The sequence below is a fragment of the Lithobates pipiens genome, unplaced genomic scaffold (assembly GCF_037356315.1).
Source record: "Lithobates pipiens isolate NorthernLeopardFrog02 unplaced genomic scaffold, aLitPip1_a1.2 Scaffold_22, whole genome shotgun sequence".
NCBI classification, from domain to species: Eukaryota; Metazoa; Chordata; class Amphibia; order Anura; family Ranidae; genus Lithobates; species Lithobates pipiens.
This window is the reverse complement of record NW_027507784.1, coordinates 255,057,964-255,202,142: the sequence shown is the minus strand read 5'-3', so window position 1 is coordinate 255,202,142 and position 144,179 is coordinate 255,057,964. Positions and strand designations below refer to the sequence as shown.

At 43.2% G+C, this 144,179-nt stretch overlaps 1 protein-coding gene across 1 annotated transcript; it reads right to left on the bottom strand.

Annotated features, from left to right (window-relative positions):
• Positions 1–36,122: 36,122 nt before the first annotated feature.
• Positions 36,123–138,505, bottom strand: LOC143925721 (uncharacterized). The gene is made up of 3 exons (XM_077450176.1): positions 138,293–138,505; positions 90,950–91,452; positions 36,123–37,113 (listed from the first exon to the last, which is right to left on the bottom strand). The coding sequence occupies exons 1-3, from the start codon at positions 138,503–138,505 to the stop codon at positions 36,282–36,284; spliced, it is 1,548 nt and encodes a 515-aa protein (XP_077306302.1). The 3' UTR covers positions 36,123–36,281.
• Between the last annotated feature and the right edge of the window lie 5,674 nt (positions 138,506–144,179).

The following is a 144,179-nucleotide window of genomic DNA, read 5'->3' as shown; positions in this document are numbered from 1 at the left end:
TTCTAGAAAATATTTTCTAAATGTTATATTGCACGACAAAAACAGCATTGTCTCATCATCTTCAATTGTGGCATAATAAGACTGCCCAATGCAAACTTATCTCATATTATAAACAACAGCTCATATACTCTAATATAGTCAATCAATGTGAAATATCCATGTAATTCAAAAAAGATAGTAAAATACAAAAACGTGGCAAAAAAAAAACATAATTTGTAATCTTCTACCACTGTGCATATAACACAATATTATATGTGCATATAGCACAATATTATATGTGCAGAATACATATAACACATAATATATGAATATATGCAGGGTAATGCTTCATGCTACATGGGACGTTGTAACCTCTCCTGAACGACTTAACTTGACAGCTAGAAACCTACGTCTAAAATCGTTTGTTTAGCCAAGTTTAAATGCCGCGTCTGTGTCTAGAAGCATTTGTAAAAAAAAAAAAGCGAGTTACCACGTTTAGCAGTGTTTACAAGTAGTGATGGACGAACTTCCGACGGGACGTTTCGCGAACGCGGCCGATAGTTTGAAAACCGTAACATTCGTGGCAGGCACCATTGACTTCAATGGGAGGCGAACTTTGCAAACCTACAGGTCAAATTTGCAGCCACAAAATAATTACTAGCTATGCAAACATAGTCCCACCACATGGCCAATGACATAACACATGTATGAAGTGAATCTGGGATCGACAACTACAAGCATTCTTTTTTTATATGTGAAATTGTGACAATTCAGGACTGTGGAGGAGAGGGAAGGTCAGGGTAGGCAAAGAAGAGGGTGCAGGAGATGATCACCAGCATCGTGATATAGAGCACTGACACCTGCACCGTGATAGAGTCATCTGACACCAGCACCGTGATAGAGAGCACTGGCATCAGCAGAGTTACATACAGCAATGACACCTGCACCGTGATAGAGTGATCTGACACCAGCACCGTGATAGAGAGCACTGACATCAGCAGCGTGACATACAGCAATGACACCTGCACCGTGATAGAGTGATCTGACACCAGCACTGTGATAGAGAGCACTGACATCAGCAGCGTGACATACAGCAATGACACCTGCACCATGATAGAGTGATCTGACACCAGCACCGTGATAGAGAGCACTGACATCAGCAGCGTGGCATACAGCAATGACACCTGCACCGTGATAGAGTGATCTGACACCAGCACTGTGATAGAGAGCACTGACATCAGCAGCGTAACATAAAGCACTGACACCAGCACCGTGATATACAGCACTGACACCAGCACCGTGATATACAGCACTGACACCTGCACCGTAAGCAGCCCCAGGAGTAAGTCAGCATAGCACAGGGATGGTGGGAGCCCCTCATAATGAGCATAGCACAGGAATGGTGGGAGCCCCTCATAATGAGCATAGCACAGGGATGGTGGGAGCCCCTCATAATATGCACAGCAGAGGTACAGCCCCAGGAGTAAGTCAGCATAGCACAGGGATGGTGGGAGCCCCTAATAATAAGCAGCCCCAGGAGGAAGTCAGCATAGCACAGGGATGGTGGGAGCCCCTCATAATGAGCATAGCACAGGGATGGTGGGAGCCCCTCATAATATGCACAGAAGAGGTACAGCCCCAGGAGGAAGTCAGCACAGCACAGGGATGGTGGGAGCCCCTCATAATAAGCAGCCCCAGGAGGATGTCAGCATAGCACAGGGATGGTGGGAGCCCCTCATAATAAGCAGCCCCAGGAGGAAGTCAGCACAGCACAGGAATGGTGGGAGCACCTCATAATGAGCATAGCACAGGAATGGTGGGAGCCCCTCATAATGAGCATAGCACAGGGATGGTGGGAGCCCCTCATAATAAGCAGCCCCAGGAGGAAGTCAGCATAGCACAGGGATGGTGGGAGCCCTTCATAATGAGCATAGCACAGGGATGGTGGGAGCCCCTCATAATATGCACAGCAGAGGTACAGCCCCAGGAGGAAGTCAGCACAGCACAGGGATGGTGGGAGCCCCTCATAATAAGCAGCCCCAGGAGGAAGTCAGCACAGCACAGGGATGGTGGGAGCCCCTCATAATAAGCAGCCCCAGTAGAAATATGACACCGCTCAACCTCTTCAAACAGGAGGGTACGGGCCTATAGTACGGTGTGCTTTTTTTGGACAAGGAAGTGAGCCAAATGAAGAAAGGTCTGTGTGCTCGATTAAAAAAAACTTTTATAGACATATACATGGTCTACTGGTCACATGTGTTGAATTCCTCCGAGATCCATGCCTCATTCATTTTTAGAAATGTGAGGTAGTTAACACTGTCGTGAGCTAGGCGAGTACGATTACAACAGTTCGATTGCAAATTGGGCAAGCTCTGGCCAGAGGTCAAGCCTGCCCACCCAGTAGTCCAGGGGTTCATCACTCCTCAGAGCGTCCACATCGGCCGTTAACCCGATGTAGTCGGACACCTGACGATCTAGGCGTTCCCTGATGCTGGATCCGGATGACACCTGTCGATGGGTAGGCTGAAAGAATGACCTCATATCAGAAGTCACCAACACATCTTCAATCCGGCCTCTTCTTGCAGGCGCTGTTGGATTGGTACCTGCAACTCCTTCTCTGGGAGTGGGAATTGCTCCTCTGCCAGCGCACGCAAAAGCAGAATGCAGCATTTCTTGAAGCAAGGCCTGGAAGTGCTGCATTCTGACAGCCCTCTGCGACGGGGGTAACATTTCAGCCATTTTGTGTCTGTACCGGGGGTCTAAGTACGTTGCCACCCAGTACTGGTCCTTGACCCCTATGCTTTTTATACGGGGGTCCCTATTAAAACACTGGAGCATGAAGGCCCCCATTTGCACTAAACTGGAAGCGGTGTGGTGGCCTGGCTCCTGCTCATCATCAGACTCCTGTTGTTCACTTGTCTCAGATAGAGTAGCCCTCCCTGGGAATTCATCCAGCATTGCGACTTCCTCATCTTCCCGCTCCTGCTCCTCCACAGCTTGATCAATGACACGATGCAATGCACGCTCCATAAAGAAGGCATAAGGTACCATGTCACTGATGGCGCCATGGCTGCGACTGACCAGTTTGGTGATCTCTCTCAAATAAGACGTCTGACCGGCAGATTGTGTCGCCGCTGAATGTCAGCAAGGCGAGCCATGGCCGTGTAAGATCGTCTGAAATGGGCAGAGCTTTTCCTTGCCTGCCGCAAGATGTCCTGGACCCCAGGGTATTTGACAACGAATCGCTGCACGACCAAGTTTAAGACGTGTGCCATGCATGGCACGTGCATAATTTTGCCCTGTTTCAATGCGCTAAGCAGATTGGCACCGTTGTCACACACCACTTTACCAACTGTCAAATTGAGCGGTGTTAGCCACTGATCTGCCTGTGAACTCAAAGCTGATAGGAGTGCCGGGCCAGTGTGGCTCTTGGCTTCCAGGCACAACAGACGCAGCACGGCATGGCAACGTCTCACCTGGCATGTTGAATAGGTTCTGGGGAGCTTGGGCAGCGCAGCGGAAGAGACGCTAGCAGCGGAAAAGGAGGAGTCAGCCGTGGAGGAGAGGGAGGAGGATGGAGTAGGAGGAGGAGGAGAAGAAGAGCCAGGCCTGCATGCAATCTGTGGCGGTAAAACCAAATCTACACGGGTGCCACGGGTTACATGCTTGACGGCCATCAGAAGGTTCACCCAGTGGGCAGTAAAAGTGATATACCTTCCCTGCCCGTGTTTGCTAGACCACGTGTCTGTGGTCAGATGTATCTTGGCACCGACACTGTGTGCCAGAGATACATTCACTTGCCGCTGAACATGGCCATATAGCTCTGGGATGCCCTTCTCTGAGAAATACTTCCTTCCTGGGACCTTCCATTGTGGTGTTCCAATGGCCACAAATTTTCGAAAGGCCTCCGAGTCCACCAGTTTATATGGCAGTAGTTGGCGGGCTATCAGTTCTGACAAGCCAGCTGTCAACCGTTGAGCAAGAGGGTTATATAATTTTTTTACGCTCGAACATTAGGCCCAGCCTGCCTTTTTGCAGAAAAACGTGAGCTTGGCGTGATGGAAGGTGGAGTGGAGGACAATTGTGAGGAGAGAGGAGAAGGAGAAGTAGAAGACGAGGCTGGACGGTGAGAGCCTGGAGTGTGGCTTTGTGTGTTCCGTTGCTCCCACTGGGCTCGGTGATGGCAGCTCATGTGCCTTCTTAACGCAGTCGTCCCTAGGTGAGTGTTGGGCTTACCGTGACTTATGCGTTGACTGCAAAGATTGCAGATGGCAACACTATTGTCAGCAGCGGACACGTTAAAAAAAGCCCACACTGCGGAGCCATGTGCCGGCATCCTGGGAGCGCCAGATGTGACCGTAAATGGTCGATGACTCGCTCCTGATACATTAGCAGTCTGCTTTGTCCCTCCTGTGCAATGTAAGTTATTCCTGCTTCTCCTCCCTATCTGCTGGTCCATATCTCCCTCTGAACTCCCCTCCTCTTCCTCTCTTGTGGGCACCCACGTGACATCACTAGACACATCATCGACATCACCTTCCCCACCGCTATAAGTAGAGATCTCGGAGTAGGCAGCAACACCGGGGACCAACCTCCTCCTTGGGCTGATCTGGGTACTGTCGTCAGACTGCTGAGTGGCGGTTGTTGCTACCTCCTCTTCCTGATCCAATGCCAAGAGTGGCTGCGCATCAGAAATGTCTTGATATGGATCGGAAAATAATTCCTGTGACTCAAGCGGAAGGTATGTGGTGGTGGTGGTGGTGGTGTTGTTGGTGGTAGTGTCTTTGGGGGTGCACATAGCAGAGAGTGAAGAAGAGGGTGCAGATCGAGAGGATGACGAGGGTGCAGAAGAGTAAGGCTGAGTGAGCCAGTCAACCAATTCTGGTGCTTCCTTTGACGTAATCGCAAGCACCTTCTGCAATTTCCCACTTTGGCTCAAGCATGTTGCTCCTGCCCTACCCCTACCACCCCTGCGGAAGGGCCTGCCTCTTCCTCTGCCTGTCATTTTTTAAATGACCCTGTGATAAAACTCTCAGTCCCTATACTGATAAAGGACTGCTGCAGAATAGGGCAGCAGTCAGCAGTAGTGCACCTCAACCCTATATATTGTGGACCTATACCAGTCCTTAAGGATTAGCAGACTGTACCTCACTCAACCCTACATAGTGTAGTACACTATACCTTACCAGTCCTTAGAAGGACCTTTGTGGAACTAGTAGGTTGTGATTAGCAGACTGTACCTCAGTCCCTATACTGATAAAGGACTGCTGCAGAATAGGGCAGCAGTCACCAGTAGTGCACCTCAACCCTATATATTGTGGACCTATACCAGTCCTTAAGGATTAGCAGACTGTACCTCACTCAACCCTATATACTGTAGTACACTATACCTTACCAGTCCTTATAAGGACCTTTGTGGAACTAGTAGGTTGTGATTAGAAAACTGTACCTCAGTCCCTATACTGATAAAGGACTGCTGCAGAATAGGGCAGCAGTCAGCAGTAGTGCACCTCAACCCTATATATTGTGGACCTATACCAGTCCTTAAGGATTAGCAGACTGTACCTCACTCAACCCTATATACTCTAGTACGCTATACCTTACCAGTCCTTAGAAGGACCTTTGTGCAACTAGTAGGTTGTGATAAGCAGACTGTACCTCAGTCCCTATACTCATAAAGGACTACTGCAGCAGAAGGGCAGCAGTCAAGTATAATATTCTTTCTATATTTGGAAGAAAGAATATTATACGTGTACAAGCCTATTACCATACCAGTCCTGAAAAAAAACCTTTGTGGACCTAATAGTAACAGCTACTGATTAAACTGACTGTCCCTCACTGCCACACACAGCTTCCTGTCTGTCCCTATTTAAACTGACAAAACACAGGCTGCTGCAACAATAACTTGAATAGCACTCAAAACTATATCCTGTACTACTTTACCATACCAGTCCTGAAAAGGACTTTTGTGGACCTAATAGTAACAGGTAATGATTAAACTGACTGTCCCTGCTGCACACAGCGTCCTGTCCCTCTCTCTACACTGACAAAAGACAGGCTGCTGCAACAATGACTTGAATAGCAGTGCCTCAAACCTATATCCTGAATTACACCTAACACCTATACCATACCAGTCCTTAAAAGAACTTTTGTGGACCTAATAGCTAGCGATTTGGGTCACTGCAGTCTCTCCCTGCTCCACTCAGCAACCTCTCCCTATAGTGACATACGAAAGAATGTAAAATGGCCGCCGGATCGGGTCTATTTATAAGTTAGGGGGAATGTCCAAGTGTCCATGTGCTGTAATGTCTCAATTGGCTGTCCTGTACCACATGATGGATGTGTCATCATAGGTCAAAGTTCTTTTACACAGTAAACACGGAAGTCCGCCGGGCGAACAGTGGCAATAGTCCGCCCATAGGGCGGACCGCGAACAGCCGAAATTCACCGCGAACCGACCACCAGTTCGGCCATCCCTATTTACAAGCTGTTATAGGCATTAAGCATTTCAAATGCCTCTGAACATCCGTCTGAACCCATTTTTTTGCATTCCAAAAAATACTTCTAAACTCAGCTGCCTACAAACAACTATAAACTACCCTGTGTACATGTACGGATAAGATAAAAGGGGAGAGTTCAGGGGCAGCTGAAAAAAACGCCCAACTGCTCCTAAACGTTAGTTTACCAGCAGCAGTGTACATGAGGCCTAAGGCATCGCTCTTTGTGTTTCCAGGTGTTACATACTGTAATTGTTCAAGTTAAAAAAAATGATGCATGTTTATTGAGTTCAATTTTAAAAAAAAAACACTTCCTCAGCTCTTTAAATCAATCTCTAAATTAGCTGTTGATCTAGAAAAGGCAAAACAATCACAAAATGAATAAAATGTGATCTAGTTCGCACTAACATAAAAAAATCCTTTTGTGATCCCCAAGGGCAATTCAGTTATTCTTGGATCAGTATTCTGCAATGTTGTTTCTCATAAATTTTAACAGCCAAACAGCTATTTATACTTTGTGCATTTTGAAAATCACAGCCAGCAATTGTAATCAATTTCCTTGTTTGACTATAACCAGCTCTAGTAGAAGACTATTCCACATTTTCACAGGTCTCACTGTAATAAACTCTTTCCCTATGTGGAGCTTAAACCTGTTTTCTACCAAGTACAAAAAGTACAGTGCTGTCTTTTGTAATAACACTCTTTACCAGATTTACTTTATGTATAATGTATGCAATTATACAGTATGATCGTGTCACCTTTAAAGTGTATCTCTAGACAAAACATTTCTTTTAATTTTTGGATAGAATAGGGAAGGTTTACACATTCTGCTAAGTTTTTATTAGTATCTGTCTGTGACCCTTTTAAAGAGAATAAAAGTGGGGGGAAAGACAGTTTAAAGCTGTCCCAAAAATGTGAGGTATTGAAATCTCCCAATGAGGCAGACTGTTCCAGGGACAAATATCCACAAGGGCATCTCCCTTTGGAAGATCTCTAATAATTTCATGTTGCATCTCTGAAACATGGAATTTCCCCAATGTTATAACCTGGTAGGAGTTTTCAGCTTTCTCTATACAAAACAAGTTTTTTTTTTTAGCAATGCAGATTCAGATTCAGTTCAGCTAATTTTTCCTCATAGCTGAGTTACTTAGTGCCCAGAACTGAACTGCTTATTATGTTCTTTCAAATGCATTGTATTGGGACAAGAAAGTGGAAGTGGGAAGTGGATTTAATAGCAGCAAATAGACTGTGCACTTTGAAAATGCAGTTGCACTCATTTTCCCAGAGTAAATGTGGTAAATGTGGTAAAGTTCTGATGATTTCTATCAAAAATGTTTTTTTTTAATTTTCCTGGTACCTGTTTGGGTATTCTATACTGTTATTAATTCATCTAGTTTTACTGCCAATAGATTGTAAAATGCATTTATGTTTTATATCCCAAGCACATATGTTTAAATTTAATGACATGCAGCTTCATCTGTCATGCAATTGCCCAGCCAAAACAGTATACTTCCGTTAGTAAGTTAGAGACATCTTGTAAGAACTTTATTTCACTACACTGCTTTGTGTCAAATGAAAACCCAGAAATAATTAACTTCAAACTCTATATCATTGGTAAACAGGTTTAAAAGTAGGAATGGGCTGTCTGTTCAGGTCGAACATGAGTTCAACTCGAACATTGGCTGTTCCCGAATAGCGAACAATTTGGGGTGTTCGCGGCAAATTCGAAAGCCGCAGAACACCCTTTAAAAATCTATGGGAGAAATCAAAAGTGCTAATTTTAACCACCTCAGTACAGTGCAGTTACACCCCCTTCCTGACCAGACCAATTTTCAGCTTTCAGCGCTCTCACACTTTGAATGACAATTACTCAGTCATCCAACACAGTATCCATATGAAACTTGCGTCCTTTTTTCCACACAAATAGAGCTTTCTTTTAGTGGTATTTAATCACTAGTGGGTTTTTTATTTTTTGTGCTATAAATAAAATAAAACGTAAATTTTGTGAAAAAAATGCCTTTTTCTTCGTTTCTGTCATAAATTTTTGCTAATTAGTAATTTTTCTTCATAAATTTTGGCCAAAATTTATACTGCTACATATCTTTGGTAAAAATAACCCACATTAGTATATATTATTTGGTCTTTGTGAAAGTTATAGAGTCTACAATCTATGGTGCCAATCACTGAAAATTCATCACTTCTGATCAGGCCTTCAGTACATCAGGTGTATCTCATTTCTTGAGACTCTAACTAGTCAGGAAAGTACAAATACCCCCCAAATGACCCCTTTTTACAAAGTAGACATCCCAAGGTATTAAGTAAGTAGCATGGTGAGTTTTTTTAAGTTGTCATTTTTTCCCACAATTCTTTGCAAAATGAAGATTTTTTATTTTATTTTTATTTTTTTTTACTAAATTGTCATATTATCAGGTTATTTCTCACACACAGCATATGTATACAACAAATTACCCCCCAAAATACATTCTGCTACTCTTCCCGAGTACGGCGATACCACATGTGTGAGACTTTTACACAGCCTGGCCACATACAGAGCACCAACATCGATGTAGTACCTTCAGACGTTCTACGAGCAAAAATGACGCATCTCATTTCTCAACCACCTATTACACTTTTGAAGGCCCTGGAGTACCAGGACAATGGAATTTCCCATAAAATCACCCCATTTTGGAAAGCTAACACCCCAACGTATAATCTGTGAGGCATAATGAGTCTTTTGAATGGTTAATTTTTTTCCAGAAGTTTTTGGAATATGTGGAAAAAAATTAAAACGCATTTTTTTTTACACAAAATTGTCAATTTATAAGATATTTCTAACACATAGCATGTATATAGCAAAAATTACACCCCAAAATACATTCTGCTACTCTTCCCGAGTACGGCGATACCACGTGTGTGAGACTTTTACACAGCCTGGCCACATACAGAGCACTAACATTGATGTAGTACCTTCAGACGTTCTATGAGCAAAAATTACGCATCTCATTTCTCAACCACCTATTACACTTTTGAAGGCCCTGGAGTACCAGCACATAAAATTACCCCATTTTGGAAAGCAAACACCCCAACGTATAATCTGTGAGGCATAATGAGTCTTTTGAACGGTTCATTTTTTTCCAGAAGTTTTTGGAATATGTGGAAAAAAATTAAAACGCATTTTTTTTTTACACAAAATTGTCAATTTATAAGATATTTCTAACACATAGCATGTATATAGCAAAAATTACACCCCAAAATACATTCTGCTACTCTTCCCGAGTATGGCGATACCACATGTGTAGGACTTTTACACAGCCTGGCCACATAGATGGGCCAAACATTGAAGTAGTACGTTCAGGCGTTCTAGGAGCATAAATGACACATCTTATTTCATTCCTACCCATCACACTTTTGAAGGTCCTGGACCACCAGGACAGTGAAATTACCCACAAAATGACCCCATTTTGGAAAGTAAACACCCCAACGTATATTCTATGAGACATGGGCTGCAAATAGGTACTCGGGTACTCTGATGGGCTGGAGATAGGTACTCGGGTACTCAGGTGGACTGTGACAGGTACTCGGGTACTCAGATGGACTGGAACAGGTACTCGGGTACTCTGATTGCCTGGTGACAGGTACTCGGGTACTCTGATGGCCTGGTGACAGGTACTCGAGTACTCTGATGGCCTGGTGACAGGTACTCGGGTACTCTGATGGCCTGGTGACAGGTACTCGGGTACTCTGATGGCCTGGTGACAGGTACTCGGGTACTCTGATGGCCTGGTGACAGGTACTCGGGTACTCTGATGGCCTGGTGACAGGTACTCGGGTACTCTGATGGCCTGGTGACAAGTACTCAGGTACTCTGATGGCCTGGTGACAGGTACTCTGATGGTTTGGTGACTGGTATTTGGGTACTCTGAAGGGCGGTGACAGGTACTCAGATGAACTGTGACAGGTACTCGGGTACTCAGATGGGCTGTGACAGGTACTCGGTACTCTAATGGACTGTGACAGGTACTCGGTACTCTAATGGACTGTGACAGGTACTCGGTACTCTAATGGACTGTGACAGGTACTCGGGTACCCTGATGGGCCGTGACAGGTACTCGGTACTCTAATGGACTGTGACAGGTACTCGGGTACCCTGATGGGCCGTGACAGGTACTCGGGTATCCTGATGGGCCGTGACAGGTACTCGGGTACCCTGATGGGCCGTGACAGGTACTCGGGTACCCTGATGGGCCGTGACAGGTACTCGGGTACTCTGATGTGCCGTGACAGGTACTCGGGTACTCTGATGTGCCGTGACAGGTACTCGGGTACTCTGATGGGCCGGGACAGGTACTCGGGTACTCGGATGAACTGTGACAGGTACTCGGGTACTCAGATGGGCTGGGACAGGTACTCGGGTACTCAGATGGGCTGGGACAGGTACTCGGGTACTCAGATGGGCTGGGACAGGTACTCGGGTACTCTGATGGGCTGGGACAGGTACTCGGGTACTCTGATGGGCTGGGACAGGTACTCGGGTACTCTGATGAGCTGGGACAGGTACTCGGGTACTCTGATGGGCTGGGACAGGTACTCTGATGGGCTGGGACAGGTACTCGGGTACTCTGATGGGCTGGGACAGGTACTCGGGTACTCTGATGGGCTGGGACAGGTACTCGGGTACTCTGATGGGCTGGGACAGGTACTCGGGTACTCTGATGGGCTGGGACAGGTACTCAAATACTCTGATGGACTGTGACAGGTACTCTGATGGACTGTGATTGACAGGTACTATGAGGGGTGGTGACAGGTCCTCTTTATTGGGGGGGGGCAATCAGTATGATTGGTGTACACTGTATGCGGTAACGAGATGTTACCGCAATCTCCTCCTCAAACACGATCGGTGTGTGAGGAGGAGAACCCGGTAACATCCCGTTACCGCGGTTTGTTTACATTTTAGTGATCGGCTGTGAAAGGATCACAGCCGATCACGTGGGTAAACAGCCAGCCAATGGCTGTTTACCAGTGTCGGTGACGAGCAGTGTTCCCGGGGAACACGCCGCCACCGACGTGCACGCGCAGCGCGCTCGCGATCGCGCGCATGCGCCGTGCACGTAGGGGGTGTGACCATCTGTGATCGGCCGTGACTTCATCACAGCCGATCACGTGGTAAACAGCCATAACGAATGGCTGTTCACCCCCTACGGTGGCGAGCGGTGTCTCCGTGACACGCCGCCACCGAAGAAACAGGGATGCGCGCGCACGATCGCGCGCATCCCTGTTTAAACGGGAGGCCGTCATATGACGGCCTCCCGCCACAATAGCTGCGCCGCCTGGCCATCATTTGACGGCCGGCGGTCAGCAACTAGTTAAAGATTAATATGCAAGATATTGTCATAAAAAGTGTTTTGGGACCTGGGTCCTGCCCCAGGGGACATATATCAATGCAAAAAAAGTTTTTTTCGAAAGCATTGATTTTAATAATGCTTAAAGTGTAATATTCCTTTAAATTTCGTACCTGGGGGGTGTCTATAGTATGCCTGTAAAGTGGTGCATGTTTCCTGTGTTTAGAACAAAGTTTAAAAAACCCCCAGTTTTTTCAGAAGCATTGATTTTAATAATGCTTAAAGTGTAATATTCCTTTAAATTTCGTACCTGGGGGGTGTCTATAGTATGTCTGTAAAGTGGCGCATGTTTCCTGTGTTTAGAACAGTCCAATAGCAAAGTGACATTTCTAAAGGAAAAAAGTAATTTAAAAGTACTAGCGCTAGTGCCTGCTATAATGAATTGTCAGGTGTCTGCAAAACACATAAAAGCCATTGAAAAAAACAGCCTGGGGTTCCTCCACAGTGCATTACCAGGCCCTTTGGGTCTGGCATGAATATTAAGGGGAACCCCGAACCAAAATAAAAAAAAAATGCGTGGGGGTCCCCCTAAATTCCATACCAGGCCCTTCAGTTGTGCTATAGATATTAAGGGGAACCCTGCGCCAAAATGTAAAAAAAATGGCGTGGGGGTCCCCCTCAAAATCCAGACCAGACCCTTCAGGTCTGGTCTGGATTTTAAGGGAAACCCTGTGGCAAAAAAATAAATAAATACCAGACCCTTATCCGAGCATGCCATCTGGCAGGCTGCAGGAAAAGAGGGGGGACGAGAGCACCCCCTCCTGAACCGAACCAGGCCACATGCTCTCAACATGGAGAGGATGTCCCCATGTTGCTGGGGATAAGGGCCTCATCCCCACAACCCTTGCCGGGAGTTGTGGGGGGTCTGCAGGCGGGGGGCTTATCAGAATCTGAAAGCCCCTTTAACAAAGGGACCCCAGATCCCAGCCCCCCTGTGTGAAATGGTAATGAGGTACAAATGTACCTCTACCATTTCACAAAAAAAGTGGCAAAAATGTTTAAAAAGACTGTAGACGGTTTTTGACAATTCCTTTATTAATTTCTTATTCTTTCTCCGCTTCTTCTTCCATCTTCTTCTGGTCTTCATTCCATTTTCTTCCTCCATTTTGTTCTTCCCCCGATTCTTCCTCTTCCTCCAATCGTCTTCTTCTTCCTTTGGTCTTCTTCATCCGCATCTTCCTCCAGCTTCTTCCCCGCTTCATTCTCCGGAGTCCGGACGATCCACCTCAATGGGAGGCTCACGCTGTGTGACACTTCTGTTCTTTTGACACTTCTATATAACTGAGGATGTGGCTACCTGGTGACCCCACCCCCTCTGACGTACCAGGAATTCCCTATGGCTTTCCCCGTGGTGTCAGAGGGGGGCCGGGTCACCTGTTACGTAACCGGGTGGCCCTGCCCCCTCTGACGCTATGGGGAAAGCCATAGGGATGTCCCCATGTGTCAAAGGGGGCGGGGTCACCAGTTAGCCCTGACCTCAGTTATATAAGAAGTGTTAGAAGAACAGAAGCATCATACAGCTCGAGCCTCCCATTGAGGCGGATCGTCCATACTCTGGAGTATGAAGCAAGAAAGAAGCTAGAGGAAGATGCAGACGAGAAGACTGAAGGAAGAAGAAGAAGAAGACTGGAGGAAGAGGAAGAAGCAGGGGAAGAAACAGATGGATGAATAAAATGGAATGAAGATCAGAAGAAGGTGGAAGAAGAAGTGGAGAAAGAAGAAGAGATTAATAAAGGAATTGTCAAAAACTGTCTACTGTCTCATTTGTACCCCATTACCATTTCACACGGGGGGGCAGGATCTGGGGGTCCCCTTGTTAAAGGGGGCTTCCAGATTCCAATAAGCCCCCCGCCCGCAGACCCCCACAACCACCGGACAAGGGTTGTGGGGATGAGGGCCTTGTCCCCATCAACATGGGGACATCCTCCCCATGTTGCGGGCATGTGGCCTGGTACGGTTCAGGAGGGGGGGAGCTCTCTCTTCCCCCCTCTTTTCTGTGACTTTCCAGGTAATGTGCTTGGATAAGGGTCTGGTATGGATTTTTAGAGGGACCCCCACGCCATTTTTTAAAAAATTTTTGCCATGGGGTTTCCCTTAATATCCATAGCAGAGCTGAAGGGCCTGGTATGGAATTTAGGGGGACCCCCGTGCATTTTAAAAATGACTTTTATGTGTATTAAAAAATATATAATAAGCGACTTCCAATGCGATATCCTCAGATATGGTAATCAAATTCATACGCGGAAGAAGGAATAGTCATAATCCATTTCATACGCAGAAGAAGAGGGGAACCATCACCAACACCCAAAACCACTGACTCTTACCATTAGTCTGCAGATATAAGCGCATGTAGTAAGTCACAAAGGGGGCGGTCTTCTATGCTGATTTCCCTTCGTCTACAGGATTGTAATCCTCTCAACGAGAGTAATCCAATGGGAAAAGGGATTCTTATTCCTGCTTAGTGGGCACTTCACTTCCCAGGAATTGATTAAATTTTCAGACCAACAATCCTCCCAAAAACCATAGAAAACATAAAACAAAGGGGTCTCATTGCGCAGGTTTACTGATAGATCAATAGCCTTTTATTATATAAAACATAGTTCAACTCACATTTAGGATGAGGTATAAAAGCATCAAATAACAGTCAGCTACAGATGAGAAAAAATGAATGAAGACATCTCCCGTGCTCCTTCTAGTGTCACAAGTCCCAAATACGCCCAATGTTTCGCCACCAACGTGCGTCCTCAGGGGCATGACCGTGACAGAAGAAGGAGAGCTATAAATACAGATATCAATTAAGCAATTAGTGGCTTACCTTAACACAGGTGTCAATCTGTAGCTGTAATGTGCAGCCCATTTGAAACCACCGCATTCCGGCCATGTTATCAATGTGTTCCACCATAAGAAAACAGGGGGAAGCGAATAAAGTAATCACTTCCGGTGCGCCGTGCGCCTCAAAACACCGGAACTTCCGGTCTAAAGATGCGCTCCAGCGGAACGATAGGACCTCCAAACAAACTCAATTAAGATAAATAAATAGTGTCCTACATAACAAGGCCACCCTGAAACCATGATAACCCACCCAACGAGTATCTCGGGGCATCCAGCTCCCGAGGTTTCTCCGTCAGGTCCCTTGATATACCCAGAAGTGAAGTGCGTCTCACGACGCACCACTTCCGGTGTAAACATGCGTTCCACCTCTCAGAGCCACCGCATAGATAACAAACTTCCGGTTATACGTGGAGCTATCAGCAACGAGAGAGCGAACCTCCCAATGCGGATCCGCACAGCAAAAGTAAAGCAACTGCCCACACGCTAGCGACCCACAGCAAAGATGCCCACCCAAACCGGCATACATAAAAACAGGGGTACAAATTTAGATGGAAACACCCATATTCCCTTTACTATGACCATAACTAGAATATAAAACAATATCCAATGGCCATATAAAAAAAGGACTAACAAAAGCAGCAATTTAAGCCAAAAAAATGTAAATATGGAACAGCAAAAAATAAATAAATTTTTCTTACAAAACAAAAAGAAGAATATTAAAATAATATATTATATCACTTAAAATATACACAGAAAAAAACATACATTATATTTTCCCTTTTTACGGGGACTATATGTATATAGAATAATGGTGTCACCAAGAGGAAAAAAATAATTAACCCCTCAGAACCATAAAATACATCATATTATATGCCTATCCACCCAAGGATCAAGTACAACTATATGGGGAAGAAACCGTGATCACCGTAAAGGAGCAAAGGAGTGGTATCCATGTACATAAATCACAAAAAACACAAAAAAACAAAGAGATGAACTACATTAGTTGTTACTAATAAATGCATTCACATCCCATTCGACATTCATGCCGAATGGGGCATAACACTGGGCTTGATAAATCCATTTAGTTTCGAGACGTGAAATTTCACGAACCATATTACTGCCTCTCCAGTGCCCCTGGAATCTATCAATACCCATAAAAATGGTGCCCTGGGGGTTCTTATCATGCTTTAGGGCAAAATGTTTCGACAGACTGTGTTTTAGGAATCCCTTCTTAATGTTGGCTATGTGTTCTTCCAGCCTAACATGTAATTGTCGCTTGGTCCTCCCAATATACTGTTTCGAACAAAGGCACTGTATTAGATAGACTACATATTTGGAGGAGCAAGTAATAAATGGCTTTATCTGAAATGTTTCCAATGTGGAAGTTGATTGGAACGTTTCAGTTCTCCTACAGGTAAGGGAGTTCAATTTGCACATGGAACACTTCCTGCATGGAAAGAAACCATCCATATTGTGAAAAAAGGAAGACTTTCTCGGTGGACTAAAAACATTAGGGGCCAACTGCAGTCGTAAAGGGGGCACTCCCCGCTAAACGACTTTGGGGCGTTCCGGCAACAAAGAGCTAAGAACCTTGTCACCTTTGAGTACATTCCAATATTTAGACATTATAGTTTTAATGTCATAATATTGATTGGAATAACTCGTGATGAACGAGAATCTAAAGGAATTATCCTCAACTTTCTCTCTCGTCCCTAGCAGCTCTTCCCTATCCCTATAGAGGGCTGAAAGAAAAGCTTTCTCTAAAACTTTCTCCTGATACCCCTTTTCAATAAAGCGGGCCCTCAAAATACTAGCTTCTTTGAAAAAATCCTCAACTTCGGTGCAATTCCGCCTTAATCGTAAAAACTGACTTTTCGGAATAGAATCCAACCAGATCTTATGGTGGCAACTATTAATATTAATAAACCCGTTACGGTCAGTTTCTTTGAAAAAAGTTTTAGTGACAATCCTCTTGTCTATCACCCTAATATCCAAATCCAGAAAATGAATTTCTTTGCTACTAGCTTCAAAAGTCAAAACAATGAACCTATCATTTCTATTCAGCCCCTGAATAAAATCTCTTAGTGACTGCAAACTACCTTTCCATAGGAGGAAGATGTCATCAATATATCGTTTCCAGAGAACCAACTCAGGCTTGGCCTCACGATATATGACATCCTCCTCCCATTTGGCCATGAATAGATTAGCCATACTAGGGGCAAATTTAGCCCCCATGGCAACACCTCTCTTCTGGACATAGTAAGAACCATCGTACCAGAAATAATTTTTTTACATGGCGTATTTAAGAAGGCTCATAATAAAGTCAATCTGTTGCGGATGCAAGGTATCATGTTGCAAAAAATACTCAACAGCCTCCATTCCATGTTCATGAGAGATAATTGTATATAGGGAGGAAACATCCGCTGTCACGAAAATAAAGGTATCGTCCCAACAAATATCTCTCAACAGATTTATGACGTGCTTGGAGTCCCTAAGATACGATGGTGTGTTAGTCACCAGGGGCTGCAGAAAATTATCGATATATTTGCCCACCCTGGAAGTAACCGAGTCGATGCCACTGACTATCGGTCTTCCAGGGGGGCAAACTGGATCCTTATGGATCTTAGGGAGATAGTAGATCATCGGTGTGCGTGGCACAATAGGAATTAAAAAGGCTTTTTCTTTCTTCGAAACAATACCATTAAGATGACCCCTATCCACAATTTCCACCAGATCCTTTCTATATTGTATTATAGGATTCCCTTTTAACAAAGAGTACGTGGCTTTATCGGCCAAGAGTCGTGCCATCTCAGCCCTATAAGCCTCTTTATCTAGAATGACAATTCCCCCCCCCCCTTATCCACGGGGCAAACTATAATATCACTTCTATTTTTAAGTGTTTCCATACCCTTCTTAAATGTGTATTCTTGTTTACTTTTTTTAACATGTAACTCCTGTAAGTCTTTCAAGACTAAATCTTTAAAAACTGCAACCGCTGGAGGAATAGGGCCTGGAGGGTTGAAGAGAGAGGCATTTGATAAACAGGTATGTCTAATCTCGCTAGGGACCACAATATTATTAGTAAAGGGATTCCCAACCATGTACCTCTGGATATTAATTTTTCTAATGAATTTTTGAACATCTATAAAAGTTTGAAATTTATTTAGAGGTTTGGGAGGGGCAAATTTGAGACCATGATTCAAGACATGTTTCTCCTCATTAGTCAAAACTGTTTGGCTTAAATTAAATAGGCCAAAATCCTTTAGATGCGCTTCCTTTTTTGTGCGGACCCGCCTCCCCCCTCTGGTACCCCTTTTGGATTTAGGCTTCTTTTGTAATTCTGAGCCCCTTGAAAAAAACTTTTTTCCCCTAGAGGCCTACCTCCTCCACCACCTGGTATAGCAGTCGGGGGGTACCTTGGCTCCTGCCACCAATCATTGGGCGTTCTAGGAGATCAGTTATTTCCTACATAGCTATTATTATTCCATTGACTGGGATACTCAGTGAGATATATGAGTCATATGGACCATCTCTCCACTCGAGTGGGCCAAACCGATTTTGGGTATTTAATGGTGGAGGTTGGAATGATCTCTGGTTACCCCCCCCCCCCCGTTTCTTCCCACCTCCTTTCCCACTACCTTTAACAGATGGTCCACGCTGTTGGAGATGGCCAATATCTTGACTATTAGTAAGTGGTTGGCTTGAATTAACTTTAGATAAACCAACAGTAGCAATCTGGTGGTCTTGAACCTCCATAGAGGATTCAGCAACCCCCCCTCCCACTACATATTATATATTTTTTAATGAACTTTTAAATAATTTCATATATTATTTTTATTTTTTATTTTGTATAGAGCGCTATATCATTATTTATATATATGTGTATATTGTTTCCAGCAATATTTGTGTTAGCAGCTATTTTTGTTTTTATATAGATTTATTTTGCTTTTAGCGCAACAAATTTCTTTATTATTTTTTCTGATATCTGGATTTTATATTGTGTTGCTTTTGGTTTGTGCTTAGATGGACATTTTTGACTTTAGGGCTGCTTATGCAGTGGACACTGAGGGTGTATTTAATGCCACAGATGTCCCTAATGATGATTTGGGGGGAGTGTTTATGAGGCTAAAAAATCTTCTCACCACAGAGTTACATACCAAATGGGATATTGCTTTCTTTAAACAATACCTTTTGGATAATATGGTTCCCCGAAGTTTAAGGTGGGACCTTACCCCTTTGAGGGATGTAGAGGATACCAATGAATGGTTTCAGTTTTTCAATGATGCAGGCCTGAAACTTCTTCAGTTTCTGGTGGGGAAGAAATTGGAGAAGTTGCAGAGGGTTGATGCTGAGGTCAATGCCCTTAGGGAGAATCTAAAGCCATTCAAAGATTCCGGAGAATATTTGGAGAAATCTGAATCTCTGAGAAAATATCTTGAAAAGGAGGGGATTGAACAGCGAAATAAAAAGAAGAAAAAATATCTTAGAGATTTAGGTGACTACCAAAAAAAATAAGTATTTAAATGGCAGTCTAAAAAAATGGTAGGAGCAAATGTAGTGGGAGGGGGGGTTGCTGAATCCTCTATGGAGGTTCAAGACCACCAGATTGCTACTGTTGGTTTATCTAACGTTAATTCAAGCCAACCACTTACTAATAGTCAAGATATTGGCCATCTCCAACAGCGTGGACCATCTGTTAAAGGTAGTGGGAAAGGAGGTGGGAAGAAACGGCGGGGTAACCAGAGATCATTCCAACCTCCACCATTAAATACCCAAAATCGGTTTGGCCCACTCGAGTGGAGAGATGGTCCATATGTGGACGACCGCTATCTCACTGAGTATCCCAGTCAATGGAATAATAATAGCTATGTAGGAAATAACCGATCTCCTAGAACGCCCAATGATTGGTGGCAGGAGCCAAGGTACCCCCCGACTGCTATACCAGGTGGTGGAGGAGGTAGGCCTCTAGGGGAAAAAAGTTTTTTTCAAGGGGCTCAGAATTACAAAAGAAGCCTAAATCCAAAAGGGGTACCAGAGGGGGGAGGCGGGTCCGCACAAAAAAGGAAGCGCATCTAAAGGATTTTGGCCTATTTAATTTAATTTAAGCCAAACAGTTTTGACTAATGAGGAGAAACATGTCTTGAATCATGGTCTCAAATTTGCCCCTCCCAAACCTCTAAATACATTTCAAACTTTTATAGATGTTCAAAAATTCATTAGAAAAATTAATATCCAGAGGTACATGGTTGGGAATCCCTTTACTAATAATATTGTTGTCCCTAGCGAGATTAGACATACCTGTTTATCAAATGCCTCTCTCTTCAACCCTCCAGGCCCTATTCCTCCAGCGGTTGCAGTTTTTAAAGATTTAGTCTTGAAAGACTTACAGGAGTTACATGTTAAAAAAAGTAAACAAGAATACACATTTAAGAAGGGTATGGAAACACTTAAAAATAGAAGTGATATTATAGTTCGCCCCGCGGATAAGGGGGGGGGGGGGGGAATTGTCATTCTAGATAAAGAGGCTTATAGGGCTGAGATGGCACGACTCTTGGCCGATAAAGCCACGTACTCTTTGTTAAAAGGGAATCCTATAATACAATATAGAAAGGATCTGGTGGAAATTGTGGATAGGGGTCATCTTAATGGTATTGTTTCGAAGAAAGAAAAAGCCTTTTTAATTCCTATTGTGCCACGCACACCGATGATCTACTATCTCCCTAAGATCCATAAGGATCCAGTTTGCCCCCCTGGAAGACCGATAGTCAGTGGCATCGACTCGGTTACTTCCAGGGTGGGCAAATATATCGATAATTTTCTGCAGCCCCTGGTGACTAACACACCATCGTATCTTAGGGACTCCAAGCAGGTCATAAATCTGTTGAGAGATATTTGTTGGGACGATACTTTTATTTTCGCGACAGCGGATGTTTCCTCCCTATATACAATTATCTCTCATGAACATGGAATGGAGGCTGTTGAGTATTTTTTGCAACATGATACCTTGCATCCGCAACAGATTGACTTTATTATGAGCCTTCTTAAATACGCCATGTAAAAAAATTATTTCTGGTACGATGGTTCTTACTATGTCCAGAAGAGAGGTGTTGCCATGGGGGCTAAATTTGCCCCTAGTATGGCTAATCTATTCATGGCCAAATGGGAGGAGGATGTCATATATCGTGAGGCCAAGCCTGGTTCTCTGGAAACGATATATTGATGACATCCTCCTCCTATGGAAAGGTAGTTTGCAGTCACTAAGAGATTTTATTCAGGGGCTGAATAGAAATGATAGGGGCATTGTTTTGACTTTTGAAGCTAGTAGCAAATAAATTCATTTTCTGGATTTGGATATTAGGGTGATAGACAAGAGGATTGTCACTATAACTTTTTTCAAAGAAACTGACCGTAACGGGTTTATTAATATTAATAGTTGCCACCATAAGATCTGGTTGGATTCTATTCCGAAAAGTCAGTTTTTACGATTAAGGCGGAATTGCACTGAAGTTGAGGATTTTTTCAAAGAAGCTAGTATTTTGAGGGCCCGCTTTATTGAAAAGGGGTATCAGGAGGAAGTTTTAGAGAAAGCTTTTCTTTCAGCCCTCTATAGGGATAGGGAAGAGCTGCTAGGGACTAGAGAGAAAGTTGAGGATAATTCCTTTAGATTCTCGTTCATCGCGAGTTATTCCAATCAATATTATGACATTAAAACTATAATGTCTAAATATTGGAATGTACTCAAAGGTGACAAGGTTCTTAGCTCTTTGTTGCCGGAACGCCCCAAAGTCGTTTATCGGGGAGTGCCCCCTTTACGACTGCAGTTGGCCCCTAATGTTATTAGTCCACCGAGAAAGTCTTCCTTTTTTCACAATATGGGTGGTTTCTTTCCATGCAGGAAGTGTTCCATGTGCAAATTGAACTCCCTTACCTGTAGGAGAACTGAAACGTTCCAATCAACTTCCACATTGGAAACGTTTCAGATAAAGCCATTTATTACTTGCTCCTCCAAATATGTAGTCTATCTAATACAGTGCCTTTGTTCGAAACAGTATATTGGGAGGACCAAGCGACAATTACATGTTAGGCTGGAAGAACACAGCCAACATTAAGAAGGGATTCCCAAAACACAGTCTGTCGAAACATTTTGCCCTAAAGCATGATAAGAACCCCCAGGGCACCATTTTTATGGGTATTGATAGATTCCAGGGGCACTGGAGAGGCAGTAATATGGTTCGTGAAATTTCACGTCTCGAAACTAAATGGATTTATCAAGCCCAGTGTTATGCCCCATTCGGCATGAATGTCGAATGGGATGTGAATGCATTTATTAGTAACAACTAATGTAGTTCATCTCTTTGTTTTTTTGTGTTTTTTGTGATTTATGTACATGGATACCACTCCTTTGCTCCTTTACGGTGATCACGGTTTCTTCCCCATATAGTTGTACTTGATCCTTGGGCGGATAGGCGTATAATATGATGTATTTTATGGTTCTGAGGTGTTAATTCGTTTTTTTCCTCTTGGTGACACCATTATTCTATATACATATAGTCCCCGTAAAAAGGGAAAATATAATGTATGTTTTTTTCTGTGTATATTTTAAGTGATATAATATATTATTTTAATATTCTTCTTTTTGTTTTGTAAGAAAAATGTATTTATTTTTTGCTGTTCCATATTTAAATTTTTTTGGCTTAAATTGCTGCTTTTGTTAGTCCTTTTTTTATATGGCCATTGGATATTGTTTTATATTCTAGTTATGGTCATAGTAAAGGGAATATGGGTGTTTCCATCTAAATTTGTACCCCTGTTTTTATGTATGCCGGTTTGGGTGGGCATCTTTGCTGTGGGTCGCTAGCGTGTGGGCAGTTGCTTTACTTTTGCTGTGCGGATCCGCATTGGGAGGTTCGCTCTCTCGTTGCTGATAGCTCCACGTATAACCGGAAGTTTGTTATCTATGCGGTGGCTCTGAGAGGTGGAACGCATGTTTACACCGGAAGTGGTGTGTCGTGAGACGCACTTCACTTCCGGGTATATCAAGGGACCTGACGGAGAAACCTCGGGAGCTGGATGCCCCGAGATACTCGTTGGGTGGGTTATCATGGTTTCAGGGTGGCCTTGTTATGTAGGACACTATTTATTTATCTTAATTGAGTTTGTTTGGAGGTCCTATAGTTCCGCTGGAGCGCATCTTTAGACCGGAAGTGTTTTGAGGCGCACGGCGCACCGGAAGTGGTTACTTCATTCGCTTCCCTCTGTTTGGTTATGGTGGAACACATTGATAACATGATAACATGGCGGGAATGCGGTGGTTTCAAATGGGCTGCACATTACAGCTACAGATTGACACCTGTGCTAAGGTAAGCCACTAATTGCTTAATTGATATCTGTATTTATAGCTCTCCTTCTTCTGTCACGGTCATGCCCCTGAGGACGCACGTTGGTGGCGAAACGTCGGGCGTATTTGGGACTTGTGACACCAGAAGGAGCACGGGAGTGGTCTTCATTCATTTTTTCTCATCTGTAGCTGACTGTTATTTGATGCTTTTATACCTCATCCTAAATGTGAGTTGAACTACGTTTTATATAATAAAAGGCTATTGATCTATCAGTAAACCTGCGCAATGAGACCACTTTGTTTTATATTTTCTATGGTTTTTGGGAGGATTGTTGGTCTGAAAATTTAATCAATTCCTGGGAAGTGAAGTGCCCTCTAAGCAGGAATAAGAATCCCTTTTCCCATTGGATAACTCTCGTTGAGAGGATTACGTTCCTGTAGACGAAGGGAAATCAGCATAGAAGACCGCCCCCTTTGTGACTTACTACATGCGCTTATATCTGCAGACTAATGGTAAGAGTCAGTGATTTTGGGTGTTGGTGATGGTTCCCCTCTTCTTCTGCGTATGAAATGGATTATGACTATTCCTTCTTCCGCGTATGAATTTGATATCCGAGGATATCGCATTGGAAGTCGCTTATTATATATTTTTTAATGAACTTTTAAATAATTTCATATATTATTTTTATTTTTTATTTTGTATATAGCGCTATATCATTATTTATATATATATGTGTATATTGTTTCCAGCAATATTTGTGTTAGCAGCTATTTTTGTTTTTTATGTGTATTGCAGAGACCAAACAATTCATTATAGCCAGCACTAGCGCTAGTACTTTTAAATTACTTTTTTTTCCTTTAGAAGTGTAATTTTGCTATCAGACACGGGAAACATATGCCACTTTACAGGAATACTATAGACAGCCCCCCAGGTATGACATTTAAAGGAATATTACATTTTATTGTTTCACTTTAAGCATTAGTAAAACTACTGCTCCCGAAAAAAATAGCATTTTTAAAAAATTTTTGCATTGATACATGTCCCCGGGGCAAGACCAGGCCCCCAAACACTTTTTATGACAATAACTTGCATATAAGCCTTTAAAATTAGCACTTTTGATTATTCACGTTGGTGTCCTATACACTTTAACGGTATTCGCTTGTTCGAACAAATTTTTGGCCTGTTCGCATGTAATGGTGCGAACTGAACAGGGGGGTGTTCAGCTCATCCCTATTTAAAAGTAATGGTCCCAAAGCTAAATTTGCTAAAAACCTTAAACCATTCAGAATATTATACAATACTCTCTGTCTGGTTTTTCCGACAGAGTTCTAACAAAATTACGCTGAAATTGTCTCGCGTACACACGATCACACCAAAGTCCGATCGTCAAGAACACAGTCACGTACATGTATGACAGGACTAGAAAAAGGAAGTTCAATAGCCAGTAACCAATAGCTTCTATCTCGTACTTGCTTCAGAGCCTGCGTCATTTTTGGTACCATGGAACAGCATACAGACAAGCGGTTTTCTCAACAGGAATTGTTTCCATTGGAAATATTTAGAACATGTTCTATTTCTAGGCCCATCAGAATTTCGAAAAAAAAAGTCAGATGAGGCATACACACGATCGAAATATACGTTGAAAAGCTCCCGTCTGACTTTTTCTGTCGGACATTCCGCTCATGTGTACATGGCATTACACATTATCCATTTGTGGAGAACAATGTCTGATGCCTTAGCAAAGTAAAAATATACTAAAAATATACTATGTTCACAGCCACCCCTCTAAGGACTGGTTCACACCTATGCATTTTTAACATGTTTTCAATTTTGCAGAAACACACTAGAGTCCAAGGAGAGTTGCTGTTTGGTTGTCAGTTCTAGTGACTCGTGATCTGACCTGCGTTCCTCCAGTGTTTATTCTTGCTTGCCTCTTGGCTCATATCCTAAATATGCCTTCTGCCTGCTATCACGATACCTCTGTTGCTTGTCTGTTATTGGCCCTGGCTGGACTTTGACCTTGTTACTGCTTCTGGGTTAGTCTGCTGCCCAGCTGTTTCTGAGTTGACTCGTCCTGACCAGGGCCGTTTTTAAGGCAGGGCAAAAGGGGCAGCTGCCCTGGGCCCTGTCATTGTTGTGGGGCCCAAAGCAGCTGCCTCATACTTGCCAACTATCCTGGTTTAAATTCCTTTGAGGTTTTAGTCCAGTGCTGTGTCCCAATATCTCAGTGTGAAGTTCTGCTACTAATGCTGCCCAGCTCTGCCCTATTGTTGTGTAAAGATGACTCACCTGCAGACCCTGTGTTTCCATTTAAATTACCGTCATTCATATGTAAATAGGGGCAGCCGATGGCATTGTATATCATGCCCCCCTGAGGTCATATCCGTGATAATCTCTAGCAACCAATAAACAAGCAGAAATCATGTGCTGTAACCTCTAGCAACCAGTCAGTGAGCGGTAATGATACACTTTAACCTCTGGCAACCAATCACAATAGCTGCCTGATCTGATTCAGTAAACTGATTTTATATTCTAACTGCTATTTATTGTATATTTTAGAGCAGACGGAGAGCAAAACTGCAGGGGGGGCCCCAAGAAAAGTTTTGCGTAGGGTCCAATCAATATTAAAGACGGCCCTGGTCCTGACTACAGTTCTTCTATCTTTGCAAATGCAATTACTTGGGCCTGCCCCTCTTATAAGCTTCCTGCACAAAACTGACCTGAGCATCTCCAGCAAACAGATCAGCTTACAACTTTCATAGTACCATAAGCGTAGTACATAGATATCATCCGTACAAGCACCTGATTTTTGGGATGCTCTGATCTTATTCAACTCTTTTTTAAATACAGTCCTCAGATTTGCTTTTTTTTGTCACATAGTCCATTGTTGGATTCGGGCTAACAGCTTTGCATAATTCAACAAGTTTCTCCAGTGCCTCATGCCTTTTGTTACGGTCGTAGTATCCCTTCGACTTAACTTTCCACAGGCAGGGTAGTTGTCTATACATCTCAATAAATTGTATAAGGAAATCAGGCCTGGTGAATTTATCCGCCATACCTAGGAAAAGCATAGAAATGCTCAGCATATGGAAAATAACATGCATGGACATATAGAAGTAACAACTGTCCATTATTTTGAGGGGACTGTCCCCGATTGTAAGTAAATTTCCCCTGTCCCTCTGTCCATAGTCAAGTATTAAATAGACAGATCTACATTGCTGCATCTGTAAATTTAATCAATAGGATCAAAGCACATTTTTCTATTTCCCATACCTTTAATACATTGTTATTAGTGTGTGTGTGTGTGTGTGTGTGTATGTGTGTATATATATATATATATATATATATATATATATATATATATATATATATACATATATATATATATATACAGTGGTGTGAAAAAGTGTTTGCCCCCTTCCTCATTTCCTGTTCCTTTGCATGTTTGTCACACTTAAGTGTTTCGGAACATCAAACCAATTTAAACAATAGTCAAGGACAACACAAGTAAACACAAAATGCAATTTGTAAATGAAGGTGTTTATTATTAAAGGTGAAAAAAAAATACAAACCATCATGGCCCTGTGTGAAAAAGTGATTGCCCCCTAAACCTAATAACTGGTTGGGCCACCCTTAGCAGCAACAACTGCAACCCAGCGTTTGCGATAACGTGCAATGAGGCTTTTACAGCGTCCTGGAGGAATTTTGGCCCACTCATCTTTGCAGAATTGTCCTAATTCAGTTACATTAGAGGGTTTTCGAGCATGAACGGCCTTTTTAAGGTCATACCACAACATCTCAATAGGATTCAGGTCAGGACTTTGGCTAGGCCACTCCAAAGTCTTCATTTTGTTTTTCTTCAGCCATTCGGTGGTGGACTTGCTGGTGTGTTTAGGATCATTGTCCTGCTGCAGAACCCAAGTTCGTTTCAGCTTGAGTACACGAACAGATGGTCGGACATTCTCCTTCAGGATCTCTTGGTAGACAGCAGAATTCATAGTTCCTTTTATCACGGCAAGTCTTCCAGGTCCTGAAGCAGCAAAACAGCCCCAGATCATCACACTACCACCACCATATTTTACTGTTGGTATAATGTTCTTTTTCTCAAATGCAGTGTTCCTTCTATGCCAGATATACTTGGACACACACCTTCCAAAGAGTTCCACTTTTGTCTCATCGGTCCACAGAATGTTGTCCCAAAAGTCTTGGGGATCATCAAGATGTGTTGTGGAGAAATTGAGACGAGCTTTGATGTTCTTTTTGTTCAGCAGTGGTTTTCTTCTTGGAACTCTGCCATGCAGGCCATTTTTGCCCAGTCTTTTCCTGATGGTGGAGGCATGAACGCTGACCTTAACTGAGGCAAGTGAGGCCTGCAGTTCCTTGGACGTTGTTGTGGGGTCTTTTGTGACCTCTTGGATGAGTCGTCGCTGCGCTCTTGGGGTAATTTTGGGCGGCCGGCCACTCCTGGGAAGGTTCACCACTGTTCCATGTCTTCGCCATTTGTGGATAATGGCTCTCACTGTGGTTCGCTGGATTCCCAAAGCTTTGGAAATGGCTTTATAACCCTTTCCAGACCGATAGATCTCAATTACTTTCTTTCTCAATTGTTCCTGAATTTCTTTGGGTCTCGGCATGATCTGTAGCTTTTAAGGATCTTCTGGTGGACCTTACTGTGTCAAGCAGCTCCTATTTAAGTGATGCCTTGATTGTGAACAGGTGTGGCAATAATCAGGCCTGGGTGTGGCTAGAGAAATTGAACTCAGGTGTGGACAACCACAGTTATAGTATGTTTTAACAAGGGGGGCAATCACTTTTTCACACAGGGCCATGATGGTTTGGATTTTTTTTCACCTTTAATAATAAACACCTTCATTTACAAATTGCATTTTGTGTTTACTTGTGTTGTCCTTGACTATTGTTTAAATTGGTTTGATGTTCCGAAACACTTAAGTGTGACAAACATGCAAAGGAACAGGAAATGAGGAAGGGGGCAAACACTTTTTCACACCACTGTATATATATATATATATATATATATATATATATATATATATATATATATATATATATACACAAACAAATATTATCCCAAAAAATTGTGTAGAATCTAGATATATATATATATATATATATATATATATATATATATATGATATGCTTTCATCTGTGACTAAACTGTCCAAAACAAAAACAATAGTTAACACAAAATCATAAAAAGAATGGGACCTACCTTCTTTCGGCAATGCTGACAGATCGCAGGGTAAAAAAAAATCGCTGGGTCTGTGCCTGAAAGATCGCAGGGCCTCCGATCGCTGCTTCTGAAAGATCTTTCCACACAAGTATGACACTGTCCGTATGCTCCTAGCTCCGCCCCTCTCATATGTTTTGCGCCGCATTGTGAAACGTTAGTGTGATGCGCCAACTGCGACATCAGTCAACAAACGAAACCACAAGGTAGCATGGCGGACATTGCAGATGCAAGTCCGAAGAAACCTACAAAAAAGGCGGCCAAGCGCCATGATAGGAATTCCATGCAGAAGGACACAGAAGAGCAGAGTCCAGCAGTAAAGGGTAAAGCAAGTCCCATGTCAAGAGCAGAGATGGTGAACATGGTTTTCATCCTGGAAAAGCATGACTACGATGGGAAGATGAAACACTATGAAAGACCTAACACCAGGAAGGATCTCATCCTTGAAAAAGTGGTTGAACTCCTACAAAGAAAACATGGTGTTAACCGTTCAAAGGACCAATTAAGAAAGCGCTGGTCAGACTTGAAGCTACAAGAACATGAGCAATTCAATCAAATCCAAGTTACCATTCAGAAACGTAAGTAACCATCTTCTAATATTAAACATCTTTATGCAATGTTCTTTGTCATTATGCAAATGTTATTATGTTTGTTTTGTCAAAACTATGTTTGTCTGTATTACATGTTATAAAATAAATGTATTACATTATGTTTGACAGGAAAGAAATTAAAGTTAGCAAAGAAAAGAAAGCGCAGAAGAGTACATAGAGAAGGTCCTGAAGAGCATGATCAAGAGACAAGTCCTCCAGGTAATACCTTTATTAACTGCTTGTTGCCCGCCCACTGTCAAATGACGGGGGGCAGTGCAGCTCTTGTTCTGGGCTGCCGTCAAATGGCGGCACGGAACTTCTGCGGGGGCACACAGCACGGCGAGTGGACATTAGTGCCCATCTGTTCCACCTATCCATGCTGCCTATCTGTGCCCGCCAGTACCGCCCATCAGTGCTACCTAACAGTGCCCATCAGTGCTCATCAGTGCCACCTATCAGTGTAGCATATGAGTGCCTCATCTGTAGTGCCGCCTCATCAATGCCCACCAGTTAAGCCTAATAGTGGCCATTGATGCCGCCTCATCAGCGCACACTAGTGATTTAATTTATTAACAAAATTGTTATGTATTTTATTTGTAAAAAATAGAAAACCACCAGTGATTAAAAACCACCAAATGAAAGCTCTATTTGTGTGAAGAAAATTATAAAGAATTTTATTTGGGTACAGTGTAGCATGACCGCTCAATTGTCATTCAAAGTGCAACAGCGCTGAAAGCTGAAAATTGATCTGGGCAAGAAGGGGGTGAGAGTGCCTGGTAGTTAAGTGGTTAACACTATTTATGAATAAAAGAGTGCATTTAAGATACATTGTCTATTTACCTTTTCATAATTCCTTTCTAATCTGCATAGATCCTAGCAAAAAGAAAAGACTGGACAAAGATGTGATAGTTTGTCAATCAAGCCAGGGGCCATCTATTTATGCAGGAACACAGCTCATTGAAGAGGAAGACAGTAGTCACATGACCTTTGATGAATGCTCAAATCTGGGTATACCCCAAAAAGGTAGGTCTATGTATGTTGGATACATAATTGATGTTTAATTTTCTATTTAATATTTAGTTTTGTTTTTTTTTTGTTTTTTTTTTGTTTAATAGTATATATATATATATATATATATATATTTTTTTAAATAGTTTATTTTAGCTATTATATCGGTGTATGCATCATCAGGCTGATGCTTCATCTGCCTCTGGCGTTTATGCCCTGAGAACTGAGCCACTGAACACAGTTGATGGCTCAATTCTCACTCCTCCACAAGCTGTTGACTGTTTAGTAAAGCATCACTTCTGCTCTGGACATCAATCAAGTTAGCTGGAGGATCCTGACTTCCAAGTCAGGATTGGCAAGCTAAATGGAAGGATGGGAGTTAAGTCAGCAGGGAGAGCAGACTCAAAGGGGTTGTCAAGGTAAATGTCTTCACCTTAATGCATTCTATGCATTAAGGTTAACCACTTCAGCCCCGGACCAATTAACAGCCTAAGGACCAGAGGTCTTTTTACAATTTCGCACTGCACTGCTTTAACTGCTAATTGCGCAGTCATGCAATGTTGTACCCAAACGATTTTTGCGTCCTTTTCTTCCCACAAATAGAGCTTTCTTTTGGTGGTATTTGATTGCCTCTGCGATTTTTATTTTTTGCGATATAAATGGAAAAAGACCGAAAATTTTGAGAAAAAAATATATTTTCTACTTTTTGTTACAAGAAAAATCGAATAAACTCAATTTTAGTCAAAAAATTTTTTTTAGAGCAAAATGTATTCAGCCACATGTCTTTAGTAAAAAAAATGTCAATAAGCGTATATTTTTGGGTTTGCGCAAAAGTTATAGCGTCTACAAACTAGAGTACATTTTCTGGAATTTACACAGCTTTTAATTTATGACTGCCTATCTCATTTCTTGAGGTGCTAAAATGGCAGGGCAGTACAAAACCCCCCCAAATAACCCCATTTTGGAAAGTAGACACCCCAAGGAAATTTCTGAGAGGCATGTTGAGCCCATTGAATATTTTTTTTTTTGTCCCAAGCGATTGAATAATGATACAAAAAAAAAAAGTTTACAAAAAGTTGTCACTAAATGATATATTGCTCACACATGCCATAGTTATATGGGGAATTGCACCCCAAAATATATTCTGCTGCTTCTCCTGAGTACGGGGATACCACATATGTGGCACTTTTTGGGAGTCTAGCCGCGTACGGCACCCCGAAAACCAATCACTGCCTTCAGGATTTCTAAGGGTGTAAATTTTTGATTTCACTCCTCACTACCTATCACAGTTTCGAAGGCCATAAAATGCCAAAATAACACAAAACCCCCGAAAGTAGACACCCCAAGCTATTTACTGAGAGGCATGTTGAGTCCATGAAATATTTTATATTTTGCCACAAGTTGCAGGAATATTACAATTTTTTTTTTTTTTGCACAAAGTTGTCACTAAATGATATATTGCTCACACATGCTATGGGCATAAGTCAAATTACACCCCAAAATAAATTCTGCTGCTTCTCCCGAGTACGGGGATACCACATGTGGGGGACTTTTTGGGAGCCTAGCCACATACTGGACCCCGAAAACCAAGCACTGCCTTCCGGATTTAAATATAAAACGCTACCAAAAAAACTGTTGGCGATCGCAGGGATCAGGCCTGACTCTGCGATCGCTGCAGTTATGTGTTTAGTGTTTTGTAAGTGACAGTGATCGATCGATACTGCACTTGGGTGGGCTGAGCGGAGGGGCAAAACGCAGGTGCTAGCAGGTATCTGTGCTGATCCCGCTAACAAATCGTTTTTTTGGAACCCTAAACTGCTGGGGACGCTAGTATAGATCTGATCAGATCAGATATTGATCTGTTCAGATTCTATACCACTACGGGAGGTGTATGCTTTGCGCGTGGGTGTTAGCGGTACTGGCACTAACCTAGCGCTACCTGGGGCGACGCAGACCCTGACCCTAAAACCTAATTGATATCACCCGCCGGGTGATCAGGGGGTTAAACCTTTATTGGGTAATAAATGGTGGGTGCCCTGATGCTATAAAAAGCAAACTAACCAGAGTCACCCGTAACACTTATACGGTGATCACTGGTGAAAGGGTTAACTAGGGGCAATCAGGGGGTTCAAATTTTTATTAGGTAGTATATGGGGGTCCCTGGCGCTATATAAAAACCTGACGGGGAACCTAAATAACTAACTGGCTAACCAGCGTCACCAGTGACACTTATATGGTGATCACTGGTGAAAGGGTTAACTAGGGGCAATCAGGGGGTTAAAACCATTATTGGGTAGTATATCGGGGTACCTAGCGCTATAAAAACCTGGCGGTGAACCTAAAAAAATAACTAGCTACCTAGCGACACTAATGCAGCGATCAGAAAAATGATCACTTAGTGACACTGGCAAAAGGGGGTGAAAAGGTTAACTAGGGGCAATCAGGGGGTTAAAACCATTATTGGGTAGTATATCGGGGTACCTAGCACTATAAAAACCTGGCGGTGAACCTAAAAAAATAACTAGCTACCTAGCGACACTAGCGACACTAATGCAGCCATCAGAAAAATGATCGCTTAGTGACACTGGCAAAAGGGGGTGAAAGGGTTAACTCTAAGGGCAATCAGGGGGTTAAATCTTTATTGGGGGGTGGTAGGGGGCTACCCTGGACCTAACACTAACTGCCCTGACAGTTTTTACTTTTACAACTGACACTGAATGCAGTGATCAGTAAATAAATGATCACTGCAATCAGTGACACTGTGACGGGGGGGGGGACATCAGGGGGCGATCGGGGGGGTGATCGGGGGGGGGGGGTTTGTGTGCCTATGTGTTAGTTAGTGTCAGTGTAGTGTTTGGTGCAGACTTACTGTGTCCTCTCCTCATAGTCTGGTCAATAAGACCGCCCCAAAGGAGAATGACATCACTTCATCCCTGCCTGTGTATACAATACACAGTGGGAGGAAGCTTCTCATTCGCCAGGAGCGATCGAGAGGGGATGGCCAGAAACCAATGGCCATCCCCTCATCCCGGATCGCTCCTGAAGCGAACTGGACCGCCGCATCCAGCGGGAGGGGGTCCGATCGGCCTGTACATGCCATTGCAATGACGTACATTGGCATGCGGCGGTCCTTAAGTGGTTAAAAAACATCTCACAGTGCCGACGCCCCAGTCCCCCCGTTTTACTTATCTGACCCCTCAAAAGTCTCGCGCTGGCCCCTGCCGTCCTCTCCACCACTCAGCCTGGCCGCTGATTGGCTTGAGCGGATAGATTGAAAGCAGTGCAGCCATTGGCTCGCGCTGCTGTCAATCACATCCAATGACGTGGCGCGTCAGGGGGCGGGGCTGTATGATACATCAAGCGGCTATAGCCGCCGGCTGTACCACAGGAGCGCCGACGCAGGTGCTTCTTACCATGTGAGTGAGCTCGCATGAACATGAGAAGTACCTGCGGGAGGAAGTAGAGACAGCCGCCGAGGGACCCCAGAAGAGCAAGTTTCGGGCCACTCTGTGGAAAACGAGCTGTACAGTGGAGGTAAGTATAACATGTTTGTTATTTTTTATTTGTTAATTTACAATCCCTTTAAGAACACTCTCAGCTAATAACGGGTCCCAAGAGCTATAAGAGAAAAGTTCTTTCTTTTATAACAGTTAAGAAATGATTAGTTTCAGGGAAGCTATTTCATTATTATTGAGTTCTAATATAATCTAAATAATCAATCATTTGTATTACAGATGTAATGTACATTACAAATAAAGGGTTTATTGCAGCTTATGTTATCTTTTCAGATGATATAATAATCATTGAAACTGAGCAGGAAATAAAAGATGTGCCTAGCAATGGTGAGGATACAATATCAACAAACAATCAAGAAGATCTCTTGGAGAGCTCGTCACGTTCACGTAATGTACAATTTTAAAATTTCTCTCCCTCTCTCCCTCTCTCTCTCCCTCTCTCTCTCCCTCTCTCTCTCTCTCCCTCCCTCTCTCTCCCTCTCCCTCTCTATCTCTCTCTCTCTCCACACATGCACACTGTATATAGAGGACATTATCTATACACACACCAACTGTATATAGAGGACACACACACATCCCCCCCACTCAGAGCTGTATTTCTATTGGTTCACCTGGGTTCCTCCAGCTGTGGAAGGATGTCGATTTTCTATGTCACACAACATTCGTTCAATTAATTATCAAACACAATTCTTCTGGTAAAAAATATATTTATCAATATAATTTTAGTGTGTTTGTAGGTAGCGAGGAGGATGTTCCCTTTTCTGCACATGATAAACACGGCATTAACAATATATGTTTTAGACCTTTTCAGTTGACTATAATCTAAAATCTGGTTATTATCACCTTTTGTAGGACCAGTATTCAACTCCTTTACAGTTGGACAGATGTCATCTGCATTATTGCAGTGCTCTGCGGAACTACAAACAATTAAGGATTGCACTTCATCAATCATCACTCGCTTGAAATATCTAATCGATCTTTTGGCCAAAATTGGACAAGAGTTATATTAGACCTGTGTAGTTTGCCTCTCAGTGTTTCCCCTATATGTTATTTGTGTTTGTTCAGTGTGTATGTTTGTTTGTTTTTGTTTGATAGTGTGGAGCTAGCTCCCACTATCGGCAAGGCACTGTTGTCACTTTTTGAAGTATGTGTGTTCCTTTGGTACATAGGCACGGTTGCCATGTGAACGCATATTGTACTTCACTAATTGTTAGGGCAGAATCTTCTAGATCTGCCTTTGACCAAAAATAGAAACAGTTTTTATTGTCACTTTTTGTTCTTTTATATTTTTCTAGATAAAAGCTTTTAAAAATGATGTATACAGTGGAATCCTTAGATTCAACAGATTGTTCTACTTGTAGTCTGTACAAACGAATAGAATTCATAACATAATGGCTTCTATAATGTACAGTACCACATTTGGTCATGGGTGGGGGGGACCATTGGAAACACTTGTTTGAGTATGTACAGGTTCATCCTAAGGGCTCAAAGTGTCATCAGTGTCCTGTCGATCTCCCCCATCGGATAGCTTGCGCCCTATACTGTGCTACTGCAGTTCGGAGGACAAAATATATTTTAAAAGTCTATGAAGATAAACAGCTGATGGGCAGCTCTACACGGCGCCTGTGCACTTAATACATGCCCTGAGTCCAGGTTCAAGACCCAATAATTCAAGTGGACATAGCGAGGCCATTCCAGAAATGTGGCTAGCAAGTGAGCCCATGAGGGCCCTGTTACAAACCCCCACAAGCATCGGGAGCGTGGGACTCTATGTATTATTGTGGGCAGACGCTGAGTACAGCTGTTCATCTTCGCAGACCTTTTGCGTCTACTTTGTCATCCGTACTGTGCAAAAGCTATGCCTGCCCAGTACAGGGCGGACACTATCCAATGGAGGTGGCATTTGTCTTTAGAACACCGAAACCCACCCCCCTCTTGACCACATGGTACTGCATAACGCAGAGGCTGGAATAATGTTTATATTGTTTACGTTTGTAATCGATATGTACAAAGTATATCAATAATGGATATGTTCTACATCAGGGATATGCAATTAGCAGAACTCCAGCTGTTACCTAACTACAAGGCCCATCATGCGTCTGCCTCTGGGTGTCACGCTTGTGGTTGTCAGTCTTGCTGTACCTCATGGGAGTTGTAGTTGTGCAGCAGCTGGAGGTCTGCTAATAGCATATCCCTGTTCTGGATCCTCCCCTTATAGAGGCCAAGGACAACTAAACATGTCCATGATTACTGGATAATATATCAATCCGTACAAATATTAAAACAATTATGTTTCTCTATAAACAAAACAAACAAAAAAAAAATTCCTTATTGAATCATTGATCTACTGTTCCTTTATGTGCACCATCATAGTTTTCTTTATTATAGTTGAATAAAAACGTTTGCGCTGTGATTTTGTTTTTGTCCCTTTTTTCTTTGATTGTAATGGTGAGTTGGTAGAAGCACCGGAGGGCGGCGGGAGGGGGGGGGGAAGTCCACTCTCGCCTCCTGTAAGAACTATCGAGCAGCGGAACAGCCGCTATGATCAATCTTATGGTGTTAGGAATCGCCAACTACAAAAGCTGATATCTGAATGATGCCTGTAGCTGCAAGCATCATTAAGATATCCCCACACAAAGTCAAGGACGTCATATGAAGACCGGCAGGTGGGAAGTAGTTAAAATGCATTTTTTTCCATTTACAATTATACACTGGAAGGAATTGTAGCTATGCATATCCCACTAAAACATTGTTCACATAAGTCAACTAAGTTTAATGACATATAAAAGTGTTAAAACAGAATGTGGCGTTGTAATATGGTATTTAATATGTGAAACATCAATTCATCAAGTGTCTGCAATCTTTTTTTTTTTTTTAAATATCTGACTGCCAGGGCACTGCTCCAATTCCAGAAAAGTAGTTCAGATATTCCAATCTGCATTGCCTTGCATTCAATGTAGGCAATCTCGGGTGTGCACTGCTCAACGGTGTGAGCACTTCCATAGTTTCTTGACCACCAAAGCCGCTAACATTAGGCACTGCCATTGTGTCTGGATCCCTTGGTGAAGGGGTACTGTATGCTGGGGAATGTTGACAAAAGTAATTGTGTAAGACACAGCAACAAAGCACAATAATATCCATTTTAGGTATTGACATATTTATGCTTGTTAGGAACAAACGAAATCTGTTGGCCAAGATCCCAAAGGCATTTTCTACCACCCTGCGGGCCCTTGATAATCTGTAATTGAAGATCCTTTGGTCTGGAGTCAGGTTACGCATAGGGAATGGTTTTAAAACATTTTCACTTAATGCGAACGCATCATCAGCTACAAACACAAAGTTCATGTTTTCAAATGTGTCGTCACGTGTGGGTAGGTTAAGTGTTCCATTCTGGAGACGGTGATAGAATTCTGTCTGCTGGATTACACTACCATCAGAGTTCCGGCCATTTTTTCCTATATCAAGATATAGAAAATTGTATTTGGCATCTACTACCGCTAGCATTATGATGCTGTAGAAACCTTTATAGTTGAAGTAGTAGGATCCAGAATTTGGTGGTGGAACGATGCGCACATGTTTGCCGTCGATGGCTCCTCCACAATTGGGGAAATTCCACAATTCTTTGAATTTATTAGCAACTTCCATCCACTCAGGTGGGTTGCTTGGAAACTGTAAAAGCAACAAAAAAATATAAAGTTTTAATATACTTTAGATTAGATTCTATTTAATATACTTTTTGGATTCTTTTCTATATTAAACTTACAATAAAAAAAATCTATACAAAGCTAGTTAGTTAACCAGTTCCCGACCAGCTCACGCCGATGTACGCTGGCAGAATGGCACGGGCAGGCAAACGGGCGTACCTGTAATTCAACAAAAAGTAAAAAATAATGCGTTTTAAAAAAAAATTGTTGCTCTATTTTTGTTTATAGCGCAAAAATTAAAAACCGCAGAGGTGATCAAATACCACCAAAAGAAATCTCTATTTGTGGGGAAAAAAAGACGTCAATTTTGTTTGGGAGCCATGTCGCTTGATCGCGCAATTGTCAGTTAAAGCAACGCAGTGACGAATCACAAAAAGTGGTCTGGTCTTTGACCAGCAAAATGGTCCGGTGGCCCCTTTCACACATGCGGACAGTATGTCCATATTTCATCCATCTGTTTGCGGATGAAATACGGACATACATGCATCCCTATGTGATAGCGGGTGTCTGCGGGTGAACATCCGCAGACACCCGCTATTGTCCGCCTCCGCTATGGTCCGATTCTGCAGACAGAGGAAAATCCTATTTTTCAATCCGTCTGCAGAGCGGATCGGATGAACACGGACAGACGGTCCGTGCTCATCCGTTCCCCATAGAGGAGAGCGGAGAGCTGACAGGGCGGTCCTTGCACAGTGTGCGGAGACCGCCCTGTCCACCGCCGGCTTAGCGGGGACAACGGAGCGATCCCCACTGAGTGAGCGGATCATCACGGGGCGGATCATTACTGATCCGCCCCGTGTGAAAGGGGCCTAAGTGGTTACTATTGGTAGGTTGACATAATGTACCTTGACATAGTTTCTCTGAAGCGCATCAATGATGGCCTTGCAGGTTTCTGGTATTATTCTCCCCAGTGATTGAGGTGATATTCCTGTGGAGAATTTTAGGTCCTGCAGACTTCTCCCGGTTGCAAGATACCTCAGTGTTGCAATTAATCTCTGCTCTGGACTTATTGGCTGCCGCATAATTGTAGTTTTTTTTTTTATTAATGGTGTCACCAGCTGCAACAATTCCTTGAAACATTCATTGTCCATTCTGAGGTAGTTTCTGTAATCGTCAGGATTATTCTCCTGTAATTCTTAAAGAAAGGTCATATGTGAATAGTTCTCTCGGTTCTGCAGCCATTGTTTTGACCATATGCTCCTTTTCTTCTTCTTTTTTTTCAAACCATTTTGGATGGCCAAAACTCCAAGCATTACCAGTGGCAGTGTTTGCTCTTCCATGTATACGTCCATGTTCAGAAAAGAACTGTCGTATATATCGAAATTCTCAAGAACGAACACACGTCCTTCTATGCTACGATCTCCACGCCACTGCGAACCCAAAGGTGTGGCCTACACAAGGTCAAGTTCTGACATCACCTCCGACTACCACGCTGCAGAACGTACCTACGCACAGGGGACGTTTGAGTTGATCGTACGGGATTTTCTGATATAACTACGCTGCCGATTCGATTCTAGACGCGCATACGATTATATTTGGATGGATGTTCATACGATATTCTTAACGTGTGTATGAGGCGGCCGATTAGATTAGAGACTCGTATACGATTATGTTCGGAAGAACGTTCTTACGATAATCTTATCGTGTGTACGGGGCATAAGGGAAGCCTGCTCATTAATTCAGCCTCTATTGGTACGTCAAATCCTCAGACATTATTGGGGATTCAAAGTAAATAAACGTTCACCATATTTTATAACATTCCGTAAACATACACTTTGCTGGGTGAACAGTAGGGATGAGCTTCGTGTTCGAGTCGAACGTACATCGGCTGTTCGCCCGTTCGGCGAATTCCGAACGTTATGGGCCGTTCGCTCCAAATTCGTGTGGCGCTCACGGCCCACAATGCACTGCGTCATCGCAGTGCATTGCTGGCTCATGATTGGCCAAGCATGCACTGTGACCCCGCATGCTTGGCCAATCTCAGCGCCAGCAGCGAGGAGAGCCATGATTGGCCACAGGCAGGATGCCTGTGGCCAATCATAGCTCAGGCTGTGTAGTACACACCCCACACTATATAAGGAGACCAGCGCGGCGGCCTAGTGTAGTGTGTTGGCGTCTGAAGCAGTTAGTGGGTGTTCTGTGTACCTTCAACACAGTACACACCGATCGTTTTCGGACGATTTTCGATCTTGCTGTTGTGTAGTGGTTGTTGTCTGTGTGCCCTGACCGCAGTATACACCGCTATATTCACCTCACCTATATAGCTAGTGATCTATCTTTTATAATAGAGCTTGCAGTCAGTAGTGTTAGGAGCTTGTGCGTGCTGTCTGCGTGCTCTGTACCCAGTACACACCGCTATATCCACCTACATAGCTCTTATCTATTTGAGCCCACTTGCCATCTGCAGGAGTTATTGGAAGTTGTGTGTGCCTCCAGCACGGCACAGTATACATCTGTATATACCCCTTTATCTCTGGTGTTCTATAAAAAAGGCATCTGCAGGAGTTAGTGGGTTTTTTGTGACTCCAGCACAATATACACCTGTATCTACCGTTTATTGCTGTTCTCTAATAGAGCCATCTGCAGGGCTTAGTGGGTGTTGTGTGACTCCATTACACTGCTGTTTACCCAACTCCCTTCAGGCCATTACCATGTCTGGAAGGCCAGCAAGGAGAGGCAGACAGGCGCGAGCCGATAAAAGAGGGCAAGCAGGCTCTGTGTCTAGAGACAACAGTGCTGGTCGTGGACGCGGTGCATTGTCATCAGCATGTGGCCATGGGACACGCTTGTCCTTCTTTTCGGCAGCTGGACATGTTGAACCGCAACATGCCACGACTTGGTAGAGTGGATGACCAAGCCCTCTTCATCCTCCTCATCCTCTCTCACCCAGTCTCAGGGTACTAGCAAAGCAGCTGCCAACGCATCGTCTTCCCTCCTCTCAATGTCATCATCAGTGACTCCTTCCCTAGACCCACCATGTCCTCCTGAGGAGTCTCCTGAACTCTTTGAGCACAGTGTTGGGTACATGCTCCAGGAGGATGCCCAGTGTTTTGTGGGCTCTGATGATGACACTCAGCTAGAGAAAGGCAGTAGCGTGAGCGCAGAGAGAGGGGATGCTCAAGAAGGACAGCAATCTGGCAGTCATGTTCCACAAGCTGCAGCATACTGCCAGGTTTGCTACAGCGATGAAGAGGGAGGGGATGATGAGGGCACTGACTCCACGTGGATGCCTGGAAGGAGAGAGGAGGAGGAGGAGGAGGCACATGTCCAACGAGGCAGGATGCCCTCCGGGGGCCAGCTTAGGGGCAGCACACCGACTGAATCACACCGCAGAGCTCCGCCTGTGCAGGGCGCTGCCTCTGCGCGTTATTCTAAAAGTTCTTTGGTGTGGGCCTTTTTTGAGACGAGTGCATCAGATCGCACCGCTGCTATTTGCAACATATGTCTCAAGCGTATCTCGCGTGGCCAAAACATCAGCCGCTTGGGCACCACATGCTTGACCAGACATATGTTGACCTGCCATGCAGCTCGTTGGCAAGCGTACCTCAAAGACCCACACCAAAGAACAAAGCGGACCTCTCCTTGCTCCTCATCAGCTGGCATCTCCAACCCCACTAGACCTTCAGTCCTCTCTGAAACCTGCTCTGAGAGGAATGAAGGTGTAGAATTAGGTGTGTCACAGCCAAGGGCTTCCGGGAACTCTGCTAGCGGTACACCCACGTCCGATTATAGCAGGCAAATGTCCCTGCCACAGCTGCTGGACCGGCGAAAGAAGTTCACTCCCAGCCATCCACATGCCCAGCGGTTGAATGCTAGCTTGGCTAAATTGCTAGCACTTCAACTGCTGCCTTTTCAGTTGGTAGACTTGGCCCCCTTCCGTGAGTTTGTACAATGTGCGGTTCCTCAGTGGCAGGTCCCCAAACGCCACTTTTTCTCACGGAAGGCGATTCCGGCTCTCTACCGGCATGTGGAAGGCAATGTCCTTGCCTTGCTGGACAGGGCGGTCAGCGGTAAGGTGCATATTACCGCTGACTCATGGTCCAGCAGGCATGGACAGGGACGTTACCTGTCTTTCACGGCCCATTGGGTCACTCTTCTGGCAGCTGGGAAGGATGCAGGACAAGGTGCAGTAGTGTTGGAGGTTGTTCCGCCACCACGCCTCCAAAATGCTACTATTGGTTGTGACACACCTCTCTCCTCCACCCCCTCCTCTTCTTCTTCCTCCATGGCCTCTTCCAGTGCTCTGTCCTCAGAACCAGCGGTGCTTCGTAGGCGTTCCAGGGGCTACGCAAGTACGCAGGCAAAACGATGCCATGCCGTGCTTGCGCTGGTTTGTTTGGGGGACAGGAGCCACACTGGGGCGGATGTTTTGTCAGCTCTGCAGGGGCAGGCCGAGAGGTGGTTGACGCCACGCCAGCTTAAGCCAGGAATGGTGGTTTGTGACAATGGCACCAACCCCCTCTCCGCCCTCCGACAGGGACAACTGACCCATGTGCCCTGTGTAGCTCACGTCCTTAACCTGGTGGTGCAGCGGTTCTTGGGCAGGTACCCCGGCTTACAGGATGTCCTGAAGCAGGCCAGGAAAGTCTGTGTGCATTTCCGCCGATCATTTAATGCCTGTGCTCGGATGGCTGAGCTCCAAAGGAGTTGAACCTGCCCAAGAACCGCCTTATATGTGACATGCCCACCAGGTGGAACTCAACGTTGGCCATGCTGCAGCGGCTGCACACGCAGCAGAGGGCCATCAATGAGTACCTGTGCGACTACGGCACCAGGACAGGGTCAGGGGAGCTCGTTTTTTTCTCACCACGCCAGTGGGGCATGATCAGGGATGCATGCACTGTCCTGTCACCATTTGAGGAGGCCACAAGGATAGTGAGCAGTGACAGTGCATGCATCAGTGGCACTGTACCTCTTGTCCACCTCTTGGAGCATACGCTGCGTGGAATAATGGATAGGGCACTTGAGGCAGAACAGAGGCAGGAAGAGGAGGACTTCCTTGCCTCTCAAGGCCCCCTTTATCCAGACAGTGTTCCTGCTGTGCCACCCATCACACAGGAAGAGGATGAGGAGGAGGAAGAGGAGGAGGAGGATGATTGTGTCAGCATGGAGGTGGAGGCTGGCACTCAGCATCAGCAGCAGCAGCAGCAGCAGTCTTGTAGGGATGATTTACAGTCCCAAGAAACACGTGGACTTGTACGTGGCTGGGAGGAGGTAGCTGCGGATCATGTTGTCCTTAGTGACCCAGAGGACTCTGGACCGAATGCCTCAGCTAACCTACGCTGCATGGCCTACCTGATCCTGCAAAGCCTGCGGAAGGATCCTTGTATTCTTCGGATCAAGGAGAGGGCCCATTACTGGCTGGCCACTCTCCTTGATCCACGGTACAAGGGTAAGGTTGCCGACCTTATCTTGCCATCGCAGAGGGAGCAGAGGATGAGACATCTCCGGGAGGCCTTGCAGAAAGGTCTGTGCAATGCGTTCCCAGAGACTGGGAGGTTACAAACTCCTGGTCCTGGACAACGTGTTGCTGAGGCATCGTTCAGAAGGAGTGGTGGAGAAGGTGGCCGTCTGACTGATGCTTTCAGACAATTTTTTAGTCCGCAGACCCAAGGTATGATCGGTTCCAGCACCCATCGCAAGCGTCTGATTTACATGGTGCAGGAATACCTAGGGGCAAGGTCAGACTTGGACACCTTTCCCACCGAAAATCCTCTGGCTTACTGGGTCTTGAGGATGGATCACTGGCCAGAGCTTGCACAGTATGCAATTGAGCTACTGGCCTGTCCTGCATCCAGCGTTCTTTCGGAACGCACCTTCAGTGAATGAATGAATGAATGAAATACTTATATAGCGCACAATGCGAACTGAATCGCCTCTAGGCGCTGTGGCGAGCTTTGATCATCTGCTAAAAGAGGTAGGTCTTGAGTTTTTTCCTAAAAGCCAGGTGATTTTCTTCCAGGCGGATGTTGATTGGTAGAGCATTCCATAGCCGAGGCCCTTGGACAGCGAATCTCCGATCACCCTTGGATTTATACCGGGCTTTGGGCACGAGGAGGAGGTTTTTGTTGGCTGATCGAAGACTGCGGTTTGGTGTGTAATGATTTATTTTCTCCATTAGGTATTGCGGAGCTTCTCTATGCACGCATTTGTGGGTGAGGCAAAGGGTCTTGAACATGATCCGATTTTTTACGGTTAGCCAATGTAAGCTCCTCAGTGAAGTAGAAATGGATTCCCAGGGTTTTTTTCCTGTTATCAGCCTTGCCGCCGTGTTTTGGATCAGTTGTAATCGCGCAAGTTGATATTGTGGTAATCCTATGTAAAGCGAGTTTGCGTAGTCCAGTGGTGAATTAATGATTGTTCCAACTACCACTGCTTTGTCATTCTTTGGGATAAAAGGGATGAGTCTGCGAAGCATGCGCAGCAGATGGTGAGATCAGTGCTGCTGGTGGCTTTGTTACCGATCACAGGGTGCGCCTGTCCACCGAATCAGTTGACAGACTGACCTTCATCAAGATGAATCAGTCTTGGATCACCCACAGCTACCAAGCACCTGAAGCTGATGTAACAGAATAATTTTTTTGAAATATGACATCCCTTCAAGACTGCCTATGCTGATGCTGAGTGACTGTCCTGTTATGTTGATTGTCTATCCTCTTCCTCCTCTGCTGATATGTTGGAAGAACATTTCTGGTTCTGGGTGATGCCTAAGGCCCAATTTTTCTGCCCCTTTCCTGCAATAAAACAAGAGTATATGGCAGAGGTTGCAGTGTGGTGGCACCAGCACCAGTGCCTAAGGCCCAATTTTTCTGCCCCTGTTTAACAGGGGCGTTTAATTACAATTTTTGATGCAATGCTTTGCAGCAGGGCTAATTCCTGCAATAAAACTAGAGTATATGGCAGAGGTTGCAGTGTGGTGGCACCAGCACCAGTGCCTAAGGCCCAATTTTTCTGCCCCTGTTTAACAGGGCGTTTAATTACAATTTTTGATGCAATGCTTTGCTGCAGGGCTAATTCCTGCAATAAAACTAGAGTATATGGCAGAGGTTGCAGTGTGGTGGCACCAGCACCAGTGCCTAAGGCCCAATTTTTCTGCCCCTGTTTAACAGGGGCGTTTAAGTACAATTTTTGATGCAATGCTTTGCAGCAGGGCTAATTCCTGCAATAAAACTAGAGTATATGGGAGAGGTTGCAGTGTGGTGGCACCAGCAGCAGTGCCTAAGGCCAAATTTTTCTGCCCCTGTTTAACAGGGACATGTAATTACAATTCTTGATATAATATTTCACAGGAGGGCCCCTTCCTGTGCCCACCCAGAGTAACGGTGAGGACTTATAGTGTTGTGGCACCAGCACCACAACCACCAAAGGTCAATTTTTCTACCACTGTTCAACAATGGCATGTAATTACAATTCTTGATATAATCGTTCACAGCAGGGAGCTCCAGCGCCCACCAAGAGTCACTTTGAGGGCTTACAATGTTGTGGCAAAACCAACACCTTGTTCCGCCATTTCTGCAGAGCATATAGGGCAGGCCCCTACTTTCAAACATTCAATTTACAAACATCTCCTACTTGCAAACGGAAGGAGACAACAGCAAGTGAGATGAAAAAAGATGGACGACAAAACAAATTATACAGGGGTGATAACCCTTCCCTATGTTTTCCAAAAAGCTTACAAAATAGTTTTTTTGACTGGAGCTACACTTTAAAAATGTACCAGTTGAAAATTACAAACAGATTCAACTTAACACAACAAACCTACACAGTCCCTGTCTTGTTTGCACCGCCTGTATACTGCTGTTCTGAGTATATAGGGCCTGGGGGCCACACGCATTTCCTTTTTTTAATATGGGTACAGGGTTCCCCTTAATATGCGTACAAGACCCAAATAGGCTGGTAATGGGCAGGGAGGGCTACCCATGCCATTTTTCTCAATGATTTTCAACCATATTGCAGGAACCAGATATAACATTAAAACCGCAAGCAGTTTTAAATGGTGTTATTTCCGTTTAATGTCATTTTGTGCAGGGACTGTTCTAAACACGGGAAACATGTGGCACTTCACAGGCATACTACAGACACCCCCCAGGCACCATATTTAAAGGAATATTTCGCTTTTTTTTCCCACTTTAATCGTCATTAAAATCAGTGCTCCCGCCAAAACGGCCATTTTTAAAAACATTTTATGCATTGACCCATGTCCCCTGGGGCAGGAGCCAGGTCCCCAAACCCTTTTTAGGACAGTATCTTGCATATTAGCCGTTAAAATTAGCACTTTTAATTTCGAACGTTCGAGTCCCATAGACTTCAATGGGGTTCTAAAGTTCGTTCGAATTTGGGGTCCGTTCGAAAGTTCTGGTGCGAACCGAACCAGGGGGTGTTCGGCTCATCCCTAGTGAACAGTTCCCATTCCTTTAATAAATCAACCCCATTGTGTCCTATGCTCTGTGTTCCTGTGGCTTGAAAAAATATTAATCCCATGCTTTCATAAATCATTTTTATGATTGCTACTTTTACCAGAGATTCACAGAACATTTTTATCAGATACACTGAACAGTAAGCGAGTGGGAAAAATTACTATTTCAATCGTAAAAATCAGGGGTAAGGTTGCTGTCCATTAATACAGCACAGATTGTATATCATTATGCAACAATGCTTTCTTTTCTTCTCTTTTCTGTCCATAAAAAAACAGTAAAGAAAACTTTAAAAGGCATGTTTGTAAATGTTCAGTATATTATAAATATACTGTATATTATGCATACATAAATATTCAGTGGCTTGTTTATCGGTATACCAGCTCAATAACTTAATGAATAAAGCACGCAGTCATGCTCTGGAAGAAAAATTGTTTTATGACCAAGCATTAGAACGATGGCGGCATTTCATCATTAGTAGGGATGAGCCGAACACCCCCCGGTACGGTTCGCACCAGAAACTGCGAACGGACCGAAAATTTGCACGAACTTTAGAACCCCATTAAAGTCTATGGGACTCAAACGTTCGAAATCAAAAGTGCTAATTTTAAAGGCTAATATGCAAGTTATTGTCCTAAAAAGGGTTTGGCAACCCGGCTCCTGCCCCAGTGGACATATATCAATGGAAAAAAAAAGTTTTAAAAACTGCAGTTTTTTTGTGAGCACTGATTTTAATGATGCTTAACGTGAAAAAAAGTGAACTATTCCTTTACATATCATGCTTGGGGGGTGTCTATAGTATGCCTGTGAAGTAGCATGTGTTTCCCATGTTTAGAACAGTCCCTGCAAAATATTACATTTCTAACGGAAAAAAGTCATTTAAAACTTGTGATTTTAATGTAGTGTCTGGTCCCGGCAATATGGATGAAAATCATTGAGAAAAATGGCATGGGTAGCCCCCCCCCCCCCCCCCCTGCCAATTACCAGCCCTTTTGGGTCTTGTACAGATACCAAGGGGAACCCCGTACCCAAATTAAAAAAAGGAAAGGCGTGGGGCCCCCAGGCCCTATATACTCAGAACAGCAGTATACAGGCGGTGCAAACAAGACAGGGACTGTGTAGGTTTGTTGTTAAGTAGAATCTGTTTGTATTTTGAACTGGTACAAAGTGTAGCTCCAGGCAAAAAATCTATTTTTAAGCTTTTTGGAAAACATAGGGAAGGGTACAGTGGTACAAAGTGTAGCTCCAGGCAAAAAATCTATTTTTAAGCTTTGTGGAAAACATAGGGAAGGGTTATCACCGCTGTAACATTTTTTTTCAGTCCGTCTTTTTTCATCTCACTTCCTGTTGTCTCCTTCCGCTTGCAAGTAGGAGACATTTGTAAGTTGGATGTTTGAAAGTAGGGGCCTGCCCTATATGCTCTGCAGAAATTTGGGCCTAAGGTGTTGGTGTTGCCACAACCATGTAAGCCCTCAAATTGACTCTTGGTGGGCGCTGGAATGCCCTGCTGTGAACTATTATATTAAGAATTGTAATTACATGCCATTGTTGAACAGTGGTAGAAAAATTGGGCCTTTGGTGGTGGTGGTGTTGCTGGTGCCATAACACTGTAAGTCCTCACAGTTACTCTTGGTGGGCGCTGGAACGGGCCCTGTTGTGAAATATTATATCAAGAATTGTAATTACATGCACCTGTTGAACAGGGGCAGAAAAATTGGGCCTTAGGCACTGGTGCCACAACACTGCAACACATCACAGAAACTCTAGTTGGTGAGCAGGAATGAGCCCTGCATCAAAAATTGTAATTACACGCCCCTGTTAAACAGGGGGTGAAAAATTGGGCCTTAGGCACTAGTGCTGGTGCCAGGACACTGCAACCCCTCACAGATACTCTAGTTGGAGTGCAGAAATTAGCCCTGCTGCAAAGTATTGCATCAAAAATTGTAATTACATGCCCCTGTTAAACAGGGGCTGAAAAATTGGGCCTTAGCCACTGGTGGCGGCACCCAGAACCAAAACTGTTCTTCCAAGCTATCAGCAGGATCATTGAGGAGGAAGAGGATAGTCAGTCAGCATAACAGGATAGTCACTCAGCATCAGCATAGGCAGTCTTGAAGGGATGTGACATTTCAAAAAACATTATTCGGTTACATCAGCTTTAGGGGCTTGGTAGCTGGTGGTGATCCAAGACTGATTCATCTTTATGAAGGTCAGTCGATCAACCGAGTAGGTGGACAGGCGCACCCTGTGATCGGTTACAAAGCCTCCAGCAGCACTGACTGTATGCTCCGAAAGAACACTGGATGCGGGACAGTCCAGTAGCTCAATTACATACTGTGCAAGCTCTGGCCAGTGATCCATCCTCAAGACCCAGTAACCCAGAGGATTTTTGGTGGGAAAGGTGTCCAAGTCTGATCTTGCCCCTAGGTATTCCTGCAACATGTAAATCAGATGCTGGTGATGGTTGCTGGAACCGATCATACCTTGGGGCTGCGGACTAAAAAATTGTCTGAACGCATCGGACAGACGGCTACCTTCTCCACCGTTCCTTCTGTGACTGACTGAAGCCTCAGTAACACGTTGTCCAGGACCAGGAATTTGTAACTTTCCAGTCTCTGGGAACACGTTGCACAGACCTTTCTGCAATGCCTCCCGAAGATGTCTCATCCTCTGCTCCCTCTGCGATGGCAAGATAAGGTCCGCAACCTTACCCTTGTACCATGGATCAAGGAGAGTTGCCAACTAGTAATGATCCCTCTCCTTGATCCGCTGAATATGAGGATCCTTCCGCAGGCTTTGCAGGATCAGGGAGGTCATGCAGTGTAGGTTAGCTGAGGCATTCGGTCCAGATTCCTCTGGGTCACTAAGGACGACATGAACCACAGACACCTCCTCCTAGCCACATACAAGTCCACGGGTTTCTTGGGACTGTAAATTCTCCCTAAAAGAATGCTGCTGATGCTGAGTGCCAGGCTCCACCTCCATGCTGACACAATCTTCCTCCTCCTCCTCTTCCTGTGTGATTGGCAGGCCAGCAGGAACATTGTCTGGATAAAGGGGACCTTGAGAGGCAAGGAAGTCCTCCTCTTCCTGCATCTGTTCTGCCTCAAGTGCCCTGTCCATTATTCCATGCAGCATGTGCTCCAATAGGTGGACAAGAGGTACAGTGTCACTGATGCATGCAGTGTCACTGCTCACCATCCTCGTGGCCTCCTCAAATGGTGACAGGACAGTGCATGCATCCCTGATCATGGCCCTCTAGTGTGGGGGAAAAAACAAGCTCCCCTGACCCTATCTTGGTGCACAGGTACTGATTGATGGCCATCTGCTGCGTGTGCAGCCGCTGCAGCATGGCCAACGTTGAGTTCCACCTGGTGGGTATGTCACAGATTAGGCAGTTCCTGGGCATTTTCATTTCCTTTCGGAGCTCAGCCAGCTGAGCACTGGCATTATATGACTGGCGGAAATGCACACAGAATTTTCTGGCCTGCCTCAGAACATCCTGTAAGCCTGGGTACCTGCCCAAGAACCACTGCATCACCAAGTTAAGGACATGAGCCACACAGGGCACATGGGTCAGTTGTTCCTGTGGGAGGGCGGAGAGGAGGTTGGTGCCATTGTCGCAAACCACCATTTCTGGCTTAAGCTAGTGTGGCGTCAACCACCTCTCAGCCTGCCCCTGCAGAGGTTTCCTCCACAGGTTTCTTGGGACTGTAAATCATCCCTAAAAGACTGCTGCTGCTGATGCTGAGTGCCAGGCTCCCCCTCAATGCTGACACAAACCTCCTCCTCCTCCTCTTCCTGTGTGATGGGTGGGACAGCAGGAACACTGTCTGTATAAAGGAGGCCTTGAGAGACAAGGAAGTCCTCCTCTTCCTGCCTCTGTTCTGCCTCAAGTGCCCTGTCCATTATGCCACGCAGCATATGCGCCAACAGGTGTACAAGAGGTACAGTGTCACTGATGCATGCACTGTCACTGTTCACCATCCTCGTGGCCTCCTCAAATGGTGACAGGACAGTGCATGCATCCCTGATCATGCCCCACTGGTGTGGTGAAAAAAAAAACAAGCTCCCCTGACCCTGCCCTGGTGCCGTAGTCGCACAGGTACTCATTGATGGCCCTCTGCTGCATGTGCAGCCGCTGCAGCATGGCCAACGTTGAGTTCCACCTGGTGGGCATGTCACATATAAGGCGGTTCTTGGGCAGGTTCAACTACTTGTGGAGCTCAGCCAGCCGAGCACTGGCATTAAATGATCGGTGGAAATGCACACAGACTTTCCTGGCCTGCCTCAGGATATCCTGTAAGCCCGGGTACCTGCCCAAGAACTGCTGCACCACCAAGTTAAAGACGTGAGCCACACAGGGCACATGGGTCAGTTGTCCCTGTCGGAGGGCGGAGAGGAGGTTGGTGCCATTGTCGCAAACCACCATTTCTGACTTAAGCTGGTGTGGCGTCAACCACCTCTCAGCCTGCCCCTGCAGAGCTCACAGAATATCTGCCCCAGTGTGGCTCCTGTCCCCCAAGCACACCAGCGCAAGCATGGCATGGCATCTTTTTGCCTGCGTACTTGCGTAGCCCCTTGAACTCCTATGGAGCACTGCTGGTTCAGAGGACAAAGCACAGGAAGAGTTCATGGAGCAAGAAGAACGGGAGGGGGTGGAGGAGAGAGGTGTGTCACAATCACCAGTAATAGAATTTTGGAGGCGTGGTGGCGGAACAACCTCCAACACGACTGCACCTTATCTTGCATCCTTCCCAGCTGCCAGAAGAGTCATGCAATGTGAATAACGCGCATAGGCAGCACCCTGCACAGGCGGAGCTCTGCGGTGTGATTCAGTCGGTGTGCTGCCCTTAAGCTGGCTCCTGCCTCATTGGAGATGAGCCTCCTCCTCCTCTCTCCTATCAGGCACCCATGTGGAGTCAGTGACCTCATCATCCCCTCCATCCTCATCACTGGAGCGCACCTGGCAGTATGCTGCAGGTGGTGAAACATGACTGCCAGATTGCTGCCCTTCTTGGGCATCCCCACACCCTGGGCTCACGCTACTGCCTTCCTCTAGCTGGGTATCATCATCAGAGCCTTCAAAACGCTGTGCATCCTCCTGCAGCATGTACCCAACACTGTGCTCAAACAGTTTGGGGGACTCCTCAGGAGGACATGGTGGGTCTAGGGAAGGAGTGACTGATGCCATTGAGATGAGGGAAGAGGCTGTGTTGGCAGCTGCTTTGCCAGTACCCTGAGCCTGGTGAGAGAGGATGAGAAGGATGAGGAGGATGAGGAGGGCTTTGTCATCCACTCTACCAAGTCTTAGGCATGTTGCAGCTCAACACGTCCAGCTGCCGAAAATAAGGACAAGCGTGTCCCATTGCCACTTGCTGATGAGGATGCACCACGTCCACGACCAGCACTGTTGCCTCTAGACACAGAGCCTGCTTGCCCTCTTTTATTGGCTTGTGACTGTCTGCCTCTCCTTTTTGGCCTTCCAGACATACTAATGGCCTGCAGGGAGAGCAAATGACACAGTACACTGACTGTAATTACAGCAGCTGCCTGCCTGTGCTATAGGATCTGAAGAACACCAGAAATTGGGGTAGCTTTAGGTGCACACTGAGCAGATGACACAATACACTGACTGTAATTACTGCAGCTGCCTGTCTGTGGTATAGGATCTAAAGAACACCAGCAATTGGGGTAGCTTTAGGTGCACACTGAGCAGATGACACAGTACACCGACTGTAATTACTGCAGCTGCCTGCCTGTGGTATAGGATCTGAAGAACACCAGCAATTGGGGTAGCTTTAGGTGCACACTGTGCAGATGACACAATACACCAACTGTAATAACTGGAGCTGCCTGTGGTATAGGATCAGCAGAACACCAGCAAATGGGGTAGCTTTAGGTGCACACTGTGCAGATGACACAGCACACCAACTGCAATTACTGCAGCTGCCTGCCTGTGGTATAGGATCTGAAGAACACCAGCAATTGGGGTAGCTATAGGTGCACACTGTGCAGATGACACAATACACCAACTGTAATTACTGGAGCTGCCTGTGGTATAGGATCAGCAGAACAGCAGCAATTGGGGTAGCTTTAGGTGCACACTGTGCAGGTGGCACAATACACCAGCTGTAACTGCTGCAGCTGCCTGTGGTATAGGACCAGAACAACAACAGCAATTGGGTTAGCTTCAGGTGTACACTGTGTAGGTGGCACAATACACCGACTGTAACTGCTACAGCTGCCTGTGGTATAGGATCAGTACAACACCAGCAATTGGGGTAGCTTCAGGTGTACACTGTGCGGGTGGCACAATATACCAACTGTAACTGCTGCAGCTGCCTGTGGTATAGGACCAGAACAACAACAGCAATTGGGGTAGCTTCATGTGTACACTGTGCAGATGGCACAATACACACAACTGTAACTGCTGCAGCTGCCTGTGGTATAGGACTAGAACACCACCAGCAATTGGGGTAGCTTCAAGTGTACACTGTGCAGGGGGCACAATACACCGACTGTAATTGCAATAGATTCAAAGGAAATTAAGACACTGTCTCTCCGTCTATCTCTCTCTATGAGCCGCAACACACTACGCAAGGCCGCCATGCAGGCGGCCTTATATAGTGTGGGGCGTGTACTAAACCCCCTGAGCCATAATTGGCCACAGGCTTCCTGTCTGTGGCCATTATGGCTCTCTTCGCTGACGGCGCGGTGATTGGCCAAGCATGTGGGTCATAGTGCATGCTTGGCCAACCATCAGCCAGCAATGCACTGCGATGCCGCAGTGCATTATGGGCCGTGAGCGCCACTCGAATTTGACGCGAACGGCCCATAATGTTCTGGTTTCGCCGAACAGCGAATAGCCGGTGTTCGAGTTGAACATGGGTTCGACTCAAACACTCAGCTCATCCCTAATCATTAGTTTATTTTGACCATGATTGTTGGTGCCAGATGTGGTGTGTTGTAGAAGATCTTGAAAAGGATGGGTAATGACAGCAGAAGATTTCACTGAGCTCCACTTCTGTTGAGTTATGAACCTAAAGAAAAACAGGCTGCAATCGGCATGGGATCACCAAAGTTGGATGACTGGACATTTGGTGCATCTCTAAAGGCTCGTACACACGATCGGACTTTTTGACAAACGTGCAAATTAGCTGTGTTGAGGCAACATCCCACCGTGTGTATGCTCCATCGGACAAACTTTTTCGGTTTTCATCGGACTTTTGTTGGCTGTGCGAATGGACAAACTTTTTGACAACAAAGCAAAGTCCGATCATGTGTACACAAAACCATTGGACTTTTGTACAAAGTACAAACATGCATGCTTAGAACCAATGCAAAAGATCAGACAACAATACAGAAGTTGACCAAAGGGTGAGTAATTGAACATCCTCTTTTGAAGTGTCGTCAGTACGTTGAAACGTCACTACGTTCGTCAAGACTGGGCCCATCCCAACAATGTGCCATGTGAGAACCCCAGGCCGTGATAAATCATTGCTTTCTTTGTTTTCAAAGTCCAATTTCTATATGTAATGAAAAAAAAATAGTTTTTATGTCAGTACACCTTTGTGTTTTTAATTTACATATTTATATAGAGTTATATATGTATATGTAATTTTACATAACAGATTTTACAGTTGAACCATTGTCAATCAAATTTTAAACACATTATAACTGCTACTCTCCTAATTCTCTGAGATTCTAAGGCCCCATTTCCCCTCAGCGTAGTGGGAATCCCCATTCCTGAATTTGTTTTTGTGGCAAATTTTTGTGTGTTCTATGTGTGTTTATTTGGACTTGAATGGGCTGCCCTATGCACGACAAAATGTGCCAAAGAAACTACAGAACCTTTTCTGGGAATGGAGAATCAAGTGTTTTTTCAAAGCATATTTTGGTATGTTTATAGCACATTTTTTACATGGCAAGATGCATGTGGCTAACCATGCTTGGGGTGCTATTAACAATCAATGGCTGGTTTGAATTCAGCCTTAAAGCAACTGAAGCAGGTCAAATGCAGGTCAAATCCAGAAATATCTTAAACCTTGTAAAAAGCACCCTGCATTGATCCATCAAAACCTGTCAACCCAGGCTCTTAAGGGTTCATTCATACTAGGCACTGTGTTTGCCACCTGCATTTGAGGTGTCGTTAATTTTGCACTAACACCCGCTGCAGATCGCAAGGGCAGTGCAATTGGAATGCAGTGCAGGAAACCAGCAAGTTTGCCACACAGCATTCTAGACAACTAGACCACCACTTATGCATTAATATTCTACTGTTGTTCACCACTTATTTTTCACTTACTTACTTATAAATTTTGCAATCAAAATAACCTTTTTTATCTTAATGAGTAATTGAAAAATTATGGAGTTATTCCTACACCAGCTTCCCTGACAGCCCTCACCCCCCCCCCCCCCCCACCCTCCTTCAAAGCCAATTGTTGCATAACAATGGTCATGTTGGAGATTTCTGTTGCTAACATTAATTTGCTGCCGGACCGCCCACTGCACATTTACTGCCCACTGCACATTTACTGCAGCAGGGTGGCCTGGCTGCGCGAAACAACACACACAGGCTCGAAGACCAGTTGCTATAGCAGTAGTGGGACTGCCACCAACCAGCAGGATAGGTATACAGTCACCCTGGCACATGACAAGGCTCATCTGAGGTGTGGAGTCTAAATACTGTCCAGTGTTCACAAGAGTTCCTGATGGTAGAGATGAATTTTGCTGCATGTTAGTACCAGGTCGGGGTGATCGAGATCACCCCACCAGGAGGTGAGCAAGCCGGGGTCCAGTAGCAGATAAGCAGGTAAGGATCAAACAGAAGTGTAGTCAGTAAACAAATCAAAGATCAGTAATGAGTAGTTGCAGATTGGGATCAAGTAGAAGCGTAATCTAGCCAAGGGTCGATGACGAGTGGTAGCAAAATATGGACGGCAGCAGGGTAGACAGGAGTGAGATACTGGCTGAATAAAGCAGAATAATCTGGCAAACTGGAAGTGCAGAGACATTGCCTGGTTCTGGGTTCAATTCAATCCCTAACAACCTCATTTTATATCTTTAATTAGATAAAGATATACCTTCTTACACCTTATTGTGTAAATGTCAATACTTCCTTGCAAAGCACTGAAGGACTATTCAATTACTAATTAGCAAAACCAAACCAAGCTGAAAATTACCAAAGACAGGTGTAAAATGGTTTGAAGGTGAATATATTTTAACCACTTTCAGACTGGACCATTTTGCTGGCTTAAGACCAGACCACTTTTTGCGATTCGGCACTGCATCGCTTTAACTGACAATTGTGCGGTCGTGCGACGTGGCTCCCAAACAAAATTTTTCCCACAAATAGAGCTTTCTTTTGGTGGTATTTGATCACCCCTGCGGTTTTTATTTTTTACAAAAAAAGCGACAATTTTGAAAAAGACGAATTATTTTTTACTTTACTCTATAATAAATATCCCCCAAAAATATATAAAAAAACTTTTTTTTCCTCAGTTTAGGCCGATATGTATTCTTCTACATATTTTTGGTAAAAAAATCACAATAAGCGAATATTGATTGGTTTGCGCAAAAATTATAGCGTTTACAAAATAGTTGATAGTTTTATGTCATTTTTATAAAAAAAAAATTTTTTACTAGTAATGGCGGCGATCAGCAATTTTTATTGTGACTGCGACATTATGGCGGACACATCAGACATTTTTGATACATTTTTGGGACCATTGTCATTTATACAGCAATCAGTGCTATACAAATGCACTGATTCCTGTATAAATGACACTGAAAGTGCAGGGGTTAACCAGGGGGTGGCAGTGTAAGGGTTAAGTGTGTCCTAGGGGCGTGTTACTAACTGTAGGGGGTGTGGCTTTGTGATAGTGAACACTGATCTCTGCTCCAATCACAGGGAGCAGAGATCAGTGTCACTTGTTGCTAGGCAGAAGTAAACAGCATCTCCCCGTTCAGCCTCCCTGTGAGATGATCGCGGCTATCCACACGGCGATCGAGTCCGCTGGACCAGCGACTGGACTCACGGGGGTCCTGACCGGCAAGTGCGCGTGTCGCCGGCGGGCGCGCACACGATGGCAGGGCGGCAATTTCAAATGGACGTACCTGTACACCAATATGCCTGCCCGTGCCATTCTGCCGACGTACATCGTTGTGCGCCAGTTGGGAAGTGGTTAAAGGAATTGAGAATGCTATTTGAGTAAACAGATAGGCTTATTTAGTAAGGGAATGCAAAGTATGCAAACTGACAGTGACCATTCAGAAATTACTGGCTAACAGCAGGATGCACATGGTCTATTTACCAGTCTGTTTCAGGGTTTTTAGCTCACTTTTATTCACCAACAGTGTACAGAATATCTCCAAGTTGCCATAGTACAGAAAGTTACAGCTGCTGCTGATTGAAAAGACAAGGCGTTTTTTAAGGACATTTAGCTTTTGTAGCAATTGTACATGCTATATTACTTTTTGATTGCTTTATTTTTTATAGGACATGGAGTTACCCTTTAAGGGTCAGTGGTAGGCTTTTGTTCACTTCAGACTTGCTTCTCTCACCTCATAAGGCAATGGGAATGCAAAAGCCAAATAGATGTTCAAATAAATAGTTATCTCAAACTGCAGACCGTATTTGCTGACACAGCCCCTCAGACTGGTCTGTGGATAAATGAGGAATAAAAGAAATTATCTATATTCCCTAAATAATCATACATATCTATATATACCAACAGAGGCTATTTATAAAACAGCTATTTTATCAGATTATTTATAAACCCTCATTGATGAGCAGTGCATGTGCAGTGCATATGCAGGAAGTGAATAAGCTTATTGTTATGAGCTGTGATCTTCACTCATTCAGTCTGTACCTGTTAATTGTTTCTAACAAAATCACAGCAGAGCCTTCTGTGAAAATAAAATCTTTGGCTATTCACTGTTTAGTCATTGGTGACTGCTAGAAGTGTTTTCTTGGCATATACTAACAATGAACCAGAATTAACATGATAAAGCTAAAAGTATTTACTGTATATATTTTGAGAGAGAAAGAGAGATAACTAAATATAAAATAAGACATTTTTTACATATTATGTGCAGAATTTAAATATATTTATCCCCAACACTTCAAATTAAATAGTTGGATAGAAGCTTTGCTACTTCAAAGGTGGGAAATGACATTCATTTTGAACTCAGCTTTTGAATGACAACCATTATCAAACAGAATTATAAAATATGTTTTGCACAATTTAAAGAATTTTTGAAACTGGATTAGTTAAAAAATTCACATAGAAAGATGATACCACTGTTTTTACAGTTATTTCTATTAACTCATATAATATTAGGTTGCACAGAAATGGGTGTAGGGTTAAGACTAGGAATGAGCGAACACCCCCGGTTTGGTTTGCAGCAGAACAAGCGAACATACATAAAATTTGTGCGAACATGCAAACACCATTAAAGTCTATGGGACACAAACGTGAAAAATCAAAAGTGCTCATTTTAAAGGCTTAAATGCAAGTTATTGCCATGAAAAGTGTTTGGGGACCCGGGTCATGCCCCAGGGGACATGTATCAAGAGCAGTGATTTTAAGAATGCTTAAAGTGAAACAATAAAAAGTAAACATTCCTTTAAATATCGTTCCTGGGGTGTCCTTAGTCTGCCTATAAATAGCGCAAAATTAATTGCAGCAAAATTACATTTGTAAAGGAGAAAATGTCATTTAAAATAGTTCACGGCTGTAATGTATTGCCAGATCCTGGCAATATACATAAAAAATCATTGAAATAAACAGTGTGGATCCCCCCCCCCCCATCCATACCAAGCCCTTCGCGTCTGAAATGGATATTAAGGGGAACTCCATGACGACTTTTTTTTTCTTTTTAATGGCATAGGGCCCCCCCCCCCCCAAAATCCATACCAGACCCAAAGGGCCTGGTATGGACGAAGGAACTCGTGACATTTTTTTCTTAATTCTGTCATAGGGCTCCCCTTAACCATTTCAATACACTATATTATATATTGTACACTGCACTATATGCCCGGCTCTGTATTATGTATACTACACTGACTGCACAATATACTCTGAACTGCAGTATTTATATTATAAGGACTGCACTATATACTCTGAACTGCAGTATATATACTATATAGACTGCACTAAATACTTCTGCTGAAAAATTGGGTCCTAGGTGTCGGTGGTGCCAGAACACGGTAACCCCTCACAGTTATTCTTGTTGGATGCAGTAACAGTCCTACTGTTAAATATCATTTCAAAAATAGTAATTGGGCCTTAGGTGTTGGTGGTGCCAGAACACTGTAAAAATTGGGCCTTGGGTGGTGGTGCCCTAAACCAAAAATATTGTTGGAAGGAAGCATCATCATGATTGAGCAGGAATAGAATAGGTAGCATAGGCAGTCTTCAAGGGATCCCAGATCCATAGCAAATTCAATCAGTTAAATCAGCATCAGGTGCTTGATAGCTGCTGATCTAGGACTGATTCATTTTTATAAATGTGAGCCTATCAACGGAGTCTGTGGACAGGCGCATTCTTTGATCCATTACAAACCCTTTGGCAGCATGAATGTGCTTTTCAGAAAACACAGTGGATGCAGGACAGACCAGTAGCTCAATTGCATATTGAGCAATTTCTGGCCAATGGTCCAACCTCAAGACCCAGTAACTTAGTGGATGCTCTGTGGGAAAAGTCTCCAAGTCTGCAGAAGCTGGCGATAGTTGCTGGAACCAATCAGACCTTGGCGCTGTAAAATTGTTCAAAGGCATCGGTCAGCCGGCCACCTTCAACCTTCTCATTCGCTCTTCCTCTGACCGAATGAAGCCTCAGAAAAACGTTGCCCAGCACCAGGTTCTGGAAATGCGTTGCACAAACTTTTCTCCAAGGCCTTCTAAAGATGTTTCATTATCTGCTCCTGCTGTGAAGGCAGGATGAAGCAGGATGAGTTCTGCAACCTTACCTTTGTAACATGGATCATGAAGGGTTGCCAGCCATGAATGATCCCTTTCCTTAATACCACGAATCCTGGGGTCCTTTCGCAGGCTTTGCAGAATCAGGGAGGCCATGCAGCGTAAGTTTGCAGAGGGCTTCAATTCTGAGTCCTCTGGGTCACTAAGGATCACATTATCCGTAACTACCTCTTCGCAGCCACGTACAACTCCTTGGGTTTATGGGGACTGAAACAATCCCTTGAAGACTGCTGCTGAGTGCTATCCTCTACATTCATGCTGACACAATCCTCCTCCTCTTCTTCCTGTGTGTTTGGTGTACCTGCAGGGATGCTATCTGGATAAAGGGGGCCTTGTGAGGAAAGAAAGTCCTCCTCTTCCTCCAACTGTTCTGCCTCAAGTGCCCTGTCCATGATTCCATGAAGCGTGTGCACCAGCAGGAAGACTAGAGGGACAGTGTCACTGATGCGTACATTGTCACTGCTCACCATCCTTGTGGCCTCCTCAAATGGTGACAGGACAGTGCATGCATCCTTGATCAGTAGCTACTGGCATGGCGAAAAAAGAAGCTAAGCTTCCCTAACCCTGTCCTGTGCCATACTTGCACAGGTACTCATTGATAGCCCTCTGCTGTGTGTGCAGCAGCTGCAGCATTGCCAACGTTGAGTTCCACCTGGTGGGCATGTCACAAATGAAGTGGTTGATGGGCAGGTTGCATTCCCTTTGAATGTCAACCAGCCGAGCACTGGCATTGTATGACCGGCAGAAAAGACTACAGACATTTCTGGCCTGCCTCAGGAGATCTTGTAAGCCTGGGCACCTGGTCAAGAAATACGGCACTACCAAATTCAGGACGTGTGCCAAACATGGAACATGGGTCAAGTGTCCCTGTTGGAGGACAGAGAGAAGGTTGGTGCCATTGTTGCATACAACCATTTCTGGCTGAAGCTGGCATGGTGCCAACTACCTCTGAGCCTGCCCCTGCAGAGCTGACAGAATCTCTGCTCCAGTGTGACTCCTGTCCCCCAGGCAGACCAACTCAAGTACCACATTTCATCTTTTTGCCTGACTGCTTGCGTAGCCCCTTGAGCGTTTAGGCAGCACTGCTGGTTCAGAGGACAATTCTGCAGAAGTGGCCATAGAGGAAGGAGGGGAGCATACAGATGTTGTGGCAGAATAACCTCTAGCTTTTTGGAGGCGTGGTGGCAGAACAAGCTCCAACAATGAACCCTGTCCTGCATCCTTCCCAGCTGCCAGCAGGGTTACCCAGTGCTGGACCATGAGTCAGATTTAATATAAACCTTACTTCTGACTGCCCTGTCCAATGAAGCCAAAACATTGCCTTTCACATGACAGTAGTGAGCCGGAATGGCCTTACGTGAAAGGAAAATGGCGTTTTGGAACCTGCCACTGTGCTACAGCACATTCCGCAAATTCACGAAAGGGGGCGTAGTCTACCAGATGAAAAAGCCGCAGTTACAGTGTTAGTAATTTGGCCAAGCTAGCATTTAAATGCTGAGCATGTGGATGGCTGGACTGAATTTATTTTTATGGTTCAGCATCTGGAGTAGGGAAATTTTCCTGCTGAATTCAACTGGTGGTGTACTGCTAGAAGATTGACTACAAGTACTTGTGACACCTATTGCTATACATTCATTCCTCTCAATGCAGGTTTTTGAGAGGACTGGAGTAAGGTTTGAGACCCCAGATGAGGAGCAAGGAGAAGTCTGCCTTTTTCTATGATGTGGGTCTTTCAGGTGCTGCTGCCATCGGACTGCATGACAGGTCGGCATATGTCTGGTCAAGCATGTGGTGCCCAAGCAGCTGCTGTTCTGGCCACGCTTGATCCGCTTCAGACATAGGTTGCAAACAGCAACGGTGCGATTTGTTGCACACATGTCGAAAAAGGCCTACACCAAGGAACTTTTAAAATTCAGCTGGGAGTCAGCAGCACCCTGCACCTGAGGAGCTCTGGGTTTTGATGCAATAGGGTGGCAGCCCATAAGCTGACCCCTGGAGGACATCCTGCCTTATTGGAGTTGTGCCTCCTCCTCCTCACTTTCCTCTTCTCTTCTCTCAGGCACCCAAGTACGGTCAGTGACCTCATAATTCCCTGCCTCCTCATCACTGGAGCAAACTTGGCAGTATGTTGCAGCTTGGGGAACTTGACTGCCAGTTTCTTGTCCTTCTGTGCCCCTCCCCTCTCTAGGCTCACGTCTCTCTCTACCCCCCCTGGGAACCAACATCGGAGCCTTCAAATTGCAGCTCATCCTCCAGCAGCATGTAAATGACACTTTGGCCAAATAATTCTCGGGAGCCGGTGGAATAGGCCACTTTGGCAGCTGCGTTTCAAGGCAAACTACTTTGAGCCTGGGTGACAGAAGATGAGGAAGATGAGGACAGCTTTGTTATCCTCTCCACCAACTCTTTTGCATGTTGTGGCTCAAGGAGCCCCCCCGGCAGTTAAAAAAAATGTTTTATTTAAACTTGTCCCTTTACGAATTTTCTTTTTTAAAAAAGGTCCTTTTGTGCACCGTGTCCCGTCGAGTCTTTTGGTGGTTGGACGCTTAACAGCTTATCGCTTAACAACTTTTTAGTTTAATGTCTGGTATGGTGCAGGTTGCAACCATACATGCCGTGTAAAAATGAAATCCTACACATCTATTAATTTTTTTCTATCAAATTTTTATCAAAGACAACATTTTTTTACAGCACACAGCTGCCACGTATATTTATGCTAAATTGAATACAGCTGACCATATTTTTTTCTAATTTTTGTAAGACACGTGGAGATTGAAGCATAGACTGCCCGCAGGCAGTCAAAATTTTTTTTTTAAAAAGGTCCTTATGTGCACTGTGTCCCGGCGCCAGGCACCAGGTGTAGTGCAATATTGGAAGTGCCACGTCTATGCAATCACAAGATTGCAGACGAGGCACTTCATTTGCCCCAAAAAACTCGCTCTGTGGAGCGGTCGATCGCTATTGCATAATATGTATGATTTACAGGTTGCAGAATGCAGATATGTGCGATTTACAGGTTGCTTTAGTAGAGCCCGGTCTATAATGTGCAGCCTGGTATATGATGTGCAGAGCCCTGTGTATAATGTGCAGCCTGGTATATGATGTGCAGAGCCCTGTGTATAATGTACAGCCTGGTATATGATGTGCAGAGCCCTATGTGTAATGTGCAGCCTGGTATATGATGTGAAGAGCCCTGTGTATAATGTGCAGCCTGGTATATGATGTGCAGAGCCCGGTGTATAATGAGCAGCCTGGTATATGATGTGCAGAGCCCTGTGTATAATGTGCAGAGCTCTGTGTATAATGTGCAGCCTGGTATATGATGTGCAGAGCCCGGTGTATAATGTGCAGCCGGGTATATGATGTGCAGAGCCCGGTGTATAATGTGCAGCCTGGTATATGATGTGCAGAGCCAGGTGTATAATGTGCAGCCTGGTATATGATATACAGAGCCCGGCGTATAATGTGCAGCCTGGTATATGATGTGCAGAGCCCTGTGTATAATGTGCAGCCTGGTATATGATGTGCAGAGCCCGGTGTATAATGGGCAGCCTTGTATATGATGTACAGAGCCCTGTGTATAATGTACATCCTGGTATATGATGTGCAGGGGTCTGTGTATAATGTGCAACCTGGTATATGATGTGGATTATATAAGGGGTGGGGCTTATGAGAAGTGGGAGGGGCCAAACATGGCCACGGCCACCTGCAGAGGATGCACCGTGTCCACAACCACCACTGTGGTTGTAGACTCAGAGGCTGTTTGCCCTCTTTTAGTGGCCTGTGAGCATCTGCCTCTCCTTGCTGGCCTTCTGGACATGATGGGGATGTTTTCTTTTCATAGCACACTACACTGTATTATATACTGTTTACACCGCATGCACTGTATTAGAAACGGCACACCGACTGCACCATATTACATACTGTGTACACTGCCTGAAGTGTATTATATATATTATATATATATATATATGTAATGCACAGTATATATCTATATATATATATATATATATATATATATATATATATATATATATATATATATATATATAGCCTAATGTGTTTGTGTATATATATATTACACCACCCGAAGTGTATTTTATAATGTTCACCACCAAATGAACTGTATACAGTATCTCACAAAAGTGAGTACACCCCTCACATTTTTGTAAATATTTTATTATATCTTTTTATGTGACAACACTGAAGAAATTACACTTTGCTACGATGTAAAGTAATGAGTGTACAGCTTGTATAACAGTGTAAATTTCCCTCAAAATAACTCAACACACAGCCATTAATGTCTAAATACTGGTAACATAAGTGAGTACACCCCTAGGTAAAAATGTCCAAATTGTTCATATATTGCATGGCCACCATCATTTTCCAGCACTGGCTTAACTCTCTTGGACATGGCATTCACCAGAGCTTCACAGGTTGCCACTGGAGTCCTCTTTCCATTCCTCCATGATGACATCACGGAGCTGGTTGATGTTAGAGACTTGCGCGCCTCCACCTTCTGTTTGAGGATGCCCCACAGATGCTCAATAGGGTTTAGATCTGGAGACATGCTTGGTCAGTCCATCACCTTTACCCTCAGCTTCTTTAGCAAGGCAGTGGTCTGCTTGGACCATCTGAACCAAATAAGTTTATCTTGGTCTCATCAGACCACAGGACATGGTTCCAGTAATCCATGTCCTTAATCTGCTTGTCTTCAGTAAACTGTTTGCAGGCTTTCTTGTGCATTATATTTAGAAGAGGCTTCCTTCTGGGATGACAGCCATGCAGACCAATTTGATGCAGCGTGCAGCATATGGTCTGAGCACTGCTCAACCCCTGCAGCGCTCGTACATGTATTTCCTAAAGACAACCTCTGAATATGATGCTGAGCACATACACATAACGTCTTTGGTCGACCATGGTGAGGCCTGTTCTGGGTGGAACCTGTCCTGTTAAACCATTGTTTTGGCCACCGTGCTGCAGCTCAGTTTCAGGGTCTTGGCAATCTTCTTACAGCCTAGGCCATCTTTATGTAGAGCAACAATTCTTTTTTTCAGATCCTTCAAATCTTCAGAGAGTTCTTTGCCATGAGGTGCCATATTAACCGCTTCAGCCCCGGAAGATTCCACCCCCTTCCTGAGCAGTGCACTTTTTGCAATTCGGCACTGCGTCACTTTAACTGACAATTGCACTGTCATGCAACATTGCACCCAAACAAAATTGATGTCCTTTTTTCCCACAAATAGAGCTTTCTTTTGGTTGTATTTGATCACCTCTGCCGTTTTTATTTTTTGCGCTATAAACAAAAAAAAGTGAAAATTTTGAAAAAAACACATTATTTTTTACTTTTTGCTATAATAATTATCCCCCAAAAATATGTAAAAAAAATATTTTTTTCCTCAGTTTAGGCCGATATGTATTCTTCTACATATTTTGTAAAAAAATCGCAATAAGCGTACATTGATTGGGTTGCGCAAAAGTTATAGCGTCTACAAAATAGGGGATAGATTTATAGCATTTTTATTATTATTATTATTTTTTTACTAGTAATGTGCGATTTTTATCATGACTGTGACATTATGGCGGAAACGTCGGACAATTTTGACACATTGGCATTAATACAGCGATCAGTGTGATTAAAAATACATTGAATACCGTAAAAATATCACTGGCAGTGAGGGGGTTAACACTAGAGGGCAGTGAAGGGGTTAAGTGTGTCCCAGTTTGTGTTCTAAATGAAGGGGGATGGGGACTGTGCAGGGAAGATAACAGATTGCTGTTCATACGCTATATGAACAGATGACCTGTCACTTCTCCCCTCAGAGAATCCAGAAACTGTGTGCTTACACACACAGTTCTGGGTTCTCCGTGTCTCAGTGGCGGTCACGGGAGGCCGACGCTGATCTAGTGGCCACAGGGTGAAGCGACGTTACATAACGTTGTTTCGCCCAGCCATGCCATTCTGGGCAGTACAACTGCGGCGGCTGGTTGGCATGTGGTTAAACTTCCAGTGACCAGTATGAGAGAGTGAGACCAAATTTAACACACCTGCTCCCCATTCACACCTGTGACCTTGTAACACTAACAAGTCACATAACACCGCAGAGGAAAAATGGCTAATTGGGCCCGATTTGAACATTTTCACTTAGGGGTGTACTGACTTTTGTTGTCAGCAATTTAGACATTAATGAGGAGAGAGCAAATATACACTATTATACAAGCTGTACACTCACTACATTACATTGTAGCAAAGTGTCGTTTCTTCAGTGTTGTTACATGAAAAGATATAATAAAATATTTATTACAAAAATGTGAGGGGTGTACTCACTTTCATGAGCTACTGTATATACGCTACACTTAATGCTGTATATATATATATATATATACCACCTGAAGTGTATTATATAATGTACACCACCAAATGAACTGTATATATACGCTACACTTAATGCACAGTATATATACTGTATAAGAAGGCCAGTATAGTGGGCTGAATTTATGGGAGGAGCCCAGGGGTATTTAAGCAGCCCACTCGCCCATGCCCTTTGTCGGTTTCAGTGCACGATTCTTTAGCTCACTTCGTGTATGTGAGTCTGTTGTTCCCGAATACAGTGTGTTGCGGTTGCTTATTCATAGCTTTTTGTTCAAATCTCACTTGCAGCTGCAGGTAGGAGTCATTACTTTGCATTCGTATAATGTCCTAATGGCTGCCATTCATTGTATCCCTCATGTCGTGTGTTTAGTCCCCGCTGCCGAACTTACAAATCATTCATACACGGTTTTTCCTGCCGTTACTTGCCAAATCAAGTGATTTTGTGTGCGTCATGCACGGCACCAGACCACAATCTTTGAATACCTTGGATACCCGTTACAAACCAATACGGACCCAGTCGCACGGCCATTGTCACAGGTAGGATTCGTTACCAGCTCTTGTCATGTCAATTCGTAGTCACTCGCAGTGTCACCCATACCATGTGTTTCGGCTCTCACAGTGGAACTTACTAATCGTTCCTAAGTGGTTCTTCCCAGGTTACTTGACAAAACAAGTTATCTTGTGTGCTTCATCACTGCAGGGGAAGACAGTGATTATTACTAGCCGCTATAGCAGCCAATTGTAGGTAAAACTTGACATGTAAGTTAATCGATTGATCAACTTGGTACATTCAGCCTGCCCTTACAGAGTTTAAATCTTGGCCAGTTCCTGCTGAACCAGCTAAGAGTCGATAAGTGTATGGCCTGCCTTAGGAGCAGAGCAGACAGGGAGTTGGAATATGCTAACTGAGGTTGTAAATCTAAATGCTCACAAGAAACCTCTAGTTTTTCTTGCAGGAAACAAGAAATGTTCTTCTAAATATGCTATCATACAAGATGATGATGCTCATGATAAAGATTATTATTATTAACATTTATAGGTAAAGTTGATCCAGGAAAAATCCGATTGCCTCCTGGGGGTCAGGAAGGAATTTTTTCCTCCACTGTAGCAAATTGGATCATGCTTTTCTGGGGTTTTTCGCCTTCCTCTGGATCAACTGTGGGTATAGGATTGGGTATATGGGACTGTTTGATATTATTTATTTATTTATTTTTATGGCTGAACTAGATGGACTTGTGTCTTTTTTCAACCTAACTAACTATGTAACTATTAGTGTTGTAGTTAATAATATTAATGTTATGCCGCGTACACACGAGCAAATTGTCTGGCGTACTTAGTCCGGCAAACAATCCGGCGGATAGTCCGGCGGACTTTCTACCGAACAGACTTGGCCACACACGGACACACAGAAAGTTCTAGCGTGATGACGTACAGCACGTACGACGGGACTAGAAAAAGGAAGTTCAATAGCCAGTAGCCAATAGCTTCCTTTTCGTACTTGCTTCTGAGCATGCGTCATTCTTAGTCCGCCGGACTAGCATACTGACGAACGTATTGTCCGCTGAAAGCCAAGTCCGGCGAAAAGATTGGACTGCAAAAATACTTTCTAAGTACTTTACGCTGGAAAAGTCTGCTGAAGCCCACACACGATCGAATTGTCCGGTGAATTTGATCGTGTGTACGCGGCATTACATGTTACAGCATTGTAGCTGTTTGTGTCATGGTTGAAGAAATATGGAAATTTGTAATATGAAGAATTTACTGCAGTTGTAATTATTGCTGGAACAATAATGTAACAATTTCTCCAATGCATTTTTATAACAGATATAAGTTTGTTTTCACAACTTTTTGACAACGTTCCCAAAACAAAAATTTCTTTGTGGATCTCTGCTTACACAAAATGACACATCCTTTGTCAAAACTATCACAGTTTAATAAAATTTATTAGGAAAATAACGGTCAGTTCTGCTAATTTCACATAAAACATTGTGGAATGCCAGTTTGAATCACAAGAATACTTTACTTTCCAAAGCATGCACTGAAAAGCAAGTGTTATGTGATTGGTAGCTGCCAAAAAGACAAAGTCTTAATTCCTAGCAACGATTTTATGTTTGTGCTTTTTGAGATGCCATGTAGGCTTGCATGAAAATGAAAATAACAGAGAAAATGAGGATAATATTTCCCTTTGTCAAACAAATATTGTTTTAGTGAACAGGCATCCAATACTGAAAATGAATACTTGAAAGCAATCTCTCAAGAATAAAGGAATGTGTCAACATGCTGCAGTTCATTGATTACATAAGAAAGGAAATGATTACAGCTTCTTGTCACAGTATATGGCTGTGTTTACACTTGCAGTTTTGGAGATGGTAAAAACATGTGGTTGACCTATGTTTTTATCCCCCCAACAACTCTCGTTGAGCTGCAAAAGCCATGGACAGGGGTGTATACATGCTGTGCTTTGCATTGTGACATGGCAAAAAATGATCCCCTACTGTCGTGTTTGGCAGGCAAAATGGGTGGTGCGTATTCAGCTGCATGGAGCAGCTCCTCAACCCCCTCCTCAGCTGTAGGTTTGTAGGGGTTAAAACAATCCACCTCAAATCGCTTTACAGAGGCTACCGCTAGTGTACAGATGCTGACATGCTGAAAAAAGCCCATGCTCACATGCTGAGAAAAGACCTGCACATTTACAGAGCAGTGCAGATAGTACCTCACTCTATCACACCTTCTATATACTGTATACAGGAGATGTAAATAAAAACTGCAAAGATTGCTGATCTTCCAATCAGATTACATGGTTACAACAAGAATTTAAGAATCCATTTTCTGCATTGTTTTAAGAGTAAAATCCAGATTCATGTGTACAGATGATAAAGATCTTCCAGATGATACAGATCTTCTCTTATGGTAAGTAAACATATACGTGAAATATATTTTACCCTGATTGAAAATCAAGGTTTGCTATAATGCAATCATATGTATTGCATTGTAACATTATTGTTATTACTGTGTTTACATATATGTAATTAAAATGTACCTTTATAATACTTGAAAAGTTTTTAATCTGACTTTTTTTGATAATTATCTTTTTTTATCCATGTAGATATAACATTCTATGCATTTTTGGAGCATTGTAAGTATCTGCTACTGTACCACAGGTCTGTGTTGAAAATTGTTCTTTGCATTGTACTGTATCTTTATCCCTGGAACAAATGCAATGATTCAGGTCAGTCTCAAATATCAATTCTGGATCATTTGAACCAGTAATAAAATGATGAAGGAGATCAGTGGAAACAACAACAGGAAATACAAGATAAGACCCACCCAGAGAACTATATTTCATCCAGCCACTGATCCCTGTCCAGCTAGTACACACTTTTCAGATATGAATGTGCTCTTATTGGATGAAGGTGACTATAGGGATGGCGTTAAAAGAGAAGTATGTTTTTTTGTTTTTTTTAATATTCATACTTACCTATGTGGATGGAGCATCAGACCGATGCCGCAGCTGTCCCCGGCTGCTTCTTTACTGAGAACCGAGCCACCAAACACCATCGATGGCTTGGTTCTCTTCCCTCCCCGAACAGAGCAATGCTGATTGTCAGTCAGCATCTCTCCTGCTCAGCTCCTCCACACTCATTGGAGTGTGGAGTAGCGGCGAGCGGCCATCTCATCATCTCATCAGCTTGCTGAGACTGCCATCAGTCAAGGCACCTGGCAGGTCTAGACTTCTAGAGCCTAGAGCCAGGTCTAGAGCCTACAGCACAGTGAGGAATGTGAGAAGAGGAGGGAACCAACATTTCTGTGCAATATCATTGCATGGAAGGGGGAAGTATTAACTTTTTCTAACTATTTTTTTATTTTGACTTGTGTTACTTTAAGCAGGATTACAATTTTGCCATACCTGATTTGGCGGGAGATGAATATATGCAAGGGACCTGGATAGCTGACATGTCATAAGGGAAGTCCTTATAAAGCCAGATGACTTGTGTTTGACAGCTCTCCATAAAATAGTTGGAAGTTCTTCTCTGTGACAAGTTCTTCTCTAGTAGCACATGGGGTTCTCTTTGTTTTTTGTTTTTAGCATTTAAATATCAGGCCTGAAATATAGTCAGCAATCATAAGGTTCAGGTTCTAACTATGATTGGCAGCAGTAGTCAAGTCTATCCATTGTAGCTTTTAAAAGCTATGCAAAGCCATATTAGATAGATAAAGATATTTGATAAGATGTCAGCAGAGGGATCGCTGACCCATTGGGAAATGCGGCAAAGAGGCACTGTTGAAGCATGTCTTTAAAGTGGTGTATTTTGTGCTTCCTCTGTGATGATGGCATGAGATTTGTCACTTTAGATGACTCCTCCCACAAGGTAATTTATCACACACACAACCTTGTTAGTTTTCAGCTGCCATGGGGTAAGCCACTTCTCAGCCTGGGTCTGCAAAAAATTGCAATAGCTTTTAAGGTTGCATCATTACATTGTAGCATTTTGCCTGGGATATTGTGGAGGTTCTATGGCTGTTGTGCAAGCCTGCTGGTCCCGATGCTGGGAAGGACTTCAAGGCTCAAGCCAACAATGGGGGGGGGGGGGGGTGGATGAGGGAATTACAGCTTACAGAGCTCTACCTCCTTCAACCACCGACTCCCATTACTAAATGAAGCAGCACTACAAAGTCAGGTGGTACAGCTGGTGCTACATCTATGCCATTCTTAGGTATGATAACATTAATCCAGTGCACAGTGAATGATATATAGCTTTGTTGCCTACTAGGCCAGGTGTCTGTGGTTATGTGTACACTGCCACCAACAGAATGGTTGATGGCATCCCAGTAACTGGGAAAGTGAAACCTGATAAGTCTGCCATGTTTCAGTCAGTTGTTGCTCCCAAAGACGTCTGGGTTGCCACATCATGACCCTGTGAATTTTGGTGGTCCCCACGTAGGCGTTAGACTTTACACTGCTCTTCCAGCAGAGGTTGCAGATCACAGTACTATTGTCAGAAAAAGGCTAGCATACTAGTGACCTTTGCCTTTGGGGCAGTGCCACCAGAAGGATTTGGATGACTGCTGTTGACAACTTCTTCCCTTGCTGCTCTTCAGTCTCTCCCTCTAACGTTTCCTCTTTCCAGAGGGCAAATATGTCATCTATATAGTTAAATGTTTCTGTTTTGTATTGACGGGGTTAAAATAGATCCCATGACTATTCCCATTTGTTACACAGTCGTTCCTGAAAGAACAAAAAGTTGTTAATCAAAATGGAGCTCTATTTGTTCTTCAGAATATTTTTAATTTTTTTATTTTTATGTAGTCTTTATTTTATTTTATTTGAAATAGCTTTTCTTACAGACACACGAAAGAAACATTTGCAAGCACAGTAAGCCCTTGTACACATGGTCGGACATTCCGACAACAAAATCCGTCGGATTTTGTCCGACGGATTTTGTCCGAAACTTGTGTTGCATACACACGGTCGGACAAAGTTGTCGGAAAATCTGATCGTACGTAACGTGACAACGTTATTTCGTTACGACGGGACTACGTTCAGGCTAGTAGCCAATAGCTTTGGTCTAGGAATTTGATCTGAGCATGCATGGCACTTTGTCCGATTGGAATACTCTACACACAATCGGACAAAGTCTGATCGGATCATGTTGTCGGAAAGTTTTATAGCCCAGCTCTAAAACTTTGTCCGTCGGATATTCCGACGGAAACAATCCGATGGAGCCCACACACAGTCGGATTATCTGACAACATGGTCCAATCGGACATTTTCCGTCGGAATGTCCAACCGTGTGTACAAGGTAAGATAAAGATAAAACTTTGAAAAAATTTGCTTCATAGGCCCGAAAATCATATTCTAATATCAGTGATAGCAAACTCTTACATCTATGTCATCCTGATTGTATGGTAATTCAAAGGACAACATGACAACAATAACCAAAATCTATATAAAGAGAATAGAAAACAATTACATTATGATAAAAAAAATACTCTACAAACTTTGTTTTGAGTTCATTACCATGATATCTTCATAGATCATGCTGATATTATTACTCTCCACCTCACCCTTCTGCCCCCCCCCCCCTTTTTTTTCTTTGTTCTGTGTTATGTTATATTCTCCAAATTCATTTATTCACCCCTTTCATCTTTATTATACTCAGAATGATAAGATAAGAATAACAGTTGATTCTTGTCTTGTTTTGTTATGATAATCTACTTTAGATTTTTATAGGAAACCTATATTGATCTTGTTTTGTATTTCATACAAATCTTGGAAATACCTTTTGTATATTCTTTGTTCTACAGTGCCTTGCAAAATATTCACCCCCCCCCCCCCCCCCTTGGCTTTTTACCTATTTTGTTACATTACAGCCTTTAGTTCAATGTTTTCTAATTTTAATTATATGTGATGGATAAGAACACAATAGTCTAAGTTGGTGAAGTAAAATTAGAAAAATATATACATAAAATTATTTTTCAGAAATAAAAAGCTGATAATTGGCATGTGCGTATGTATTCACCCCCTTTGTTATGAAGCCTATAAAAAGCTCTGGTGCAACCAATTACTTTCAGAAGTCACATAATTAGTGAAATTATGTCCACCTGTGTGCAATCGAAGTGTCACATGATCTGTCATTACATATACACACCTTTTTGAAAGGCCCCAGTGGCTGCAACATCTAAGCAAGAGGCACCACTAACCAAACACTGCCATGAAGACCAAGGAACTCTTCAAACAAGTAAGGGACACTGTTGCTGAGAAGTACAAGTCAGTGTTAGGTTATAAAAAAATATCCAAATCTTTGATGATCCCTAGGAGCACCATCAAATCTATCATAACCAAATGGAAAAAACATGGCACAACAGCAAACCTGCCAAAAGATGGCCGCACACCAAAACTCATGGACCAGGCATGGAGGTCATTAATCAGAGAGGCAGCACAGAGACCTAAGGTAACCCTGGAGGAGCTGCAGAGTTCCACAGCAGAAACTGGATTATCTGTACATAGGACGATAGGACGACAATAAGCCGTATGCTCCATAGAGTTGGGCTTTATGGCAGAGCGGCCAGAAGAAAGCCATTACTTTCATCAAAAAACAAAATGGCACATTTTGAGTTTGTGAAAAGGCATGTGGGAGACTCCCAAAATGTATGGAGGAAGGTGGAGGAAGGTGCTCTGGTGTGATGAGACTAAAATGTAACTTTTTGGCCATCAAGGAAAATGCTATGTCTGGTGCAAATCCATCACCCAAAGAACACCATCCCCACAGTGAAACATGGTGGTGGCAGCATAATGCTGTGGGGATGTTTTTCAGCAGTCCGAACTGGGAAACTGTCCAGAGTTGAGGGAAAGATGGATGGTACTAAATACTGGAATATTCTTGAGCCAAACCTGTACCACTCTGTGTGTGATTTGAGGCTAGGACAGAGGTTCATCTTCCAGCAGGACAATGACCCCAAACACACTGCTAAAGCAACACTTGAGTGGTTTAAGGGGAAACATGTGGAATGACCTAGTCAATGCCCAGACATCAATCCAATAGAAAATCTGTGGTCAGACATAAAATTGCTGTTCACAAGTGCAAACCATGCAAGTTTAAGGCGCTGGAGCAGTTTTGCAAGGAGGAATGGGCACAAATCCCAGTGGTAAGATGTGGCAAGCTCATAGAGACTTATCCAAAGAGACTAGCCGAGATAGCCAGCAAAAGGTGGCTCTACAAAGTATTGACTTTAGGGGGGTGAATAGTTTGCACAGTGACTTTTTCTGTTATTTTGTCCTATTTGTTGTTTGCTTCACAATAAAAAAAAAAATCTTCAAAGTTGTTTTGTAAATTATATGATGCAAATCCTCAAACAACCCATGTTAATTCCAGGTTGTGAGGCAACAAAACACGAAAAATGCCAAGAGGATAAATACTTTTGCAAGGCACTGTATTTCAAAACCTTTCAATAAAATATATTGTAGGAATTTTTTTTTGAGAAAGCCAGAAAAAAATAAAGGAATAGAAGATAGGAGTAAAATTTGGGACTGTTATTACCCTTCCACTAGTGCAAGGCCATATTCCCTAGAAACAGTAAAGAGGGACCAGTGGAGCTATTTTTTGTTCAATTTCTCCTCATTAAGTTGCAGTAATATTCTCCATGTCATAGATATCAGCTATTTTAGTGAGCTATAGCGAAATCATAGGAAGTGTTTCCTGCTTCCATAGGACCGGAATGCAGGCCTTAGCTGCATTCAAAAGGTGGACTAACATTGAGTTTATATATTTACGCTTTCAAAGATTTGAAACATGGAGAAGATATCTGGCCAGGTCAGATCCCCAGGATCCTGCAAAATCTCCCTGCTGTGTCTGGTGGCTGGATCCTTCGTCCGATGTACTGTGTTCCGGGCTCCATTCCCTGTGAGCGTAGCAACGCATGGGGACGGAGCGGGTGGGAATTTTAAAAAAGTGAAAAAAATACACATACAGTACACTGTAATCTTACAGATTACATTATTTTATCAAATCATTTAACCTCCCTTTTGTCCTTAGTGCTTTGTCCAGTGCCCTGCATGCAGTTTTATATTATATATACTGTTCTTTCTGCCTGGAAACTTGAGATTGTCCATGGCAACCAAAAAGCGTCCCTTTACATCAAAAGCGGTTTTTGACCAGCTAGAAAACAGCGATAGTAAATTAGAGTCACTTGGAGAATTGAGCTATAGTGATTTGTGGAGAAATTAGTCACCAGACACTGAAAGTGACGACAGCGACAATTGTGCAACTGAGCAAATTTCTGTGTTTTTGATTTGATTACATTATTGAATAAAATGTATTATTATTATATTATTCTTTTTTATAATTATTTATGGTTATTTATTATGTTATAATTTATGATTTTGTGTTTTAAACTTTCAAACCTGTGATGTCTACTAGACTCTTGTTTGGACAGATTTAATTGCATTATTTCTAAGAATTACAGGCTTACAATATAAAACGCCAAATTTGAATGCGAAAAAATGTACTGCTTGGAGATGCAAAAATCTGACATAATCATACCACCAGGGAGGTTAAGAGACATGCTTATGTCCAGTGTGCACTGGATACATTTATCCAGAAGTCTCTGGTGTCCCTAATATGCTGTATTTTGTAGTAGTGGTGCCAAAAGTTTGACCAGGAATTTTGCGATTTGGACAAAAATTGAGTTACTAGCTGATATGGTTGGTCTGCAAGGGGATGATATTTTGGGCACTGTATTAACTAACACAGGATACCAGGATGTGTGGACTGAAAAAAATCAAACAAATCTCTAGTGATGATACCCATCTTTAACCCTTTCCTGCCACCAACTTATGACATCTGTCTGTAGCAGCAGGGGAGTTTTACTCTAAAATCTATCTATCAGCTGTCAGATGGAAGGGATCATGCAGATGTATGCACCCTTGATATGTTCACACCCCATTGGGAGCTCCACAAAGTCTTGTCTCTATGGCTTTCCAATCCACTTGCCCAGAAAATTCTAGTTTGTGGTTTAGACTACCTGATTACTTGTTGCCAAAGGTAATCCTCTTGGCTGCAATCTTTTATTTGCTTCCAACTTTTGACATTGAGGATGTCAGTTTTTTTTTGACTATGCCCATGAGGGGTCAGGGAAGGGAGGTCTCCATGCAAGAACAGAAACCTGCTGTGTATGGCTGAATAAACTGAGTGATGCCAGTGATGTCATCTGAGTGGGGCCTTTCTTGCTTGTCATTGTATTCATTTGTAATGCGCACAGGCTCCTGGGACCAGCTCCCAGCTTGTCTGCCATGAAAAAAGTATTGAGGCTTTCGCAGGCTCTTCTAAAAGTCCTTTGTGTATTCACTGAAACCTGTTTCCACCAGTGTCAGTCCCATGTAGTCCAAGCACTGTGCATCTTAGCTTCTCCCAAGTAAGGATGTTATATTGAGGTCTCAAGCTGGTTAGGCAGTCATGGGGGCCAGTACCAAAGTGGCAATGCGTGTATCCTCTTCTTCTAAATATAGGAATTAACTGCCCTGCAGTTCTGCCAGAATACACAGAATCGCATGCAAGATTCTTGCTAATGGAATAAGTAAGTACCGTACTTATTGGCGTATAACACGCACAGGCATATAACACGCACATTCATTTTAAGAGGGAAGTTTCAGGAAAAAAAATTTAATTTTAGATAGGAAACTTTGAAGCAAAATAAGGGTCAGTGCCCATCTGCAGCCTCACCATTGCCATCAATGCAGCCTGATCAATGCCTATCTGCAGCCTCACAAGTTCCATCAGTCTAGCCTCATTAATGCAGCAGCCTCACCATTGCCATCAATGCAGCAGCCTCACCATTGCCATCAGTGCAGCCTGATCAATGCCCATCTGCAACCTATAGGGGACAGGGAGGGGGGGCGGGATGAACATTGACAGATTACATACAGTGAGAATCTCCTATGATAGACAGAACAGTGGTCCAATGGCAGCCCAGGAGACCAGACTTCCTATTACCGAGGCCGCCAAGTAAAGAGGAGATACTCACTGTATGTAATCTGATGGTGCTCGTCCTGCCCCCCCCCTCCGAGGCAGCTAAAATGGAAATATTGGCGTATAACACGCACGTGCTATTTGCACCCGATTTTCATGGTGAAAAAGTGAGTGTTATACACCAATAAATACAGTATATCATTCCACTAAAGTCTCTGCACGCCAAGTAGTTTTCCTGCAATCTTCCTAAGTATTAAAGTAGAACTATAGGCAAAACTTTTTTTTTTTTTCATTTTGGATAGATTAAGGTAGGACTATAACCCGACACCTTTTTTTGCCATCGGTGTCACATTGCAGACATTTCCTTTTGATTCCTGTCCAATATCCAAACAATAAGTGAGAGGAAATCTCTGAAAATTAAGGACATTTTTGGGGGACCCCCAGGTCACTGGAACTAGTGTCCCCATTGGAAAATGTCCCCTCTATTACTTTTCTGGGGATAACACAAAATTTGTGATTTTCTTTTACTTTAACTTTCAATGATAATGGCAAACAGGACAAATAGAGAGGGGGAATCTCCTTAATGGGGGAACATACAGTAATAAAAACTGAAAAGCATCCCCCTGCATTCTATCCAAAACTTAGAAAAAAGTTTTGTCTTTAGTAATACTTTAAGTTTATAATGGTGACACCTTAAATTCCCCAAAGATCACATACATATAAAATATAATTTCCTTTTATTGAGATGGATATTTAAAAAAAGGATTATTAGGTGGGGCAATATCCTTGATCTTTACGTTATGAGAATCATTATACAACACTTCATAAGAACAATAAAGTTGCAGTCTAGTAGGTGTGCCTTTTTTCAATCACTGAAATTGTCAAATGTGTATAAATGGGTGATGGTCCCTTTACATTCTAAAGTTAGTAATGATTGTGCCTTTAAATATAAACGTTGTGCCAGTCAGATAATAAATAACAAAAAAAACAGTGCAGCTCTTCAAAACACAAATTATGCAACATAAAAAATAAACATAATGTGTAAAACCAACAATAATATCATCAATAAGTAACACAAGAAATGAAATTGTGCATATAAAGTCCACTTCTATAGAAAGTCCAAATGTGCTGTTATTTCCACCACAAAAGAGTGTCTTCCACCATAAAATAGGAATCCTCTCCACCTCTTGTGATCAACATACTTGTTGGCACTCGCCGACTCACCTAAGCTACCAAAAGGAAGCAGCAACATGAAGTGCTCCTCACACTCGGTCATCCAGCTTCACCATCAGATTGGAATTATCTGGTAGTACCACCTCTCATCACTGGGGACAGTCAAAAGCTCTACTTGAAGCTATCCAGGGGAGAAGTGCTCACCATATGGAACCACAAGCAAGGGACCAAATATAGTGTAGTCATTTATTTAAATAAAAAATATTTACATAAAATATTACAATATTGCATCCACGATCGCCATGACATATATCACAGTGCACTTACATAAATAGCCACCAGTTTCAAACATGGAAGTGGTGGCTTGAAGTCAGTGCGTAGCATCGCCCCAAAAGGGCCTTTAATTGGAGTAATTGTAATTAGGCTGATTAGGTACAGTCTAACAGTTTTGTAGTGAGTCTGTTATACAGTTGATTAGTTAGCTCCTTCCTTATTGCAATCTATAGGCTAACATTCTCCTGCACAACATCCCCTGCTGAGAGCACATTAATCTATTTATTTCCTTTGCTAGCTAGTATTGATGAGCCAAACAAAAAAATCACAGTAAGCGTATATTGATTTTTGTTTTATTAGTAATGGCGGTGATCTGCGATTTTTATCATGACTGTGACATTATGGCGGAAACATTGGACACTTTTGACACTATTTTGGGACCATTGTCATTTATACATTGATCAGTGCTATAAAAATGCACTGAATACTGTGTAAATGACACTGGCAGGGAAGGGGTTAATACTAGGGGTGATCAAGGGGTTAAGTGTGTCCTAGGGAATGATTCTAACTGTGAGGGGGAGGACTACCAGTCTCATAACAGTGATCACTGCTCCTGATGATCTCTGTCATATCACTAGGCAGAACGGGGAAATGCCTTGTTTACATCTCGCCATTCTCCCTGTTCTGCGGCTCTGTGACACAATCGCCGGGACACCGGCGGACATCAAGTCCACGGATCCCGTGGGCACGGTCATGCTGTACGCGATGGGCACACGCTTGCCTTGCCAATTAAAGAGGGTGTACAGGTACGCCCATTTGTCCAACACTGCCATTGTGCCGATGTATATCAGCGTGCAGCAGTCGGCAAGTGGTTAATATTAATATCACACCTGAAGGGACTGGTATGGATTTTCGAGGGACCTCCACGCAATTTCTTTTTAAATTTTGGTGCAGGGTTACTTTAATATTCATACCAAGCCCAAAGGGCCTGGTAATGGACTGGGGGGAACCCAATGCCATTTTTTTAAATGATTTTTATATATATTACCGGGACCCGACAATACATTACAGCCACGAGCAGTTTTAAATTAAAGTTTTCCTTTAGAAATGTCATTTTGCTGTGGTCATTTTCTAAAAATGGGAAAGATGTGATACTTTACAGGCATACTAAGGACACCCCCAGGCACGATGTTTAAAGGAATACTTCATTTTTATTGTTTCATTTCAAGCATTATTAAAATCACTGCTCCTGAAAAAACTGCAATTTTTAAAACTTTTTTTTACATTGATACATGTACTCTGGGGCAGGATCTAGGTCCCCATGACATTTTCTTAAATGATTTGTATCTATATTGCCAGGATCCGACAATATATTACAGCCACAAACAGTTTTAAATTACATTTTTTCCTTTAGAAATTTAATTTTACTATGGTACTGTTCTAACCCACGGGGAGGATGTGCTTCTTAACAGGCAGACTAAGGACACCCCCAGGCATGATATTTAGAGGTATATTTCATTTTTATTGTTTCCCTTTAAGAATTATAAAAATGACTGCTCCTAAAAATTAGTCGCTGCTCCTAAAAAAATTGCAGTTTTTAAAACTTTTTTTGCATTGATACATGTCCCCTGGGGCAGGAGCCAGGTCCCCATACAATTATTATGGCAATAACTTGCATATAAGCCTTTAAAATTAGCACTTTGGTTTTTCATGTTAGTGTCCCATATACTTTAACGGCGTTCCCTGGCCTTCGAATTGGCCATAAACGCTGGATAATGTTCACTGTTCGGCGAATGGGCGAGTTGAACTTATATTACTCCCTACTAGCTACTTACGCCCTACTTACTCCCTACTAGCTAGTAGCTGACACTATTGGTAGCTGATAGCTGTGACATACAGTAATGATCACAAAAAAAGTCTTCATCCTGCAGATGTTACTGTGATCTGCATGTGGCTGTGTGTTTAATACTGCAATTGTCAGGTACAATTAAAATATAAAAAAAATGAAAAAAATATTTAAAAAATAAAAACATTTACATTTGTTTAACTTTTTTGGATTTGTCAGCCTATAATGAAAAAATGGCTCAGAGTCTTCAGTAAGCCAGGGTACCAAATAACATCCTTACAATATTAGGAATGTAAATTAGTCATAGAGTTATAGTCAAGTTAACTGACGCATAGCTGATCTTGCTAGGCTTCAAAGACCTATGGTCAGGGAAGGATTAATCACAGTTTCATTATAGGACTGGAACAGACATCTTGTATCAATAAATGTCTGGCTCTCCCTTTTCAAAATGTTTTGTAGCTGTTTAATTTAAATGTGTTTACACCTTACTACTTTATCATCAGTATAATGAAGGCTACATAAGGGAACCTGTAATGAGAAAAGTAGATAGGTTGTCATTACTGACCTGCTTCTGAAATGTAAATTGCCTGGCTTCAATGCTTTTAAATCACTGAACTGGAAAAAATATGCAGTAATTGAATGTTAAAAAGAGTAGCACACCCTTATCTCACTTCTTATTTTAAGTGAGGGATTGAGAAACTATTGATGTAAAGCACTGGCATGAGAACCAATCAAATAGCAATACATTTAGCAAAAGTCAGCATTGGCAGCTTCTGTGTTTATCTCATGACAGGTTTCCTTTAGTCCTTTTGCATTTATATAGCATGTGCATAGTAAGTTACATAGTCAGGTTGAAAAAAGGCAAGACTATCTAGTTCATCCAATAGAAAAAAAAAGCAGACACATAACAATTCTACCCCCCCCCCCCCAACTTGCTCTAGCATGGGAAAAAAATCTCTTTCCTGATCCCCCAGGAGGAATCAGATATTTCCTGGATCAATTGCCCCTGGCGTTATCTCCTATGATTGTTAGTATCCAGTTATACTTTGTGCAATAAGAAGTGCATCTATCTCTTTTTTAAAACAATCTTCTGAGCTGGCTATATATATTAGAAATCATTTCAAACAATGGCATAGGCAGGCCATAGATGGTGCTAATCTCTTTACTGCAACAACGGGTGGCAGAAAAGAGATTTGCACGATTCCCTCATCAACACAGACAGTGCTGAACTGGACAAGATCTAGGGCCTAATGCCCCGTACACACGATCAGAAAATCGTACGGAAAATACCACTTTCAAATCGATCGTAAGATAATCGCATTGTTAGTACAGGGCTTTCGAGAGCCGATCATGACAGTTTATCCAATATTATTCTATCGGACGTGTACAAAAATATTTTTCGTACAACGCCAGATCGGACGATTTTCGTTTAATCAGTACAGCTATCGTTTGAAAATGCAATACAAATGCATTACAACACATGACATCACTCCCGATTTTTTTTTTCTGTCGCAGGGGAATTTTCGTGACTTTAGTAAACTCAACAGATTCGATCTGAGATTAGTATGCAAAAAACAAACAAAAAAACGGACGTTCATTCGTCCGATAATCTCATCGTGTCTATGGGGCTTAAGTCTAGGGTTCTTTGAAAGAAATGAAGGACCATGTTTGCCTTCCTGATCCACAAGTTGTGCATTGGTACACCTTTGATCTAGGGAATTGATGAAGAGGTAACATGCAAACACTGCCATGTCTGATTGGAGACAAGAAGAAATCTTTAACAAACTATGTGGGCTGTCTAGCATGTTAAGCGGCCTAATTAAAATGTTAATTGCCTATATTGCTGGATCAGATCATGGACCAATATTGAGGTTATAGTTTCTCTCTTGGCAGAGAATAACTACTGTTAAACAAATGGATATCTGGTGAAATCTCAAAATACATCTATGATAAAGATTAGTATTCTGTTCTTGCCAAATCACTGTAACAATTGAGATAGAGAATGTATTTCCTAAGTTTACTGCCATTGTGTGATGGATTCCTCATCTCAAAGACGCATTTCATGGATGCAGGCAGATAATGCCAAAAACATGCTTCTCATTAGTTCTATATAGTTGTTTAAAAATTCTTTAATGCGTCTCAAAGGTGACTTTACATGGATCTTATGTGTTTAAGCTAGAAAGCAAACCAATCATAGATGAGTTCTGCGTGCCTATGAATGTTAGACATATACTTTATTTCAAATAACAACAGGCTTTCATTATTTCTTGTTTATTCTCTGATTCTGGCAGATAACTCTTAACGTAAAATTGTAAAGTATATGTAAAACACAATAAACTTCCTGTATTGGTTTCATTTTGGTCTGGTAAATTAATTATTGAAAGTGTTTTGTTACAGTGCCTTGAAGAAGTATTCTTACCCCTTGAAATTTTCCACACGTTACAACCAAAAACATATATGTATTTTATTGGGATTTTATGTGATAGACCAACACAAAGTGGCACATAATTGTGAAATGGAAGGAAAATGATAAATGTTTTTCAAAATGTCTTACAAATAAATATCTGAAAAGTGTGGTGTGCATTTGTATTCAACCCCCTTTACTCTGATACCCCTAACTAAAATCTAGTGGAACCAATTGCCTTCAGAAGTCACCTAATTAGTAAATAGAGTCCACCTGTGTGTATGTAATCTCAGTATAAATACAGCTGTTGTGTAAAGCCCTCAGAGGTTTGTCAGAAAACCTTGGTAAAAAAAAACAGCAGCATGAAGACTCTGGTCACATGAGACCAAAATGGAACTTTTTGACCTAATAGCAAAATGCAAAATGTGTAGCGGAAAACTAACACTGCATATCACCCTCAACACACCATCCGAAACATGGGAAACGTGGTGGTGTCAGCATTATGTTGTGGGGATGCGTTTTGTCAGCAGGGACAAGGAAGCTGGTCAGAATTGATGGGAAGATGGATGGAGCAAAATATAGGGCAGTCTTAAATGAAAATCTGTCATGCCGTGTACACACGACTGGCATTTTTGACAGCAAAGGTCAGATGGAACGAATCCTTCAGACAATTCAATCGTGTGTGGACTTCAACGGACATTTGCTGTCTAAAAATCAGACGGACTTTAGATTTAGAACATGTTTCAAATCTTTCCAATGGAAAGAGTCCGGTCGAAAAATCAGTTTGTCTGTATGCTAGTCCGACGGACGAAAACCGACACTGGGGCAGCTATTGGCTACTGGCTATGAACTTCCTTATTCTAGTCCAGTCGTGTGTCATCACGGTCAAATCCGTTGGACTTTGATGTGAGTGTGTGTGGCCAAGTTCGTTCGTTTCGTGTCGTAACTCCAGTGAAAAGTCCGTCGGGAAGACTGTCGGACCTAGTCTGCTGGAAAGTAGGGTCGTGTGTACACGGCATTAAAGTCTGCAAAAGACTTGAGACTGAGGCGGAGGTTCACTTTCCAGCAGGACAACAATCCTAAACATACAGCCAGAGCTACAATGGAATGGTTTAGATCAAAGAATGTTCATGTGTTAGAATGGCCCAGTCAAAGTCCAGACCTAAATCCAATTGAGAGTCTGTGGCAAGACTTGAAAATTGCTGTTCACAGACACTCTCCATCCAATCTGACAGAGTTTGAGCTTTTTGCAAAGAAGAATGGGCAAAAATGTCACACTCTAGATGTGTAAAGCTGGTAGAGACATCCCCAAAAAGACTTCCAGATGTAATTGTAGTGAAAGGTGGTTCTACAATGTATAGGGGGAGGGCAGAATATAAATACATGTCACATCTTTCACATATTTATTTGTAAAACATTTTAAAAACCATTTATAATGTTCCTTCAACTTCACAATTATGTGCCACTTTGTGTTGGTCTATCACATAAAATCCCAATAAAATATGTTTACATTTTTGGTTGTAACATGACAAAATGTGGAATACTTTTTCAAGGAACTGTATATCTAGTGTATTTGATAAGTGGAAAAAAAAATACCTGTTGATCTTGTCAGAAATCTTGGGTGCTGATAATGTTCTTTGCTCTGTCTTTGATGACTGTTAACATTTAGCATTGTACCATGTTCCGTTTTTGTGTACTACAGAACATCCTCCCTATATTATGGAGATGAAAAGAAGGGGGCTGCTTTATAATGCTAATAAACTTCTTGCCCTAGGGTGGCAAAACAACTTTTTTTATAGGTATAGGCACTTTGCCCTGGAACTCTTTTATATTCCTTGTCCCCATCCTGCACTCTTTGGGAGCCGCTCAGGAGATCAGATCTGTGGGAGCTGTTGGGAGACAGGCTGTCACTGATAAACACAGAAGCTGGACTTCTATGTTTACAAGTGATAGTGGTGAGAAGGGAGAAGAAGGCCTGAGCCAGAGGTGGTGGAACTGAGTTCCAACAAGTTCCAGCTGAAAGAAAGCCCTGGATACAGTACATACAGTAGAATGATCCTTTTCCCCCTAGGTCAGAAAGTGTGTTAATGGCAGAATCATCAAGTTAAGATAAGGCCAGAAAAAATGTTATTAATGTAGTCATCAAATTTAAAGTCTACCATGCTTCTTTGTCTTGAGTTTAGATACACTTTAACCGCTTGCTGACAAGCTGTCGCCATTATACTGCGGCAGGTTGGCACGGCTGCGCAAATCACCATAGGTGTATGTCGGCTGCTTTAAGAGCAATAGGGGGCCCGCTACGCCAGAGCCAATGCGCGTGGCCACTCCACAGAGAGCCAGAATGGGGATCTGTGTATGTAAGCAAACAGATCCCGGTTCTGACTAGGGAGTAGAGGAGATCTGCTGTTCCTAGTGATCAGGAACAGCAATCTCTCTTCTCCTCCAGTCAGTACACTCCCACCACAGTTAGAAACACCTCCCAAGGAACACATTTAACCCCTTGATCGCCCCTCAGTGTTAACCCCTTTCCTGCCAGTGACATTTATACAGTAATCAGTGGCTATTTTTAGCTCTGATCACTGTATAAATGTCACTGGCCTCAAAGTGTCAAGTGTCCGATCTGTTCACCACAATGTCATAGTTCCACTAAAAATCACAGATCAACGCCATTACTAGTAAAAAAAAAAAGAAATAAATAAAAAAAATTCCATAAACCAAAAATATGTAGAAGAATACATATTGGCTTAAGCTGATGAAGATTTTTTTTTGGGGGAGGGGGTTATTTATTATAGCAAAAAGTAAAAAATATTGTTTTTTTTTCAATAAAAATAGCTTCTGATAAGGCAGTACAGCAGCCCTCCTGAGGGCCGGCTATATTGTATTATTGTAGACACCAATCCGATTCTGCAGCATTGCCAGCTTCTCCTCTTCTTTTTCCCTATGGCTGCACTGCAGGGGGATTGGTCCTAGCACATGTACCCCATCCATCTGCTGTTCGGGCCCCCCATGTGCCCCTTTTCCCTGCAGCGCTGCTGGCTTTCCTCTACTCATCTCCCACCATGGGCACACAGGGGGATGTATCAGCATGGAGAGCAGGAAAAGGGGCCAGTAAATATGCCATGCCCCTTCCTTTCATGAATGAACACAGTGAGCAATCAGTACCAATCACACCTGTGTCCATTCCTCACTGAAGCATAGTAAACTGTGCTTACTATGCTTAAATTTTTTAATGAGCAGAACGAGTGCTTCCTATTCATCTGTGCAGCTGAGGCTGCAGAGAGAGGGACTGATAAAGCTATGTATGCCTTCAGTCACTTTCAGCCGGGGGAATGCGGCTGGGCCTGTCAGGTAGGCTGTATAGGGTCCTTTGATTTCTAACAGCAGCCCTGCCTCCCATCCTAAAGCTGCAGTGTTCATGTATTGCTGTGACAGGGTTATACAGTTGATACATGTCCTGTTGAACGAGCCAGTGTGTTTGCATGCATCCACTGCTTTGCACCGAGGGTGAACTCTTTTGTGTAAGAATGATTTATGGCACCTGGGAAAACTGGAAACACAAAATGATATAAGATCACAGCATAAGGAAGAAGAATATAAAAAGAGATAGAATGGTGAGCAAATACTGGCAGTAAAATAAAGGTAGCATATGAAGAAATGGAAGAGAATGCATATAACATTAGATTTAGAAAATAAGAAGGTGAACTTGGCCCTAAAAGCCTGCATATGATAAGTATTTGATCCATCCAAAGGAGATGTATATAGACACAAATGTTTTATAATGTCTGAGTTAATGGGATCGTGGTACATTGGGGAAATATTTCCAGATCAAAGCTGCTCACATGTTGGACAGGTTTCTCTTTTAATGCTTCTGCTATAGCCAGTTGGATTATCCTGTAACATAGGGATTTATAAATAGTGGACATAGATTATGAGTCAAACAAACTCTGAACATTCCTCTCAGACAACTGACTTCCTTGGATCTACCACATACTTCTTGCTTTATAATCTAGAGAGCAGACAAAAAGCGGATTGTGTTTTACCAGAACAGAACAGGATTCAACTAGATGTTTACTGAAGAATGGCCAGTGCAGATACATTCAAAGGACTTTATTGTGGAAACATCATAGACAACCTTTAAATGTGTTTGCACAGTTGCAAGGTTTGCCAAAAATGTGTGTTTAGCTCTCCAGCAGAGGGTCTGTCTAGTGGGCCAAGATAATGAACCTTCTGAATAATCCTACTGCACCATTTTTGGCCCCACTGCTAATGCCGCCTACACGCGACCGGTCTTTGATGGACTTGGTGCGGCGGACAATCCGACGGACTTTGCAGCTGAGGTCCGCCGGACTTTCAAACGAACGGACTTGGCCACACACAATCACACACAATCACTCCAAAAGATTTGAATGTGATGACGTAGAATAAGGAAGTTCATAGCCAGTAGCCAATAGCTGCCCTAGCTTCGGTTTTAGTCCCTCGTACTAGCACACGGACGAACGGATTGTCCGCTAAAAGCAGAGTCCAGCAGACAAATTTTAAGCCAGTCTTATTTCTAGGTCCGCTGGTCATTTGGGAAGAAAAAGTCCGCTGGAGCCCACACACGATCGAATTGTCCAGCGGACTCTGGTCTGCTGGAAAGTCTGATCGTGTGTACGTGGCATAAGAATGATGTATTGATTAAAGCCCAGCTTTCGGAACGCATTCTTGCAGTGGGGCGCCCCACAGTTCATGGGTAAATTGCTTACTATGTCTAGGAGTGCTGAAATTAGGAGTAATACTCACCTTATTCTCGGTTTCAATCTGTGCAATTGGTTCAGAACTACTGCCTCTCCAACACACTCCTGGTCACAGTCGCAGTCCAGCCTGCTTCATGTGCAATACCGGCATAAGTGTGTGCAACCTATTCCATTAGGGTGTGCACCCTAAAGCTCAAAAACATGTGTGTGTCCACACATTTATGACCCTGGCACATTGATCTCCCTACTGGCACAGTGAAAGAGAAGGGCTTAAGCCCCTCTCTTATGGCAGAGCCAGTAAAAGGGAGATCTTTCATATCCTCCCACTGGCACACAGAGCAAGAATGCTAATGCACATGGGGTGATTAGGGTGTGCCCAGGCACATCCGGCAGGCCCTGTGTGCACAATGATGAGGGTTAATACTGCACTGCATGTGATGACACTATGAGACCACCCAAAGACTGGGGAAGCTGAGGGACAGGAGGAGAGAGTTATTTACTAAAGGCAAATCCACTTTGCACTACAAGTGCACTTGAAAGTGCACTGCAAATACATTTGGAAGTGCAGTCACTGTAGATCTGAGGGGGACATGCAAGGAAAATAAAAAACAGCATTTTGGCTTGCACATGATTGAAGGATATCATCAGCAGAGCTTCCCCTCAGATCTACAGTGACTGCACTTCCAAGTGCACTTGTAGTGCAAAGTGGATTTTCCTTTACTAAATAAACCCCATAGCCTCAGTTCCCCCTAGACCTAATAAGCAGTTAACCCTTGGACTGGGGTGGGAGGGGCTCACTACAAGGGTAGATTTTGTTTAATTACTGCAATCAGGCTTAAATGACATGTTAAAGCAGACCTCCAAACAAACACAAAATTCAGTCTTAATTTACAAACGCAAAATCTATTTACCGGTGATTGATTTTTGTTTTGGAACGCATTTGGAAGATAAATTACAATGTATGTAAATCCAATATATACTTTTCAGTATGTTTGCATCGTGCCTCATTGTGTAACATTTTGTTAAGAAAATATTTAATTTATTCTGTTTCCTACCCGGAGATCCTGCAGCTAGCAACAGCACTTCTTGTTGTAGGCTGACAACGCTAAGCCACTGCCTTGTAATTAGTAGCAACTTTGTCAGCCTGCAGTGCAAAGGTTTTGAGCTCCATATTAGGCAGCACAATGGTCTACCAAAGTAGTTCACACAGAATGCTGTCAACACTGCTGCTAGTTGCTGGGGAATCGGTTTTGTATTGTCAGGTCAGCTAGCAACAGGAAATGCTGTTATTCATAGGATTTGCAAGTAAGCAATTTTGTAACAGCATCACAAATAACAAATTGTTTAAGTAAACTGAATACCAGCTTCCACCGGAGGTTACAAGAGGTTCCATGAGCATTAACCGCTTCAGCTCCGGGAGATTTTACCCCATTCCTGACCAGAGCACTTTTTGCGATCTGGCACTGCGTCATTTTAACTGACAATGGCGCAGTCGTTCGATGTTGCACCCAAACAAAATTGATGTCCTTTTTTTCCACAAATAGAGCTTTTTTTTGGTGGTTGTAGTGGATCTCCAAAGTCCGCTGGGAAATCCTTGAAGCTGAGGAAGTGCTAACTTATCGACAGCCACCTTTTACCCCCCCCCCCCCCCCCCAGTAACTGGATGACACACAGTTTGGGGAGTCAATCAACCACTTTATTTAGCCCCAGCTGGCTTTTTATATGCTTCCCCATGCATTTTCCAGGGGCATTCCCCTAACAATAAAACCTTGCCCTACACATGACTAGGAGTGTAATTACATCCCGTAGCAGATAATAGGTGGATTCATTAACACACTGAACAATAGGTGAATGGAAAGCTGCCTCAGTCTCCACCTCTCCCGGAATGCCCATTCTAGGAGCCACAGTTCTTGGTCATCAACGTCACAGTGTAACGGGGATGGGATCTTTATATTTCGCTACAGTGGTATTTGATCACCTCTGTGTTTTTTTTTTTTTTGTGCTATAAACAAAAAAAGAGTGGCAATTTTGAAAAAAAAGCTATATTTTTTCCTTTTTGCTATAATAAATATCTCTCAAAAATATATAAAAAAAACGAATTGTTTCCTCAGTTTAGGCCGATATGTATTCTTCTACATATTTTTTGGTAAAAAAAAAAATCGCAATAAGCGTATATTGGTATTTTTATTATTCATTTTTTTCTATTAGTAATGGCTGTGATCTGCTTTTTTTATCATGACCGCGACATTATTGCGGACACATCGGACCCTTTTGACACTATTTTGGGATCATTGTCATTTAAACAGCGATCATCGGTGCTATAAAAATGCACTGATTACTGTGTAAGTGACACTGGTGGGAATGGGTTAAACACTAGGGGGCGATCAAGGGGTTAAGTATGTCCTAGGGAGTGATTCTAACTGTGGTGGGGGTGGGCTTCCACTCACATGACAGTGATCACTGCTTCCGATGAAAGGGAGCAGTGATCACTGTCATGACACAAGGCAGAATGGGGAAATGCCTTGTTTACACTTTCCCGTTCTGCAGCTCCGTGACGATTGTCGGGAGATCGGCAGACATTGAGTCCACCGGTCCCGCAGGCACGGTCACGCTTCGCGTGACGGCATGCGCGTCCACTAGCCCTGCCAATTAAAGGGGATGTACAGGTACGCCCATTTGCCCACCGCTGCCATTGTGCCGATGTATATTGGCATGTAGCGGCTGGCTAGTGGTTAAATAATGACAGTACAATGACCACCAGGATCCAATGCAATAGTTTACAAGGGACACTTTTTTACTGATAGAAACAATGATGGCAGAAAAAAATACCAAATGGTCCATTAAGCCCTCCCCATTTTTTAATACTTTTTTTTTTTTTTTTTTTTTACTTTTTTGTCTGAATATAGATCTATGTTTGTTCCAAACATGTGTGAATCCTCTTACTGTTGACTGACTCACTACCTTTGCTGGAAGTCCACTCCAACCATCAATTACACTTTCAGTAAAATAATACTTTCCAAGATTAACTTTCCTTTTAAAGCCACATAAGAACCCTCTTAAATGTGATTCATAAAGGCCTATTTCCTTAATGTGGATGTAAAATATTTGGCTAAGGTCTTGGCGAATTGTTTGGGTACAGTGGTTGCGAGGTTGGTAAAGGGTGACCAGGGTGGTTTTATCTCTGGTCGTTCTACCAGAATAAACTTCTGTAGATTATTTCAGAATTTATATACCCACAAGATGGCTCACCTAACTGTGTTATTATTTCTTTAGACACTTGTAAGGCCTTAGTGTTGAATGGCCATATCTTTCACACACTGTAATGCTATGGTCTCGGCCCTCATATGATTGCTTGGATACATCTTTTATATACTGCTCCTGTGGCCAGAATTAGAGTAAATTCCCATGTTACTAAAGCCTTCCGTACATATGGTGGTACCCCACAGGAGTGCCCACTGTCTCCTGTTATTTGCCTTGGTCATTAGGCCACTTGCAGTCTGTATTTGTGCTTCTCCTGCCATTGAGAGTCTTCCCATTGGTACAACTGAAAAGCGTATCTCTCTCTATGCAGATGATACTCTGGTTTACTTAGCTGTTCCATGTGAGTCCCTATGTTCTTTAATACAAGAAACTACAACTTTTGGTGACTATTCTGGCTTCTGAGTCAATTGGGACAAATCTAGCCTATTCCCTTTAGACCAAGCTGCTACGTCAGTGATTTACCTGGACTCCAGATTTCAAGTAGTTGTTTAGATATTTGGGTGTTAAGGTCCAATTGCCGTTACATTCCTACATCACTAATAATGCGTGTCTGTCAGAAATCAACAGCTGGGAGACCAGATATATGTAGCTACACCAAGAAACTGCGACCAGACCATGTATGTATATCTTTAAAGTGAGATTTATTTACAGTGAACAATAACCACACACCAACAGCAATAAACATGAGGGTGCATGAAAGTGGAATTAAACCCTCCTATCGTTTTCAGTCAAGGAAGTTGCCATCTTGGCCTCTAATAATTCTTCAACTGCCATAATTCTGCACATGTGATCAGTTATGACACCAGCCATTGGATGGTTTGAAAGTTTGGTTGAGAGCACAACCAATGTGAAAGTTAGCATATCCGGCATGCCGGGAATGTAAGTGTTTTTTGAAACTGGGTTTACTCCCGCTTGAAAGTCAAAACTAAATAGCCTAACAAACTAACTATATACATAAACATGTACAAATGAGAAACACACAAGGCAGGGAGAGCAGGGAGCAAATGGGCGGGGGAAAACACAACTTGGATGGGAACAAGGCATCAGGATATTAGATGCAGAGCAAGGGCAAGATCAAGAGAAAATGGCTACAGAGTCAGGCAGCAGCACAACAAACAGGGTACAAGCAGAAGCAGTCAAAACACTGAGGTGCCATGTGCTAGTGGGAGCAGCCTTAGGCCGCGTACACACGCGCGGACTGTTCGCCCAACCTTGTCCGCTGAACAGTGTTTGGGCGGACAGTCCGCTCGTGTATGGGGCTTCAGCGGACAGTTTCAGCGGACAGTTGGCCGAACAAGGTCTTACGGAAATTCCGAAAAACTGTCCGCTGAAACAAGGTTTCAGCGGACTGTTCGCTCGTGTGTAGGCTTGTTCGGCCAACTAAGTCTCGCGCATGCTCAGAAAGGATTTCCACGTCGGAAGGTTGCATTGCAGTGTATAGGACGTCGTATTTTTCGTCCCGTCGTACGTGCCGTTCACGTCATCGCGCACGGTTTCAGCAAACTGTTCGTCCGTCGTGTGTGGCCATGTCCGTCCATGCTAAGTTTGAGCGGACTGTTCGCTCAAACTGTTGGACGGACAAAGTTGGGCCAACAGTCCGCGCGTGTGTACGCGGCCTTATATAGCCACCTAGCAGTTGAAAACAGGCGGATTACTGAAACCTGCTGGCTGCTGGGAGACACCTGCTGGTGGACACTAAGCTCCCGTTGACACCAGTGCGACTTGCACCCTATTATCGGCAATGGAACCATTTAAATCAGTGCGAATCCGACTTAGCGGTTGGTTCCTGCAATATTTTTTGCAATTTCGGGTGCCACTTGCATAGACATCTGTGCATGAAATCTCACAGATGTCAGGCAAGTCGCAACTGAAATCTCACTGACATGCGGCATTGAAATTGTGCTACTTCAAGTAAAGTAGTAGGATTTCAAAGTGGCATTCAGTGTGAACAAGAGCTAAAACTGTGGTGCTTTCTGCCCAGAGCACCACAGTGACACCAGCAGGCAAATCCGATCCTAACAGTTCTTCTGCCTTAAGCAGCAACTCCTGGATACTCCATCGTGCCCCATCATCTCGGTTTGAAAGCTGACTGTGTACCCCATCACCGAGGTCTGGAGGCTGGCTGAGTACCCCTTCAACAGAGTCTGGCTGTGCAGTAGCACAAGAATTAGCATAGTCAGGCTGGGCAAAAGCCAAGGAATCAGCATAATCCAGCTGGGTGGCAGCCTGGGAATCAGCATAGTCCGGCTGGGCAGCAGCCCGGAAATCAGCATAGTCCCGCTGGGCAGCAGCCTGGGAATAATCATAGTTTGGCTGGGCAGCAGCGTGAGAATCAGCATAGCCTGGCTGGACAGCTGGCAGCAGATCACAAGTAGGCTTGGCAACGGACAGCAGATCACCAGCAGCAGGCTTGGCAGCAGACGACAGATCACCAGCAGCAACTTGGCAGAGGATGGCAGGTCACCAACGGCAACCTTGGCAGAGGACTGCAGGTCACCAACGTCAAGCTTGGCAGAGGATGGCAGGTCACCAGCGCTAGGTTTGGCAGAGGCCAGCAGGACACCAGAGGCAAACCTGAACCCCATTGACAAGCATTGAGGCGGGCTGAACCCCATCGGCAAGCATAGAGGTAGGCTGAATCCAATCACCAAGTATAGAGGCAGGCTGAACCCCCATCTGAGCTGCTGGGATACACTTACTGGTGGACACTAAAACTCCAGCTTTCTGCCCAGAGTGCCACCATCAGGCAAACTCAGTCCTAACAGTTCCCCCTCTTAAGAATCAGTCTCCAGATGCTCCGTCATGCCCCACCATTACCCACTGTTGGGGTCTGGAAGCCTACTGGGTACCCCAACACTGTGCTCTGGAGGCTGGCTGAGTACCCTTTCAGCAGAGTCCGTTTGGGAGGCAGCCCAGGAATTAGCAGTCTGGCTGGGTGGCAGCCTGGGAATTGGCATTGTCTGGCTGGGTGTCAGCCTGGGAACCGCCATAGTCTGGCTGGGTGGCACCCTGGAAATCAGCATAGTCTGCCTGGGCGACAGCTCGGGGAATCAGCACAGTCCAGTTGGGTGGCAGCTCAGGGATCAGCATAGTCCATCTGGGTGGCTGGCAGCAGATCAGAAGCAGGCTTGGCAGAAGACAACAGTTTACCAGAGGCAAGCTTGGTAGCGAACAGCAGGTCACCAATGCCAGGCTTGGCAGCAGATGGCAGATCCCCAATGGCAGACTTCAGCGGACAATAAACATTTTTTTTTTTTTTAAAAGCATTTCCCCAGCCTAAGGGACATGCTCTTACCTTAAACCGCCGCACTGACAGCCCCGGGAAGTCTCTGCGACCACTGCAAACATTCCCAGGGTTCTGACAGCTTCCAAAGACTTTTAAATTTGGCGCCCGTGACGTCATCGCCGACGTCAGACGCGAGGCGCTCGCGCGCATGCGCGGGAACCAAGCCTCGGTCTCATACCGGGTTCGCACATGCGCAGAACGCCTGCATAACCCGAAAGTAGGAGAGAGGTTTGCTGGAACGCGGAAGCGAACGCAAACGGCATGGAGGAGACCACTAGACAAACAAGAGAAAAACACACAAATAAAGTGCTGCCATGGATAGACAAAAGGCTTACCACTCCACCAACGATCACCTGGCCGAACGGACTGGAACACACACGCCGTACCTCCAAGCAGATAATGGTCACCCATAGCAATGGGACACAGACCGTGCGCACTCAGGTAGGAAATCCTTTCTTCAGCGCTACTCTGCAAATACACTCCATACCCTGCTTAACAGTCAGGGCCTATCGGAGGAAAAATTCTCAGTCAATCAGCCAATCGATCGTCGTGAAGTTTTGTTTCCAGGAAAGAAACCATCCGGTCCTACTGGGGAGGACAAAAAAAAGGAACACTGATAGTAGCCGGGAGCAAAGATTTATGGGAGTTGGGTCCTATTGGGTAATCGTGGAGGCGGGGCTACCCACACGCATGGAGCCTTTCAGGAAAAAGACAATTTCAGATGCTGCAAGTGAAGGAAAATACAGCCCAGTTCTAGTAAATGCTGCACTAGTATCAGCAGCAGTAACCTGGAGAATCCCTATGGACTAGTAGTGGGCAGCAGCCTGGTCACCAGCAGAAGAAAGAAACAAACAGAGCCAACACACTGACTGCCCTGCACAGCACTGATATCAGTAATATCATTGTGTGTGTAGCTGGACACTGATCATCACTCACACACATCCTCTGCTTCCAACCTGCTGTGCGGTGATCAGGGGAGGGGGGACATTCCAGGGAGCTCAGGGGTTATCAGGAAGAGCTGAACTGAACGCTGATATATCATCCTGTCCTTAAAGCTGCAGACAGCGAAGGAACTATTTACTGTGCCATGTAATGGGCAGGCTGAGTGTGTACAGAGCAGTCAGTGGGGTGGATGTAATGCAAATGTAAAGGCTCGGAGATGAGTGGTGTGTATAGGGCGGCATCTACAAACGCCAATCTGTATTTTCCTCCACTGGTGTTTCCTTATACACGGGATCTGCACCTCTCCCCAGCTAGGACTTTGTGTGTGTCAGTGCCCAAGACGAGTGTCAGGAGCTGGGCGGAAGACACTTACAGGCTGCTTTGTGTATTGTTCCTAGGAGGGGAGTGCAGATCGCTCCTATACACCTGTACTGCAGAGCAGCTCCACCAAAATTCTTCTGCTTTCCCGAGTTACTGAGCTGCGCCCCCCCTCCTCACGCTTGTCTGTCCTGTTATACTGATGCCCAGCTCTACACACAAGACTGTTATCTCCACACCAGAGAGCTATGTATACACAGCAGCCAGAGTTGCACCCTAGGTGGCAGTGCGCCCTAGGCGGCTGCCTAATCCGCCTAGTGGTAGCACCGGCCCTGATTAGGGGCATGCCAGAGATTGAACACGTCCAGGGACAATAGCTGCAGATTCTTGTCTGACACCCCCTCCAGCCTTCTTTTTTATTCACGCTGATTGACGATTATGATTAACAGTGATTGGCTAAGGCCCTTTCACACATGCGGACGATATGTCCGTATTTCATCCATCCGTTTGCGGATGAAATACGGGCATACATTCATCCCTATGGGATAGCGGGTGTCTGCGGATGAACATCCGCAGACACCCGATTTCGTCCGCCTCCGCTACTGTCCGATTCTGCAGACTGAGGAAAATCCTATTTTTCTATCCGTCTGCAGAGCGGATCGGATGAACACGGACAGACGGTCCGTGCGCATCCGATCCCCATAGAGGACAGCGGAGAGCTGACAGGGTGGTCCCCGCACAGTGTGCAGAGACCGCCCTGTCCGCAGCCAGCTCAGTGGGGACAACGGAGCGATCCCCGCTGAGCGAGCGGATCATCACGGGGCGGATCATTACTGATCCGTCCCGTGTGAAAGGGGCCTAAGACTGGGAATCTGAACTGCAGCAACAAGGTGGCGTGATCAGGGAAGTGACATTGAGGAAGTGACAAGCACAGGTCACGTTAACCGGAAGACTGGCATCGGTGGCGGAGGGGGACTAATGTAGTTAATAATTCCAGCTAAACCAAAGCCTTGCAGAATAAAGCAAAACCATTTCTAGACAAGGTATGCCACCAGCATTTCATATTTAAAATACTATTTCCCTGGAAAATACTAAAAAAAGTTGTACTTACTCCCTGCATCTGCCGCGTCTGGCTGGTCACCTTCTGGCGCATCCCCAGCAGCCTCTCCAGGGCAGGTCTCCTCCACCTCCTGCTCAGCCTCAGCAGCTGTTGATCAATTTAATATAGAAAAGACGATTACAATCTGCAGTGTACAACAATCTCACACACATTAGTACAAAAACATTGAAACATGTATGATCACTCAGCAGCAGATACCAGCAAGATTATACTAACTTACATGTGGGTGTTGCCGCCTCAGCCTCCTCCTCCTCCTCAGTCTCCCCTTCTGACTGGATGATGAGACCTATTTAATAACAAAGGAGAAATGATGAACGTTACAATGTTCAAGCTTTAAAGATATTATTACTATAAATACTGTATAAAGATAAAATTAAATAATTATCCATTAGCATGGCAATCCAAAAACAAATTACAAAAACAGTAAAAAAAATAAAAAAAAAGGAGGCACTTACCTGTCCTGGTTCCAGCGACGAGTGCTAGGTGCACGACACTGATCAGGCGCCTCAGTTCAGAGCGGCGACGTTCTGTCAGATTACGTAAGTTACACAAGCGCTTGCGTTACCTGACGGAACGTCATAGAGGCTCTACCTGTCACTGCTTGAGTGAGAAGCAATGACATTGGAATCGACAATCCCCCCATGAGTCCGGTCGGGGGTCCCGCGGGCTCCATCGCTGTGGGGATACCCGCGATCGTCTCGCTGGGTGGATGAACGGGGAGATGCCATTGTAAACAGCATCTACCCATTCTGCCTAGCAACAAGTGACTGATCTCTGCTACATGTGATTGGAGCAGAGATCAGTGTTCAGTCACTAACACACAGCCACGCCACAAAGTTAGTAACACGCCCCTAGGACAGACTTAACCCCTACACTGCCACTCCCTGGTTAACCCCTTCACTGCCAGTGTCATTTACACAGGAATCACTGCATTTATATAGCAGTGATTGCTGTATGAATGACAATGGTCCCAAAAATGTCCAATGTGTCCGCCATATTGTCGCAGTCACAATAAAAATCGCCGATCGCCTCCATTACTTGTAAAAAAAAAATAATAAAAAAAATGCCATAAAACTACCCCCTATTTTGTACACGTTATAACTTTTGCGCAAACCAATCAATAATCCCTAATTGGGATTTATTTATTTTTTTTACCAAAAATATGTAGAAGAATACGTATCGGCCTAAACTGAGGAAAAACATTTTTTTTAAATAATTTTTTTTTATAGCAAAAAGACAAAAAAAAGAAAAAAAGAGAGCTTTGAGGGGAAAAAAAGGCCAATTTTATTTGGGAGCCACGTCGCACGACCGCGCAATTTTCAGTTAAAGCGACACAGTGCAGAATCGCAAAAATTGGCACTGTAATTTGGCAGCCAAATCCTCTGGGGCTGAAGTGGTTAAAATGGAAATACATTTTTTTTAAATAAATCAGAAACGTTACTTACCGTTTTAGGTCGCTGAATTTTTTACGACAGGCAGTCGGGTCACGCTGGTGGTGGTACAGCTCCTCCACCTTCCGGGCAATCTCCTCCCACTTCTGCCTCTTCCACTCTGGCGTGGTCTCTCTAGAGCGGGGGCCACACAGCTGCATCCAGCAAGGAAGAGTTTCTCTTATAAGGACCTGGGACTCTATATGAGTCCAGGTTATATTCCTCTTCCTGCTGGATGCAGCCTGTTTCCCCCTCTTGCCCTGTGATCTCCTTGGGACTGGCATTGGCACATCTGCTGCCACAGTAGATGGCTCTGCCAGTGCTTCTTCCTCCAAGCGCATGCTATTGCTGCTCGCCGCCATTTTCGATCTCCACTGACTGGACGCTGGGGCGGAGACGCACGGAAATGAACGACGCAGTTTCGACATAGCAACTTAAAACATACACGTATAATAATATTCGACGGGATCGTTGCACGTTTATAATAATATTCAACGGGATCGTCGCAACTATACGACACTGCAATCGTACATTTCAGCAATCGAATGCTCCGCCTATAGGCTATATAGTTTAGCAGCTCCATCGAATCTTTATCCATTCGACAGATACCATAAGCCTTCCAAGACAGATTCGACCGTAATTCATGTGGATTTTCGGACTAATGCAATTTTTGAACGAAAAACGAAATAAATAAAAACGAATTTCGGGAGTAACTAAATAAATAAAATTTTCGGACGAAAACGAAATAACAAAACGAAATATTCTACTCTGCACATGTCTAGTAATCTATGTCATTAGTCTGCTTGTCTTCGACAAACTGTTTGCTGGCTTTCTTGTGCATCATCTTTTGAAAAGGCTTCCTCTAGGGATGACAGCCATGCAGACCAATTTGAAGCAGTGTGTGGCGTATGGCCTGAGCACTGACACACTGACCCCCCACCCCTTCAACCTCTGCAGGAATGCTGGCAGCACTCATATGTCTATTTCCCAAAGATAACCTCTGGATGTGATGTTGAGCACGTGCACTCAACTTCTGATCGACCATGGCGAGGCCTGTTCTGAGTGGAACCTGTCCTGTTAAACTTCTGTATGGTCTTAGCCACCATGCTGCAGCTCAGTTTCAGGGTCTTCGCAATCTTCTTATACCCAAGGCCTTCTTTATGTAGAGCAGCAATTCTTTTTTTTCAGATCCTCAGAGAGTCCTTTGCCATGAGGTGCTATGTTGAACTTCCAGTGACCAATATGAGAGAGTGATAACACCAAATATAACACACCTGCTCTCCATTCACACCTGGGACCTTGTAATACTAACGAGTCACATGACACTGAGGAGGGAAAATGGCTAATTGGGCCCAATTTGGACATTTTTACTTGGGGTTTACTCACTTTTGTTGCCAGCAGTATAGACATTAATGGTTGTGTGTTGAGTTATATTGAGGGGACAGCAAATGTACACTTTTATACAAGCTTTACACTCACTACATTGTAGCAAAGTGTAATTTCTTCAGTGCTGTCATATGGAAAGCTATAATAAAATATACAAAAATGTTAGGGGTGTACTCACTTTTGTGTGATACTGTATATGTATTACTTATGTAAAAATTAAAAAGGGGTATGCAGGTTTAGGAATCTGCTACACTCTACTATTAGCTGCTAATATCACAGTGCTATGTATAATTATACATTAGCACTTCCTGTTTCTGGGGGGCTGGCTTTAAAAACTTCAGAAGGAGGAAGTGGATAGAGACCTGAGCCACATAGCCTTTTGCACACACGGGGCTGCTACTGTTGCTGTATCTTCATCCAGACCAGAAGCAGAGACTATTAGGTAATTGTTCCTGTGTTCTGTTGGTTTAGCTGTAGCTGCCCATAACTTCTTGAATCCTAGTGACAGACAAATCTATGTCTTATTGTTATTATCTCATGTATACTTATATGAAGTGATCGCATTCCAGTTTATCAGTAGGTGAACCTGTTTAGAGCAATACGGTTTATATGCAGCTCCTGTAATTTTAGTTATATGCAGATCCTGTTATCTTAGTTAACCCTGTCAATTCTGGTCAGGCATTCTATATATAGTTTTAACTCATGGCTCAATAACCAGCATAAGCTAGAGCCAAGTAAGGCATTTAATGGCCATTTCTGTTAGAGGTTGCATGACAGATTAGTAAATACTAGGGAGGGACTAAAGCACAGAGTAGATAGGCTGACTCATAGTTCCAGTGCCACACCACAGTTTTAGTGTATGAGAAGCTGCATTCCAGGCTGGTTGGACAACAGAAGGTGGATCCCTCCATCACCACTGATCTTGACTTCAGGTCAACAAAGACAGATGCTGCATCATGATCATCCTCAGGGGCCTCTGCAATTGGACTTTGCTGCAACATTTGTTTAGAGGTATCTCTATTAATAACCACTGTATATAAACCCGCAACAATTCCACCAGAATTTCTATCAGGTCCTTGGGCTGAAAATACCTGTTTGTATGTTCTATTAGGCCGACAATACCTGTTTGTATGTTATAGTTCCATACTGGTGTATATCTATATACTTATGGTTAACCACTTCAGCCCCGGAAGATTTGGCTGCTCAATGACCAGGCCATTTTTGCGATTCGCTTTAACTGACAATTACACGGTCGTGCAGCGAAGTACCCAAACAAAATTTACATCCTTTTTTTCCCACAAATATAGCTTTCTTTTGGTGGTATTTGATCATCTCTGCGTTTTTTATTTTTTGCACTATAAACACAAAAAGAGGGACAATTTTGAAAAAACACAATGTTTTGTACTTTTTGCTATAATAAATATCCACCATTTTTTTTTTAAAAGCTATTTTTTTCCTCAGTTTAGTCCAATATGTATTCTTCTAATCATTTTTGGTAATAAAAATCGCAATAAGCGTTTATTGATTTGTTTGCATAAAAGTTATAGTGTATACAAAATAGGGTATAGATTTATGGAATTTTTATTGTTACTATTTTTTTTTTTTTACAAGTAATGGCGGCGATCTTCAATTTTTATCAGGACTGCGAAATTCTGGCATACAAAATGGACAGTTTTGACACATTTTTGAAACCATTGACAATTATACAGCAATCAGTGCTATAAAATGCACTGATTACTGTGTAAATGTCACTGGCAGGGAAGGGGTTAACACTAGGGGGCGATCAAGGGGTTAACTGTGTTCCCTGACTGTGTGTTCTAACTGTGGGGGGGGGGGGGCACTGACTATAGGAGATGGCAGATCGTGGTTCCTGCCTATTAGGAACTCACAATCTGCCTTTCCTCTCCTCACAGAACAGGTATTGGTGTGTTCTGCCTCTCGTGCCCGAGGCCGGCGGTCATCGTGACTGCCTGCCACGAACATCTTCACCCACGCAATGCGGCAGTATTCGCACACCTGCTATTCTGCTTAAAGAAGCCAACGTACAACTGCAACAGTTCACGGGATCGTGCAGTATATTGACACTGGATGGTCGGCAAGTGGTTAATATTGATATGCTGGTTGCTGTTGTTCCACTGCTCCTAATTACTCTGGTTAGATTACTGGTTAATTTCCACTCATAGAGGCCCTTTCCTGGGTGGAGGCACTGCTAAGTTTATTGTTAAACCCTTTCTTCCACTTAGCAAAGGTTCCAGTTCTCTTACTTACCTACGGGTTTAGTGCAATGTCCTGTTTGGGGAGAAATAGAATGTATTGAGGTGAAAAACCTTGAAGGTTTACGACCCCTTTAACCTTTTCTGTGATGTAGGGTAGCTTAGGGACATGCCTAACTCCCTACTTGATCCTGCTCCTCTAGCGTGAAGCATTGTGGTTTAACACCTTCAAATTAAATAGTGTAAAAATGTTATATCTATATCAAGTGATGAAGCACTGGTTAATAAAGGTCTGTCATCAAATTACCTACCAGAACTCAGAAACCTGATACACGCAGTCCCTAAATGCACTGTACTATGGAGTGCATATACTGTAAGTAATTATGCATAGTAAACTAGGGATTATATATGTTATAAAGCCAGTTTAATTTATTAGAGAGGTGTGTGATGCAATCTTCTTAAAACCTGTTTGATAGAAAGTTAATTTATTGGGCCTCCATATTCCATTCGCTACCAAAATCCTCGAGATTTATTCATGTACAAGTACACGTCGACAGTGCAGCTGGCATTTATACCCATGTTACACAAATCTCCGGTTCCTGTTAATCTAAGTTTCTTCTTCTATTTTAACATGATAGATATTACAGTCATATGGCAGAGATAATCTTCTAAGTTAGTACAGTCTCATTCCTTAACCACCCCCATGACCAGAGTACATTGATTCATAAGTAGCCAAACTGAATTCAATTGCTTTCATATGTGTCATTTAATTTGACTAATTTGCCTTCCTAAAATTATTTTTTTTAAGAAGACAGCCAAATGCATGACTTCCAGAGGCAAAGTTTTACCACAGCTAGAGTGCCAAGGTTACCTACCCTCGCACAAGGCTTTTATTTGGCACAATGTTTTAATAAATACCCTGCACTTATTGCTGACAAATATACAAAAATGTGAATAAAAATATTTTTTATATTTCTTTCTTTTTTTTTTAAGTTGTATACTTTAAGTTGTATCTATTTTCTCAAAAAATATATATTTCTTTCTGTGTGCACAAACATTTAACACAAATAGTTGTTAAAATTTGAAAGTTGTTTACTACAAAACCTCATGTGATCACAATGTTATAGCATACCTCTCTGATGATGGTACTCACCATGTTCAGAGATTTTCCAACTTGAAAATCAACAACCCAAGAACAGCAGAGTGAAAGTGATTGTCACTGAAGATGATTATCTCCGCAGCTAACACTTCCCACTACAAACAATAGCTGCAACCATGTGTATTAACAGAAATATACATCGTTTCTAGTATCTGTTGTAAAAATTTTGACTTTAAATAAATGGCTGTCATATGTGATGTCACACCAGAAAGTGATATGAAAGAGGTTAAACTATAGTTACATTCTTTAAGGAGACAATACAAAAAAAGTGGCCTTATGCGATTCGCATAGCCGGTACCCCAAGGGATATTTGAGATATACCAAGCCGTGAAACAGTCTAATATCAATACATTTATTCATCAGATTAATAAATTTAATGATATTACACTGTTTCACGGCTTGGTAAATCTCAAATATCCCTTCGGGTACCGGCTATGCGTATCGCATAAGGCCACTTTTTATGTATTGTTTCTTCTGGGATTGCTATACCAGCCTTATGTGGATCACCAGCCTGCACGCATTATATTGATTTGTTCTTCAAGGAGACAGGGATAATTTACTAACGGGTAGAGATGGACGAACTTCCGACGGGACGTTTCGCGAATGCGAACCGCGAACACGGGCAAAAGTTTGCACACCGCAAAGTTTGCGGCGGGCCCCATTGAATTCAATGGCAGGCGAACTTTAAAAACCTACAGGTCATATTTTCAGCCACAAAATACTTACTAGCTGTGCACACATAGTCCCACCACATGGCCACTGACATAACACATGTATGAAGTGAATCTGGGATCGCCAACTACAAGCATTCTTTTTTTATCTGTGAAATTTTGACAATTCAGGAATCAGGGGCGCATGAAGGCAATGGAGGAGAGGAAAGGTCAGGGTAGGCTATGAAGAGGGTGCAGGAGATGATCACCAGCACCATGATATAGAGCACTGACACCAGCACCGTGATAGAGTGCACTGACACCAGCACCGTGATAGAGTGCACTGACACCAGCACCGTGATATAGAGCACTGACACCAGCACCGTGATATAGAGCACTGACACCAGCACCGTGATAGAGTGCACTGACACCAGCACCGTGAGAGCACTAACACCAGCACCGTGATAGAGTGCACTGACACCAGCACTGTGATAGAGTGCACTGACGCCAGCACCGTGATAGAGAGCTCTGACACCAGCACCGTGATAGAGTGCACTGACACCAGCACCATAATAGAGTGCACTGACACCAGCACAGTGAAAGCACTGACACCAGCACCGTGAGAGCACTGACACCAGCACCGTGATAGAGAGCACTGACACCAGCACCGTGATATAGAGCACTGACACCAGCACCGTGATATAGAGCCCTGCCACCAGCACCGTGATAGAGAGCACTGACACCAGCACCGTGATATAGAGCACTGACACCATCATCGTGATAGAGTGCACTGACACCAGCACCGTGATATAGAGCACTGATACCAGCACCGTGATATAGAGCACTGACACCAGCACGGTGATATAGAGCATGGACACCAGCACCGTGATAGAGTACACTGACACCAGCACCGTGATAGGGTGCACTGACACCAGTACTGTGATATAGAGCACTGACACCAGCACCGTGATAGAGAGCACTGACACCAGCACTGTGACATAGAGCACTAACACCAGCACCGTGATAGAGTGCACTGACACCAGCACCGTGATAGAGTGCACTGACACCAGCACCGTGATATAGAGCACTGACACCAGCACCGTGAGAGAGTGCACTGACACCAGCACCGTGATAGCGTGCACTGACACCAGCACCGTGATAGCGTGCACTGACACCAGCACCGTGATATAGAGCACTGACACCAGCACTGTGATAGAGTGCACTGACACCAGCACCGTGATATAGAGCACTGAAACCAGCACCGTGATAGAGTGCACTGACACTAGCACCGTGATATAAAGCGCTGACACCAGCACTGTGATATAGAGAACTGACACCAGCACCGTGATAGAGTCCACTGACACCAGCCCCGTGATAGAGTCCACTGACACCAGCACCGTGATATAGAGCACTGACACCAGCACCGTGATATAGAGCACTGACTCCAGCACCGTGATAGAGAGCACTGACACCACACCAGCACCGTGATAGAGAGAGCACTGACACCACACCAGCACCAAGATAGAGAGCACTGACACCAGAACTGATACCAGCAACTCTCTGCTGGGCCCCAAAAATATGATACTGCTCAACCTCTTCAAACAGGAGGGTATGGGCATATAGTACGGTGTGCTTTTTTTGTACAAGGAAGTGAGCCAAATGTAGAAAAAAGGTCTGTGTTCTTGATTAAATAAATCATTTATAGAGATATACAAGGTCAACTGGTCACATGTGTTGAATTCCTCCGAGATCCATGCCTCATTCATTTTTATAAATGTGAAGTAGTCAACACTGTCATAAGCTAGGCGAGTGCGCTTATCGGTCACGATCCCCCCTGCTGCGCTGAACGTCCTTTCGGACAGGACACTGGACGAGGGGCAAGCCAACAGTTCCATTGCAAATTGGGCAAGCTCTAGCCAGAGGTCAAGCTTGCCAACCCAGTAGTCCAGGGGTTCATCACTCCTCAGAGCGTCCACATCGGCCGTTAACCCGATATAGTCGGACACCTGTCAGTCTAGGCCTTCCCTGATGCTGGATCCGGATGAGACCCGTCGATGGGTCGGCTGAAAGAATGATCTAATATCAGAAGTCACCAACACGTCTTCAAACCGCCCTCTTCTTGCAGGCATTGTTGGATTGGTACCCGCAACTCTCTCTCTGGGAGTGGGAATTCCTCCTCTGCCAGCGCACGCAAAAGCAGAATGCATCATTTCTCCAAGCAAGGCCTGTAAGTGCTCCATGCTGACAGCCCTCTGTGACGGTGGTAACATTTCCGCCATTTTGTGTTTGTATCGGGGGTCTAAGTACGTTGCCACCCAGTACTGGTTCTTGACCCTTATGCTTTTTATACGGGGGTCCCTGTTAAAACACTGGAGCATGAAGGCCCCCATTTGCACTAAACTGGAAGTGGTGTGGTGGCCTGGCTCCTGCTCATCATCCAGGATAATGTTGTCTTCCTTGTTCTCCTCTCCCCATCCACGCACAGCAACAGGGATCCCAGAAAGATTTAAAGCATGCTCTTCTTGCTCCTCCTCATCCGTCCTGGCACAATCCTCCTCTGACTCCTCTTCAAACTCCTGTTGTTGACTTGTCTCAGATAGAGTAGCCCCCCCTGGGAATTCATCCAGCATTGCGACTTCCTGCTCCTCCACGGCTTGATCAATGACACAACGCAATGCACGCTCCATAAAGAAGGCATAACATACCATGTCACTGATGGCACCATGGCTGCGACTGACCAGTTTGGTGATCTCCTCAAATGGCGGAAGAAGTCTGAATGCGTCGCGCATGAGCAGCCACTGGTGCGGTGAGAAAAAAAACAAGCTCCTCAGAACCTTTTCTGCCACAGAGTTCATACAGGTAGACGTTAACTGCCTGTTTCTGCTGGAGCAGCCTATCGAGCATATAGAAGGTTGAGTTCCATCGCGTCGGACAATCGCAAATAAGATGTCTGACCGGCAGATTGTGTCACCGCTGAATGTCAGCAAGGTGAGCCATGGCCGTGTAAGATCTTCTGAAATGGGCCGAGATTTTCCTTGCCTGTCACAAGATGTCCTGCACCCCAGGGTATTTGACAATGAATCGCTGCACGACCAAGTTTAAGACGTGTGCCATGCATGGCACGTGCGTAATTTTGCCCTGTTTCAATGCGCTAAGCAGATTGGCACTGATGTCACACACCACTTTACCAACTGTCAAATTGAGCGGTTAGCCACTGATCTGCCTGTAAAGCTGAAAGGAGTGCAGGGCCAGTGTGGCTCTTGGCTTCCAGGCAAAACAGACGCAGCACAGCATGGCAACGTCTCACCTGGCATGTCGAATAGGTTCTGGGGAGCTTGGGCGGCGCAGCGGAATAGACACTAGCAGCGGAAAAGGAGTCAGGCGAGGAGGAGAGGGAGGATGATGGAGTAGAAGGAGGAGAAGAAGAGCCAGGCCTGCATGCAATCCGTGGCGGTAAAACCAAATCTACACGGGTGCCACGGGTTACATGCTTGACGGCCGTCAGAAGGTTCACTCAGTGGGCAGTAAAAGTGATATACCTTCCCTGCCCGTGTTTGCTAGACTGACACTGTGTGCCAGAGATACATTCACTTGCCGCTGAACATGGCCATATAGCTCTGGATGCCCTTCTGTGAGAAATACTTCCTTCCTGGGACCTTCCATTGTGGTGTTCCAATGGCCACAAATTTTCTAAAGGCCTCCGAGTCCACCAGTTTATATGGCAGTAGTTGGCGGGCTATCAGTTCTGACAAGCCAGCCGTCAACCGTTGGGCAAGAGGGTTATCCGGCGACATAATTTTTTTACGCTCGAACATGTGGCCCACAGAAGCCTGCCTTTTTGAAGAAAAATGTGAGGATGGCGTGATGGAAGGTGGAGTGGAGGACAATTGTGAGGAGAGAGGAGAAGGAGAAGTAGAAGATGAGGCTGGACGGTGGGAGCCTGGAGTGTGGCTTTGTGTGTTCCGTTGCTCCCACTGGGCTCAGTGATGGCAGCTCATATGCCTTCTTAAGGCGGTCGTCCCTAAGTGAGTGTTGGGCTTACCGCAACTTATGCATTGACTGCAAAGATTGCAGATGGCAACATTATTGTCAGCAGCGGACACGTTAAAAAAAGCCCACACTGGGGAGCCATGTGCCGGCGTCCTGGGAGCGCCAGATGTGACCGTACATGGTTGATGCCTCGCTCCTGATACATTAGCAGTCTGCTTTTTCCCTCCTGTGCAATGTAAGTTCTTCCTGCTTCTCCTCCCTATCTGCTGGTCCATATCTCCCTCTGAACTCCCCTCTTCCTCTCTTGTGGGCACCCACGTGACATCACTAGACACGTCATCATCGACGTCACCTTCCCCACTGCTATAATTAGAGATCTCAGAGTAGGCAGCAACACCGGGTACCAACCTCCTCCTTGGGCTAATCTGGGTACTGTCGTCAGACTGCTGAGTGGCGGTTGTTGCTACCTCCTCTTTCTAATCCAATGCCAAGAGTGGCTGCGCATCGGAAATGTCTTGATATGGATCGGAAAATAATTCCTGTGACTCAAGCGGAAGGTATATGGTGGTGGTGTTGGTGGTAGTGTCTTTTGGGGTGCACACAGCAGAGAGTGAAGAAGAGGGTGCAGATCGAGAGGATGAGGAGGGTGCAGAAGAGTAAAGCTGAGTGAGCCACTCAACCAAGTCTGGTGCATCCTTTGATGTAATCGCACGCACCTTCTGCAATTTGCCACTTTGGCTCAAGCCTGTTGCTCCTGCCCTACCCCTACTACCCCTGCGGAAGGGCCCGCCTCTTCCTCTGCCTGTCATTTTTTAAATTACTCTGTGACAAAAGTCTCTAGAGAAGTGCAGTATGTATGTGGAAGAAGGTATATAACACCCCACTTCAATCTATCCTTTTTGGGGGCCACTGGTCTATCACACCAGTTATAATACTTTTTTTATTGCGTTTCTCACTCTTTGTAGTATCGCTGTAGAACCGCTCAGCAGTCACAATGCTGCAGAGTAGAAATGTACTATGCTATGCTTTCTATATGTGCAAGTATTTTATACGTGTATTACACCCCTATATACTGCACACCAAATAGTACACCTATACCAGTCCTTACAAGGACCTTTGTGGAACTAGTAGCTAGTGATTTGCAGACTGTCCCTCAGTCCCTACACTGATAAAAGACAGCTGCAGAAACCAGCAGTGATCTGCAGCACAGCAATACACCAGCACCCTATATGTTGTACACCTATACCGGTCCTTAAAAGGACCTTTGTGGACCTAGTAGTAATAGCTAGCTAGTGATTAAACTGACTGTCCCTGCTCCACACAGCGTCCTGTTCCTACACTGACAAAAGACAGCTGCCATCACCAGCACAGCAGTGCACTGAACCCTATATACTGTAGTACACCTATACCAGTCCTTAAAAGGACCTTTGTGGACCTAGTAGTAATAGCTAGCTAGTGATTAAACTGACTGTCCCTGCTCCACACAGCGTCCTGTCCCTACACTGACAAAAGACAGCTGCAATCACCAGCACAGCAATGCACCAGCACCCTATATATTGTACACATATACCAGTCCTTAAAAGGACCTTTGTGGACCTAGTAGTAATAGCTAGCTAGTGATTAAACTGACTGTTCCTGCTGCACACAGCGTCCTGCCCCTACACTGACAAAAGACAGCTGCAATCACAAGCACAGCAATGCACTGAACCCTATATACTGTACTACACCTATACCAGTCCTTAAAAGGACTTTTGTGGACCTAATAGCTAGTGATTTGTGTCACTACAGTCTCTTCCTGCTCCACACAGCGCCCTGTCCCTACACTGACATAAGACAGAATGTAAAATGGCTGCCAGATCAGGTCTATTTATAAGGTAGGGGGAATGTCCAATTGTCCATGTGCTGAAATGTCTCAATTGGCTGTCCTGTACCCCATGATGGATGTGTCATCATGGGTCAAAGTTCTTTCACACTGTAAAGACATATGTCCGCCGGGTGAACAGCGGCAATAGTCCGCTGATCGGGGCGAATCGCGAACACGCAAAATTTGCCACGAACCGACCACCGGGCGAACAGTTCGGCCATCCCTACTAACGGGTTTGATTTGGAGCATTTAGCGATAAGTTGCTATTATTGTCTGTTTTTAAAATATTGTTTTAATGAATGAAAAGAAAAAAACAGTGCAAGCAAAATATTTGCTGAAAACAGTAAAAAAAAAAAAAAAACAATAATAGCAGCTCTGGCAGAGCCTAGTTTAAAGAAGCATAGGTATGATCCAGTGTATCAGAGTCATTAGTCCTCAGGCTGACTGTGTTCTGTTCAAGCATTGCTTTATGCACTGACATACATCCATAAGACCTTGATCCGTCCAGCCAATATAATCACCTGCTGGAAAATAAGTGCCCTCCACAGACAAACACAGCTGTTTAATCCACAGTAGTTTTGCATGTAAAAATGCATTACATGGATGTTAAACAGTCACATCTACCGTATATACTCGAGTATAGGCCGACCCGAATATAAGCCGAGGCCCCCAATTTACCCCCAAAAAAACTGGCAAACTTATTGACTCGTGTATAAGCCGAGGGTGAGACATGCCTGTCCATCCCTGTGTGTGTGTCCGTCCATCCCTGTGTGTCCGTCCATCCCTGTGTGTCCGTCCATCCCTGTGTGTCCGTCCATCCCTGTGTGTCCGTCCATCCATCCCTGTGTGTGTGTGTGTCCATCCATCCATCCATCCCTGTGTGTGTGTGTCTCCATCCATCCATCCATCCATCCCTGTGTGTGTGTGTCTCCATCCATCCATCCATCCATCCCTGTGTGTGTGTGTCTCCATCCATCCATCCATCCATCCCTGTGTGTGTCTCCATCCGTGTGTGTGTGTGTGTGTGTGTGTGTGTGTGTGTGTGTGTGTGTGTCCAGCCTACCTTTGTCCCGAGCCTCCGTCCCGTGCCTTGCCTCCTTGCCTCCGTCCCGTGCCGTGCCTTGCCTCCTTGCATCCGTCCCGTGTCGTGCCTTGCCTTGCCCCCGTCCCGTCCCGTCCCGTGCCGTGCCGTGCCGTGCCTTGCCTTGCCTCCGTCCCGTGCCCTCTTCGTCGGCGGCCATTGTAAAATTCAAAAGCTGCGCCGCCGCCTTCGCCTGTGATAGGCGGAACACTGAATTTCCCAGCAGCCTGTGTTCCGCCTATCACAGACGTCGTATCATCCTCGTCCGTAGTACGAGGATGATACGATGTCCGTGATAGGCGGAACACAGGCTGCTGGGAAATTCAGTGTTCCGCCTATCACAGGCGAAGGCGGAGCCGGAGGCGCGGCTTTTGAATAGAATGGCCGCTGTCTGTCTGCTCGACACGCTGATCGAGCGGGCAGACAGCGATGACTCGAGTATAAGCCGAGGGGGGCACTTTCAGCCTCAAAAAAGAGGCTGAAAATCTCGGCTTATACTCGAGTATATACGGTAAGTGTAATTGGACATTGATCTACACCTTGTGCTCACTATGAAGGCTGGAACCTAACTGAGGGAATAAGAAGAAAAAGTGAGGGGTCTACCTAAGGATTAATCCAACTAACCTAAACACAGGTAAACTGTATTGTTGTACCACTTTATTTTTTTGTAAAATTATTTTTAACGATTGTTTAAATTACATACAAAAAACAAACACACATAACAATTGGGGGATAGTCTGAAACCAGTCCTCACTCCCCAATAGACATGTGCACACTGAAATATTTTGTTTTGGAATTCCGTTTTCGTCCGAAAAAGAAATTTATTTAGTTACTCCTGAAATTCGTTTTTATTTATTTTGATTCGTTAAAAAATGCATTTGTCCGAAAATCCAAAATAATTAAGGTCGAATCTGTCATTGAAGGCTAAGGCCGCGTACACACGGGCGGACTGTTCGCCCAACTTTGTCCGCTGAACAGTGTTTGGGCGGACAGTCCGCTCGTGTGTGGGCTTTCAGCGGACAGTTTCAGCGGACAGTTTGACGGACAAGGTTTTTCGGAATTTCCGAAAAACTGTCCGCTGAAACCTTGTTTCAGCGAACAGTCCGCTCGTGTGTAGGCTTGTTCGTCAAACAAAGTTGCGCGCATGCTCAGAAAGGATTTTCACGCCGAAAGTTATAATGCAGTGTATAGGACGTCGTATTTTTCGTCCCGTCGTACGTGCCGTTCACGTCATCGCGCACGGTTTCAGCAAACTGTTCATCCGTCGTGTGTGGCCATGTCCGTCCATGCTAATTTTGAGCGGACTGTTTGCCGAAACTGTTTGACGGACAAAGTTGGGCGAACAGTCCCCGCGTGTGTACGCGGCCTTATGGTGTCTGTCGAATGTACTAAGAAGATTCGACAGAGCAGCTAAACTGTACGATGCCGCAATCGTACATTTCCGGTCTAATGTTCCACCTACAAGCTATAGTAGAATTCTAATGTTGTATGACACTAGTAATAATTATATTTATTAATTATTATTACTAGTCAACCAACATTAGAATTCTTCTATAGCCTGTAGGCGGAGCATTTGACCATAAATGTCCACTTGCGGCGACTGCTTTGTCAAATCTTCATGTTGAATCTTTTCTCTCTATGTCAAATAATCTTGGACTAATAGAGTTAGGTGAGGCACATTCAACCTTTTTTGCTTTTGTCTCTATAATGTTGAATCTTTTCTCTCTATGTCAAATCTTTTCTCGCTATGTCAAATCTTTTCTCTCTATGTAGAATGATCCTGGACTAATACAGCTAAGGTTAGGCTCATTCGACCACAGGTTAGATAGACACAGATCGCTATTGTCAGCGTCATGTTGAATCTCCTATCTATATCGAACTGCTGTCGCAGCGAAACAGAAAATAAAGCATTTGTTTATGTCGGATCTTTCAGTTTTTGGATTCTGCACGTTCGCTATCGTTTGTTAAAACGATAACGAAAAAAGAAAAATTCGAACGAAAATGCATTTGGACGAAAACGAATGCACATGTCTGCTCCCCAACAAAAATTCAAAGCACGCCACAGCATCGGGCCCTCAGTATAAGTCTGAAACTTGAAACATGAGCATAGTAACAACAGTTATCATTATAATTGAACGCATTTTCATAAAATGACATATTCTAGCTCCACACAGCTATGGTATTCCACATATTATGTGGTGTGTTATTCTCACGCTATGGTGAATAAGGTTGATTTATGATTGACTGCTGCTGTGGTGAATTGAACAAATTGTCCTAAGCATTAAATGGTGTATATTACCTCAGCGCTGTCAATACCCCAACCAAAAATTGAAATGTGGTGACTGGTTAAAAGTGACATGTGCATGCACAACCCCTACAATTCACATATGCAAACATTTACATATAAACAAAACACACTGTAAAAAAACAAATAATTATAAAAATGTGCAAGAAAAGTCCATATCTAAACAACGTGTTCAGAATCTTTATAAAGTGCAGTCCGTTCTGTTATTATCTTGATAAAGGTGCATAAAAAGTGCAAATCCATGCTCCCCTTTCCTTATGTGCCCTCACTCACCGAGTCCTAGTGGGTTATACGCTTGTGGTATATGTTTAGGGTTTTCTAGATATCTGACAACCAACTGTGATGTCTTAAGGCTAGGCAGCACCTTACTGTCTCAGGTAAGTTTTACATGGAGGAGAGGAGAGAATATTCATAGTGTAAATCCATTTGTTTAGAATAAAAAATATATTAAAATCATTATGCTCATATATAAAATGGTTAAACACGCAAAGAAATTGAATCAGTAGTCCGTGGCTCACAGTTTATGTTCCAACTAGCAGATATGATGTCACCGGAAGTTCTGCCTTATGCATTTGACCCCTCCCTGGAATGACCTGATAATGCTTCCGGGGATGTTCGAAATGCATTAGGAAAAAGGGGAGCATGAATTTGCACTTTTTATCCACCTTTATTAGATAATAACAGCACGGACTGCACTTTATGAAGATTCTCAACACATCGGGGTTATTTACTAAAATCCACTTTGCACTGCAAGTGCACTTGGAACTGCAGTCGCTCTAAATCTAAGGGGTAGATCTGAAATGAGTGGAAGCTCTGCTGATTTTATCATCCAATCATGTGCAAGCTAAAATGCTGTTTTTTTATTTTCCTTGCATGTCCCCCTTGGATCTACAGTGACTTTACTTCCAAGTGCACTTTCAAGTGCACTTGCAGTGCAAAGTGGAATTTCCATTAGTAAATAACCCCCATTGTTTCATGCACATTTTTATAATTTTTTGTTTATATGTAAATTTTTGCATATGTAAATTGTAGGGGTCGTGCATGCACATGTGACTTTTAACCTGTCACAACATTACATTTTTTTGGTTGGGGTATTGACAGCGCTGAGGTTACGTACACCATTTAATGGTATACCATACCACCTGCCATCAAATACTAACATCAGACCTGCAGTCTCTCTAGTAAGCTGAAAGAAACTTTTTGCAAGTCTGAAGGACTCTGTTTCATCCACTGAAGCAATCAGTAATTTATAGTTACCAGTCAAACAGTCCATGAGCTGATGCACATCGGCATTTTTGTGCAGTATGTCAATGTTCGTAAATTCCTAAATGGCTGTTGAAGATTCAGATTTGTTTGTTGTACAGAGGAACGGTTTTCCCGATAGGAATTGAGTCCGTCGGACAGATTTGAAACATGTTCTATTTCTAGGTCCATCTGAATTTTTAAAAGAAAAATTATGGGATTATCCCACACACGATCGAAATATCCAACGGAATGATTCCGTCGGGCCTATTCTGCCAGAAAGTCTGGTCGTGTGTGCGCAGCATAATGCTAGGTTCACACCTGAGCATAGCAGACACTGCAAGCATGACACAGGTTTGCAGCACATTTTTTAAAAATGCACGGAAAAGCACGTATTTTTTTCATGCATTCTGAAAATACCAGTGAATAGAGCCTTAGCGGAGCTTTGATGAAGCAGTTGTCTAGTAAAGCCTTGATTTCCTTGTATAATTATTTTGTTAATACACACATCGCCTGAAAGGGGTTGTAAAGGTAAATGTTTTTTCACCTTAATGCATTCTATGCATTAAGGTGAAAAAACATCTGACAGTGCCTGCGCCCCCAGCCCCCCCGTTTTACTTACCTCACCCCTAGAAAGTCCCGCGCTCGTCCCCCGACGTCCTTTCCACCGTTCAGCCTGGCCGTTGATTGGCTGGAGTGGATGGATGGAAAGCAGCGCAGCCATTGGCTTGCGCTGCTGTCAATCACATCCACTGACGCGGAGCATCAGGGGCGGGGCCGTGTGATACAGCGAGCGGCTATAGCCGCCGGCTGTATCACGGGAGCGTGCCCGCAGATGCTTCTCACCATGCGAGGGAGCTCGCATGAACGTGAGAAGCATCTGAGGGAGGAAGCTGAGACAGCCACCGCAGGAACCCAGAAGAGCAGGTTCGGGGCCACTCTGCAAAACGAGCTGCACAGTGGAGGTAAGTATAACATGTTTGTTATTTTAAAAAAAAAATTCTCTTTACAACCCCTTGAAGCTTGAGGTGTGGGTTCACAATGAACTCCTATGATTACCCATTCTATGTCTTTTCTTTGGGCATAAGAAGCGTCATTCCAGACATTGGACAAAGAGGGGGGAATGTATATCTCCATATCTCCATATCTCCATATATTGGGACTTTAAATGAAATGCACGGGGGGGGGGGGGTGGGGAGTGGGGATTCGTGTGCCTCCATCCCTAATCTAAATTCAAAAAATAATAAGAGTGTGGGCCTTTAAATGAGGCAGGCTAAAACACAATGTAAGAGTAAGAATTTATTTTGCATAAGTGTCAATTTGCGTAACATTGTATATGACAAGTAAATACTCAATGCATATGTATCTTGGAGAAAACATAGTATACATATAAACAAGATGTGGAACTTGATTACCATAACAGGGGAACAAATATACATAATTCATAATTATGATGGGATAAATCTAATAATAGACAGTTAATTCATAAAAGTATTGATAAAAAATGGGAGGAGTTACATCCTCAAATCTTGGCGCATTTCGTCGGTAATCCGACTCAACAGGAGCTGATGCTGAATGTCTGTAAGTAATAAAGAGAAGTGAATGGTCCCAAAATTGCACCAAAATTGTCCAACGTGACCGCATAATGTCGCAGTCACGATAAAAATCACTGATCGCCCCCATTTTTTGTAAAACATTTTTTTAATTAAAATGCCATAAAACTATCCCATATTTTGTAGACGCTATACATTTTGTGCAAACCAATCAATAAACGCTTATTGTGATTTTTTTACGTAAGAATACGTATTGGTCTAAACTGAGGAAAAAAATGTTTTTTTTATATATTTTTGGGGGATATTTATTATAGAAAAAGCAAAAAATAATGCGTTGTTTTCAAAATTGACGCTATTTTTTTGTTTATAGCGCAAAAAATAAAAAATGTAGAGGTGATAAAATGCCACCAAAAGAAAGCTCTATTTGTGGGAAAAAAATACGTCAATTTTGTTTGGGAGCCACGACCATGCAATTGTCAGTTAAAGCGGCACAGTGCCGAATCGCAAAAAGTGCTCTGGTCTTTGGCCAGCAAAATGGTGTGGGGCTTAAGTGGTTAAACACAGATATAATTTCTGTGTATTTGTTCCTATTATAAATAATTGAAACATGTGGCGCTAAACCAAGTGACTATTACACCACTAAATATTATACTACAAAGTGCATCAAATATTGCTCAAAAAAATTGTATAAATAAATAAAATAAAAATAAATTATTCATAGTAACTAAACATTAAATAAAAATAAATAACCAAGTGAATAAGTGATAATTCACACTATACATTTAACACACTTTAACACAGCTGATTGCCAAAGCATTGGTGATTTTTAGCGGACCCAGGGTATGCGAGACACACTCTTTAAATCTCTCACCGCTCCTTGGCCCCACGCCAGCACCTTGGTGAAGATAGACGTGAGCCGTCCGATGGTTCCTCTCTCACTCTCAGTTACCTAGTAGCCAGGCCCCGACATGTTTCGTCATTCACTTGACTTAATCATCTGATTACCTATCTCACTTACAACTCCATCTCCTCCACTCCCCTTCCTCTTTCTGTTGGGATACCCAAAGGCTCTGTCCTTGGGCCTCTCCTATTCTCACTCTATACCTCTTCCCTGGGCCAGCTGATAACCTCCCATGGCTTCCAATACCACCTCTATGCCAACGATACCCAGATCTATCTCTCCACTCCTCAACTCACCCCCTCGCTCTCCTCACGGATCGCAAACTTATTGAATGACATATCGATATGGATGTCACACCACTTCCTCAAACTCAATCTTTCTAAAACTGAGCTTGTTATATTTCCTCCTTCACGGTCCCCCCCTGTGGTTCACGATTAATATCAACAACACAACCATTGGTCCCTCCACACATGCCAGGGTCCTTGGTGTAATCCTTGACTCTGACCTCTCCTTCAGCCCCCATATCCAATCACTAGCTAAATCCTGCCGCCTTAACCTCCGCAACATCTCCAGAATTCGACCCTTCCTGAGTAATGACACCACAAAGCAACTTATTCACTCTTTGATTATTTCCCGCCTTGACTACTGCAACTCTATCCTTAATGGCCTACCCTTAAGCAGGCTATCCCCCTTCAGTCTATTATGAATATTGCTGCTAGACTAATACACCGCACTAACCGATCCGTGTCTGCAGCTCCTCTCTGCCAACCCCTTCACTGGCTCCCCCTACCCCACCGTGTAAAATTCTAAATGCTAACCATACAAAAATTAAAACAAAAAAGTGTGGCGCTTAGGTGGCAACAAACCACATGAACCAGTAAGGCACTAATTCAAGCAAAGAAAATTAGATACACTTCAAAAAAAAGAAATTATGTGTAAATTCCGTTGTATATTAACCACTTTCAGACTGGACCATTTTGCTGGTAAATGACCAGAGGTCTTTTTACAATTTGGCACTGCGCTGCTTTAACTGGTAATTGCGCGGTCATGCAATGTTGCGTCCTTTTCTTCCCACAAATAGAGCTTTCTTTTGATGGTATTTGATTGCCTCTGCGATTTTTATTTTTTGCGATATAAATGGAAAAAGACCGCAAATTTAGAAAAAAAATGATATTTTCTACTTTTTGTTATTAGAAAAATCCAATAAACTCAATTTTAGTCATACATTTAGGCCAAAATGTATTCAGCCACATGTCTTTGGTAAAAAAACAGTCAATAACTGTATATTTATTGGTTTGCGCAAAAGTTGTCACATCTACAAACTAAGGTACGTTTTCTGGAATTTACGCAGCTTTTAGTTTACGACTGCCTATCTCATTTCTTGAGGTGCTAAAATGGCAGGGCAGTACAAAACCCCCCCAAATGACCCCATTTTGGAAAGTAGACTCCCTAAGGAAATTGATAAGTGGCATGTTGAGCCCATTGAATATTTTTTTTTTTTGCCTCAAGCGATTGAATAATGACAAAAAATTTTTTTTTTTTTTTTTTTTTTTACACAAAGTTGTCACTAAATGATATATTGCTCACACATGCTATGGGCATATGTGAAATGACACCCCAAAATAAATTCTGCTGCTTCTCCTGAGTACGGGGATACCACATGTGTGGGATTTTTTGGGAGCCTAGCCGCGTACGGGGCCCCGAAAGTCAAGAACCGCCTTCAGGTTTTCTAAGGGCGTAAATATTTGACTTCACTCCTCACTACCTATTACAGTTTTGAAGGCCATAAAATGCCAAGATGGCACAAAACCCCCACAAATGACCCCATTTTAGAAAGTAGACACCCCAAGCTATTTGCTGAGAGGCATGTTGAGTCCATGGAATATTTTATATTTTGCCACAAGTTGCGGGAAAATTACAAACTTTAATTTTTTTTTTTTCACAAAGTTGTCACTAAATGATATATTGCTCACACATGCCATGGGCATATGTGAAATGACACCCCAAAATAAATGCTGCTGCTTCTCCTGAGTACGGGGATACCACATGTGTGGGATTTTTTGGGAGCCTAGCCGCGTACGGGGCCCCGAAAGCCAAGAACCGCCTTCAGGTTTTCTAAGGGCGTAAATATTTGACTTCACTCCTCACTACCTATTACAGTTTTGAAGGCCATAAAATGCCAAGATGGCACAAAACCCCCACAAATGACCCCATTTTAGAAAGTAGACACCCCAAGCTATTTGCTGAGAGGCATGTTGAGTCCATGGAATATTTTATATTTTGCCACAAGTTGCGGGAATATTACAAACTTTTTTTTTATATATATTTTTTTCACAAAGTTGTCACTAAATGATATATTGCTCACGCATTCCATGGGCATATGTAAAAAGACACCCCAAAATAAATTCTGCTGCTTCTCCTGAGTACGGGGATACCACATATGTGGGACTTTTTGGGAGCCTAGCCGCGTACGGGGCCCCGAAAACCAAGCACCGCCTTCAGGCTTTCTAAGGGCGTTACAGTTTTGAAGGCCATAAAATGCCAAGATGGCACAAACGCCCCCCAAATGACCCCATTTTGGAAAGTAGACACCCCTAAATTTAGGGGTACACTAGTGAGACTAGGTAATAAATGGCGGGTGCCCTGAAACTATAAAAAAATAACTAACCAACCAGCGTCACCTGTAACCGTTATATGGTGATCACTGGTGAAAGGGTTAACTAGGGGGCAATCAGGGGGCTTTATGCGGTAGTATATGGGGGTCCCTGGCGCTATAAAAAGCTGTGGCGAACCTAAATACCTACCTGCCTAACTAGCGTCACCTGTGACACTAATACAGCGATCAGAAAAACGATCGCTTATTAGGCCGGGTTCACACTGGAGCGATGCAGGAACGCCACAAATCCGTGGCGGGTTCCCGCATCGCATGCCTCCCGGCGGCAGTTCACACTGCCCTATGCGAACTGCTGGGAGTGTCAGTGAAATGTTAATGACACCCCCAGATCAGTTCGCATATCGCAGTGCGATCTGCAAACTCGGATCGCATGGTGTGAACACCCATGCGATCCGATTCTGCTGCGGACCAAAAAAAGGGTCCCGTGCGAGTTTGCGGCGGGTGCGACACGAATTCAGCCATACTATCTGTATGGCTGAACTCGAATCGCACAGAGATCGGATGTGATTTGCACTGCAGTGCGGTGCGAATCACATCCGTTCTCAAACCGCTGCAATGTGAACCCAGCCTTAGTGACACTGGCGACGGGGGGTGATCACGGGGTTAAACCTTTATTGGGGGGGTTAGGGGGGTACCTTATAACTAAAGGGGGCTAACCCTAACTGCCCTAACAGTTATTACAGTCACAAATGACACCCGCCAGGTGATCAGGGGGTTAAACCTTTATTAGGTAATAAATGGCGGGTGCCCTGAAACTATAAAAAAATAACTAGCCAACCAGCGTCACCTGTAACAGTTATATGGTGATCACTGGTGAAAGGGTTAACTAGGGGGCAATCAGGGGGCTTTATGCGGTAGTATATGGGGGTCCCTGGCGCTATAAAAAGTTGCGGCGAACCTAAATACCTACCTGCCTAACTAGCGTCACCTGTCACACTAATACAGCGATCAGAAAAATGATCGCTTATTAGGCTGGGTTCACACTGGAGCGATGCGGGAACGCCACGAATCCGCGGCGGGTTCCCACATCGCATGCCTCCCGGCAGCAGTTCACACTGCTCTATGCGAACTGCTGGGAGTGTCAGTGAAATGTTAATGACACCCCCAGATCAGTTCGCATATCGCAGTGCGATCTGCAAACTCGGATCGCATGGTGTGAACACCCATGCGATCCGATTCTGCTGCGGACCAAAAAAAGGGTCCCGTGCGAATTTGCGGCGGGTGCGGCGCGAATTCAGCCATACTATCTGTATGGCTGAACTCGAATCGCACAGAGATCGGATGTGATTTGCACTGCAGTGCGGTGCGAATCACATTCGTTCTCATAAACCGCTGCAATGTGAACCCAGCCTTAGTGACACTGGCGACGGGGGGTGATCACGGGGTTAAACCTTTATTGGGGGGGTTAGGGGGCACATTAGAACTAAAGGGGGCTAACCCTAACTGCCCTAACAGTTATTACAGTCACAAATGACACCAATGCAAAAAAAAAAAATGCAATTGGTGTCACTGTGACTGGGGGGGGGGGCAGGGGTAATTGGGGGGGTGATCGGGGGGTAAAGGGGGGGGTGTGAGTGTGCCTGGCATGTTCTACTGTACGTGTGGTGTGTTGGTGCAACTCACCGATCCTCTCTCCTCGGTGCCGGAACGAAAAATACCGACACGGAGGAGAGATTACATCACTTCCTCTCCTGTGAGGAGAGGAAGTGATGTCACGGAGCATTTCTATTCATCGGGAGCGATCGCGAGGGGGTGGCCATGAATGAATGGCCGCCCCTTCATCCCGGATCGCTCCCGAACGAATGCCGACCGCCGATCGGGCCCCCCACCCGCGGGAAGGCAGGGACTTATATATACGCCCATATGCCTGCCCGTGCCATTCTGCCGACGTATATCATCGTGCGGCGGTCGGCAAGTGGTTAAGAGATCTTACTCCCAGGTGGAAGAGTGCATGAACCTCATGCACACAAAAGGTTAAGGTAAATAAAATGTATTTAACATATACAGTCCATCAAGTGAACGTCTAACAGTCCTTGAAATGTGTAATATCAATCACAATTCCAAACTTGAGGTGACGTGAAAAAAGGTGAAATTCAACTTCTGATGTGTAGAATAATACCACCACCACCGTGATAAAGAAGGGGAGAGGAGGCTTACCAAATGACGTGGACTCAGAGGAAGGCTTACGCCTCTCGAGTCATATGGGCCTGTAGGTTAGCAAACCAGATAATCATACATCTAGTATGTAATCTCCCGCAAGTCTTCAGGTCATGAAATCATCCGTAGCGATCCTCCTATAGTGCTCATCCCACGAAAATAGGGGGCTCAGGTATCAAAGACCATGGAAGTAGAAAACTAGCATAGCGTGATACCGTTTTAACATCCAATTTATTAAAAAATAATAATAAAATTACACTCACATTTGGTTCAATCGTAATAACATAGTCAGAAAGTAGCGATGTCTGTAAGGGGGTCCACCCGACGCGTTTCAACTAAACAGCCGTCCTCTGGGGTGTGGACCCCCCCAAGCAGCATCGCTTATAAGTACAAAATGACCCCAAAATAACCAATGACCCCGGAAGCACTTGGCACTTCCGGTCACATGTTCCGGAAGTGTATATATTAAAAACTCCTCCATGTATATTTATTATCCTTACATATAGCATCATCCCCATCAGAGATGCCCGCCAAATATCCAAAATATAAGCGAGACTGTGAATATTTGGATATGAAAGATTTTCCACATCTTGGGCATAAATTAGCATCCGTCCTGTGTCATAACCAAGCCTCGTTCTGATCACGAGGCCTGGCCATCCAAACAGCAGCATGCAGCATAGTCAAGCCTCGCTCTGATTATGAGGCCAGGCCTCATATTAGCATCCATCCTGTGTCGTAACCAAGCCTCATTCTGATCACGAGGCCTGGCCATCCAAACAACAGAATGCAGCGTATTCAAGCCTCGTTCTGATTATGAGGCCAGGCCTCATATTAGCATCCATCCTGTGTCGTAACCAAGCCTTGTTCTGATCACGAGGCCTGGCCTTCCAAACAGCATGCAGCATATTCAAGCCTCGTTCTGAAAACCAAGCCTCGCTCTGATTATGAGGCCAGGCCTCATATTAGCATCCATCCTGTGTCGTAACCAAGCCTCGTTCTGATCACGAGGCCTGGCCATCCAAACAACAGCATGCAGCATATTCAAGCCTCATTCTGAAAACCAAGCCCTGCTCTCAGAACGTTTAGCCAGCAAACACTTCCCAGGACCAAGCCTCGCTCTCAGAACGAGGCCCAACCCACGGACTGGCTGCAACAATCATTATCTAGCCGCATACTGACCGCTTGTGTGTATATGAACCCGCCCCACATAACCTCCCCATAGGGGGCGTCAAGCAACTCCATAGCAACAGGGCGATGCCATACATATCACATACAGCGTCTGCCGGAGTCATGGTCTTAAGGGGGGCATCAATATAAACTTTACACATATTTAGTAGATATACAAAGTATATATATATATACAGATATTCACATGAACATATTCACCATAAGGGGAAAAAAAAAAGGAGGAGAAAAGGGGAGATAAAACATTTACTCCACCTCAATAGGGGTCATTCATTTCTCCAAAAAAACACGCTACTAAAACAAATTAAAACAATTGGCCACCAATCAAATAGTATTCCCACCAATTACCATTTGTAGTGAGTACATCATGCAATCACTACAAATTAAATAGTTCGACTGAATAACAATCGATTTTAATGCAAATGTAGATCAATCAGGGGAGGGCCAATGAATAACTAAAAAGATATTATAAAAAAATTAAAAATTAAAAAGTTGTTATTTTGTCCTTATGCTTGATTAATAAATGCATTTATGTCTAGCTCCATGGCCAAATGGGAGGAGGACGTCGTCTTTGCTCTGGATTACCCTCAGTTGAAACTGTGGGCCAGATACATTGATGACGTCCTCCTCCTATGGGCAGGTACATCTGAAGCATTAAAATAATTTTTTTCTGTCCTTAATGGGAATGATAGAGGGATAGTCCTATCCTATGAATCTAGTATGTCTAGGATTAATTTTTTAGACTTGGGAATAGAAATTTCAGGACATCAGTTCGTGATGAGCACACATTTTAAACCCACAGATAGAAACGGGTTTATACCTGTGGATAGTTGCCACCACAGAACATGGCTGAACTCTGTTCCTAAGAGTCAATTCCTGCGACTTCGCAGGAATTGTACTGATATCAACACGTTTAAAATACAGGCTGATGTCTTGAAGTCTAGATTCTTGGATAGGGGCTATAGTGGGGTTGATATCGATAGAGAATTGCAGAAGGTTTTGGATATTGATCGAACTTCTTTGCTGGGGGAGAGGCCTCGTAGGGAGGATGATGGCCACTATAAATGGTCCTTCCTAACACGGTTCTCTACACAGCACAAACAAATTAAGAATATTTTTGAAAGACATTGGAGCATACTAAGGAACGATAAAGTCCTTGGACCTCTCATACCGGAAAGACCCAAGGTGGTCTACCGGGGTTTACCTGCATTGAAAAGTAAGATTGCCCCCTCTATCATCAACCCCCCTGTAAAACCCATGTTCTTTCACAATTGGACAGGTTACTATCCATGCAAAAGGTGTACGGTTTGTCATCATAATAGCAGTGGACGCGGCAGCACTAAGGAATTTAAATCTACCGTAACGGGCCGCACTTATAAGATCAAACAGTTCTGCACCTGTGCCACAATAAACGTAGTGTATCTACTGACTTGTCCTTGTGGCAAACAGTATGTAGGTAGAACTATAAGATCATTCACCACTCGTGTGTCTGAACACATTAACTTAATAAAACTTGGGAGCCTGAAACATACTGTTCCGCGTCACTATCGACAACACCATGCTCGAAATCCTATGGGAACTCAGTATCTGGTCATAGACAGATATATTGCACCATGGAGGGGCGGAGCTAACACCAGGGGTGTTTCAAGACTTGAAACGTTCTGGATCTATGAGCTACAGACTTATCATCCTTTTGGAATGAACGTGGAGCTAGACATAAATGCATTTATTAATCAAGCATAAGGACAAAATAACAACTTTTTAATTTTTAATTTTTTTATAATATCTTTTTAGTTATTCATTGGCCCTCCCCTGATTGATCTACATTTGCATTAAAATCGATTGTTATTCAGTCGAACTATTTAATTTGTAGTGATTGCATGATGTACTCACTACAAATGGTAATTGGTGGGAATACTATTTGATTGGTGGCCAATTGTTTTAATTTGTTTTAGTAGCGTGTTTTTTTGGAGAAATTAATGACCCCTATTGAGGTGGAGTAAATGTTTTATCTCCCCTTTTCTCCTCCTTTTTTTTTTTTTCCCCTTATGGTGAATATGTTCATGTGAATATCTGTTTATATATATATACTTTGTATATCTACTAAATATGTGTAAAGTTTATATTGATGCCCCCCTTAAGACCATGACTCCGGCAGACGCTGTATGTGATATGTATGGCATCGCCCTGTTGCTATGGAGTTGCTTGACGCCCCCTATGGGGAGGTTATGTGGGGCGGGTTCATATACACACAAGCGGTCAGTATGCGGCTAGATAATGATTGTTGCAGCCAGTCCGTGGGTTGGGCCTCGTTCTGAGGGCGAGGCTTGGTCCTGGGAAGTGTTTGCTGGCTAAACGTTCTGAGAGCAGGGCTTGGTTTTCAGAATGAGGCTTGAATATGCTGCATGCTGTTGTTTGGATGCCCAGGCCTCATGATCAGAACGAGGCTTGGTTACGACACAGGATGGATGCTAATATGAGGCCTGGCTTCATAATCAGAGCGAGGCTTGGTTTTCAGAACAAGGCTTGAATATGCTGCATGCTGTTTGGAAGGCCAGGCCTCGTGATCAGAACGAGGCTTGGTTACGACACAGGATGGATGCTAATATGAGGCCTGGCCTCATAATCAGAACGAGGCTTGAATACGCTGCATACTGTTGTTTGGATGGCCAGGCCTCGTGATCAGAATGAGGCTTGGTTACGACACAGGATGGATGCTAATATGAGGCCTGGCCTCATAATCAGAGCGAGGCTTGACTATGCTGCATGCTGCTGTTTGGATGGCCAGGCCTCGTGATCAGAACGAGGCTTGGTTATGACACAGGACGGATGCTAATTTATGCCCAAGATGTGGAAAATCTTTCATATCCAAATATTCACAGTCTCGCTTATATTTTGGATATTTGGCGGGCATCTCTGATGGGGATGATGCTATATGTAAGGATAATAAATATACATGGAGGAGTTTTTAATATATACACTTCCGGAACATGTGACCGGAAGTGCCAAGTGCTTCCGGGGTCATTGGTTATTTTGGGGTCATTTTGTACTTATAAGCGATGCTGTTTGGGGGGGTCCACACCCCAGAGGACGGCTGTTTAGTTGAAATGCGTCGGGTGGACCCCCTTACAGACATCGCTACTTTCTGACTATGTTATTACGATTAAACCAAATGTGAGTGTAATTTTATTATTATTTTTTAATAAATTGGATGTTAAAACGGTATCACGCTATGCTAGTTTTCTACTTCCATGGTCTTTGATACCTGAGCCCCCTATTTTCGTGGGATGAGCACTATAGGAGGATCGCTACGGATGATTTCATGACCTGAAGACTTGCGGGAGATTACATACTAGATGTATGATTATCTGGTTTGCTAACCTACAGGCCCATATGACTCGAGAGGCGTAAGCCTTCCTCTGAGTCCACGTCATTTGGTAAGCCTCCTCTCCCCTTCTTTATCACGGTGGTGGTGGTATTATTCTACACATCAGAAGTTGAATTTCACCTTTTTTCACGTCACCTCAAGTTTGGAATTGTGATTGATATTACACATTTCAAGGACTGTTAGACGTTCACTTGATGGACTGTATATGTTAAATTAATTTTATTTACCTTAACCTTTTGTGTGCATGAGGTTCATGCACTCTTCCACCTGGGAGTAAGATCTCTTAATATACAACGGAATTTACACATAATTTCTTTTTTTTTAAGTGTATGTCATTTTCTTTGCTTGAATTAGTGCCTTACTGGTTCATGTGGTTTGTTGCCACCTAAGCGCCACACTTTTTTGTTTTAATTTTTGTATGTTACTGTGTAGTCTTCAGTAGTGTTGGCAGCTGGGTAGAACACATCTTTTCACAGCGCAGTATTTTTTTACACCTTTAAATGCTAACCATAACATACAAGGCCATTCACAACATCACCCCCATCTACATCACCAACCTCATCTGCAGATATTGCTCAAATCGCACCCATCTGCTCCTCCCAGGACCTCCTGCTCTCTAGCTCCCTTGTTACCTCCTCCCATGCTCGCCTTCAAGATTTTTCCAGACTTTTTCCTGTTCCATCCTTTGGAACTCCCTGCCCCAGTATATCCGATCAACCCCTACCCTGTCCACCTTTAGGAGATCCCTGAAAACTCATTTATTCAGGGAAGCCTATCCCACACCCACCTAACTGTCCCCGAGCCACCCCTTCAAATCATTCTCTGCAGCTATTACCTTTGTACCACCCCCTCCCTTTTAGAATGTAAGCTCTACGAGCAGGGCCCTCCTGTACCTTTTGTATTGAACCATACTGTAATTGTGTTGCCCCCCTATACATTGTAAAGCGCTGCGTAAACTGTTGGTGCTATAAAAATTGTGTATAATAATAATTCTGATCTACTGACTGCCGATCCTGTTTCTTGAGCCCTCAAAATGCTAAGACAGTACAAATACACCCCAAATGATCCCTTTTTGGAAAGTAGACATTTCAAGGTATTTAGTATAAGGCATGGTGAGTTTTTTGAGGTTGTAATTTTTTGTCACAATTTTTTAGAATTTTTTTTTCACAAAATTTTCATTTTAAGACGTTATTTCTCACACTCAGCACGGGCATACTTATGATTAGAGACCAAAACACATTTGCCGAGTATGCGGATTTCATGTGAGACTTTTTTACATCCTGGATATATAAAGGGACCGAAAATCTACCATAATTCTTGAATCCCTGAAGTGCAAGGACAGGAAAAACCCCCAGAAAAATGAATTCATTTTGGAAAGCAAACACTCCAAGGTATTTTTTGAAAGACATATTGAGTCTTTTAAAAATGTCATCTTTAGCCACACATTTTTGAAAAATGCAGGAAAGAACACAAAGTTGTCAATTAATAAGATATTTCTAACACACATCATAGGCATACCACATGCCTGAGACTTTTTCACAACCTAACCACAATCCAAGCAGCACCTTCAAGCACTCCAGGGGCATAAAATATGCATCTAATGTTCTAACTATTGATTACATTTTTGGAGGCCCTGAAGTACTTGGACCGTGTAAACAAAATGACCACAAGAGACATGGTGAGTCTTTTGAAGACTTCTTTTATGGCACACGTTTTTAAAAAATGCAGAATGAAAATGAAAATGTATCTTTTTACAAAAAGTTGTCAATTAATAACATATTTCTAAGGCACAGCATAGACAAACATAGAATTAAGCATCTAATTTCCTGACTACCTATCACAATTTTGGAGGCCCTGGAGCACCAGGACACTAGAAACACCCACAAAATGGCTGCATTTTGGAAAGTAAACACCCCAACATATTTTTTAGGAGGCATGGTGAGTCTTTTAAAGACTTACGTTTTTTTGCCACAAGAAAGGAAAATTAAAATTCATTTTTTTTTTTTACACAAAGTTGTCAATTTGATAAAATAGCTCTCAAAAACAGTGGGCATACTTAGAATTACAACCCAAAACACATTCTGCTACTCCTCCTGAGTATGGTAATACACGTGAGACTTTTTACTGGTTAGACTGATGTACCAGACATTGTATCTTGTGTATCACACAAATAAACCAATTGTGTCAAAACAATATACTGTAATGGTAGCCCCTGTAGGAGTGGTCAGGGAAAATAGCTTAGTGTAGATTCGACTATAGCAGTTCCCTTTCCTATAAGCCAAGCATGCCTAGCCTACTGGTACATGGCTGCTCACAGGAATGCCATACTCACTGGCCAGGAATTACAGCAGACTGAAGAAATGAAGAACAAATGCGTTCCTGTGGTTACAAGAGTGGAGTTCTCTTCAAGAGATGGCTGAAACTGTCGCAGGACAATCAATCAATCCAACATGAAAATGGGTCCGTTTTGGCGGCAGGCAGAGACATGGTCAGCAAATAGGAAAAAGGATGAGTCCAAGCAGCAGGCAGAAGTGTGGTCAATAAACAGGCCAGGTTAGTCCTGGAGGGGGTAAACAGGATTTTTTTACACTATCATTGCTTATACAGTCATGATAACTGTATAAGCAATCATCTCTAACTGTATTTGGCATCATTCACAATATCATTGTTTACTAATGTGATTGACCACAGCTATCACATGGTACAAGGCCACAGTGATTTGACCAGCACCATGTGATAATGTGACCAATCACAGAGTTCCAAATAGTAAACAATGGCATCATAAATTTAAGTTTGGTCACAGCGATCACATGGTACAGGGCCAATCACGGTGGCCCTGTACCTCAATCTGGTATTTGCGGTGTCTTACAGTGTGATTACAAATTACACAGCTACAAGAACTCAAGACCGTGCAAAAACTGGAAGGACCTATCGGTACATCCTCAAAGAATGACACTTGTCCCACCTGGCTGTATATATGCAGTGGCTGCGTGGGAAGCAATTAAAAGTAGGCTTGCACCCTCTGCAGTCGCCAAAATTTGTCAGCCCAGTACGTGTAATGCCACGTACACATGATCAGACTATCCGGCGGACTTAGTCTGGCAGACAAACCGGCGGACTGTCGGCCGGACTGTCCGAACGAGCGGACCTGCCCACACACGGTACTTTTGCGGCAGACTAGGTCCAGCGGACTTAGTCCGCCGGACTATCTGCCGTACTTTCGAAATGAACGGACTTGCCCACACACACGGAGGAAAGTCCGTTAATTTTGAACGCAGCTCCAGGTAGACGGGACCAGCGAAGGAAGCGTCGCTGGCCCCGTCACCTGGTATGGACTTAAAGGGGAAGCCCTACGCTGAAAAAACGGCGAGGGGGTCCTCCTCTAGGTCCATATAAGACCCTTATCTGAGCACACTACCTGGCCGGTCAGGAAAGGGGGTGGGGATGAGCGAGCGCCCCTCCGAGCCATACCAGGCCACGTGCCCTCAACATGGGGGTGCTTTGGGAAAGGGGGGCGCGCGGCCCCTCCACCCCAAAGCACCTTGTCCCCATGTTGATGAGGACAAGGGCCTCTTCCCGACAACCCTGGCTGTTGGCTGTCGGGGTCTGCGGGAGGGGGGCTTATCGGAATCCGGGAGCCCCCTTTAATAAGGGGCCCCCCGATACCGGCCCCCCACCCTATGTGAATGTATGGGGTACAATGTACCCCTACACATTCACCTGTGAAAAAAATATAAATAAAACACAACACACAAGGGTTAAAAATAGTTTATTGCACAGCTCCGGGGGTCTTCTTCCGTCTTGGGGGGGTCTTCTTGCAAGACTCCTCCGCTATCTTCTGCTCTTTTGCTAGCTAGTCCAAGCAATCCTCTGGGACTGTGACATCATAATAGGTGGGGACATCATCCGTTGATGTCCCTATATAAGTCGCCGCACGACCCGTGCCTGTCATTGTGACCGGAGACAGTGACGAGTCAACACCTCAAGAAGAGAAGAACAGAAGGCGGCAATGAAGACCTGGCCACCGCTTGTAAAAGAGTTAGAAGAAGGCGCAGAGGCCCGGCAAGAAGAACCGAAGAGGGGGACAAGACCCCCGAAGTCGGAAGAAGACCCCCGGATGGCAGCAAAGAAGAAAGCCAGGCTCACTCCGCTAGTAAAAGAGCTAGCAAAAGAGCAGGAGATAGCGGAGGCGTCCGGCAAGAAGACCCCCCGAAACGGAAGAAGCAATAAACAATTTTTAACCCTTGTGTGTTGTGTTTTATTTACATTTTTTCACAGGTGAATGGGTAGTGGTACATTGTACCCCATACTCATTCACATAGGGTGGGGGGCTGGTATCCAGGGGGCCCCCTTATTAAAGGGGGCTCCCGGATTCTGATAAGCCCCCCGCCCGCAGACCCCGACAACCAATGGCCAGGGTTGTCAGGAAGAGGCCCTTGTCCTCATCAACATGGGGACAAGGTGCTTTGGGGTGGGGGGGGCTGCGCCCAAAATGAAAAGCCAAAGCACCCCCCATGTTGAGGGCATGTGGCCTGGTATGGCTCAGGAGGGGGGGGCGCTCGCTCATCCCCACATCCTTTGCTGACCGGCCGGGTAGCGTGCTCGAATAAGGGTCTGATATGGACCTAGAGGGGGATCCCCACGCCGTTTTTTTTCGGCGTAGGGCTTCCCCTTTAAGTCCATACCAGGTGACTGGGCCAGCGACGCTTCCTTCGCTAGTCTCGGCTACCTGGAGCCACGCTCAAAATGAACAGACTTTTCTCCATACGGGAAAAATCTGTTCATTTCAAAAGTACGGTGGACTAGCACACACACGGCCGTCGCAGTCCGGCGGACATATTTTGGTGCAAAACTACTTTCTTAGTCCGCCGGACTTTTGGGTAAAAAAAATACGCCGGAGCCCACACACGGGGTGACTCAAGTCCGCCGGACTTTTCCACCGGATTGTTTGATTGTGTATACGCGGCATGAGATGACAGCTTACCGCGAATATGGCAAATTCTGACAAGTCAGAGCTGTGTGGCTTAAAGTAGTATGGAGTAATAAAGGTGTTTAAAGCAGGAACAGGTTTGCAGTTCTTTGCTATGGCAAATGAGCAATATTGCTGTCAGGAGAAAGATCATTGAGCTAATTAGGTGATAGTGACTTGGTTTGACTGACCACATTAGAGTCTGGAGGCAGTTGGGATTATTTTTAAATAGAAGCAGGCTGGAGCCAGCAGCAGAAGGAGCAGGCAGCTGTATTAGTCGACCCTGCTCCTCTAGTTCTAGCTGCAGACTGACCTCAAATGTGCTCCGCCAGCCGCCTCCCTGCATGGATAGGTAGTTGGACCCAGTGCTTGCCTGGCCGTAACAGCTCCAGTACCCTTTGCCTATGGCTCCACATGCAGCTACACTACACTCTCCTCCTGAATAAGCTATCCTGCTCTTCTGCAGCTGCAGTTTTCTATCAGGTACTGTCAAGGAGGGGGATTTGGGGGTGGGAGTAGAGCACTGTACTGGGGGAGTGGGCAATTTGGGGGAAAAGGGGGCACCCTTCTACTCTGTACTCAGTATGCATCACACTCATGAACCCAGCACTCTGTACACAGCGCACCCCTGAATCCTACACTCTCTATGCAGTGTACCCCTGAATCATGCACTCTCTATGCAGAGCACCCCTGAATCATTCACTCTGTATATAGCCCACCCCTGAATCCTGCACTCTGTATGCAGGGAATCCCTGAACCCTGCGCTCTGTATGCAACGCACCCCTGAAACCTGCACACTAAGTAGTGCACATCTGAACCCTGCACTGTGTATTTAACACACACTCTTAAAGGGGTATTTAATGCCCCTTTAAGACCCTCCCACTGTTAGTGCAGGAGAGGATACTGCTGCCTCCTAAATGTGTTTTTTTCCCCAGCCGAATGTGAACTTTGCTTTGAAATACTGTGTCACAACCGCAAGCCAAGCATTTGGTTTGTGGCTGCTGCACAGCCCCATTGAACTCAATGGGCAAGTTTGACAGCGATACCACCTGTGAAAATTTACATGTTGAGTTAAAATTGGCGTACTATGAAGCTAAGCATCGAAGCCATGGCAATGTGTACTCACCTGGTAAGTAGCTGCTATGTTCATTTATAGGTAAGTAGGGCATTCCCACTATTAAACGAAATATGGTCATGCCGATTGCTCTTTTTGGCATAACTGTATCCCAGCAGGGTGGCTGAAAAAAAATGTACACCAGGCCAACTACCTGTTATGGGTATTGTCAGCCTTTACAGATTGTGTTTATACTGTTTAAATATCAATGTTTTTAGTATCTAATAGGCGTTATGTCATTTTTTCAGGTTGTCAGTAAAAAATTTGCACTGTCAGTAAATTTCCGATGTTCTGTCAGTAGAAAAAAAAATGGGGAGGCTGGCAACCCTGCTAGCATTGTCTGACTCACTTGCAGTAACAGCTTGTTCCAACAATCTTAACCTTGCCTCTGCTGTAGCTAATTCACATCACATTACAGGGCTTCCATTTATACCTCTATTTCTGCCATCTTTTCTGTCCACACCGTTGTGTTTAAAGCAAAGCTTTATGCATTCACATACCTCATGAGCAACATAAGCACCCGCTGAATAAGTGCCCCCCACAGACAGCTTAACTCTCTAATAAGACTTGACAATTTAATTCATCATAGCTTTACTTGTAAAAATACAGTACATGAATGTTAAAAAGTAATTTCAAAGTGTAAATGGACAATGATTTTCTATACCTTGCTCCCACTATGAAGGCTGGAAACTAACTAAGGGAACAAGAAGAAGAACGTAAAAGTCTAGCTAAGGACTAAACCAACTAACCTAGAGACACACACTGTAGGTAAACTAGATTATACTAGATTATCACTTTACAAGCACGAAAATAACAAGTTGTAGTTACAGTAAATTGACACTAGATGTAAGCACAGAGATATTATACATTACATAATGAAGTCCAATGCAAGGTGATGGATACATGATAAGTGTTACAAAACACTTTTGGACCTTCGCCTTGAAAAGGTTGTGATATTGATCTAGACTGCCCAACACTAACCTACATCTAAGCGTGACCTTTGGCATGTGTAAATCGTTTTCATGGAAAAGGAAAGCTGCTGAGCTGCAGATGCAACCATCTTTTCAGGACCATGAGGAGGGCATTTACAAATATGAAATTGACAATTAACAATTTTCTAATTCTATAGTTTTTTAATTGTATGGTTTTTGTCCTATGATCACATACTACAATATAATAACTGGTATTTTATCATCCAGCATGACATTTTCTTTTGAACAAGACCACACATGATATACCTTTTAAAAGGGCCTTCCTCAGAACACGTAATGTTCCTAATTAGCCCTCTGCATCTGGAAATGTAGGCGTATTTAGTCTTAACATAATTGTAATGCTCTTCTACATTCTGTTGGATGATCAATATTAACATAATTTGATTGTGTCAGGAGTTATGAATTATGTGTAGATTCTGACTAGATTCTGCATTAAGGAATGCATTCAACTCTTTTTTAAAACACTGCTACTGAGTTGGCTAGAACTAGTTCTTGAGGGAGTCTATTCTATATTTTCACAGCTCTAAACGTGAAGAAGCCTTTCTGTCTGTGAAGGTTAAATCGCTCTTCCTCCAGACAAAAAAGAGTTTTCCTCGTGCCCTTTGTAATTACCTGAAGCTGAATAGCAACTCCAAGTTCACTATATGGACCACTTATGTATGTATACATTGTGATCATATACCCCCTTAATCGGCTTTTATAAGTTTGGTTGCTCTTCTGTACAGTTTCCCCTGTTCGCCAATATCCTTTCTAAGAACAGGTGCCCAAATCTAAACTGCATATTCCAGATGAGGTCTTACTAATGATTGGTACAGGGGCAAAATTATATCACTTTCTCTGGAGTCTATACCTTTTTAATACAAGAAAGTATCATGCTAGCTTTAGGAACTGCAGCTTGGCATTGCATGCTATTATTAAGTTCATGATCTACTAGAACACCCAGGGCTTTCTCAACCATTGACTCTCCCAGCTGTTCATCTCATAGAACATATGGGGTAAGCATGGTTTTTAACCCACAAGGGCATAACTTTACATTTATCAATATTACAACCTCATTTACTACATAGGTGCCCAAATAAATAGTACATTGAGGCCAGCTTGTAAGTTGGAGAAATAATGTAAGGATGTTATTCCACTACATAGCTATCATCTGCAAACAATGAAATATTACCTTTAATACCAAGCTCTATAATAGGTTAAAAAGTGAGGGTCCCAACACTGAACCTTGGCATATACCACTAATAACCATAGGCCATTCAGAGTATGAATCATTAACCTCTACCCTCTGAATACAGCCTTTTAGCTAGTTTTCTATCCATTCACAAACTAAATTTTCTAGTTTGTGAACATTTTTCTAGTTTGTGAACACTTTTTTATCAAACACTTTGATAAAAAAAACAATTGTACTATATTCACAGCCATCTCTTTGGCTACATTTTTGCTTACTTCCTCATAACAAGAAATCAGATTTGTTTGACAACTTTGGTCTTTCATGAATCCATGCTCACTATTGCTTAAAATATTATTTTCCAGTAAAATGCTTCTACGTGTTTCTTTTTATTAAAATCTCAAGTTTCTTCCTAACTATGGAAGTTAAACTATTGGTCTGGAGTTACCTGGCAAAAGAGTTTGATATACTGTCATACTGTCCTGATATTTTAATGGCCTCAAGAATTGAGATAGGTTGTCAATGTATCAGGATTGATAATTGTTTAAATAGACCTATATACAATAGTTGTAGATGCTATCATTTTCACACAAACCAATTAATATACACGTATTGGGATTTTTTTTTTTATCAAAGACATAGGCAGATCACATTTTGGCTTACATTTATGAAAAAATGTGATTTTACTGGTCACTTTTTAAATATAGGCACTACATTGACCTTGGCAATCTAGTGTACCAAGCCAGTCATTAAAGGGTCTCAACTCTTTAGGAACCCATGAGTGTAAGACATCTGTTCCAGGTGCTTTATTCACCTTTAATTTGTCTAAATGTTTCTGGGCCATATCAGTTTTGAGCCACTGTGGATCATTTGGGGCTATGTCAATATTATAACTGGGAATCGTGAGGTCATGCAACACGCAAATGAAATATATATATTTTTTTTTCACACAAATAGAGCTTTCTTTTGGTGGTATTTGATCACCACAGTTTTTTTTTTTTTTGCCATATAAACCAAAAAGAATTTAAAACTTTGAAAAAAAAATTTTTTTCTACTTTCTGTTATAAAACATATTCAGTAAAATCACATTTCTTCATAAATTTAAGCCAAAATGTGATCTGCCTATGTCTTTGGTTAAAAAAGACATCCCAATACGTGTATATTAATTGGTTTGTGTGAAAATTATAGCCTCTAAATATAGCCTCTAAAAACTATTCTATATAGGTATATTTAAACAATTATTAATCCTGATACATTGACAGGCTATCTTGATACCAGAACCTTTTTTTAAAACCACGGACAGGAATGGATACATCCCTACCTCAAGCTGCCACCATCCAAGGTGGATTGGCAATATACCCAGAGGACAATTCGTAAGATTGTATAGGAATGGTACAAAAAAAGAAGACTTTGATAAACAGGCTGAAGTCATCATCAATAGGTTCATAAACAAAGGATACAAAGAAGCCCAGCTGAGGGCTCTCAAAGAAAATGTAATAAAAATGGATAGGAAGCAACTGTTGGATAGCAAAATAAACACTAATGCCGCGTACACACGAGAGGACTTATGTCCGGCAGACTTCCAAAGGAGTTCCGCCGGAGTTCCGCCGGAGTTCCGACGGAGTTCTGGCGGACTTTTCGACCGAACGGACTTGGACACACACCATCACACCAAACTCCGACGGAGTCGAACGTGATGACGTACGACTGGATTCGAATAAGGAAGTTCATAGCCAGTAGCCAATAGCTGCCCTAGCGTCGGTTTTAGTCCGTCGGAGTAGCATACACACGAGCGGATTTTTCGAAGGGGACCGGGTCCGGCGGAGTTCCGTCGGGAAAATTTGAAGCATGCTTCATTTCTAAAGTCCGTCAGACTTTTGCGAAGCTAAAGTCCGTTGCAGCCCACACACGATCGAATAGTCTGACGGACTCAGTCCGTCGGACTTTGGATGTCGAAAAGTCCGCTCGTGTGTACGCGGCATAAGAAGACCAGAAATATGGAAACCGCCTTCCTGACAGGTTTTAACAGGCAACACAAAGAAATAGAAATGATTATCAAAAAACGGTGGCCTATTCTGAAAACAGATGATGTATTAAAACAAATCCTGCCCAACAATCCCTCTTTCATATACAAAAAAGCTCCCAACTTAAGAAATAGATTGGTGAAAAACACAATTGATCCCCCACGACAAATTAAAATTGCCGAACACCTCAAAGGTTTTTTCAAATGTGGCCATTGCCTTCCCTGCCGTAAAAGTAAAAAGACCAGTAGAAAAATAACTAAATTTACCTCGACTACTAATGGGAGAGAATTCAACATCAAGGAACTTATTTCATGCAAGAGTACGCATGTTACGTACATTATAGAATGTCCTTGTCATAAACAATACGTGGGTAGAACCACAAGAGAATTACACGTAAGAATTAAAGAACATATTAAGAACATTAAAAAAGGATACGATAAACATAGTGTCTCACGTCATTTCAGAGACTTTCATAACCAAGATCCCAAACAAATGATTTTTTATGCAATTGACAAAATCAAAGGACATTGGAGAGGAGAAGATATGACCAAGAAAATTTCTCAAAATGAAACCAGATGGATCTTCAACATGGAGACTATGCAACCTGCTGGAATGAATATAGATCTGGATCTTAACTGCTTTTTAACCAATTTTTAATTTCAATTTATTTATTATTTTTTAACCATTTTTAATCTTAACACATTTTTCCAGGGTCGAATGTAATACAATCAACAAAGCCTGGAACATCAATATATAGCAGGGGAATAAACAATAAGGTTGCACCTAGAAACTTATATTCTAATATCCTAATGTCCCAACACTTTAATTATATTTCTCCTACCCAACGTGATAATAAAAAATAATAAAAAATAAATACTAATAATCCTATCCCATTCTACCATTTTAGTGCCTTCTCTTCGTATACATTTTTATACATTTTTATACATTTTTATACATGTTTATGTCTTCCATTTTAGGTATATATGTTTTTCATATATGAGCTTTTTTATATATATATAGTTCATTTTTTATGTATATATATGAATTTTTATATATATATATATATACATGTACAATCTGGGTACATTTCTTACATTTTTTACACAATTTTCTCTTTTTTACACATATTTTCTCTCTATTCCAACTGAGATCGAATGTTATTCATTTCCTTTCCCTATCCTACCCCTTGGGTAACATAGCACACATTGGAAATAAATTCCAAATAGCCAATGTCTTAGGAATTTAGGTAGCTACTTGCACATCTGAGACGTTGTTCAGTGTAAATTTAAATTTAATTTTAATTTTTATTTTTATTCAATTTTTTCCACCTCTATACTTTATGATAAAGCATATATACACTTTTAGTATTTCAGTATTTCCCTCTCCCTTTTATAGATTTTCATAGATACTGTTTTACAGATACTGTGTATTGATTGGAATTTCTATGTTGATATCCATTTAGGGGTATGTATAAAGTAATAAGGATGTCATAGTATATATTCCACTTATATAGGAGGGGTGCCCAATCTGCGTCTATTTACATCTGACTAATAGCAGGTACAATGATACATTCCCTACATAGCTGGCATAAAAATAGGCTTAATGGCGATTCCCTTAGCAAACATGGCGGTTAGGTTCCGCGCATGCGCGATTGGTAACTATACCCTATATAAGTGGAAAGGTGTATGAAGATGGCCGCTCCAGATGACGTCTGAATGACGAAACGCGTAGGGCGTGGCCAGATACGTACACCTCCAGTGCAAACGGCGTGCTAGCCGAGCGGAAGTTCCGAACGCTTTTTACAATACGTGTTTTATCGTACTAAATGTGAGTACTTTTAAGTTGTTACAAATAAACTGAGTTGCAAACATACTATACCATGGAAAGTCCTCTTTTTTACCATATGTAATACTAGGTACAACATCCCCACGGAGGAACGAGGGATCTCCCCAGCATTTCAGCAAAGACAGCCCAAGAAGCGACACAGTGGCTTATACTGTGGAGGCTGATCCACCCCGGACGGGGTCGTATTTCTGGTGAGAGCAAAATTCATAAATACGAACGGATAAGCGAAGTTACTCCCTCCACTCCTCTTCTATACATAGAAAACCTTTTTTCACTATCTAATTTTCATTTTTATTTTTCAATTTTTACCCTATTAGACTTTCATATCTGATTTGTCGCTGCAAGATTTTTTTCACATAATTTTTTTCACATTATGGACTAAATCTCTATTATTACTTGTATTTTTTCCCAATTTTCTGATCTCTACTTGGGAATTTTTTGAAACCTAACACAGTGTGTATATATTTGTTGCACTTTTCATTTTTCACTTGTGTTCACAATTGTACAAATTAGATTTTTGTTTTTTGTTTTATGGTCACATTTTTTTTGAATTTGTAAACCAAAGCACTTGGTGACGCCATCACCACAGTCACAGGCACTTTGAGTATTTTTTAGAATTTCACTGTTGATTATAGATTGAGTTTAGTATACATAGCATCAATCATTCATCCATTTATTTCAGCTATCTAATTCATTTATTATATTGTGTAATTCACATTTATATTTATATATTTTTTATTCCTATTCTTATTCTCACCCTATTTTTATATTAATTTTATATTAATTTATTAACCAGCACGCTGGAAAATTTATATTCACTTTTGTATTCACAATTTAATATTGACTGATTCTTAGCACTATACTATTTATATTATTTATTGGGTTTATTATTTTAGTATATCTTGGTTCATTCAGGATTTTAAGAGTTTAAAATTATTAGCCAGCAAGCTGGAAAATCTGTACATTTCTATGACACTTATATTTAGTGAGTTTAAAAAGGTATAGCGCCATATCTATTTTCTCTATCTCACCTTATCTCAATTCTTGAGGCCCTTAAAATGCCAGGACAGTATGACAGTATAAATACCCAAAAAAAGACCAATTTTTGGAAAGTAGTCAGTCTGAGGTATTTAATAAGGGGCATGGAGAGCTTTTTGAAGTTGTCATTTTTTCACATTTTATTTAAATTATTAATTTAAAAAAAAGTGTGATCAAACTAAATAGTTTGATCACTTTTTAAATATAGGCACTACATTGACCTTGCCAATTTAGTGTACCAAGCCAGTCATTAACCGATTGAGATCCGCGCTATAGCCGAATGACGGCTACAGCGCGGACCTGCTTTGACGGGACTACGTCTATTGACGTCGTCCCATGCACGAGCGGCCTGCGCGCTCCCTGAGGGGCACGTGTGGCGTGCTCTGTGATCAGCGAGTCTATGAGACTCGCCTGATCACGGATCGAAGAAAGAGGTCGATCCCGACCCCTTACCACGTGATCAGCTGTTAGCCAATGACAGCTGATCATGTGATCACAACAGAGCCGATCACCGGCGGCCGTGTGAGGGACTTCAGTCCCGATCACGGCCAAGTCATCAGTGCCCACCTGCCCCCTGCCAGTGTAACATACATATAGTAAAAGTGCCATCCATCAGTACCACCCCTTAGTGCCCATAGTGCCACCCATCAGTGCCCATAGTGCCACCCATCAGTGCCCACAGTGCCACCTATCAGTGCCCACAATCTGCCTCAACAACAGTGCTGCACCTCATATGCCACATATCCGTGCCCATCAGTGTCATCTACCAGCGCCCATCAGTTCCCATCAGTGCCGCCCATCAGTGCCCAGCAGTGGTGCCTATCAGTGCCCACCAGTGCAGCCTATCAGTGCCCACCAGTACAGCCTATCAGTGCCCACCAGTGCCGCCTCATCAGCGCATTTCAATGAAGGAGAACAATGACCTGTTTGCAAAATTGTATAACAAACTATTAAACATGATTTTTTTTTTTTTTTTTTGCATCTTTTTTTGTTTGTTTAGCAAAAAATAAAACTCCCAGCTGTAATTAAATACCACCAAAGGAAAGCTCTATTTGTGGGAAAAAATTATAAAAATTTCATTTGGGTACGGTGTTGTATGACCGCGCAATTGTCATTCAAAGTGCATCAGTGCTGACAGCTGAAAATTGGTCTGGGCAGGAGGGGGGTTTAAGTGCCCAGTAAGCAAGTGGTTAAAGGGCCTCAACTCTTTAGGAATCCATGGGTGTAAGCCATCTGTTCCAGGTGCTTTACTCACCTTTATTTTGTCTAAATGTTTCTGGGCCATATCAGTTTTGAGCCACTGTGGATCATTTGGGGCTATGTCAATACTATCCTCATTAAGTACTTGAGCACTCTCATTTACCTTTGTATGCACAGAGCTGAAGATGGTACGTAATACATTTGCCTTCTCTTTGTCCCCAGTTACCAACTCCAAATCATCTTGTAAAGAGCCTACATTCTCAGTCATGCCCTATTTACTACATATATTTAAAGGGTTTTGGAAGAGACAAGTGTATTTCAACCCTTAGGAAAGAAACCAAGTTATACAGCCTGCAGAGGCAAACAATGTGTGGAGCATGAGATTGCATAAATTACATACACAGCTGAATCAATCAAACCCTATCACCTATCTTTCTGATTTGTACAGCTCTATACAGATTTTCAGTTGGGTATGTGCATAATAGTTACTGATTTATGTGGATAGGTTTCCTGTACACTTCAATGTTCAAGTCACCTCCCAGTCCAAAAAGGGTCATTTTTTTTTTCTGTACGTCTTACCTAGATGTTATTTTCCAAAGAGTTTGTTTCTCTTCTGTCTGCAGAGATGATTCTAGTATTTGAAAACCAGTGGGATAAGACAAAGTTCCAGCAAGAAACATACTTGGCCCAGATTGAGTTTGGTTTAGCTGTTAATGATCTTATCCAGCTTTAGGAGTTATCTTATGGTCTCAATATCATTTGCAGTTGGTATACAAGTAAAAATGTAATGGACATCCTATGATACCATTTTTTCCTTTACCTCCAACTTCAGTGCACAGACCTTGCTGACAAAATCTTTAGAGTTCTGAATGTGGCATAGCATCAACTAAGGGTGTTCAGATTGTAGCAAAATACTTGGCATAAACCACAAAATTGATGCTGCTGACAATTTGTTTTAAAGGAACTTTGTGTATTGTTGGGAGTCCATACAGGCATAAAGTTGTATCAAGAAAAACAGAGAGGGTAATACAAAATCTGATTAGTGCTGTTTACCTTTTCCCATGCTATAGACAAACTACCATCTTTTCTTACAACAGCTGGTGTTGGTCCTTCTTCTTTGACTCATAAATATTGTATAGAAAAAAAATCGGTATAGAGCGGTATAGAGCGGTACAAATCAGAAAGATAGGTGATGGGGTTGAATTAATTCAGCTGTGTATGTAATTTATGCAATTTCATATAGGTTTGCTTATTGAGCAACGTTATTATTATTAATTTACTTGTTTTAATAAAAAAAAAAAATAACTAAAGCTTAATTTTAGTGCTGAAAAAAGATTAATGTAAATTGTCCATATGAAATATTTTATGTTTAAAGTGTAAAGTCAGAATTTTCAATCATATATTTATTTCCACATTGCATTTCAATTATTTCTAGCCTACCTGTATTAACCACTTGACTTCCAGAAGATTTTACCCCCTTCATTACCAGTCTATTTATTTTCTTTTAGACACTGAGCTACTATAACTGGGAATCGTGAGGTCATGCAACACTGTACGCAAATGAAATATATATAAATATTTTCACACAAATAGAGCTTTCTTTTGGTGGTATTTGATCACCAAAGTTTTTTTTTTTTTGCTATATAAACCAAAACCAATTTAAATCTTTGAAAAAAAATTATATTTTCTACTTTCTGTTATAAAACATATTCAGTAAAATCACATTTCTTCATAAATGTAAGCCAAAATGTGATCTGCCTATGTCTTTGGTAAAGAAAAAAAAAAAAAATCCCAATACGTGTATATTAATTGGTTTGTGTGAAAATTATAGCATCTACAAACTATTGTATATAGGTATATTTAAACAATTATCAATCCTGATACTTTGACAGGCTATCTCAATCCTTGAGACCCTTAAAATGTCAGGACAGTATAAATACCCCAAAAAAAGCCAATTTTTTGGAAAGTAGTCAGTCTGAGGTATTTAATAAGGGGCATGGAGAGCTTTTTAAAGTTGTCATTTTTTTCCCACTTTTTTTTAAAATAAAATGTGATTTTTTTTTCCCACAATTTTTATTTTTTATTTTACATACTGTCACCAGGGGAAGTACAGCATCATCATATGACTGGTGTGGTGGTGATCAGGTATACTGACTGGTAACAGTGTGTTAAAAAAAAAAAGCAATTATTATAAAAAAAAATTTAAATGTAATAAAAAAATGGGGGGGGGGGATTAGGGTTTTTTTTTGTTTTTTTTTACACTTTGATTGCTGTTACAGTGATGATAACAGCAATGATTTAAACAGTCATGAATAGGTTGCATTCATAACAGCTGTGATTGCTATTGTGATATTGTGGCTGGCCTACAGCTATCACGTGGTACACATGAGGCGTTTCAGTGCAGAAATCACTGCTTGCAGACAACAGAGAGGTAGTCCGTAGAAACTGACATCAGAGAAATCGTTGCAAGGCATGTAGGGAATACAGGAAGTTATGGAATTGGACTGTATTGGATTTTCAAAAAAAAACTATTGCTTGCCTTGCTATTGCCATGCTGATGTTATGAATTTAACGTGCATGCTGTGACCAAAGATTTCCTTTAATAAAAAACATTTTTTTTTTAAATAGTATTTTTTTGTCCTGAACCTAATAGAAATAAATTACTGTTTATACAAATATAAATATTCAGCTTAATGTTGTCCTTTTCTTTTCAATCAACTGCCTGTAATAAGAAATTAAAGTTTAGTGGACTGTGTACATTAATGAGGTCTGACAAAATCTCCTTGTGTGATTGTGGCTCTGGAGTTCGAAACAATAATTTGGTGAGGCAAACCTATAACATGAAAGGAAACCTATAATTTAATCAAAAGTATCAGTAACAATACGTATCGCTGATCCCAGTGCTCAAACGGATAAATGGAGTTGATGCACTATAGCAGCTATTATATAAATAAAACAATTGATAGAAATGCAAAGATAAAATACGAAAAAAACATCATCCCAGTATTAATAGCACTAAAAAAATAACTAGTAGTATTTGGTGCAATTAAAGGACAATCAAATCCCACACACAAACATCAATTCATATGTGATAGAGTCCAAAAAAGTCCTTGAGATAGCACCACATCTATGTTAAGGACTTTTTTGGACTCAAATCTATCTTAAGGACTTTTTTTTGTCACATATAAATTGATGTTTGTGTGTGGGATTTGATTGTCCTTTAATTGCTCTAAATACTCCTAGTTATTTTTTTAGCGCTGTTAATGCTGGGATGATTTTTTTCATATTTTATCTTTGCATTTTTATCAACACCTATAATTTAATAGCAAACATAGTACCATGAAGGAGAGTGGAGGGAAATGCACTGCATCTGGGTTTTCTAAAAATAAAGGTTTAAAAATAATGAAATTTAAAGCTGATATTACAACAAACAGGGGGCTGATGGTTAAGGACAGGGGAAGTTCACATATCTGCTGCCTGAGCTTTGGTCACCCATAACATGATCATAATTGCAACTGATAGCAATGTAAGATGGAAAGCAGAGCTAGATTAGTGTTCAAACCAGTAGATCAGTATGAGAATACAAATGCAAAATAAGAGAAAAGAAGAGACAGAAAATGTACCCAAACATGATTAAGGAAGCGAGAACTGCAAACTAGACAAGATTTTCAGCTATAGCAACCACATTTAAGGAAATACTTAGGTGGTTTCTCCAAGGACTTACCATTCACCAAAGACATTCTCATACTTATGGCAGACAAGGAACCCAACCTGTGACTTGCAAGAGAGGGAACACAAGGGAACTGAGGCAGGGCAAGACACTATTAGGGAGACTGATAGACACTAACACTAGCAGGAGCACGAGGGTTTATTTAGAAGAAATTCAGTCCTGAGTTTAATAGAGGCCAACTAGTAAACAGACAATGACTAAAGTAATGAAAAAGTGCAGCTCTAGAGACCGACTGTCAGGGCCTGGATTTGAACCCAGAACCTCGGCTGTGTGAGGCAATGTCTCTTCTTGATGAGTCACCTGGAATGCTAGACAGTTTCCTAGATATTTCCTTGAATGATCCTGCCTTGAACCTTGTTTGTCTTGAACCTTTAACTTTTTGCTCCTCCCATGAACTTCCTGATTTAAGCCATGTCTCTGCACTTCCTGTTTGCCAGATTATTGTGCTCTCTCCAGCCAGTATCTCGCTTTTGTCTTTTTTGCTGCCATCCATATCTGTGCTACCACTCCTTACTGACCCTTGGCTTTTTCCTTGACAACGTCTCAGCTCGATCCCAACCTACAACTACTTTTAGCTTGTTTACTGATTACGCTTCTGTGTGATCCTCACCTGCTGTATCTGCTACTGGACCCCAGCATGCTCCTTTGCCAGGTTGACCTGCTTGTGTACCAATCCTGCTAGTCATTGGGAGTCCCCCTACTGCTATAGCTACTGATCTCCGAGCCTGACCCTAGACCGTGACACAGTCATAGGACTAATATAAATAGCAAGAGGAAGCCAACTAAGCAAACACAAGTGGGGGAAACAGGACAAAAGATAAAAAACATGAGGCTAGCTAGGGAATACACATATAAAAAAAGAAGGAACAGCAAGCAAATTTCATTCAAAACATTTTGTTTTGGATATATTAAGGGGGAAGTTTAGAGCTGCACTGAGGTTTCTATTTCTGTCTGCATTACTATTGGGGAGATTTCCCACCACTACCTCTCCCGGTGATACAGGAAGTAGTGTACTTTACAGGAGATGTAAAACCAAAGACCAAATCTTCCCATCTCTGTACAATAAAATACTGTTGCCCTTTGGCAATATTCTTCTGGCTTCCAGTATTATTGTTACAACAACTGAGACAGACTACTATATTTTAAATCCTGACAGGAGAGCTAAACATTCCACTGGTCTATTTCAAAACTTAAAAACAACTTTGGTCAGAGCTTGCTTTAACCACTTCAGGACCGCCGTATTGCCATTGTACGTCAGCACAATGGCACAGGCAGGCAGAATCACGTACATCTACGTGATTGCCTTCCAGCGGGTGGGGGGTCCCATCGGGCCCCCTCCCGCTGGTTACGGCGGTCCGATTCGGTCCAGGAGCGCTCCGTGATGAGGGGATGGCCGTTCGTTTTCGGCCACCCCCTCTGGATCGCTCCTGGCCAATGAGAAGCTTCCTCCCCTGTGTATTGTTTACACAGGAAGGAGGAAGTGATGTCATTCTCCTCGGGGCGGTCTTTTTGACCGGACTACGAGGAGAAGAGTAAAAGTAAGTCTGCACGAACACTACACTGACATGTAGGTACACACAGGCACACAAACCCCCCCCGATCCCCCCCCCGCCCCCCCTCCCCCCCCAGTCACAGTGTCACTGATTGCATTGATCATTTCTTTACTGATCAATGCATTCAGTGTCAGTTGTGACAGTAAAAACTGTCAGGACAGTTAGTGTTAGGTCCAGGGTAGCCCCCTATCACCCCCCAATAAAGATTTAACCCCCTGATTGCCCCTAGAGTTAACCCTTTCACCCCCTTTTGCCAGTGTCACTAAGCGATCATTTTTCTGATCGCTGCATGTGTCGCTAGTGTCGTTAGGTAGCTAGTTATTTTTTTAGGTTCACCGCCAGGTTTTTATATCGCTAGGTACCCCGATATACTACCCAATAATGTTTTTAACCCCCTGATTGCCGCTAGTTAACCCTTTCACCCCCTTTTGCCAGTGTCACTAAGCGATCGTTTTTCTGATCGCTGCATTAGTGTCGCTACAGTCGCTAGGTAGCTAGTTATTTTTTTAGGTTCACCGCCAGGTTTTTATAGCGCTAGGTACCCCGATATACTACCCAATAATGTTTTTAACCCCCTGATTGCCGCTAGTTAACCCTTTCACCCCCTTTTGCCAGTGTCACTAAGCGATCATTTTTCTGATCGCTGCATGTGTCGCTAG

What these genes read in the sequence shown, in the direction of transcription:
- LOC143925721 (XM_077450176.1), bottom strand. Translation starts at nt 138,505, where the DNA reads ATGACTGAGAATGTAGGCTCTTTACAAGATGATTTGGAGTTGGTAACT. An exon ending in AACATTTAGACAAAATAAAG is followed by an intron (nt 91,453 to 138,292) that starts GTGAGTAAAGCA and finishes TCTGCTGCCAAG; the next exon opens with CCTGCTGCTGGTGATCTGCT. An exon ending in ATCCTACTACTTTACTTGAA is followed by an intron (nt 37,114 to 90,949) that starts GTAGCACAATTT and finishes TCTAATCTAAAG; the next exon opens with TATATTAAAACTTTATATTT.